This window comes from Pituophis catenifer, unplaced genomic scaffold, assembly GCF_029215685.1.
Source record: "Pituophis catenifer annectens isolate HBS135680 unplaced genomic scaffold, rPitCat1.0.hap2 SCAF_1, whole genome shotgun sequence".
Lineage (NCBI taxonomy): Eukaryota > Metazoa > Chordata > Lepidosauria > Squamata > Colubridae > Pituophis > Pituophis catenifer.
The window spans coordinates 134142559-134266908 of NW_027256881.1; the positions used below are offsets into that span (position 1 = coordinate 134142559).

A 124350-nucleotide genomic window follows, 5' to 3' on the forward strand; every position below is an offset into this window, starting at 1 on the left:
TTAATGTATTCATAATTCACCACTCCCACTTATAGCTCCACCCATTGTATATATAAGGAGCCACCTACACCCTTTTCCTCGCTTCTATCTGTGAATATTCAGTGAATATAGAATGCCTATTGTAAATAAAAGGAAGTATATTTAAACCTTCAACTCTCACTAATATTATTGAGTCTGATCCTGAAAATATTGCAACAAGCTGGTAGCAGAGGATGGTTAATTGACTCAATAAAAACTTAAAAATGTCTAAGAAAGATAGGCCCAACACCAGGGCCTACAGCAAAGAAATGGAAACAGAACAAGAAATAATCAACGAATCCACAAACGCAATTTCGAGAGAATCCGAAGAATACACCACTGAAGACGAAGAAATAATAGACGAAAATGATGACCAGGAGGAAATTGAAATAGAGAATAACGAACTCAGGTCAGAGATATTAAAACTATTAAATAGCCAGAAGAATGATGAAAGCCTCATCGCGAACCTCCAAGAAATGCTGAAGAACAGCGGAGCAGCGAGAGAGAAAAACATCACTAATGAGAAGTCTAGAGACCCAAAAATAGTGAGTGATATGACTGCAGAGAAAGTCATTACGAAGAAGAAAAACAGTGATCCCGCGTGAAATTTTGAATGGCAGCCATCTTGGTTTCAACAGGCCTCCAAGGTGAGCGAAGCAGAGCCAATCAAAATGCTCAATTCAAAATTTCTGGCGCGAAAAACGTTATCAGACAACGAAAATGAAAAAGAAGATTCGAACTCCTCAGAAGAATCAGAATCAGAAAGTGAAGATGACTCAACAAAATCCCAAATAAAATCAGCAATGAAAACACTTTTTGCTGCATTTGGGCCAAAACTAAAAATTACCAAAGAGCCACCGAAGAAGCGAGCGAGCAAGCCGATACCTCAAGACCTGCCCGCTCCCATCCTGACTTCGAAAGCGACGACGCCCGAACCCAGAGAGCCTTGTCGATTCCGCCCTACACCACAGACCGAAGCAAGTGCCAACGCCCCCAAAAGAAAAAGAAGAGCAGCCGCCGTCGTCAGAACTCCCAAGGTCGAACCAGAGACCGACTCGTCTGAAGCAGAGCAGAGCGAGCGAGCCGCAACGGAGAGAACCTTCCACGACGACTTCAAAGAAGAAATGGACAACGCGCATGCGCGAAACTACGCAGACGGTCCGGGAAGACATGAACTGGCGAGAGAACCACGCAGACTCGTTGCAAGCATCCCCATGCCGTTTTGCAATTTTCTACACTTGGGAGACCACGGACTACCTCAGGTCGTAAGTAATGGACAAAATAATGTCGGAAATTTACCCAGTGACTTCCCAAAACTAAGGGTTGATGGCATTAACTTGCAAGAATGGTATCAACAGCTACAGGTTGTCTTTATGAAGGAAAATTTACTATTTTTTATCACTAGTCCCCCAAAAAGACCTTGGACTTTAAAAATAGATTGTTTACACCATAGAGCATTTTTCTTAATAATATCTAGTGTGTCTCCTGCAATGTATCATAGCATCAAACCTAATCTGACTGTTTCAGAAATTATTCAATGCATGTTTAATTTGTTTCACAGCGATAGTGTGGCTACCACCACAAGAATGTCTAAGGATTTCTTTTCATCTAGAGTGAAACCAGGGGTTTCCATAAGTGAGCATTTAATATCTTTAAACAAAATAAGAGCTGAGCTGCATTTGAGGGGGGAGGTGATTTCAGACCAAACAATGAAAAGTGTTATTATCAACTCACTTGATTCATCATGGGACAGTTTTATGTCACATTTAGACACTATCAATCTAGGATATTTATCCATAGAAAGTCTATCCAATAAATTGATAGCAGAAGACAATTCAAGAAGAAATCGTTCTAGCAATCACACAGAACACAAACCTTATAGGAAAGTAGCTTTCCAAGAAAAATATAATGAAACATTTAAATGTCACAATTGTGGATCCAGGGAACACAATAGAAGAGATTGTCCCAAAATTTCAAAGGAAAGACATAGGTCAGAATATAGGAACAAATACAATTATAGACAGTCTTCCATAGATAGACATAGATATAGAAGCCCACCAAATTACAAAGAGAATAGAGGGGGCAGAGATAATTCAAAGGATAGAAAATCTGGTTCACTAAATGGATTAAATAAACAAGACAACACTAAAATACAGCAAAATGAGAACAATAATTGGCTTATTGATTCTGGAGCAACTAATCACACCACTAATAACAAAAATATATTGTCTTCATTTACAGAAGATAAATTTGTAATAAAGGTAGCTAACCAAGAAAAGGTTCAAGTATTAGGCAGAGGAAATGTAACCTTGCCTGGTCTAGGAAAAATAGAGGGGGTATTGTTAATACCTGAAATACCTCATAACATACTAAGTGCCATAAAACTAAGTAGAGATTCTGACATTAATATAGTTTTCTCAAAGGGAAAAGCGACTTTGGAGAAGAATAAAATAAATATAGGCACTGTGATGATTAAAGGAGGCCTACCTTATCTGATAACAAAGGAAAAATGGTTGCATAACATTGATTCAAATATGGAAGATTGTATTGAAGCAGATGATGAAAATATTAGCAACAGTGACAATGATGAATGTAAAATATCTCATGATCACGCAGATGCACACAATGAAAAAAAACCAAAAATAGGTAAACCAATTCATGATGAGTGTGCTCACATCTTACATAGGAAGTTAGGACATGCCAGTTTTCCTGTAGTACAAAAAATGACTGAACACGCAGAAGGTGTCAAAATAAAAAATTGTGAAAACTATTTGGAATGCTCAGTATGTAAATCTACAAAACTAAAAACTAGTCCCAGGCCAAGAAAATCTACTAGATCAACTAACAAAATTTTTGACTTAGTACACATGGACTTAGTTGGCCCATTAACTCCATCAATCACCTATAGAAAACGTTACTTCCTGACAATAGTAGACGATTATAGCCGTTATGGGTTTGTTTATACATTAAAACACAAAGATGAAACCTTTCAAAAATTTAAGGAATTTTACAAACGCATAGAAACACAACACAATATCAAAATAAAACAAATTATGACAGATAGGGGATGTGAATTCATGTCTAAAGAATTCTCCCAATGGTTAAAGGATAGAGGAATGCTACATTACACGTCTAGTCCATTTTCTGCGTTTCAGAACGGGATTGCAGAGAGAAAGAATTCCACATTACAAACCATGATTAGATGCACATTGGAGGATGCTGGCTTAAGCAAACAATTTTGGTCAGAAGCCTTACATTATTCAAATTACACGCAAAATAGAACCTGGTCCAGTATTGTAAATAAGACACCATATGAAGTAATGTATAATAGGAAACCGAAATTAGCACACATGCACATATTTGGAGTCACTGCAGACGTACACATACCTAAACAGTTGAGAAGAAAGGGAGAAAACGTATCCAGAAGACTCAGATTTATGGGATATGAAACTGGCACCAAAGGGTACAGATTCATTGATAATAATAACAAATTTATAGTTTCCAGAACAGCTGTGTTCCATGAACAGGCCAACTGGTCTAAATTACATCTTAATGAAATATTTCCAAATAAATGTAAAGATAAAAAATCTCATGAGAAAGGGACCATAGAAAAACAGAATATCAACAAATATAAAAGCAAAACCAAAACTTGGACAAATAGCCAACACAAAATAAAGACAGACACACTAACAAAAAAAGAAGCAAGATATTTGCATGATAACAATAGCAAACCTGAAAGAGTCATTAGAAACAACAGAAATCAAATGCCAAATAAATACAGAGATTACATAATGCATATGGATGGTGAGCCAATAACACCTAATACTTATGAGGAAGTGTTAAAACTCCCTCGTGAAGAAAAAGAAAAATGGGAATTAGCTATGAAAAAAGAGATGGAAAGTTTACAAGGATTAAATGTATTTACACCTGCAATTGCACCTAAAGATAAAACAATTATTGGTACCAGGTGGATATATAAAATTAAGAACTTAGAAGGAGGCAATACTCTATATAAAGCTAGATTAGTTGCACAAGGTTATGCACAGAAATATCCGGAGGACTATACTGACACGTATTCCCCCACTGTAAGAACAGAGAGTGTCAAAACAGCTCTAGTGGTAGCATCAGCACTCAATCTTGATGTATTTCAATATGACATACAGACTGCGTATCTACACGCAAAACTAGATAAGGAAATATACGTAAGAGCACCTCACAGTCAATACACCAACAAAAATGAAATTTGGCTGTTGAACAAGAGTTTATACGGATTAAAACAATCTGGTAAAAGATGGTACGATTGTTTAGTAAAAGTACTTAAGACCATGGATTTCAACGCTACCACTGCTGATAACTGTTTCTTTGTCAAAAAGGGTGATGATTACATTGAATTTGTGTTGATTTATGTAGATGACATTTTATATATAGGAAAACACAAAGAGAGAAGAGAAACTTTTGTAAATAAGTTAAATGAACATTTCTCGTTGAAATCTCTAGGTAAAGTGAACAAATATCTTGGTGTTCAAATTAATAAAACTAGAAGGGGATTCAAACTTACTCAGAGAGATAAGATTATAGAACTTTTAAATAAATGCAATTTAAACAATGCCAAACCCTGTGATACTCCTATGCAAACTGATTTTCTTAGAAATACTGATGAATCTTCCCCTGAATTCAAGGATAACACGTTTTATAGATCAATCATAGGTTCACTTCTTTATATATCTAATTGGACTAGACCAGATATCGCCTTACCACTCAATTTATTATCCAGACACGTCAGCAAACCAACAATGTATCACTGGGAAGCTGTTAAAAGAATTTTAAGATATCTGAAAAGTACATTAGATTTTTGCTTAGTATTAGAACCTAGTGATAATAAAGAACCAAAGCTTGCATGTTATGCAGATGCGGACTGGGCTGGAGACACATCATGCAGAAAAAGTACATCTGGTTATATTTTTCTCTTAAATGACTGTCCAGTTTACTGGTATACTGGTAAACAAGAACTAGTAGCCACTTCAACGACAGAAGCGGAATATGTTTGTTTATCCAAAGCTGCAAATAACCTTGTATGGTTTAATGATTTAATTTCAGATGTTTGGAAAAAACCTGCTTTGCCTTTTGTCATGCATGAAGACAATAAAGCGGCCATTGAAATATCTAGATCTGATGCCATTGGACAAAGGTCCAGGCATATAGATATAAAATTTAAACATGTGAGGCAATTATCTCAGGATGGATTTATTAAAGCAGTGCATTGTGATACTTCAGAACAATTAGCTGACATATTGACAAAGCCTTTACCTTCTAAGCAACACAAATATTTAACATCTAAATTGTATGTCTTGTATTGTCCTGAATCTGAATGTAATTGGTGTTGTATAACGAATCGGCATTTAGAGGGGGATTTGTCAGATGTAAATGCCTTATTCTCTAATGTGTAAATAGTATATGAATGGGGTATCAGGGGTTAACTTATTCTTCACTTCTTAATGTATTCATAATTCACCACTCCCACTTATAGCTCCACCCATTGTATATATAAGGAGCCACCTACACCCTTTTCCTCGCTTCTATCTGTGAATATTCAGTGAATATAGAATGCCTATTGTAAATAAAAGGAAGTATATTTAAACCTTCAACTCTCACTAATATTATTGAGTCTGATCCTGAAAATATTGCAACAAAATTATTTCTCCTTCATTGAAATACAATTTGCCAGTCTAGATGATATCTGGTAAGGCTGGTTGGAGGATTAAGGAGGCTGGTTAACTTCTCTTTCATTGTAACCAATTTGTTCACCAGGATCGATTAATCTGTGTTTACAACTTTCTATTTTTAAGAACTTCTTTTGCAAAACCAAACTTTTCAATCTTCTCTAAAATCTATTATTTCCATAGAATCTGCAAATCTGCTTCCAGAGTCACCAAATTCTGCCCTAAAAGAACATTATGGGCATTTTTCATTAAACGATCACAGTTTAAAGAATACTAGTTCTAAAATTTATTTACTTGTATTTCTAAAATATGCAACTTGTGATCCCTTCAAAACTGTCTTACTCTATAATGTTGAATCTCATATTATTGAGAAAAGAAATGTTACATCTGTTTGTTTTTCCTGTACTATGCAATACTACAACTCTAATCTCAAACTGAGCAGTGAACCAAAGCAGGTTTTTTTAAAAAATCTGAGTTGAAGTGAGCTCTTTTCAAAGTAACAAAATGATCCCTGAACGGAATCTTATGGCCAGTATGCACACCAGTTATAAGAATAGTGAAGGAGAACCATGCTTAGCATCTAAAATACCTTTTATAGAACCATTAGGCAGAGAGGCATGGCAGAATTATGAGATATTCATTGCTGCCCCAAGGGAAAGAAAAATTGCAGGTGTATATCAGTGATGGAATTCAAATTTTTTTACTATTGGTTCTGTGGGCGTGGCTTGGTAGGCATGGCAGGGGAAGGATACTGTAAAATCTCCATTCCCACCCCACTCCATGGGAAGGATACTGCAAAATCCCTATCCCCTCCCCATTCTTGGGGGAAGGATATTGCAAAATCTCCATTCCCACCGCACTCTGGGGCCAGCCAGAGGTGGTATTTGCCGGTTCTCTGAACTACTCAAAATTTCCACTACTGGTTCTCCAGAACCGGTCAGAACCTGCTGAATTTCACCCGTGGTGTAGATCGTATTTTTAGAATACAGATGCAAAATCTTATTTTCAAGTTCACAATTTTCATCTTAACGAAAGCTTCTTCCCCTTACAAGTTTAATACTAAGCTAAGACATATCAGCCACAATTGAGCCCAAAATTTCTGTTGCTAAGTGTAACATTTGTTGAGTTTTGCCCCATTTTACGACTTTTCTTGCTAAAGTTGTTAAGTCAATCTGGCTTTCCCACTGACTTTGCTCATCAGAAGTTTGCAAAAGGTAATCATGTGACCTTGGGATACTGCAACTGTCATAAATATGAATCAGTTATCAAGTGGCTGGATTTAGACCACATGACCATGGGGATGCTGCACAGGTCATGTGAAAAATGTTGATAAGTCTCTCTTTTCAGTGTTGTTGTAACTTCATATGGTCACTAAATGCACTGTTGTAAGTCAAGGACTAACCTGTATTGTAGCCAGCCATGTGAATTTCTCTACTTTTTCACTGCTTTGGAGGGAAATCAACATTGAGAATAGAACTGTTAGGAGTATGTGTTTTAGAAGATTATAGTTCATTACTAGACTAGCCACAGAGTTTTGAGTCAACATCTGATACGCAATTTCTGCCTCCCTTTTTTCCGTGTCTCCATTTCCTCAACAAAGGACATAAATATTTCCATAGGCCAGAGAGAGTGGAAAATACTTGCCATCTCATAATGCTCAGTATCACCTACAATCCTGCTTGCTGACCAATGGGGAGTATAGAAATCTGCATCCAACTATTGCTTTCTCTGGTCCTCGTCCTTGCCTCACTGTTTGCCACAAGAAAAAGGTTAATAACAAATTGGAAAGGATTATGGAGGTCATCTACTCAAAACCACTTGGTCAAACAGGGAACCCTGTACCATTCCTGGCAAATGGCTGTCCAATCTCTTATTAAAAACCTCCAGTGATGGAGCACCCACAGGAAATTTCTTCTTATTTCCAAGTTGGATCTCTCCTTGATAGGTTTCCATCTGTTACTTCTTGACCTGCCCTCAGGTGCTTTGGAGAAGCCCAGTGAACAGGTAATAAGGCACAACAATGTGTTCACTTCAGCAATTTAATAATCCAGACAAAACATTAGCAAAATGCCCCAAATCTTTCTCCATCTTGCAATTTAGCTGTACAACTATAAATGCAAGCTCAGCAGAGTTGCAACTAGTCTAAAATCAACCCATGGTCTTATAACTAAGAATGGGTCTTAGTTACCCACTCATAACTAAGAATGGGTCTTAGTTATGAGTGGGTCATCACAGCTTCCTGAATTTTAACTTAGGTGTAGAAGAACATCCCAACATCTTAGGTGTAGAAGAACATCCCAAGGAGCAAAAGAACCTATTATCTGGGATCCCCTTCAGAAATTGCAGCTGGGGCTCTTATCTCTACCACTTATCTTGAGGAAAGAGCATGTGCCAACAGCATTAAAATGGGATCTATGCTTCATGAAAATCAAGGCTGAGAAAACAAGATTGTAGGTTCAACCATCAAGTGCATGCCCTATGATGGTGACCTCATAAAAACAAATCACCATGCATTACTTTGTAAATCTTTGTCAAGAGAAATATATATATATTTCCTTTCATTAAAAGTGCTTGAGCCAAGTTTTCAGTTTTCAACCCTATTTTTTTTAATGATTTCACTGAAGCATCTTGAGTATCTGTTGTGCAGCTTTGGTATTTACTATTATCAAGCGTAAAATTACCCCTTCCCATTTGGATTATTCTGGAAAGGGACCATTAAATTTGAAAGAACAATTTGTATGGAAACACCATCAGGCTTAAATGCTAATCTTTTTCACAATCTATTCTTTTTCATCCATAGATCAGGATATTATATTTAGAACTATAAATTTGGTGTCTCAGTTGGAACCAGACTAATTTATTATTTATTAAATCCCAACTGTCAATTATCAATTTGTATTTCACAACTATTTTTATGGAAATCACATTGCAAATTTTTTATTTTGGGGGCACCATTCATTATACAGAGATAGTCCTCGACCTATGACTGAATTTTGATCACAAGGTCATGGGGATGCTGCAAAAGTCACCTGTATTTCTGCAATATAGAAATTAAAAGATTTCTTGCTATTTTCTAGTGACTTATCAATGAGACATTACAGCTTATTTGTAAAGCGTTATATTTAAATTAATGTAATAATTAACAATTATGATATAGAGAAAACAAGACCTTTTTTTGCTATTGTTTAATCAAATTTGAAATTTGCAAATTAGAAAAACATAGGTAAGTTAAAAACACCTTTAAAACATAGCAGTATGCTACATAATTGTAGCATCTCCAAGACAAAACTAGAAATAAGTAATTATTAAAATATCACATCACAGTGTAAACTAACACAGTGGTATCTTAAATTACCATACACCAAGACCTAATTGTATGGATCTGTTCAAAAATAACAATTTTTTAAAAATATAGAGAGATTGGAATAATAAAAATGAAATCCATGGATAAGGTCTTTATACTTTGAAATGGGGAAGGCAATTTGAGGAAATACTGCAACTATCCACTTCTGAAGCATATTTTCCTCTTAAAAAGCAGATACTGGAGGGGGAAAATATATAACTCTTTCCACATTCAACTAAGGAAAATCCCTTTAATCTGTATCCAAATGTGTACTGAATTCCACATTCATATTTTTGCACTGATTAACATTTATATTAACTTTAGTGACTGTTATGTCCATGGTGTTGATGGTTTCCATTCAGTACCTGTAGAATATTTTTGTAGAGCTAGCAAACATATTTGAGGTTTGGTTTCAATAGTATTTTTATATACTACTGGTATATTTAAAAAATGGTATCTTTTTGCCAATGTTAAGATCATAGGTAGCAGAAAACTAGACAGAATCAATAATCATGAAAAGCAAAAGGACATGAAATTATATATAGCAGGACAAAACTGAAAAGAAAAACAAATGTAGGTTGTTACAAAACCTGATGAGTTCGGATGCAATTATGATATGCACTGTTCTAAGCAATGTTTGAGACTTCTGCCATAAAGGGACAATTTTACAAGTATGTGCAATGGAAACAGAAAAGCCAACATGAGTGGAGCTGCCCATCAAATTGCTATAGTGAACTAGACAATGATCCCAGGGACTCAACTTGAATCAATGCCAAAGAAAAAAATACTTTAAAAAAGAAAGTAGAAAACTGGTGTGACAATAAGATTGAAACCTGTTAAAGACAAAGGGCAATACAAATTTCCAATATTTTCAAGTTGGCCCAGATTGGAAATTACATACTATAGAAAAATAATTATTACAATTATTACAAATATCCAGGTTTATGAAAATTTGCACACCCAGAACTTACTACTCCACGTCCCAGACCTTTTAGATTGGTTTCCTAGCAGAGGTTTTCAGGACACATAGGAATTACTGTGGGAAGATACATATTTCATAATTGAACTTTGGCTAAAAAAATAAAATGTTTTGCCTTGCAAAATTCTCATTTAATTTTTCCTTTCACACAGCAGGTTGTTCTAATGTAATGTTCACCCAGTAGAACTACACTGGGTGAACCAGTATCCATAGTGATCTTTTTCTAAAGTCAAGGGTTAGATATTTTTCTGCATTGGAGTCTTCTAACTGGAAGACCTTTTTGGGGCGAAAATGTTATTTCCATCTAATATCAAGTCATGTTGTTAATTTTTTAATTGCAAAACAGGCACATTTTTGTAATGTGATTTTGGGTTTGGGGGTTTGAAGAAATTTGCATCCCAAAGTCCTTTTGTTTTCTGCTCTGTATTTTCAAAAACTGCACTGCTGAATATCAGTCATTATGCCACAGAATTTGGTGGTAGAACCTCAAGGAACTAAGAGAGGGTTTTCATAGGTTGGCCCCCAGTTTATGTAAAACACTTCATGCTATACTTGAGCATTTAAACTACTGACTTCAAGGCATGTTTGTGCAAATGAAGTATCTCTGTTGGAAGTACTGTATACAGTACTAAAGCAGCCACATAGCTTCCTTGGGGGTCCCAGCTTTGTCTGTCTCTCTCTTCTCCCCCACCCTCTGTCTTTGGAAACAACTAGGGATAGCTTTCAAAGCAGCCCCGTGAACTTTGTAAAGGACACAGCTCCTCTGACGCACCAGCAAAAGGTGTTCCATAATAACTAATATGTTCTGTAGTGCTAGTGCTTTGCATAGCTCTAATAATAATTTCCAAAATGTGAGTCTGGAAATTCCTTTGTGGGCAAGGATAAAAACTCAAATACAGGTAGTCCTTGACTTACGACCACAATTGAGCCCAAAATTTATATTGCTTTGCAAGACATTGAGTTTTGCTCCATTTTACGACTTTTCTTGCCACAATTGTTAAATGAATAATTGCAGTTGTTAACTTAGTAATCCAGTTAAGTGAATCTGGTTTCCCCATTGACTTGGCTTGTCAGAAAGTTGCAAAAGGGGAGCACATGACCCCAGGACACTGCAATCATCATAAATATGAACCAGTTGCCAAGCATCCAAATTTTGATCATGTGACCATAGGGATGCTGCAACTGTTGTAAGTGTGAAAAACAGTCATAAATCGCTTTTTTCAGTGCCATTATAATTTTAATCAGTCACTAAATGAACTGTTGTATGTCGAGGACTACCCGTACTTCTCAAATAATAAATAATGAAAAATAAATACATTTTGGGAAAATAACTAATACCTTTCAAGGAACTTGCAAGTATCAGATTTCTAAAAGGTGTCAAAACTTACAAAATCTTATTTTTTATCACTTTCTTCAGGAGCTGAGAGCGCTTACTGTGAGGCATGTCAAGTTCACTTCATTTACAAAGAACTCTCTATTTGGAATTAACTTAAAAACTAAAAAAAAAAGTTTTTTGTCTTCTACTCCCTGGTTTCAAGCCTACAAAAATAAATTAGTATCATTTCATCCCATAACTTTGCTTGTTACAACTTTAGTTGATTTAAGATCCTCAGTACTGACTGGATATATTCTAACTATATTTCCAGGAAATTCAGTATTAACTATGTTTTGCTGGTCTATGACCGTAAAAAAGATTTAATATGTTCATCTTCTATCACAGAGGAAGAAATAAAACGGGGGTTTTGTCTATTTATTCTGAAGTTAATCAGATTATATTCAATTATCTGCTTCCATGTAACTATGCACAAAGTTATAAATAATTAAGTTAATAAGTGAGTTCAATTGTTTGTGCCAGATGAAAGAATTTGTACTCTGATAAGAGAATATTAAAAGAGTACAGAGCATATTTTGCAAATTCTATTAATGTAAATATTATACAAGTACGAAGCTCATACATTTCATGAATCCAAATACTAACATTATAGTCAATTGATAGACAGGGGAAGCTTCAAACTACAGGATGGATTTCATGTTTCCTTTTCAGGGCTTGAGGTTAGATTGCAACAGCAAGCTTGGCCTTGCTTTCGTTTATTAACAGATAAGCCAGAAAATGAAAAGAACTCTTGATCCTTCATCTTCACTATTCCTGTGGAACTTGTTATTCATTCCCAAAAGATTAAACATGACTAGACACATAGGAATAGATAAAAAGTGGACAAAGCAGGTTTTTCAACTTTTCAGTGGTTTCCACTGATTTCTACGAGTAAAATAAAGAGCTGCTTTTTTATACACCGGAAGTGAGTTTCCTTGTAAATTCTGAAACTGAGTAATTGTGTGAGAGAGAAGGAAGGAGGGAGGGAGAGGAAGAGAGAAAGATGCTATTCATCTGGTATCTAAGAAATAGCTTTTCTTGAAATAGCATTGAACAAGGCTATAGATAGGGAAACTAGTCTTCAGTAAATAGGAGCTACCTCTACTGATGTTGACATTTTTTATACAGATAACAGATATATACCATTGCAGAGAATGCACCAAAATATATTTATATCTTCCTCTTTATCATGAATAGCCACAGATACCTTTAATATAATGTTAAGTGACCAACTGGGCAGCCATGTGCAGCCATTATAGAAAGTAGTTATAGCAAGGTATCATTGCAGGCTATATTATCCAGCTTCATTGCATATACCCAACATAGTTTCTTCCTGATGCTCATATGGTGCTGATTTCTGCATAAAGAAGACTTCATTTATTCAGCTGGAGCTTCCATTATATAATCTGAATTTGAGGGGGGGAAGGAAGAAGTAATTTGGCACAAATAAAACCATAAACCTATTTGCATGTTGCTCCATCATGTTCTGCAATAAACTAAGAGTTTTTGTGTTTACATCAGGAGATACAGTAAGCCTATTTCTCCTAAAGATAATGTTTATTTTCACCAACATGAAAGCCCTTTTTAATATTCAATTACCTACTCTCCAAATGAACACTCCATTTGCTAGGGAAATTATTAACTCACATCATTTGTTTCCTCCCACAAAACACATCTGTCTGTAGTTCTCTCTAGAAGGAAGATTTCAGAACAGAATGAACACCCCAAACAAGAAATATAGCTTACTCGTTATTTGTCATTGAAAGACAGATTGGAAGATCAAATTTACGATAATGTGACATTTCTGCTGAAATGTGTCTATCATTTCTTTCCAGGGTTCCTGACAATAGCCAGGATCTATTTCTCTCTTTGTGGGTTCATTAAATATTTGGATATGTGGTATATAACATTTAGGTTTTAAAACAAAGTAGGAATGAAAAATCAGCTTATTTTAATAATAACAAAATGCCATTTTTCATTTCTTACCGTGAGTCATTTTCTGTGTATTTTAAAGATTACATCTTTTCCATTCAGTAAAAAAAAAATCTAACAGATAGACAAGCAAGCAAATGAAAGTTATAGCCCTTTAGCACATCATTTCTTTACCAATTGTAAATTTTCAACAGAAAGCAATTAATAATTTATCAATTCCCGTGACATATTTTCAAGGTAAAATTATGAAACAAAAGAATTGGTTGGGAAAGTTTTATCAAATATTACACTATGGTCCCCATATATTACATCCCACTTTAATTTTTTTCTAAATCACAGGTATTCTGGTGTTACAGAGTTTATGGTGTTCAACTAGACAGTACCAATTTACCAATTTCACTTTTTGTTTAATATAAACTGAATTATAACCATAAGTGGCCATCTTAAGCACCTTTTCACACTAATTCTATATCTGACCCATCTTTACTAGTGCCCCCCTGTGAAATGATTTCTATAGGATTAGAAGGAGAATTGTTATTGGAAAGCTGCAGCTTTAATAGGAATTCCGTGCACATTTTGTGAAGGTTGCTGCAAAGCTTACTCATCCTAAAGAGCAAAATTAAATTAAAACATTTGGCTCTAGAAAGGGTGACTTTTCATATTTTAAAAAAAAGTTTTCAGAGCGCTTTCCTTTCACCACTGTTTTTAATCAGAGAAACCAACTATAATTTAGCATTAGCAGTGCTTTCCATTCTCTACTGTATAAACCTGATATACTACGAAAACCCACCAGATAGTGAGGTGCTTATTGCAGTTCCTTCTTCTTTTGACTTCAGGCAGCGGGGTTTTCTGCTTCCATTTCTTGTTTTGTCCCTCAGAACCCAAAGCTTACTTTTGAATTATACTTTAAATATATTATACTAAACATGAAAATACTATTTAGAAACATTACTTTTCAGTAGATAGAGGGTTTAAGGCAATGCAAGATTTTTTCCTTCTGGTATTCCAGATTGACACAATGGTTTCCCACCCCCATAGTGCCTAGGGATTTACAATGTACATTCAGCATAGGGGCACGCCGATGACATATGCTGTTGGTCCTGAGTGCCCACTGAAATAATTGTAATATTTCCATATAAGGCATGATCCATAGGTGTGGTTAATTAACTTTGCTTTCATCTTACTGGTATATTCCCTAGAGATATAGCATTCTTTTCTAACCATCTTTTCAGACAAATACAAACCCCTTTTAAAAGGTGCTATAAATGGTCTTGAAAATATAAAATATAGCATCTATAGCATCTGTAATCATTGTTTTGTTGCTGTATTTCTAGATGTGATGTCTCTTCTTTGATTGAAGCTATTTGCCACAGAATAACTATTATGTCCCATAATTCTTTTTTCTTTTCCTTCTTCTTGCTGTTTGAACCATGAAGGCTGGATGCTTTCTTGCTCATTATTCCCTTTTTGAGTTCTTGTCATTGGAAACATCAGCACTAAAATGCAGGCAATATGAAGGGAGAAATACCAGGAACTAAGCAAAGAGACAGAAATAAAGAGTTTTGATCATTATATGATAATGTTTCAACACTTCTATATTTATCTACTTGTCAGAAAATCAGCAGTACAATGCAGCCTCTGTGTGTGTGTGTGTGTGTGTGTGTGTGTGTGTGTGTGTGTGTGTAAATATAGGAGATTATTTGGCTATCTCAGATTGTAGAAAATAAATAGCTTATTATCCTTCTCCCCTTCCAATTTTCCCATTCTGAGAAAGCCTGGCCATTTTCTAATGCCAGAAACACCATCATGTATAAGAGCCTTGGTGACGCAGCAGACTAAAGCACTGTTAAGTAACACCAGCTGCCTGCAATTACTGCAAGTTCAAATCTCACCAGGCTCAAGGTTGACTCAGCCTTCCATCCTTTTGAGGTAGGTAAAATGAGGACCCGGTTTGTGGGGGCAATAAACTGACTTTGTATAAAAAAGAACACCGCTTGGGGGGGGGGCGAAAGCCCTACTAAGCAGATATATACAAAAGTATGAAAGCTATTGCTTAACGCATTGTTAAGCCACCCTGAGTCTCCGGAAAAGGGTGGCATATAAATCGATCCAATAAATAAATAAATAAATGTGGTTAAAATATACAAATGGAACAGTGGGAAAATATGTGGTTGACAGGACTGAATTTGCTGACCGGAAACTCCTTATAAACTTTTTGAAAATACTTATTCCTCTAGTGTTTTTTCTGTTTTTCCAGTGTCTTCCACTACCATGATGAACAAAACATTTTCTTTGTTTGTGCATTCATTTTATTTAAAGGAAATCTCTGATTCTGTGTTAATTTCCTAAATCTCAATCAGGCACCAAACATCACATAACATTCTAGGCATATGAAATTAAAAAATGGATTACAGTATTGCTTTTTCAACTGTCAGCACATGTAAATAACTTCCTTTCTATTTAAAGTGGCATTTTTTAAAAGGATAAAGGATCAGCTTACCTGTAAAATGTGTAGGAGGGTTTTATAGAGAGAAGTACAAATGGCACAACTGTGTAACTTATTGCTATTTGAGTTGTGATCCATGTCATGATATCATAACATAATTTAATGGCTGGAGAATCAAGAAAATAATTTCTAATGTTCTTTCTAATCTAAATTTAAAGAAAGAGATGTTTAATTAGTAAATAAACATTTTTATAGAACAGGTAATATCTAGATAGATCTTAGAAAAAGCTATATTTAAAGGCAGATAAATAAAAAAATAGACAACATTACCTCAATTGGTGACTTGAGAGACACACCTTTTGTAAATTTCAATAAAAACTGGTCTGATAGATCCTTCTTGTACAATAAGAGGATTAAAACATGACTAATCTTGAGATTTTATACTTCTCTGAAATCTGTGCTGCATTTTCAGCTCAAAAAAAATTACAATACCTTTTAAATATGAGGTTTGAGAACTAATACTTAAGAAAAATAATTTCTTAAAGTATGCTTAAAGTATGTGTTACCATTTGTAGATGGACTTTTTTTAAATAAAATAATGCAGAAATAAAATAAAACAGACAGACTAATAAACACCTATGAAAAGTTGAAACTTGGTTGAAAATGTAAGAAATTTGGCTGGGAAATTGTTTATTTATTATTACCATCATATTTGCAAACAGTCTCTTCTCTGGCATTATGCCTGCCCTGCGGAATAGCATAGCCTTCAAAATCCAGATAGTCCCAACCTTACTGGTCTATGTGTAAGATATTAAATATCTTTTTTTTTTTTTTTTTTGCCCTGAGGCATGAACTCATTATTAAGGTATTAATCAGAAAAATGCGGGAAGAGCTTTAGGCACAAAGTGTTGTTTGATATCTTTGTTTAACTTGATGTTAACTGCTACAGTTACATCTGTGACAGCCATATACATTGAATCTGCAAATAATCAAATACAGATAGTCCTCAATTTACAACAGTTCATTTAGGGACCATTCAAAGTTATAACAGCCCTGAAAAAAGTGACTTGTGAACTGTTTTTCACACTTACGATCTTTGTAGCATCCTCATGATCATGTGATCAAAATCCAGATGCTTGGCAATTGACTCATACTTATGACTGCCGCTGTGTCATGTTATGATCTTTTGCAACATTTTGACAAGCAAAGTAATAGGGAAGCCAGATCCACTTAACAATTGTATTACTAACTTATCATCTGTAGTGATTCACTTAACAACTGTAGCAAGAAAGGTGGTAAAATGGGGCAAATTCACTTAAAAAATATCTCACTTAACAACAGAAATTTTGGACTCAATTGTGGTCATAGGTCCAGGACTACCTGTAATGCCTTAAAGCAATTTAATGATTTTCAAAAGTCTTTTTATTATAAAACAATTGTTTTTATAAAAAAAACTAATCTAAAATTTTAAAAATAAATACTAGGCAAGTTTTTAATTCATACATCTAATTCAAAAAAAGAGCACAACTACACTTTAACTGATATATAAGGGATACTTACTGTTCGTGCTGCAAGTGTCATTAGTACCCCTGTTAAGAAGGTTAAATAATATCCAGGATATACCCCATGCCAAATGGCTGATAAGATAAAAGTTTGTATTGTTGGACTGAAAGAGGCTCGTTCATAGCATACCCTGAAAGTTTAAAAAAAAAAAAAAAGCATTTTGTAGAAAGGCAAGAAGTGCATTTTTGCAATACCAAGGCCTTCCAGAAATAACATTTTTTAAAAAAATCCTTGAAAGTTCCAAGCAGCTGAGTTATCATTCAGGTTATAAAATCACTTTTAAGAAGTGATTTTTCCATAAAATAAAAATTATTGGAAATATTTAAAGTTAACTAGACAATCCATGCCCCAATGTGTCATCTTTTCAGAAACATTTGCTCACCTAAACAGAAACAGAATGACCACGGGTGGGCAAAAAAGCATTGGGAGTGGAAGCAACTATTGATTTCCTGCCAGCTTCCCCATTGAGTTTCTTTGTGAAAAGCTGACAAGGAGCTTCAGAAATCTTCCTCCCTCCTTCCCTCCCTCCCTCCAATTCCTGCCCCCTTCTCCATTTACTGTGCTTGTGGGAAGCTTGCAGGGAGAAAGTCAGTGTGGAGGCTATCAAAAACTTGCAAGTCCAAGGCCAAAAGGAAGTGGAGTGGGGTGGGAGCAAAGGAGTGTGCAGAAGTGTGGGTCAGGAATGGTATGTGGTGTGAGCAAGAGGTACTGTGTGGTTTGGGAAGTATGTGTGGGTATATGCAGACATGCTGCTTGAGGGTGGGTGTTGCTTAATAGGTACTGCACAGATCTGGGAAAACACGGAGGGGGGGCACGGAGTAGGAACAGTGCATGGGAGTGCTCAAGAGGTACAGAGCAGCACCGAAGCAGCCACAACTGCCCCAAATTTAATTCTCTCAGGAGTCACTGATTCCAGATTTTTTATTTATATATATATTATATATATACATATACATACACACACAATTGTATCCTGCCTTTACTATTTTTATAAAAACTGAGGGTAGCAAACATACCCAGCACAGCTTCCTCCTTCTATTTTAGACACATTCTGTAAAATGGCCCATCTGAGGTGCCTTGGTTCAGAAATTGGTGTCCTATAATGCACTGTTTTGCCCAGTTAAAGCTCATAATAATAATAGTATGTAGATATACTACTAAGAGAATAGCAATCAGTAGTAAACTATATCACCTTGACTAAATAATATCCTAGATGATAAGCAAAATTCAGAATTTATCCCCATTTTTCTCTTGTGCACTGCCAAAATGCCACCCTAGAAAGTCAGGCAATCCTGATGACCAAGATAGAATGAGATGCTGAGACTGCTGGGAGGAGAGTTGCCCCAGTCAAACCCATATATCTATCCCACATTGACCACCAATAGATTCTTGAGTACAAGAAACTGCAGAATGCTGGAAGGAAAACAAAACATTTCTACTATACATTTAGGGTCTAAAATCATTATTCCAATGCAGAACTTCCAAAACCAAGGAATCTGGGAAAATGTGTTTCTTGAAAATGGCACATTGTTACACCCATTCTAGCAACTGGCACCCAAAGGGACCTAGATTCTGAGGGATTTCTAGAGATTCCAACTCTCATTTATAACCATATACCAGCCTTTGAAATTAGTCTTCCTGAAGCAAAGGAAAAGGACAATGGATAAGCAAACAGAATAGAGTCAGGCTAAACCTTTATTAGTAGTGACACAATAATCCACAAATCTTTGGGGTAGCTTCATAATACTGAATTATCAGCAAGAGAATAATATATAAATTTCTGAGAGTAATTTTTATTACAATGGAATGTACATCAATCAATCAATGTACCTTTTGAGCCAAAGTGCTGTCTGTATATTCCAGTTATCAAGAAACATCTTGAAACTTGTTGAAAACTGCACATGAATAGAAGATTATATTATTTCAGCAAATATAAACTGTTTCCCAGTGAGATGGGCAGCATAATAATGTAATAAATAAAATAAATATTTCAGGGTCTTTGGCAGCCACCTTAAACCAGCTTTTTAAAACAATATTCTTATAGAGTATTTACTAATATGAAAAGGACTTGGTAACAAGAATTTCAGCAACTGGACATTTCCCATTTTAAATTAAGTTGTCCCAATTTATTACAGCAGATAATTTTTTTTAGTTATTTCTTTCTAACAACTTTCCACATTCCAGGGAGGATGCAGTAATAATAGAGAAGGTTATCCCTATAGCTATCTACATAGCTACGTTTTATATCTTTAATAGGCTATGAATCAAACATGTATCGCATTCTTTCCAATAACATTCAAATAGTATGTTGTATACTCTGTATCAGGGGTGTCAAACTTGATTTCATTGAGGGCCGCATCAGGGTTGTGTTTGACCTTGTGGGGGCATGGTGTGGCCAGGGTGGGCATGGCCAGCTCAACATCACTCATGTGAGGGGCACCTGTGGGGGCCCGAATGCTCTGCCAGAGAAAACAGACTCCTGAGCTCTGTTTTTGGCTGCAATGTCCTCCTGCAACCCTCTGCCAGCGAAAACAGAGCAAATCTAAGCACCCCGCAGGCTGGATTCAGCCCCCAGGCCTCGAGTTTGACACCCCTGCTTTATATAATATAGTTTGTAATTATAAGTAATATGTTAGGTCTGAAATCCTGCCTAGTGTAGAAAGGTGAAATATTACAGTTGAGAAAACAATAAATAAAGGCTAGAAAAGGTGACTGGTGGTAGGGCATGATCTTGACCATTAATAAGTGAATGTACTTATGTAGGTCGATGGGTTTATACTATAGAGTAATAAATCAAATAAATATTTTCAAGAGGCTATAGGCGTTTTAGTTTTTAAATTTTTTATTTGTAAATAACTTCTATCTTCACAAGGCATTTAAGTGTTTCTTTGAAAAAAAGAAAATGAACCACACATTATTTTGAAAAGTGTACTTCTGAAGTACTGAAGTACATAACCTGATTTCTATGAGATTTTGCTTTTATGAGGTTCTGTCGTTGGAAGGGGCAAATTTGTATTTTCAAGTCATATAATTCTGGTGAAAACACTGATTATACAGGTCTTCTGTAGCATAATTTTTTCTGAGAAGTCTTTATATTAATCATAACATCTGTCTCCAACAGATTAGAAGCAGCTTGTCATAGGGAAGGGGTTTCTTGTTTCCTACTAAAACAATAACAGTGTGCACATATAGTAAAGGGAGAATTTTCTTTTCTCCATTAATTTCAGTAAACATATGGTGCTTGCTTATATTCTTGTTGAGCAAGTGAAATTTAAAACCACAGAGAATTGTCCATACATTTTTTTTAAAATGGAAACAAAGCAAAATATAGTCAGTTTTAATGTGCCAGAAAACTCTTCAATTTTGTTGGAACAGATTAATGCAACTATGCCTTCATATAGAGATGTTCTATATATAAATGTTACTCATTCTATTCATAAGATAAAAGAAAAGGAAGAAAAGTCAACTTCCTCTACTGGAGTAAAAAAATAAGAAGTATTATTTGTATTATTTATTTCTATTTGTACACAACTCAGAGTCCCTCTGTGAGGAGAATGGGTAGTACCTAAATCAAGGGAGGGAGGGAGGAAGGAAAGGAAAGGAAAGGAAAGGAAAGGAAAGGAAAGGAAAGGAAAGGAAAGGAAAGGAAAGGAAAGGAAAGGAAAGGAAAGGAAAGTTGATGACAAGGAGGTATAATGACCTCCTGGTCTTTTTTTTTTAATACAGGTAATCCTCGGTTTATGATCACAATTGAGCTTAAAATGTGAATGTAAAAGAGCTGAATTGGCTCAAACCAAAGGCCTAACTAGTTTATCTCTATTTTAATAGTGTCCAGATGCTTATGAGAAATCAGTAACAGAACTTTAATACAATAAGATCCTTCTGCTTAGATTTTCTAGCATCTGTATTAAGAGACATACTGAGACTTCCATATGGGAGTGCAAATAGTACAGGTAGTCATTGACTTAGGATCATAATTGAAAAATTTAAGTGAGTTAATTGTTAAGTGAATTTTGACCCATTTTCTTGCCACAGTTGTTAAGTGAATCATTGCAGTTGTTAAGTTAGTAACATGGTTGTTAAATGAATCTGGCTTCTCCATTGACTTTGCTTGTCAGAAGATCGCAAAAGGTGATCACATGACCTCAGGATACTGCAATCGTCATAAATATGAGTCAGTTGGCAAGCATCTGAGTTTTGTTCACGTGAGCGCGTGGGGATGCTGCAATGGTTGTAACTGTGAAAAATGGTCACATCACTTTTTTTCAGTGCTGTTGTAATTTGAACGGTCACTAAATGAACTGTTGTAAGTCAAGGACTACCTGTACATCATTGCAATAAGGATAGTGAAATTCTTACTCATATTAAGCGCATTTCATCAGGGTAACACATTGCAACAAAGTAGTACTATACACATTATGTAAATAATATCCCCATTTGGAAAGTTTTGAACTAACCTCTATATGCAGAATTCGTAGATTTGAAATCAAATCCCAGTGTGGGACTCCATTTTTATCGTAACCTCTAAAGCCAAATCCAGCTGCATTATTAATTGCCTCTGCTGCAAGGAAAAATAAGGAATTGTAAAAAGCTATAAAAATATTATAAATGGTAGCATTGCTTTTCACAAAGAACTTTTAAAAAGTATATTTTGCAACTACTGTTGAAGTTATTACTAAACACCAAATACTCAATTTCTCCCTATTTCTACAATATATAACACAAATTATGAAAAAGTACATTTTAGACTCAGTACAGTCTGGATGTTGGCAATATTTTATATTAAAAATAAATTGTAAAACTATTAAAGGAATTCTTTTCCTAGAAGTTACGATAATTGAAAGTGTTAAATCATATGATTCATATGACTACTGGGTTTTTAAAAAGAGAAAATAGAAAGAAATATTTATTTCTATATTTTCTATGTTTTATATCAAATTAAAATACAGATAACTGAGTAAACAGTAGGATCCTTATTACTACCAGTGTTGAAATTAAGTATGATTCATTTTGACTCATTTGCCATTCCACAAACTGGATTTAAATTTTAAAAATGGATTTCAAAGTCAGATATAAAGAATTTCCTGCAGTCTGTTTAATCTTAATGTGAATTAAGATTATCAAAACAATTTGGGGTAAATTTAAACAAAAGAAATACAACTTTTAATATTTCATTAATAATTAATAATTGGGTATTACCTGGATTAAGATGGAAATCATAATTTCCATCAAAGGCTCCCAAGCAATCAAAATAAAGAATGAATGATATTGTGTATCCCGAGCAATCTTTCTTAAGACATTCTGCTTAGCTACCACACTATCACAAATCATATGTTTTATGTTTAAATCTGAGCTCAAAACACCTAATAAAACACTTTATTTGCCATTAAAAAACTAGTGCTTCTAAAAGAATTCCTTTGAACGTAGTTCTTCCTTGGCCCACAAGAGGGCACTCTATTAAACATATTCTTTCAGCATTGTTATAAAACTTGTAAAAGGAACACTCTCTCCTTCCCTTCCCCCCAAACTTCTTACCCAAAGTCCATGCAAAATAATACTTCGGCCTGGCAGCCATTAGTGACAGGTATAGGTAGATAATCTTTGTAGGAAAAGATGCTGTTGCTCTGAATTGGTCATCAATGTTGTATTCTACAGGGAAAGTTTTGCTAACAGTCATATGAAATAATAAGGATAGTCCACACACTAAAAGTTTCTGCGCCACAGCTATCTGAAACATGCAAGATATAAGACATTGTGAGCATCTTTTATACAAAAACCTTTTAAATTGAATTATTTATGACTGATTTAATATATGAACCATATTGCTCTTGCATGATTAAAATAAAATAGACTTTCAGGGATGGGGAACAATGGCCCCTTTATGACTTGTGGACTTCAACTTCCAGAATTCCTGAGCCAGCCATTTTGGTTCAGGAATTCTGGGAGCTGAAGTCCACAAATCATAAAGGGGCCATCGTTTACCACCTCTGCTTTAATTTAAACCCTACCTTTCCAATACCAAATTAAGACAGGGAGGATGGACTACTTGGCTAAAAAGAAAAGAACATCTATTGACTTGCAAAAGTGTCAAAAGAAAGACCAGGAGAAATGGAGGAATCCAAGGCCTGATGCTTCTGAAGACATGGCACTTAACTGTGTGTGCCGATAGAAATAATATAGCTTCCTTAGCTCTCTTCTATATAAACATGTATCTAAAAACCTGGCTACCAAAAAAAAAAAATGGAAATAAATATAATATTTAGGATCCTAACCGCCATGATTAATGGAAGGGTTGTTTCCTTGGGGTGTTTTTTTTTAAATTATTATTATTACTATTATTTCTAGTCAATGTAGGAGTCGCTGTTTTTAAAGGCCATTTTGGATTTCTTGTACATATTAGGGATGCATAGCACTCATCTATTAGGGCATGGGGCATTGTTATTGAACTGATTAGTTTTGTATATTCCTTAATCATATCACAAAACATACAGCTATGTAATGCGCAACTAGAGATTATATTCTTCAACCTTTTATAAGAATATTTTATACCTTTAAAGAAAAGTTGAGCTACACATGTGATATGAAAATATTTAATAGCCCACTACATATCAGCAATAGATAATCATTTTAACACATTTAATTTAGAATTATGTGACCATAAATTAGCATTCTATCAATATAACCACAGAATAAAATTTAAAAAACAAGAATGGCCTATAGTTATAGTACATCAATCTACATGATGTGCAACTTGGTAAATATAATAGTGATTTAAAAAAATATTTCTTACAATTGAATGTAAGTATGCTAAAACTATAACTTTTATTCCAGTATGCAGGTGATGTGTAGCTTTCTGGAATTTTATTAGCATCCTGACCCTTGTTCTTTGTTGTTATTATTTTTTTACTCTTGCTACACTAATTCATTTTGCTATTGTTGATATTTCTGCATATCTATGTAGGTTGTGATTCAGTTAATTACTGTATATGATTTTATTTCCTTGTCCTGTGCAAACAACATGATGCAAATTTATGCATGTCTTGTCAAAAATAAATCTCAATTGCTTAGTCTGGTTTGATGCTAAATATGTACACATGAAATTGCAATCTTAATATGTTTTAACTAGCAGCTTGCAATATGCTCTCAGACTCTATGTATTTGAAATATATTAAGAGAAGTTTATTCGGCTTGGCTATATAAGTGCAAAAAAAGCAATTTAAGGAAGAAACAAAAACAACAAATCCCTGGGGGGGGGGTAAGCAAAACCTGAAAATGGTATTTATTGAAATAATGAGAATCCTTAGTCTAAGAAGCCAAATAAACTTCAGTAGAGAATCTTTTTCAGAGGCAATATAAGACGACATAGTTTGGAAAGAAAACCTCACTTCTCTGCCTCTGAAAAAAGTTCTCATCAAAATGCATTAGACTTAAAAAAAGAAAAAAGAAATTGCTTTATGACAAGGCTAAGGCTTTGCTTTTCTATCTTTCTTCCTTAAAAATGAACCCACAGATGTCCTTTCTCATTTCTTACATTTGCTTCTCTCAAAATTTCACACAATCATAAACTTTGTTTACTATAACACCTAACACAAATTATAGGAAGACAATAACGACATCAGAAAGGCCAACCATTAATATATCCTATCTAAAATTACTAATCACAGAGGAAAATGAAATAGTATTTTAGAGTTTTAATTCAATTGAGCTAAATAGGATATCAAATAGTACTATATATGTCAGCATTTAAATTCTATGTTACTAAATTGTAAACTGTAAGGGATATTAATCAAAAACATACTTTTATCTTGTTGTTAGGGCATTTTATTTCTAGGTCTAAAGTATTAAGAATTGCGGTGTTTAAACAGAAACAATGATTAAATATGCTATTCCATTTTTACTGGTAAATCCAGCAAAGAAAATAAAAGGTCCAACTGCAAATATACAAAATGAATATGCAACTGAAAGGATGTATAAATGGGTAATTAAATTCAATAGCAACCATAGAAAGAAAATTTGAAGAAAGAAAGAAAATTTTATTTGGAGGGGTTAACAATATATTTTGAACATAAACTGTTTGATATCTAGAAATTACGGTAATTAAATATTTTATCAGAGAGATGATTCAAGATTAATAATTGATCCCAGAAGATACTTTGAGTTAATTTATGAGAAGTCAGAATTGTGAGCTTTAATTTATGAGACAGTAACTCATGGTAACAAAAATGCAAGCAGCATTTTAGGTAATTCCAATAGGATACAATTTTAAAATGAAGCAAGATTCATGTAAAAGATAAGTTTCATCAGCAATGTTGGATATTTATCCTACGGTTGAGTAGGTAATATATAAAAAAATCTATGTTTGTGTCTTTAAATGTTATAGGAAGAATGATTGGCTGTGCTATTATCAGGCAGCCATAAAAGTAGACAGGAAGCCTGGGAGCTCATGCTCCTGCTATTTGATGATTGATCTTCTGAATGTATATTTTGTCAATGTTTGTTTTGATATGTTTAGCAAAGCAAAGCCATTTTCTGTAATTCCTCCTCTGTAATTTCTGATGACATAATATCATACCCCCCCCCCAAATTCTAAATAGAAGTTCAAGAAGTTCTTGCCTCTATACAAGGTTAATAGATCCAATATCTTTTGCTCAACTAAAATATTGGATCAGCAGTTACAAATAATAATTATAGTAGTAAAGTAAGCTAATACATGACCATGTATATAATCCTCACACCCACATACAATAATTTTGCAGATTACATTGTTGAATCACTATGCCAATCAATTTGTTAGAAATTTTAAATTATTATAGAAAATGTATCATTATATTTAGTATGCTGTAGCACATCATACATAAAATATACACCTGCCTGCTCTAAATAGACATTTGCTTCCTGGAGGAGATAATTTAGAAGAGCAACCTCCTAAAATGATAAAAGGTTGTCTACAATGTTTCAATTTAAGAACAATTGTTCATAGAAAAAATCTACTTATTGATGGGAAAATAGCTTACTTTGGTAACTCTAACTGCCGTTCCCATGAGAAACTCAGAACTGATAACCATGTATCTTTTCATTCATTGAATTTATATTCTGCTCCAGAAAAGAGAGCTCTAGATAGACTACCTTTTTAAAATATGGTAGTAGTTTATTTTCTGGTAGAATTAATATGTATTTGCTCATTTTAATTAGGATGCTAAGGGTTCCCAACCAAGAAATGGGGTTTTCTGTGGTGGTCCTCATATTGTGAAATAAGCTCTCCTGGGGTAAGACTTGGATCATCAATAAAAGCTACAGCTAGCACAAACATACAGTCATACTTCTAACAAGATACTCCTGACATGTGAGAATAATCTTTATCTTTAAAATGCTGCATTGGCTGCTAGATTTCTAGATCCAATCAAAGGGGCTCATTATTCAAGTGCTTTAAGGCACTGCATGGGGTTGTATTTACCAGACTTAAATCTGCCTGTCCTTAAATCTGGTCTTTTACAGAGGGTCTATTGCAAATCTCCTCTGTGAGGCACATGAGATGTGGACTGGCACCCACTTTCTCTGTAGCAGCTCCCTTTCTGTGGAATAGTCTTCCCCAAGAGAGACAGATGTTCCCAGCACTACCAACATTTCCCAAACAAACCAAAAGAGTTTGTCCCAGCATCAATTTGGCTCTTCAGTTGATTTATTTATGGGCAACTGTGATCACGTTTCTGTACTGTTTACTGATGCCATTATTTTAATTGATTGTGCTGGGTCTTATATTTTCATTTTGACTTTCTTGTACCCTATCCAGAATTTGGGGGGAGTGGTCCATTAAATATTGTAAAATAAATAAATAATGTACATTTGCAATATTTAATGGACCACTCCCCCCAAAATCTGGATAGGGTACAAGAAAGTCAAAATGAAAATATAAGACCCAGCACAATCAATTAAAATAATGGCATCAATAAACAGTACAGAAACATGATCACAGTTAAATAAATAAATAACATACATTTGCAGTTGGCTCATTTTCATTTTTAACTGAATGTAAGAGGTCTACTCTTTTTTTTTTTCTGTGTAAAGTACTGTTATCTTTAGATTAGAAAAATGAAGGTTATATACTATGTACAGTATATTTGGCAACAGGATTCAAGAAACCTGTTTTTGGTCCGTGCTGAACTCATTCATAAGGTCCTGGGCAAGTACTTATTTCATTTTCTTTATAAATAAGATGAATAATACTGATGAACATGATAATCGATATATCAAATACCTTATTTCTGATATACCATTATTTCAACTATGTATGTCAATGTTTAGTAATAAACTATTTATATGGAAAGGGGCTTTTTTTGGTCTTGTTTAATGTTGAAAAGTAAATTCATGACTGTGCTTAAGATCTAAAGTATTGCCTAGCCCTAGTTCTAATTCATGAACTTCCACTTAAGTTGTTAGCTCCTATCATAGGCTAAATACATGAACCAATAACATTATATATAGTAAAAGCAGCCATTCCCGATGTAATGCACTTTCCAAATATGTTGACTACAATTCTCATAATTCATTTTCCTAGTTTGGGATTGTAGAGGTTGCAAGTTCAATCGATCTGGAGGGCAGCAAGTTGGGGAAGGCTATTGTACCATGTGGTATCTGCTTTACAGTATTTCTTCTTTTAGAAATTAGTTAAGTGAAGTGCTTACATCAGGTGCCTCAATTTTGCATCTCACTGAAATCAGCTGAAATACAGTAACTAACCCTCAGCCCACTGGACTTTAACTCAGGCTCTTAATGACTGAATTAATTAAATGATGTTTTAATTAAACCATTTCAATGGTTGGTTGCCTCCTCAGAAAATGTCATTACTTCAGTAAAATCTTCCAAGTGTAATAAAGTTTGTTGTGCTTGGATTCATTAAATACTGATGATTAAACTGCAAGGAATCAAGAGCCAAAAATATTTATATGAAGCCAGAAGCAAAGGGGATTTGTTCCCTAGGAACATGGGAATATAAGAGTAGCTGAAAGCTGTAAGAAGAAGAAACTTACGAAGATAGACAATAATTTCAGACAGTTGACACCAACTTTGAGCACCAACAAATGATAGCTTGTAAAAAGGTATAATAGGAGTGAGATATGAAAATCATTTTAAAATGTTGGCTAGTGTTCAGTTAACATGCAATTAGCAAATAGACAATGTTATTTTAAACTTGTATCATGCACCTAACAAAAGGAAAAGGGGCATTCGTTAATTTTATGTTACAAAAATGAAATTCAAACCAAAAAAAGGAAGCTTATTAGATTAGGCAGGACACCGTTCTTTCAACTAGAGCTTCCCATTTGCTGATCCTCATGGTGCAAGAAATGTAAACTTTAATCTAAAAATGTCTTTGTGTATTCTTTGTTTTTTAAACCAGCATGAGAATCCAGCAAAAAAATAATACACCACCCTATTTTACACAAGCGTTTCAGCAACACAAAGCAGAAGTGAAACTTTTACATAACCATATAAAACTGCAAGTTGCGAAGGGAAAATGCAGAAGTCAAGAGCCGCACCATTCAAAGGGTTTCCCCAAAGCACATAATACGCTATGAAAGACAGCCAGGTTTCTCTTAACACCATTGGGAATGGGTGAAGGATGAAGAGCACACAGTTTTGTTTGATGTCAGAAAGATAAGGCAGCATAAACAACAAAATATGTTAAGCAGATAAGCAATACAATGAAAAAAAAACCTTACCTGTTCTGAGTAATTAAATCACATTTAAAGTAGTGTTATTTATAGATCCTCACTGATAGATGCACTTATTTATACAGCAGCATTTTCTAATAAGTCTTTATAGAGAGGAAGTAAACATCACCCATTTATCATTATTTGTTTATATTAGGAATCAAAAACAATTTTTATATCTGAAGTCAGAACTGAGAATGACGTTCTAAAATTCCACTTTTTTGGCTTCTGTGAGTGGAAACTGGTATTTGCCAATAAATAAAACCTCTGTGAGTGGAAACTGGTATTTGCCAATAAATAAAACCAACATACCATCATCTTCATTTTTAATACAAGAAACCAGCCAACAAATTTGTTTGAATATTGGCTGTAGAAATGGTGAAAGTAGAATCTTAATGCCGTGGATAGTCTGGTGCACAGCAGACTATAGTGACATTTTGTGACTCAACATCCATGGGATGCATTAGTTACATCACTTTGCAAATTCTTCTTGTTATTGTTGTTTAAAGCCTCTCTCTGTTGGGAAAGATGCAAACTTTCCCAAGGAATGAAGAAAAGAGGGAAAGATATTTTTATTGCCCCAAATCAGAATCAACCAAATGGGAGAGGAATTGTAAGTAAAAAAAAAAAAAAAACCATTTAAAAATTCTCAATGTTTTATCAAAAAACATTCTTTGAATGTATGAAGAAAAATAGAACCCTATGAAATAAAAAATGAAAATCCTATCTAAACTTTAACAAAACAACTATAAAGAGGTCACCTTATTAAAACAACGTGCAGAAAAACAGCATCCAAAACATTTTGGCTTTTGTTGCTTTATCTATTATTATTTTGCATCCACATCTTAAATTCTATCAGCTAACCTATTCTATAAGTGTTTTAAGAAAAGGGTGGTTGTACCAATTAATGAAATTCAAATAAAATACTGCTTCAGTTCTGCAACTGTAGAATATTGCAATTCTGTACATCCTTTATTTGGAATAAGTGCACTGATCATTCAGCGAAGAGTTATTTAATTACAAGTAAATTTGAATGCATCAGAACATGTAAACTGCAACTTTTTGGGGGGAGGGAATAAATTTCCTTTATCATTCAAGTCAGATACTGGAAGATTTGTGCACAGTTACCCCCATTATGCTAAAATAAACTGGTATCTGCTTCAAAATATCAATTAATTTTGATTGTAATACAGATAGTCTTCGACTTACAACAGTTCATTTAGTGACAGTTCAAAGTTAAAATGGCGCTGAAATAAGTGACTTACAACCATTGCATCATCCCTATGGACACATGATCAGAATTCAGACACTTGGCAACTGACTCATATTTATGATGGTTTCAGTGTCCCAGGGTCACATGATTACCTTTTGCAATCTTCTGTTAAGCAAAGTCAATAGGAAATCCAGATTCACTTAACAACCGTGTTACTAACTTAAAAACTGTAGTACTTCATTTCAACCTCCAGAAGTTGTGAATTCTCCAACACTGGAACTTTTAAATAAGAGATTGGACAATCATTTGTCTGAAATGATATAGGGTTTCCTGCCTGAGCAGGGGGTTGGACTAGAAGACCCCCAAGGTCCCTTCCAACTCTTTTATTCTATTCTGTTCTATTTAGCAACTGTGGTAAGAAAGGTTGTAAAATGGGCAAAACTCACTTAGCAACTATCTCACTTACCAACAGAAATTTTGGGTTCTGTTATGCTCATAAGTCAAGGACTACCTGTACTTGAATACATCAAAAATAAATCATACTTTTTCAATACCTTTTCTGACTCAAAATATAACATTTTGTGGCTTCACAGAGAGCATTCCGATAAACCAACCTATAGCTGCACAAAGAACATTTTACTGAATACTTAAATAGGGGTGGGGAATTGTGGTGGATGGGAGTGTGTTTGGGGATTGTTATGTATGTTGGACCTGGTCTTTGGGTGTTAAGTGAATTTTGTTGTATGGGTATACACTGTATACACGTACAATAACAATAAAGTTATTATTATTAAAATATGCTAAATGATGTTATAATTTTTATGCCATAAGAATTGTAACATGGATTAAAGTTTTCATTTAAACTACAAATAAAATGTGTTTGATTTTCCATTGAAATCTAAACTAAAAATGCATTTTTATGACAATTATTAGAGAGTATTATGAAAAATAATGATGCTTGTTTTCAAATACTATAAGTATATGATAGCTCTGGGAGAATGAGAATAATGTAAAAAAAAATACAAAGTAGAATTGCATTATTTTCCTTTCATTACAAAGTGCAGTGCATTAAGTATTTTTTTTTTTTACATTATAAGTAATTGTTAAAATAAAGCTTCTTAAAATAGCAGAGACTGGGTTGGATTCAGCATTATAAGGGCTTGCAACACAAGACAATTTTTTTAAAAAACTTGTCACTTGGTAAACTTAATATTTTGGACACAAGTCCCGGAATTACAAGCTTATAGGTTTTAAGACATTACAAACAATATTTATTTCCCCACATTCATATTGCATATCCACATGCATGAAATTTTTGTTTAAAATGAAATGGTGCTATGTGAAACTGCTTTTGATTAATTAATCCTTGAGAAAATGCATTTTTGTTTAATGTACAGAGATATTCAGTGTTATGATTAGTTATTTGTTCTATAAAATGATCGTATACTTCAGCTTAAAGCAATGACGCCAAAGTACATCTAATGCCTGTAACCACTACAAACCTTACAGCGTATGAGGAAGTGTTTACAATTGCAGAACATTTAGTGGTTTATGATTTTGAAAACTAATACAACTGGCATTTATACTTATCAGTGATTACTAAAACCAGTGTTTGCACATCACTATAAAATAACTTCTCTTCATCCTTGACTAAAAAATAACGGAAGGGGAATCCCTTAATGTTGCCTGATATTACTAAGCGAGGTATGCAGCTAACAGAAAATAAATAGGCTGGACTAATCTTCAGAAATGGCCAATAGTGGGTAAAAAAGAATTTGAGAGAAGGAAGAAGGGGGAATGCTGGAAAGCATACATGTGGACTTGAGAAGACATTGTACAGCACTATGAGAACTTAGAAAGGGGAGAGGGAAAAAAACCAAAAAGAAGGGAATGAAAGGATGCTTAGTTTAAAAAAAAAATTAAAAAATAAAACATGTCTAAAGAAGTTATATTCTCGTCTTGTAAGGAAGCATCCAAGGCTAAATCCAGAATCTTCAGCATGGCTCTTTTAAGGGAGGTGAAAGCCTCTTTTCAGAGAGAAATTCTAATGGAAGGTATGTATTAAAGCAAAGCTGAGCAAAGACTTCAGCTAAGAAAAACTAAGTCAAATTGATAAATACTAGTTGGAGGGGAGAGTCAGAGGAGACAGGCTTTTGATTTAAATACAGATAGTTCCTGATTTACAATCAAAATTGAGCCTGAAATTTACACAATTTATAAGTTGTGCTGATTGTTAACTGAGTCATCATGAGAGTGACCCAATTTTACCATATTTCCTTGTGGTTATTAAGCAAATCAGTGGTCGTTCTGCAAATTCACAGTCGTTAAATGAACCCACTGTCTGCAGTGGATTTTTTTTTTGCTGGAAACCGGAAGTAAACAGCAGTTTCCAGGAAGAAATGTCATAAATCGTGGTCACATGATCATGGGATGTTCTAAACAGCCTTAAATGCAGGTCAGTGGTCAAGCGCCCAAAATGTGATCACGTGACCACAGGGGGTTCCTTCCATCAGAACTTTGAATCCAGGTTGTTAGAACCTTCTGGTCGGTCCATCATAACTTCAAATGGTCGCTAAGCGACTAGTCATAAGTTGAGGTCTACCTGTATATATTTAATTAAACATATGGTTAATTAAAGTTTCAGATTTCAAGAGAAAAGTCTGATTTGGAGTATATAGAATATTTCAAATGATGGAAACAATTCAAGGAGTTAGTTTTTCCCAACTTGTACTTAGTTAAAGAAGGAGCCATCTGAGCCCAGAAAAAAAAATCAAGGTCTTGAAAAAGGTCCTGGCAGATGAGCATCCATATGCACTTCAAATCACATTTCTGCCTTTGAATCTGAAATGCTATGCAGCACTTTTAATAATTAAATGAAGAACAGATAAGCAAGATATATATTGTTTATATTTTATATCCGAGTGTGATTTTTAAATTAAACTCTGTAAATATCTTTTGGTTCTTGTTTTAAAACTTAGTTACAAGTTCAATGGGATATTTAAGAGGTCTTAAAAAGTCTTAGAAACACTACAAGAGGAATGAAAAGTCTACAAGGTTAAGGCAGTGCTTATTGAATGGAAATCAAATACCAGCAAAAGTTTGAGAAATAAAAGCAACTTGCATTGATTTTTTACTGATAATTTTGATGGCAGTACATGGGATGAGATAAACACAAGTCCCAAGCTTTTCACAGCCCACAAGGTCCAAAATTATGTATCTATGAAGAATATTGACCTTTAGATGAACTCAGTGCTTGATTATTGAAGAGAGAACTATGTCATTTATGAAAATGATCCAGATACAGCTTGAGAGTTATGCCTGTGAAAAATGCAGAATGCAAACTAGACTTCCCATGCAAACACAACAGCACCATCGCAATAACAATAGATCTTACATTTGGGGAGGGGTCTGTTTGTTCATATTTTATTTCTTCTTTCCCATTTGCTTCCGACTGTGTCAGTTGATATGATCTGCCTTCAATGAAAGTAATATAGTCTTTATAAGAGCATAATGGGCCTGCCAGGATACCCATGAAATTACAGTTGTAACTTAAATATTCCAGTAGACTTGGCATGCGTCTGTAATTCAAAGACAAGCAACTGGTGAGATTTTACCTCTATTTTAATAACAAGAACTCTGCTACAAGATATTAAAATACCATACAGTGATTGGTTATAGATGAACTGTCTAGCTGACAGAAAACTTCATAGATAAAAAAATTGGGATTCAGAACTAGTTGATTAGTTGTTTATAAAGGATCCTATACTAGTCAAAAGATCAAGCAGGAATGGAAAATTTGTGGCCCTAATAAAGATTGCTGAATTAAACTATCTTGATCAGTTTTAGCCAATGGTAGTTATGGTTCATCACTCATCATTTCCTCCTTGGATATAATAGGCACAGTATGGTACGTGATTCATTAGGCAATCTGATTTCTAGTTACTGGAGAAAACCCAGGAAATCAGACTAATTCAATAGCATGCTACTAGAAATTTACTTCAATAAAACAAGGACATGGGAGTCATACTCCAACAATGAAATGCAAATTGATCTTTCTTCAGCGTTAATACAGGTAGTCCTCGATTTACAACCATTGGTTTAGTGACCATTTGAAGTTACAGTGGCCTGAAAAAAGTGATTTACAACTTGTCCTTGATCTTAGAACTGTTGAAGCATCCCCACAGTCACATGATCAAAATGGCATGTATTTACGATGCTTGCAGTATCCAAAGGTTATGTCATTGACATTTGCAACTTTCCCAGCCCTGCTCACAACAAGCAGAGTCAAGGGAAACCAGATTTGCTTAATGACCATGTGATTCATTTAACTACCGCAGTGATCAGCTTAATAATTGCCTTGCTTAACAACTAAAATTCTGGTCTCAGTTGTGATCGTAAGTCGATGACTACTTGTAGCACACCAAATAGTTATTTAGTTTGCCTTTATGCTGCTTTGTTTAGTTTGGCCCAAAGCGCTATCTTCATATCATTGTAAAAAAAGATGGAAAGCACCCAAATGCACGGAATCCAAATGCATCTGTCTCCTGCAAAGCTGCTGACAGGCTGACTGACAGATGGAATCTGAGGCAGCCGTTGACATTAAAACAGAGAAGCACTTACCTCACGGCTAAGCATTGCTGTGATGGCGATAGTTCTTCCTCCTTTCGGAACATTCCTGCACATGAGCAAGAAAGAAAAAGGTAACCCATTGGGGCTGCTGCAAGAACCACAGATACATTTGAGCTGGGACTATGTTCTGTTTCTCTCGCTCTCGCTCTCACTCTCTCTCTTTTTTTTTTTTTTTTTTTTGCAGGATAGTCATGAAGAGAAGTAATTGCAATCTGAGACCAAACAATAAGAGCAACTGATGCTAGCAGGGATTTGAGAGGACACGTTGCCAGCATTCTAATCCTCTTTGTGATTAAGCTAGGATGGGCATAGATTGGGACAGCGTTATCAGTCCAGATTTCCTAATCAGATTATTACATCCAGATGCTTGAGATGATTCAGAATTTTGATTCACTTTAGGGGGAAAAGGCCGTTCTATGCATGAGCAGAAGCCACTGAATCATCAGGCTATTTTCTTCAAGGTCTAAATGCTATTTAATGAAAAGATTGCCATTATTTCTTGTTTTCATGTTCAGATCAAGCAAGCTAATCAAAACATGCCATGGCTACAAACTCAGTCTTAACCGTGATCGCTTCCACGATCTGTTTTCAGATGACAAGCTAGGCCAAATCAAAACATGATTTAGTATATCATGCAAAAGTGCTATTTCTTGTACCTTTGGATCAGAGAGACTATGATTTAATCTTAAGTAATTAACTGAAACAAAACAATGTCAAACTCCTAGTGTATGTTTCTGTCCCTCCTCAAATAATCATATGTAATGTTAAGCATGTTGCAATATAGCTTGACAACCAGTTTGGTGTAGCGGTTAAGGCCTCAAGTTAGAAACAGAGGCCGAGTCCTAGTCCCACCTTAAGCAAAGGGTGACCTTGGGCCAGTCACTTTCTCTCAGCCCTAGGAAAGAGGCAATGGCAAGCCACTTAAAAAAAACTTTGCCAAGAAAACTGCAGACAGTTTTCAAGAATCAGACACCATTGAACAGAAGGGAAAAGAAACCACACAACTAGAAATGTAAACTGAGATTGATTTAAAACAGTGAGTAGAGCCAATGTACATGGCTCCATATCAGATGGCATAATCAGATGACTGCTAACTGGGAGCAAAGAGTCATGAAAATCCTAACTCTCTGCTGCTATCTAATGATTGTCCAGATTTTTGCAGTAATGGACAGCTTTAAGTGGCAAGAGACTACACTATTATAGGGCTGTGGAGAACTGAAAAATTATTTGAATGAAATGATTCAGATTTTATGAGAGCACAGCAACTTCCTGCTGTTCATTAAAGACTCCCAAATTCTTAATGTTTCTGCATGAGCTAAAAAAAGGATACACCTACTATAAGAAATTTGCTAGTTTAATGTTAATGCAACTTGGAAGACTGCCCATTGCTGCCTCTAATATTTCAGAGAGGGAGGGAGGGAGGGAGGATGCAAGCATGAGGCTTACAGCAACCTACCCACTTAATGCTGATCCACAATTAATGCTATATTCTAATACAGCCATTATCTCTGTTTATTTACAAATAAAACCAACTGACTTTTCTGGTTTAAAAGCATTCTCTTTTTAGCTCTTCAGTTGTCTAAACTAAACACCTAATTATCATTATTTATTTAGACTTGTAAGTATTTTCATAACTCTATACAATTTTTACTGCTTATTTTTTCCAACTTGTAGCTTAGTTTAATTTTCATCTACGGTGCTTTTGTATTCTATGCAGTTTTTAATATGTAAATTTCCTTGTGTTAAATCTGAAAAAAGTTGACATTATTGATTTAATGAATAAAAATATTCAGCAATACAATTTGCACATTTAAAAATAATTATACAAGGCAGCAAGAACTAAATAAAAGAAATATTGGTTTAATGAAATCATCACAAATACTGGTTTTGTCAATAAAATTCCACTGGCTTTATAAGAAGAAAAATATCATATATTCAACTGATTGAATATCCGGTATATGGATAGAAAATAAAAGGGTTTTCCAAGATTGAAAGTTAAATGAATAGCTGGCCAGAACACACTGTTCTACCCACAAATTTAAAGAAAAAATTCTCCTCCCCAATTTGTGTTAAAAATTTAAAGAAGGAAGTCTTTTCTCACCCCCAATTCTTACCATCATGAATTTCATACGCCAAACTTGTAATTTTCTGAGTAATTATCATCATTGGGCTGTAACAAAGATGGAGAAAGGACAGGAAATTTAGATTTTTAAAAAATAAAATAGTACTTCTCTATGGCAAGATAAGGCTGAATGAGAATATTCATGAGTGTGTGTTTGTTTTTTTAATTTGCCACTCAAAAGAATTCTTCATTGGTAGGCTCAGGCAGAGAGAAACAAAGAAACCAATGGCATTTACACTGACAGGAAATGATATATTTTCAAAAGGTTTATAGCTGATTTGCTTGAGAAGTCACAGAGACTGTTCAGAAAATGAACACATTTCAGCTCAATTATTCCTCCCTCCCTAATGGAGGAAGCTTCCATCCTTCCTTTATCACAAAGCTTTATTTGATTAAGTCCACAAAATGTCTAATTATGTTTCAAATGGGGATATCCTGATTTGAGGACAAAATTAATCACAAATTAAAAACAGGACATTTTAAGTTCTTTCCTTCAGGCACAAAAAGGAGAGGAGAAAGAGAAGCATGCACGAGCTTGACTTTCAGACATGCTTATTCTCATTATGTAAGCAGTCAGCTACATGCATATGCACCATTCCCCACTGCTGCTCCCGCCCTTTGACACATATTTGAGATTAAAATCTAAAGATTTTCACCAAATTTGTTAATCAAACCAGAATAATACAATATCATTAAGCAGACAGAGAAGCAACAGAAAAAAAATAACACTGGCCCATGTAAATAATGGACCACTAAAATCTAATTTTATTTCAATTGTACATACATTTGCTCCATAAATATTAGAACATAATCAACCTTGAAAAATTGAACCAACAGTCTGCAAGGAGTACTTTGCCATTTCTACATCACACAGAAGATTTTCTTTTAGACACATACGTAATGGTAACATCAGAGAAAACAATATAACAGAAATTCACAAGTACCCTAGAGAATGCCGTTTTCCAATTACATAACTCAAAAGTAGAGAAATAAAGACACCGTCTTGCAATATAAATGATTTCTTCTAAAAGTAACTTTGGTGTCTTGTTCCAAGAGAATCATAGGAAAAGAGGCAAGATTTATTAGCTTTCATACACTTCCCCAGTACAAAAAAGATTAATTTGTGAACTCAAATCCAAATCCAAACTTTTAAAAAGGAGAGACGAGGAAAGAAGGGAAAAGGAACTGCAGAAAGGAAATCTCTCAATGTTCATGATTGCACTGGACATTTCCAGAGACATATACAGGTGTTTTGTCAGATGCAAAAAGGTACAGGTAGTCCTGGACTTATGTCTGATCGCTTAACAAATATTTGAAGATATGACTAACTTGAAAAAAGTTACTTACCACCCATCTTCAGAATTATGACTGCCACACTATCCCCATAGTTACATCATCGTATTTTAGGTGCTTGTCAACCAGCTCACATTTATGACTGGGTGCAGCATACTGCAGTCATATAAGATAGCGTTATGTGAATTTTTTGCCATTTTCTGGCAAAAAAACACCCATTGGATAAGCTGAATTCAGACTGACACAATTCATTTAATGATCACGATGACATGCTTAATGGCCATCATAAAAACATTGTAAAATTGAGTCTGGTCATGTGGTGACTCAACTTAGGACCACAATGACTTATGACTGAAGTTCTATTTTCAACTGTGGTCATAAGTCAAGAACTGCCTGTATATTTTAATCAGGAGATGACACAAGTGGTTTGATCTGAATTTCTCCTGTCCAACCAGCATTAGCTAGATCAGCTGGATGGATTTTTAGCCCACAGAGAAATCATTTTCATAAACATCCTATTTCAGATATAATTCTATTCTGAACTATATAGTTATGAAGGAGCTAGATAGAAAATTGTGATAGGGCAGCCTTTACCATATATATGTATACACATTTTTCCATGTTAAGTCACATCCCTGAGTTATATTACCTCATACTCTTCTGTTGCAATAAACGAACAGATAACATGCATATATTCTTATTTTTTATTTAAAAAATCAGACATCTATGAAGTCTCAGGTAAATTATATTTAATTTACACTTAACTATATCAATCTACAAAAACAATTGTGAGTCCTGAAAATTGTTATTCTTACCCTGAAAAATCAGCAGAATATTGTCCATAGTCAAATATATAAACTCTAGAAATTTGGCACACAGTGAGGTATCCCAAAGCAAAAACAAAACAATATCTGGAAAAGAAAAATAAAAGTCATTGGGTTATTTCTCACAGAACCTATAGGTATTAACATATATAAAAAGCTAGACAACCTGTTGTTGGATGCTTATCCTACGGTTGGGTAGATAATATATAGAAAACTATGTTCTGTAACTTTAACTGCTACAAGATGACTAATTGGTTGTGCTAAGCAGACATAAAAGAAAGCAGGAAGTTCATTCACTTCTGCTCCTGCTATTAGAAGGTTGAACTGCTGAAAGGAACTGTGTCTGTGTGTTACTGAAGAGAACTGGAATTGTAAGCAAACTATGTTTTTGTGTTGAACCGTGATTATTTGAAGAAGTGTTATCTTTGTTTTGAGAAGCCAAGTTTGTTATTTTTACTACAAGTAAAGACTGTTTATTTTTCTTTAAATGTTCAGAGTCTGTGAGTATCTGTGTGTTTTGCTAAGCAACATATCTATTCGCTGTCTGGTTCTTTGCACCACTTTACAGAGGGCAGTTTTACCCTCAACACCTGTGACTCATTGGATCTCTTTTCACAGATATTTCCTTACTTAAACAGAGACACAGAATGACTACAGACAACAAAAATGCAAAGGGAGCAGGAGCAATTTCCAACTTTTTGCTGGCTTCCACACTGAGTTGCTTTGTGGGAAGCTGGCAGGGACTTGAAGCTGACCCACAGAATATTCTGACATTTTGCTAAGGGAAGGCCGAACAAAAGAAGCCATGGACCACAAAGAAAATTGCAACCCTGTTCCTTAAACCAGTGCAGGGAGGAAGAGGCACATTCATTGACTGCCAGCCTCACCCCACCCCAGCCAGCCATATCTCGTCAGCAGGCATCTGAATTGCTTCCTCACCCTTCTCTCACCAGCCATTGCCATTAAGAAAGTTCACGTTTCAGCTTCTGATCCAAAGCGGCCAATTGCCACTTGCCAATTGTACCTTGCCATCAGCCAATTAGATGCAGGGGCCACAGGGAGACGGGGAAGAGACCGGGGATATGGCCTTCCCATTTGCCCCCCTGCCGTGCAACCTACAGGTTTCTGGGAAGCATAGCCAGAAGATATACCCTGTTTTCCCCAAAATAAGTCATCCCCTGATAATAAGCCCAATCGGGCTTTTGAGCGCATGGCAATAAGGCCAAGCGCTTATTTCAGGGTTCAAAAAAAATATAAGGCAGGGTCTTATTTTCAGGGAAACATGGTAGTGGTCTGAAGTGGCCACAACCTTTCCAAATGTAATTCCCAATAGAGTCACGGGTCCCAGCATTCGGTAATTTATAGTTCATTTAAGTTGGTTCAATTATTGTTGCTCTATACCTTCCAGTATTGCCCAACTGAAGGTTATAAACAAACAGACACAAGAGTTGTGGTATATTCACACAATGGTGGTTAAAGACCAAACTTTTTCAATATCCTCAAAGCCTTTGAACCACAAGCCAATCACTGTTATTTTTAAACTCCCCCCATTTAGTTACAACAGAATCTACATTACAGTTGTTGTATTTTTAAGCATGTTTTTTTAATTTCTATAGAGATTCTCAATCATCTTCTAGGCCATGGTTGTCCCAAAGGTGCTTTTCCAAAAGGCAACTGGACTTTTTTTTTCCCTTTCCTTGAAAATGTTGAACTGAAGAAGCTTCTTGGATGAGAAGCAAAACCTTTTCAAGGAAAAAACAAAACAAAAAAGTCCAGTTGCCTTTTGGAAAAGCACCTTTATTTTCATTTCTTTTAAGTAAAGCTGCTTTGCAAAATAATAATAATAATGTGGCACTGCACTGTGAAAAAAGTTAACCTAGTAATGGTTTAAAAATGCTTTCACAAATTGCTCAGTATTTTGCCACCCATTACAAATTTTGCATTGATCTGTCATTACAGCACACTATTTTAAAATTTAAAGATATTATACATTATACATACACTGGATCTAAACATCAGAAAGCCAAGAGCTCAGCTATCACCATGAGACTTTCTCACTACAGTCTGAAAGCTCAGAGAACATTCTGGAATGAGGTACAGTGTGGAAATGACATCCTGTACAATTTGCCCCATGTCAGTAACAATCAATACAGGTAGTCCTCAACTTACAAAAGTTTATTTAGTGACCATTCAAAGTTACAATGGCACTGAAAAAATTTACTTATGGCTGTTTTTAACACGACCGTTGCAGCATGGTCATGTGATGAAAGTTCATCCCCTTAACAACTGATTCATATTTATGACGGTTTCAGTGTCCTGGGGTGATGCGATCACCTTTTGCAATCTTCTGACAGGCAAAGTCAATGGGGAAGCCAGATTCACTTTACAACCGTGTTATTAACTTAGCGACTGCAATGATTCACTTAACAACTGTGGCAAGAAAAGTCGTAAAATGGGGCAAAATTCACTTAAATGTCTCGCTTAACAACAGAAATTTTGGGCTCAATTGTGGTTATAAGATGAGGACTACCTATACAAGTAAGGACTCTCTGAAACACCTCTCAATAAGATTTAAAATGTGCTTGTGGCTGTGCCTGTAAGTCATAGTACTATTTTAAATTTCACTGAGTCTTACACCCAAATAAGCATTCAGAGCTCCAATCTGCATATTTGAAACTTCTAAAAAGTAATCGTTTTACAGAGATTTTATTAATCCATATAATCAAAAAAGATCCATACAAATACCCTCTTTCAGCAAATTAAAAAAGATAAATATTTCTTTCTTTTTCTAATATGCAGACAGCAAACCTTAATTCTGCATTAAATAGCATTTATCAACTTTTCTAGCAAACTGTTGCATTTGCTGAACAAAGGACAACCTTTTTTTCATATCCTTTCTTCTCTGATGTACTTTTAAAGCATTTTGCACTAGAATACATGCCTCTTATTATATTTTATTACCATGACCAAATTATAATGACTGAATAACCACCCATTTAAGTTGCTTTAACTGTACCGAAATCAACTGACATTTCCCACATACTCTTGCACATTCAGGCCATAAACATCTTATTCCTCAGCAGTTAGTTCTACTGTACTTCCCCTGAGGTATTGTCAGAAATGGGAAAGAGAAGCACAAATCATTTAATTAAAGTGGAGGGAGCAAAAGCCCCATTGATCATCCATTTTCCTCATCTCACTAACTAAAAGATTGCTGTTGTAATTGAGCAGGCTCCAAATTCTGACCTTCACAGCTACCAGCCTCGTGCCAGACAGTCAATCCATCTCCATGAGTGAGATTAATAATGTACAAAATCAGAGGACAAGCTAGGAGCAAGGCTGGTCAAGAATGGAGGCTGACCATCTGTTCAGCAGCCTCTGAATGAAGTGGAGTCTCCCTAAATTGCTAGAGAAAGCCTAAGTACCGTATTTTACAGAGTATAAGATGCACCTTTTTCCCCGCTAAAAGAGGCTGAAAATTTGGGTGTGTCTTATACTCCAAATGTAGCTTTTTCGAAGCTTTTTTTCAGCCCTAACAAGGCACTAGCCGAGTGAAGCGATCTCCCCCATGCTTTGCCTGATTTTCTCATTGTTGCTTCCTCTCAGCTGTGCCTTAGAAGCTGTTTTTTATCCCCAAGCAGGGGATAAAAAACCAGCAAACTAATGTGCTGAAGCTGACCAGACTAAGGATGCTAGCCAGATGAATACCTGGTAGGCAGATTTCCCCCCCCCCCTATTTTCCTCCCCAAAAACTAGGCTGCGTCTTATACTCAGGTGTGTCTTATACTCTGAAAAATACGGTAAATTAAGCAAAAGAACCATTGTTTTGGAAAAGCGGTAGTTTTTTGAAGAGATATACAAGTAATCCTTGACTTACAACAGTTCATTCAGTGACCGTTCAATGGCACTGGAAAAAAGTGACTTATGACAGTTTTTCAGTTACGACCTTTCCAGCATCCTCATGATTGTGTGATCAAAATTCAGATGCTTGCCAACTGATTCATATCTATGACTGTTGCTATGTCCCAAGATCATGTGATCATGTATTGCATCTTTCTGACGAGCAAAGTCAATGGGAAAATCAGATTCACTTAACAACCAAGTTACTAACTTATCAACGGCAGTGATTCACTTAACAACTGAGGCAAGAAAGGTCATAAAATGGGGCAAAATTCACTTAACAAATGCCTCACTTAACAACAGAAATGTTGGGCTCAATTATGATCATAAGTTAAGGAATACCTGTATAAAGTCTAGCTATGTTTAATTTTTTTCCTTGCATTTTTTTCTATGCAGAACTAAAGCAAGTGTAATATTCTTAGGTCACTGTACAAATTTAGAAAATTGGGTATTAGTTCAGCTTTGAGTCAAACTAATGTTTAACTTCAAGATGGCTCAAATTACAGATAGCCCTCACTTACTGACTACTCATTTAGAAACCATTCAAAGTTATAACAGCACTTATGACCAGTCTTCCAGGTTGAGGTTATCGTAGCAATATGCTTTCCTTTTAGAAGGAGCTTATTAGAATATCGCAAATATAATCAGACAAGTAAGGAAAGGTCTGTAAAAAATCAGATGTCTTAGGGCTAAGAACTACTCTGTTTCAGAAGATATATGAAGAGCTCCAAAATAGCCTGCTCTAAACTAGAGCCAAAAGACACCTCAATCTGTTTTGGCCATGAGCAAACTGGATGACTAGTTCACTACCTCTCAGTCCTACTACATCACAGTGTGGTTCTTGTAAGGAGTTCCCCATGTGCATTACCCTGAATTCCCAAAAGGAAAATCAAAGAAAAAATGTAATATATGAACAAGTGTCCATTCTAAGTTAAAATATAGCAAAATCTTTTAACACACTAAGGAGATATTTGCCACTACCTTTTGCTATTGAGATAGCACTTAAAGTTAAGCTCCTGCAGAAAAAAAAAGAAGTAGGATAGAATATATTCAAACAACTAAAATTAGTGATATTCACAACTACTCTACTAACAAAAACAAAATCCTCCTAAAAAGCTCTAGTTTTGACATCAAAACACTTTGAACAAAGGTTCCTGCATCATATCCGAAAACAAATACATTAACATTATCAGCCACCACTTTCAACTATGAGAAACCTAAATCCTTGCAGATTGAGGTTACTTCATAATAAATTCTGTGTGCCGTTATTTATTGAAATATGCTTTACTTGACTAAAATCAGCAGGGGTTCACATGTCTGAGAGAGAGAAAGAGATGAAGTAAAAACAAAATGGAGTTTGCTAGGCTAAACAAATCAGTTCCCTACTCTGCAGTTGCTTTCCCTAGATCCCCTTAGAGAAGCAATAACAATGCTGGCACAAGGACAAAAGTGCTTAGAAAGGAAAGGAATGTTGACAATAAAAAAGGATACTTGCAATCGAAGAAAGCGATGTGAACCAAGGACAAGGGAAGATAACAGAAATAGAAACTTTGGATGATAACTAATATGCAATCTCTATAGTATTAATAAAATCACTGTCTTTCCACTTCCACCTTCATTACATTATTATCTCTGACCTTATGGATTACATATATACTTTGTTACAAAAACCCACATTAGGCCCATTTTTAGATTTGCTATTGAAGCTCCAGTATTGAAATTAACTCACTCTATGCTTGTATTGAGGAGTATTCTGGTCTCTGTTATTAAAATAATTCATATGTGTAGAAATTTCTTCTACACATATACTGCATAATATATTTGCAAGGCAAATAAATAGAGAATCATGAACATACATAAGTGCAATTAATCTGTATATGCAACATCTCATATACAGATTGAAATGACTAAGATTTAGATATTAAGCACTCTAATGCACATTACTGTCAACTCGGGACTCAGCATGCCACAGACTAGAAGAAATAAGCACAGTTCACTTAAAAATAGTGCCCTCACGCACATATTGGACATGTAGTTTATAAAATTTTGCACGTGAATAGCAAAAGCACATTTCAAATGATATCATACAACCTGAAGCAATTTCAATAAAACAGAAGCATGCAACTAAAATTAATCATAACGCACCACTTTATTTTAACCAATTATTCTGCCAAAAAAATAAGACATTTATCACTCAAATTCACATTCTATATAATTAAACCAAAGTGGAAAGAGGCCATTTCCACTATTTTTTTATTGCTCCAATACAACCACCACCCTTTTTATATTATTGGCAGATAAATTACAAGAATAATATAATGTATTAAGGCTTGGAGTATATGGAATGTTTCGTTATAATTAAACATATGGACAACAAATTTCCACCTTCTTCACCCGATTCTTCTCCAGCAGTAAGCATCACAAAAATTAGGATACACAAATAATACTAAACAAAGAGCTCATATTTCAGCCTGTACTACAGTCATAAGGGTAACTTTGTCTATAGTTAATTGGACCCTTCTTGGGAAGGATAGGCAGGAACTGTGCTTGGATGCTTTTGTACATTTTGCTGATACAGGTACTCCTTGATTTGCAACTATTTAATGACATTTTGAAATTATGATAGCCTTGGAAAAAGTAATATATGGCCTATTCTCAAAGTTACAACATTCATAACACCCCCCACGGTCAAATTGCAATTTGGGCGCTTGGCATCCAGCTCACATACACGACATCTGCAACATCTTGTGAACACGATTGTGATTTGCAACTTTCCCAGCCAGCTTCTGACAAGCAAAGTCAATTGGGGAAGCTGGATTCGCTTAGCAATTGCATTATTTAATGGCCATGTGATTCACTGTGATGATTTGCTTAACAACCATGGTAAAATGGTTATAAAAATTGGGCTCGGTCATGTGATGGCTTGCTTAATGATCACAGTGCTTAGCAATCAAAATCCTAGTCCCAATTGTGGTTTTAAGTCGTGGACTACCTGTAAAGCTGATATCTGCAAAGTTCTAGTGGCTGGAGTCTTGAGGTGTGGCTGGGCAGCGTCTTACATTGTTATCTGGAATGCTGTTCAGCTTGTGGGCTCTGATGGAAGTGCCAGGGCGCTCTCCAGCATGGCTCTATCATCTGCTGTCTAGATCCATGGCCCTCCTCAGATAGCTCAGGAAGGTGTGAGTGGTTGGGTCCAGCAACTGATCAATGCCTGTTTGGGGAAAGGAAATATGCCTGATGATTTTAAGGTGTTGGTGTGTCTTCTTGTGAAGAAGACTTCCCTGGATTGAATTATTTGGACCGCTACCACCCTAGGCCTCCAACCTCACCCTTTTAGAGAAAGTCGTTCATGGTGCGGCGTCAATTGCAAAATGCCCACAAAAAAAAAGTTTATCTGTATTCTTTTCAATCAAGGGTAAGGCTCAGGCATGCAATATTGGCCTAGATGACTTCTGTTAAGGCCTGGATGAAGGGAGCGCACTCTTCCTGACCTTCTTGAGTTGAGATCATTGATCAAGACTGGTGATGAAAGTTAGGAACCTCTATTTTACATTAATCGTCCCCTTTCCTGAGCAGAAAAGTCAGATCAATAGGGAAAAAGTTTTCCATGGAGCGTCCCACAAGGCATGATCGTTTTCTTCCTACGCTTCTGTATATACTGCACATTTTTAATTTATAAATCTTTAATTTATACGTATCCTACCTTAATTTGTTAAATTCTAGGTGGTGAACATACCCCTGTCTACTATTTTCTCCACAACAACTGCCATGTGGAGCAGTGAAGTGAAATATTCACTGAGAGTGAATATTTGGCCTAAAGTTATCCAGCCAGCTTTTATAACCAAAAGAACAGGTAGGATTCATGGTCTCTGGTCAAGGACATTAACTGCTACACCAGGGGTCTGCAACCTTAAACACTCAAAGAGCCATTTGGACCCGTTTCCCACAGAAAAGAAAACACCGGGAGCCACAAAATCCTTCCCGTGCCTGACTATTTCTTGAGCGGCCACAAAACTAGCATATGTAATCGAATTAAACGTTCTGTTTTCTTCTGAAACTTTTCTTTTCTTGGATTTATCCATGGTTGGCTTATCCGGGGGGGGGGGGGGGGGTTAAAAAGCTCAATATATCGCGTACCGACGGGTGTTGCACATTGGCAGTTATGACGCATATTTTGAGCAACAGGGAGCCACAGCAGAGAGGTGAAAGAGCCGCAGGTTGCTGACCCCTGTGCTACACCAAAGTGGCTTTCAATGAACCTATTGCTAATGGGCATCATTGGTGAGATGCCATCAGCATGCTAATGATACCGTATATTACACCCTGGGTCAAGCTGGAGATGCCATGAAAGTCTTAATCTAGGGCCTGAAAGCCAGGTAGCCAGGGGCCAGGTAGAAGAAATAAGCTGAAATGAAATCCTAACAAAATGGAGTTATTTGCCCCCAAATGACTTTGTTTTCTGTAACAGTTGCAACAGTGGATGTGTGGCTTTTCTCCTTAAATCCCTGTGACTGAGATTTCCTCCTGGACTTATGGTTATTGCTATCTGGAGGCTGCAACCAGGAGGACCTTTGCCTAGCTTCAATATCAGAATATCAAATATATCAGATGTAGCCATATCAGCCCTGAGGTGACATGGTAACTTTAATTTATGCCCTCATCACTACCAGGATAGACTTCTGCAACCAGCTCTATATGACTAACTTTGAGGACTACTCAGAAACTACAATGAATACAAATGCAGCTGCATGCATAGTGGTGAAACAGATCAACTTCAATCACATTATATTAGTATTGCACTGGTTGCTAGTAGGTTTTCAAGTAGGTTAAAGTGTTAGTTGCAACCTTGAAAGCCCTGCATAGTCTGGCTTCAGGACCACCTTCTCCAGGCAGAACCATCCTGTCCAGTGAATTCATCTCAGGAGATGAGGATATCTAATCCTTATACGAAAGAGAAAAACAGATGCAAAAAAGTAGCATGGATGCAGATGTCCAGTCTGGACTTTATAAGATAAAGATCTATTTGCAAGGCAAGGAATGAGGAGAAACCAAGAATGAGAGTAACCATTACCACCTCCCTCAGAGGCTAGAATGGTATATTTATTTATTTCTTGTTTGATTGATTTTTATTTCTATATACTTTAACAGCAAACTACACAACAGTAAAAACTAAACTGTTCCATATGCCTTTGCTATTTAAGACTACTTGTGTTAATAGTAGCCTACTTGGTATACTAGGCACTCATGGCAAACATATGATGACATGCCATATTTTTTGGATGTCACACAAGCATTCACTAAACCCAACAGCAGCAACTCTTCAAAGAGTTGTGCCCCATTCATGCACAATTTTCAGAGGCGGCATGAGAATGGGGTGTGCTCTTATGCAGTCTCCACAAGTCATACAAGAATGGGGTATGCTTTTGCATGGTTTTCAGAGACTGCTGATATCATGGAAGAACATTCTTTGAAGCTGCTTCAAGAATGAAGGCTTCATGTAACCTGGAGCAGCCTCGTATAGTCATCAGAAACATAACACCTCCTGAAGGTAAGCAGTGTGAAGCAGATCCTGGGGAGTGCTGGGCCATGGGGGCACTTGTGGAGTTGCCCAAGGCTCATGCGCCTTGAGGAACAGCACTAAGTGGCCTTATTAAGTACCAGTGGTAGTGCTGGGCCTGAAGTTTAGCACCAGGCCTCTCATTTAGGTCCAGTCTCAGGGTGGCCTAGATGGGGAAGGGGAGATAAAGAATTGTTTTTCCTTTTTTTGTGGTGTGGGGGGAGACACACCAGTTGAGTCAAGTGAGGCATTTTCCAAATTTGTGACATGCCAAGCCCAAAAGGTTTGGCATCACTGACTTATCTTTGTTTTCTTGGATGATTGCAGTTTTAATTATTTTATTTTTCTGTACTGTGTCATGTTCTACTTTATTACTGTAAACTGGGATTCATATGAAATATGAAGTGCAAAAAAAAAAAAATCAACAAACAGGTAAATCTTTTAAAGTACATACAGTTTTATAATATATATTAATAGATATCCTTTTAATTGCTTTTTAATGTTTGTATTGTATGTTTTTATCTGGCTGTACACCGCCCTGAGTCCCTCAGGAGAAGGTGCTGTATATAAATTCAAAATAAAATAAAAATAAAATAAATAAAAATAAAATAAAGACATGAAAATATTAATTTGTGAAATCTACCGAGTAACATGAAAAAGGAACTTCTATTATCAGGCAATATTTATTTGTAAGATTGAAAAAAAACTGTTCTAATGAGATTTCAATTTTGGCATTCTTGGTAAACACAACATGCAATGTGGATAATATGGGATAGTACCAGCTTTATTGCCTGAGAGTGGTGACACTTTTTTTTATTTGTTATCAAAATATTGTAATTGGAACTTTAACCAACCAGCTTTGAATCTTTGAACACACATACACACAGAGGTTCTGTTACAGTGATTCATTCTTTAGTAATGATACTGGGTAATAATTTTTTGATGAGGTCAAATCTTGACCTTCTTTATGTATTAATGATATATTGGTCTCTATCCAACTGTCCTGTATCTTTCCAGCCTTTAAAATAGAGTTCATAATGTGTAGCAATGGTTGTAGTAGCTCATCATTAAAATGTTTATAATAAGAGGCTGGTACCATCTAGTCCAGGTGTTTTCCTTATTTTAATTTTTTTATAGCTTCACAAACTTTCCTTGTGGTTATAATGTCATTAAGTGTTTATTTTTCTTTAAGCTACTCTAATGGGAATTGTTAATAAGTAATGATAATTATTAATAAATTGACCTCTAATGCTGTAAATAAAAATAATATGTGAGAGGCTAGGAGTTGTATTTTGACCTCTGAACCTCTAGAAAATAGTTGCACGATGTTTTGACAATCTCACAGTGGGGGCAATTTTTTTTCAGGCTTTTTCCCCCTGAGTTTTTTGAGGGTAGATTAAGTTTAAAATAAAAGTAGAAAATTTCTAGGAGGCAAACTGCTCCGTTGCCTATTCCCTAACCTTCCAGCTAACAGATAAAATAACCTCAAATTGCACCAATGAGATTTAACATGACATTTTGGCAGCACTATCTGAGCAGCCACAAATTGGATGATGGAGTACAGTACCTGGGTTGCCCATGTACTGTATTTACAGTCATTAAATATAGCAATAGCACTTAGATTTATATACTGTATAGTTCTTTACAGCCCTCTCTAAGTGGTGTACAGAATCAGCATATTGTCCCCAACAATCTGGGTCCTCATTTTACCCACCTCGGAAGGATGGAAGGCTGAGTCAACCTTGAACCAGTGAGGATTGAATTGCTGGCTGTGGGCAGAGTCAGCCTGCAATATTGCTTTCTAACCACTGTGCCACCACAGCTGTTTATAAAGCTTTATATGTCATAGGGCCAGGTTATTTGTCAGACTAATCTTCTCCCATTGTCTTTGCTCTGCCAGAGATCTACATCAATAGAGAGGACAAGCTCTATGTCCTTTCTATCAAATAATATAATCTTATTGGACCCTGGAATCATGCCTTCTAAGTGGCCACACTTGCCTTATGGAACAACATGTTTTCTGGAGATTTGGATGGTCTATTAGCCTTTCTGAAGGCACTGAAGAAGACTGGCCATTTCCCTAGGCATCTGAGTCAAGGAAACAGAATAATAAAGGTGAGAATTTTTTAAAAAATTACAATTGTCATTGTGAAGAATGTCTGTAATAAAAATGAATGTTTTGCCAAGAGTGATGCTTTTGTTTCAAACTGATACACCATTTAAAGAGTGGCAAAATGATTTATTTAAATTTGTTTCTATGGCAAGGGAAAAACCCACAAATTAAATCTAAGATGTCAGAGGATGCGAAGGAAAAAAGGAAGATTGGGTTTACCTGATTTGAAATTGTATTTTGCAGCTTGCTATTTGATCTGGATGAAAGAGTGGGTGTTGGTTTTTCTCCAGAGCAGTCGCGTTACATGGTATGGGATCACAGGGCTGTCATCCTCCGTAGCACAACCTTCCCTGCCCACACTCCATAATGGCCTCTGCCAGCCCATCTACAATCCTTACAGCCCACCCACACTCAGAAGCTCCCACTGACGGCATTCACCTTCCCATCTAAGTGCTCGTCTACTGGTTTGCTTTCCTAGGACTTTAATCTCTGGGTTACGACAACCACCAGGACTGCTGGGATTATTGTCACTAAATGATAGAGTCACATGACATCATGCTTTACAACCGCATCACCTAGTGGACTTCCTGTATGCATAATAATTGAATGCACAGAACTTTACACAATTATTAGAATTTCTTTACTAGAAATTCTATTATGAAAATGAATATGGACATGCGTGCTTTCCATAAAAGTATAAGTATAATTTTATTTCTATACCACCCTTCTCCCGAAGGACTCAGGGCGGTGTACAGCCTATTTAAAAACACAAGACAAACATCAATTAAAAATTTAAAATTATTAAATAAATTCGGCTCAATTTAAAACCCCAGAAATTTAAAATACCCCAATTTAAAATTATTATGTTGATAGCCCGGCCTGGCGGAACAACAGGGTCTTCGGTGCACAGCGAAATACCCGAAGGTCGGAGATCTTACGTATTTCTGGGGGCAGTTCATTCCACAGGACTGGGGCTCCCACAGAGAAGTCCCTCACCCTGGGTGTCGCCAGCCGACATAACTTGGTCAAAAGTCAACTTGCAGTACCAATATAATACTTGTAATAGTTAATAATAAGCTGCATTAATTACAATCTTTGTTTATAGTAAACTATTTCAGTAATAAAACAAAAGCATGAATACTGTCCCTCAGTGATTATACATTTGAGAAATCATCCCAGTCCAGATTGTTTAAGAATGAAACGGAAATAAAAAAAGGAAAGAACGAACATCCTTTGTTGACAGAACTGTGCCTATCATAAAAGTGTACACAATTGTACCTTATGCAAAGGGGCTCCATTCACTTACTACAATGCCGCAGCCATACTAGTTCAATTTGAATGCTGAAAGGGGTTTTTGTGTGTGGTGCAAATGGGCCAAGCCTTCTTTGCACTGGCATGATCTGACCACTTTTCTGAGTTGGCCCACTTGAATGACTTTTATTCATATGGATAGGGTAAAATGTATTTATCATGAAAATGAATAGCCATGCAATTAGAAAATACTTGTTAGCTGTTATATAGAATATTCTTTTCCCATCCATTTAGTATTATGAAATACCTTACATCATCACATTACTAAAAAAAAAAAGGACAAAAGAAAGGTAGAGTAACATCAGAAGCGAATCACAAATTGGAAGGATTCTAAACTTGAGGCAAAAGCATGTTGGCTCCTGTTAATTGTAGCATGCCTATCCAAATTATCTAAGCATGCCTCCTGCAATAGTCTGAGAGGCAGAAAACAGAAGCAATTAGCAAGTTTCCGGTGAACTTAATTAGCCTGGCCATAAATCAGTTGACAGTATTGCTAGAGCTGAATGATGTAACTTAATTAGAGAATGCTATGCAGAGAAAGTACCTCTTGTCTGTAACTCATAGCAGTAACTTAAATACAATCAAGAAAAGCAGATCCAACAGCGTGGATGCAGATGTCCAGTCTGGGCTTTGTAAGATAAAGTTCTATTTGTAAGGCAAGGAATGAGGAGAAACCAAGAATGAGAGCACTAAAGAATACTAGTTTACTAGCAGAAAGTAAATTTTCAACAAGGAAGGGGAGCCTTAGATAGCCTATAGTGTGTGTAGCCTTCCCTAGAGAAGCTGACACTCCTTCCTCTCCACTGAGATTGCACTCCTCAGCCCTACTTAGCTGATTGTTTATTTTAGCCCTTGACAATCTTCCAAATTCAGCATCTGAGTCCTTGTTCTCTCAATCAGCAGGTACCAGCATTGGGTCTGTTCGGAGTCATTATTTTCAAGTGGCTGACCACTTGTTGACTCCCATAATACAGGGTGAGGATCTGGCAGGATTTTTTCCAGCATTAAAATCAATATCTCATCTTCCCTGATCCACTTCAGTGTAGCAACTTTCTCTTCTAGTCCCTCCACTTTCTCCTTAACAAGGAAACAAGGTTGCCCTTGGAGAAGGTATAGTCTGATTCTTCTTCAGGTAGAAATACAATCATTACATGTCTTCTGCAGGTCACAATCATGCTTCCTTTGCTGTTCCTGTTGCTTGAAAAGTTTCCCCTGCAAATTCCCTAGCCAAATTTCCATACCAATCTTCCTAGTTAGTCTGCTGCTGCTTCTCTGGACAAGAACTAATCTGGACTGAAAGAAGATTGGCGGGGGGAATGGGACAGAAAAAGAGGTATTCCCCATGACCTCCTGACTGTTCTGGACATTTCTTCATTCTTTCATTGACCTTGCAATCTGAAAACTGATTCCATACTCTATATGTCCTCTTGAGCTGCCTATTGATTAGCAGCAGCTAGCAAACAATCAGCAGCTACAGTCTGTAATCTCTCTTCTCCTTGGCTGTCCTTTCTATTCTGTTTCTTCTTTGCCACACTGTTTGGTGTCCCTGCAGTTCAGTCAATCTTTTCTCCCAAATGGTCATTTCTTTTTAACAACTGACTTCTCAGAAGCAAACAAGAAATGATTTCCATAAGGAATTCAGCACTAAATCAAAAACCAGGACTCACAATCAACCATGCTGAAAAAATTTAATACCCTCATTGTCTCCCAAGCATGGCTTCTTGCTTTCAATAGGAGCTGCACCAGAATATCCCTTGCTGTCTATTGCTATATTCCACTGCAAGTAATGCCACATGGGTCTATGACAGTTTAAACACATACATTTGAGATCCTGAGAAATAACAGCAGCAAAAACAGAACAATGGCATAGCCTTTTGCATGCCGGTTCATAGGGACTGACTGTCTGCCAGAACTGTGTGGCAAGACAGAGTTACCCTTTTCTTTTTTGCCATTAAAGTGAAGAATGCTATTTTGCCATACTGAGGGCCTTCTGTTGGTTCTGTCTTCTCTGGGAACACAAAGCCACCAGCAAATTGGTTAAAAGAAAAGAATGAAACCAAATCAACTTTTGAAAAGTAACAGACATTGCCCCCATAACTCCAAAATATATTTCTGTGTCTGTTCAGGGCACCTTTGTCATAGCAGGGATCTGCCAGAGATTCTGCTCTCCAAAATAATAATCATTAATCATTAATATGTATATATACGTACATGCACATGTATATTGTATATGTGTATGGAGAGGGAATCTCTCTTTAACTGTTATCTCAACTTTAGGGTGGGGCATCTCTGAGCAATAAACAGCTGAGAAGGTAAAGAGAATTTGACACATTAGAAAACAGCCAGTCAATTTTATATTGGGGGGGGGAATATTGATGCATAGGAAAAATCAAATCATTATCAATCCTATGACATATGAAGGTTTAACTAACATTTTACAGAATAAACGTATATAGACTAAAGCCCACTTCATTAGTGATGCTATGGGGTTTCAGAGAACAACATATTTGTGCAAATAGTTGTGCTGAATTCTCTCATTGAAAAAAGATCAGATGCCGTTCTATGTTTACACATGCAATGGGCTCTTCATTCCATCCCAGCCTGTTCTCATCTTTCATTTCCATGTGTTTCAAGATGTCCACAATTTGGCCTCAGGATGGCAGCACATAAAACAGCTGGCTCATACTTTGAAAGCTTCTGTAACATTAAAGAAAGCAGCCAAACAGATCATTGGCTGTAACACAGGAAATGCAGAGAATGTACTTAGAACACTACCTCTAAATATTCTTTCTGAAGGAACTGAATCAGTTAGTGCCATCAATATTAAAGTAGTTCTTCCTATTTTGTTTTAAAGATATGAACAGAATATAAACTCTTTTATCATTACATTTTACTTCTCTTTGATGTCCTCTGGTCGACATTCTCTTTTTTACATTTTAAGGACCATTTCACATTATCTGAACATCTTCAAACATTTTTAAGTTATTTATTTCTGGGTAAGGGAAAAGCATGATGGCTCCTAATCAAATATAATCATATTCTCCACATAAAAAATATTTCAAGTTACCTTGTAAAAAAAACAGTTTTATTATTAGACATGAATTTTAAAGCAGGTTTCCAAGCAGTGCTACCTTTTTGCAAGTTTGCTCAGTGTATGCTGTCACAAAATGCAACGGGGAAAGAAGAGGTGGGAAAAGAAAGAAACCAAAACAAAAAAGAGAATGAACTCACTCTCTCTGTGGGGAAAAAAGAATAGAAAAGAGCCGATACATTTAGGAAATGCAGAACCATTTCTGCAAATAAACAGCATTGCATTATTACCTTTGGAAATGTTCTTCTTGGTTTTGTGAGGGATTGGCACAGCAGTCATTTATACTGTTTTGGTAACTGGAGCCAAACTTTCATTCCCTGAACCCTTTTGAAGATTTGAAGCCAAAAATATAACAATAATGAGTAAAATAGGACAGGAGACATTCCTATCAAGGATCACACTGCCTACCAGCAGTGGCTGAAACAAAACTAAACTCAGAACTGGAATTATTTCGGGTTAGGAGATGCAGAGTTCCACAAGGGTGAGCTAGAATTAATTTTTATATTAATAATGCTACAATCATGCCACAGCTCTTAAAATAATTGCTTGAAAATATCACTGCAGTCTCAAATTAGTCAGTCTTCCAGGGAAGCATCGTGCACTAAACATGTCTTTGTGCAAACAGAGCTGACAGCTGTGTGGGAAAGAGAAGCCAGTGAATGAATCAGCTCCCCAGAATCCTTTCCTGAATAAAGAAAGGACCAGGGATCGCTCATAATGCTTCATACTGATGCTCCCCACAACAAGATCATAAAACAGCGGTTACTGGAGGGCTTTAGAGCACTGGGAGCTGGAATAGTCAGCTCTGACCAAGCCAGATTTCAAAGAGACATTGATTGATTGATTTTTTGATATTAAGAACCTTCAGAAGGATAAATTATATTACATAGGGTGATTTCTTCCACTCCTCAGTGGAAATAAGTATTTGGAAATAAGTAGCACAACAGTAGCTAGAACATTAATTTTAGAAAGTTTTTTAAATGGATTAAGGGGCCAGATTAATTGGAAATAAGTTTATGAAATAATTAGAATAATTCCTTTGTTTTTAAAACCCTATTAAAATTACATGAAGATTTTGAATTTAAGTAAAAAAAAATCTTTCTCCAGGAAAATATTGCAGATTAGAAAAAAACATGGTAAGGGGAGACTTTGAAAGCTGGTTACTAGAGGCAACCAGAACGAATTTAAGATAATGAAAGAAGACCCACTAATACAAAATAGAGAAAATTATGCAAACTCTGAAAAAAATCAAGGATATTTATCAATAATTTACTCAGAACTTTCTGAGTTTGTCCTTTGAAAATGGGTTCAAAAAGGGACACAGAAGAGAAAATCAGGCTGTTTTAGATATGGATTTAAAATTGACAGGATATAGGAATGATATTGACAAAGATGCTCTACAGGCTTTACAAATGAAAACTGCTGGAAGTTTCATAGCTTAAAAGGACACACAAATAATGAGTCAGAAGAGTGACTTGGACAACTTTCTCACTTGGCATGCACAAAAGAGATGTGTTTTACTCACAAAAGAGTTCCTGAGAAAAGATAAAGAAAGAATGAAAAGAAATCAGCTTCCGGGACACTACTATAAAAGAATAAGTACCCAGACTTTTAAAAGTGAAAAGCAAATTTATAAAGTTGACTTTTTTGACCAAGGTTAAAATGTGTATGATTTTCTTTTCTTAGCAGCTTTGAGTGTTTTTTTTCAATACCATAACTGAATAAAGAGGCTTTAAAGATTTGTTATTAGATAAGATACGGGAAGATAATTTTTGTGGTATTTTTAGAGAAAATGATAAACAACATGGCAAAAAAGGCTGTAAAATTGGATGAGACTCATTTAACACCTGCCTTGCTTAACAATGGAAATTCTGATCCACATTGTGGTCATAAGTTGAGATATACAGGTATACAGAGCAGTTCTATTCCAGTACCATATTTGTAGGAACAGTATTAGCTGGATGACTCACACTTGTTTTGTTAAGCTAGCCCCAAGCATAATGTATCACACAAAACAATATTTTAAGAACTATCTACAACTTTTATCTCAGCAAATATCATGTGCATCTCTAAACACATGAAGCCTTCTCAACGAGGATTATCTCAGTTAAGGAATCAATATTTCCAAGAAGCGTCAGGTCTGTTCATTACACACAGAGCAACTTTCACAAATAACCCCCAATTTCATTTCACAAATGACTTCATGTCATGATTAGTATGAACAGAAAGGTAGGTTTCCACTTTTTCCCTAAATGTCTTAATCCTGTCTATTTAGAGACTGATTTATCTCACAGAATTCTTGTTTAAAAAGCATACATATAACCTAGAATTCATTTGCGATCAAAACATTGCACAGCACAAGTGAATTAAAAGCCACTATAGAAACTGAACAGTAAGGGGGAAAAGCAACAAAAAAATATTTCTCATCGAATTCTTGTTTACTTGCCGAATTAAATTATATACAAAAAATTGAATCCTAATATTTCCCTCAAATAATAATGGAACTTGTTCCACAAGCCAAGAGATGAGGTGGTTCTAGATGGTAGTCAATGCCACTTTGAAAGAGGGAGATATTCCAACCACTTTGAAGAAGGAACTGGTTCATCTAATCTTCAAGAAGCCAGCCATAGATCCAACAGTACTAGACAACTACTCTTCCATCTCAAGCCTCCCTTTTTTGGAGGAAGGTTGTTGAGAAAGAGTGTAAGAGATAATAAAGGGTTGTAAAATTATCTGGACTTACAATCTGGATTCAGATCTGTATATGAAACAGTAACTGCACCAATCACATTCATGATTGATGACTGGAGAAGCTTGGATAACAGAAACAAACTACTATGGTGCTGCTGAATCTCTCAATAGCCTTCTTTATTGTCAACCATAATATGTTCTAGAATGCCACCAAATGACCAAGGGCTGAGAATTGTATGGACTTCCGGTTTCTTTGTCTTCGGCGACGGCGGTGCCTTTTGAAGCTCCGCCAGCCCCGCCGCCTGTAGAGCCGCTTCGAGACGAGGAAGCGGCTCGAAAACTTCTAAATCCTTAGGATTGAAGAAGGAGAGATCGCAGGGCACAGGTCGAGCCCCTGTAGCCCCCCAGGGAAGTTTCTGGGGAGAGAACAGTTGTGGCTCCCTTCCAACCTGCTGTAACTCCGGGCGACGTGGGACGTTTCTGCTTTTGCAGAACAAGCCGGCTGCAGGAAACTTAAAGTGAAAGAACCAGCTCTAATTAACAGCGAAACTACCTGAATCCTGAAACTTGGAAACGCAAGTATTAGCGCTTTGTTGACTTTTCAATTTGAGAAAATGCGATTGAATGAAAGTGCTTTGAAAAAACATGGCGCTTAATCTCAGAGTTAACGAGCCAGTGAGTGTGGATTGGTGAAGTTATTCTGCTTTGTTACAAAGTTTCCAAGTTGCTACAAAGTTGCTTTGCTTGTTATAAGAGAAACAATTGGAAAATTTCTCCCTTTCAATATTTGACTTTGCTTTACTTCAACTTCTATTTGATCAAATCTGGGGGACTTTTTTAGAAGTCTTTGTGCAGGAGGGAAAGGAAAAGGAACTTCCCTTTTTAGAAAAACTAGATCACGTGGCAGGATGGCTTCAAAGAAGCAGGAAGGGAAGGCAATAGGGGGGGGATCCCCCACACACAAACATGAAATGCAACTTCCCCCTGTTCAACAGTTACAGACTCAGAAAAAAGAATTTGATGTGGGAGATTTAAAAGAATTTATTTCTAAAACTTTGGATGATAAATTTCAAAAATCTCAACAGGAGATAGATGACAAACTTCAAAAATCACATCAGGGGATAGATGATAAACTTCAAAAATCACACCAGGAATTTATGCAGGAAATTAATGAAGTTAAAGATATGGTGAAACAGAATCAAAACAAGGTGACCAAAAAAATATCAGAAGTGGCATCTGGCCTGGCAGAATTTATTGGGAAAGTTGATTTTAAAGTTGAAGAACTTAAATCAGAAGTTAATGTTAAGATGAAAGACAATGATTATAAAATTGCTGATGTTGACAATAAAATGCAGAGAGTTGAAGACGAGATTGTTATGATACAATTCAGGGCAATGGAGTTCGCTATACGGCTTCGGGGAATTCGAGAGGAGGAAAGACAGGATTTGAGACAAGTTTGTTCTGAGGCCCTGGCCAAGATTCTACAAGTTAATCCTGATGTGGTTTTTCATAAAATAGACAAAATTTACAGAGTGAACTCTTGGGTGGCCAGACAAAGACAACTACCTAGAGATGTGGTCATATATTTTACAGAAAGAGAAATAAGAAACGATATCCTGCAAAAATCTTTTTATACTTCTGTACAAGTGGGGGGCTCACGAATTGGAATTTATAAAGAATTGCCTCCTAAAATGCTGAAAGCTAGAAAAGAATTTGGCTTTCTTGTTAAGGAATTGCAAAATTTACAGATACCCTTCCAGTGGGACGCACCAGCTGGGATAATTTTCAGATACAAGGGAGAAAGATGCCGTTTGAATACCGTGGAGAAGGCACAACACTTTTATACTACTATTCTTAAGGAAAGAACACCATCTCCACGTACATCTACAGTTTTGGAGATTAAAGAGAGTGAAGAGAAGCAACCTCAACGAGAATTGCAAGAACAGTCCAAGCAGGAATTAGAAGGAGTGCAAGGTGCAGAAGGAGGTTTTTTGGATGAGCCCTTGCTGGAATCTTCTCCAATTTTGGACTCGGTTCGGATGATTGAATTTAAGGATCAACGTATAACTAGAGCTCAATCTAAGTTACTTAAACAAAAGCAACAACAACAATAGGAAAGACAAAACAAGGAGGCAGTTAAGAGTACTGCACAAGAGATTGGAGCTATGGGAGGAGCGAAATCGAAGCTTTCGGATGACCTTCAAGTATTTTGCTCTGTGCTCCGAAAAGAGGCTGATGACCTTTAAGTGTTTATCCTGGAATGTTAATGGGTTGAATTCAGCACAGAAAAGGAAGAAATTATTTACATATTTGAAACAATTTAATAATGATATAATTTGTTTACAAGAAACGCATATCACAACTCAAGATCAAAAATATTTGATAAACTCCAAACTAGGAACACATTTCATATCCTCAACTTCGCAAAAAAAGAATGGTGTGGTTATCTATGTAAATAAAAAATTAACAGCTAAAGTTATAGAAACAGATGAAGATGGTAGGTTTGTAGCAATTGAATTGCTTACGGCAAAGGGCCAAATTCTTTTGATTGGAATTTATGCTCCCAATCAACAACAGGACTATTTCTACAAGATGCTACATATCAAAATACTGCAATGGGATTATAGATCTATTTTAATTATGGGAGACTGGAATGGAGTAATTGATTCTAAATTAGATAAAAAGAGTTTGGCAAAGTCTAGAATCAGACTACCACAGACCTTTTTTGACATGAAAGAAGATATGGAACTAAAAGATGTTTGGAGAATACATAATCCAAAAGAACTGGACTACACTTTCTTTTCTGATAGACACAGATCCTTCTCTAGGATTGACTTTATTTTGTTGTCAGATGATTTACTTGTCAAGACAAAAAGAACAAAGATTTTTCCAAGAACTTTGACTGACCATAGCCCAGTATGGATAGAAATTGAGATGGATAAGGTTGAGAGACGTTCCTGGAGATTAAATGAGAACTTGTTTAGATATGAAAAAAATACAACAGAACTTAAAAAGCATTTGAAAGAATTTTTTGAAATAAATCTGAATAAAGGTACCCCAATTGAAATTGTCTGGGACGCAAGTAAAGCTTATATGAGAGGGGTACTTATCTACATGAACTCTAAACATAGACTGTTTCGACAAAAGAAAAGATCTGAATTGGAAACAGAAATAAAGAATAAAGAACAGTTACTTATTAAAAATCCAACAGATGAAAGAATAAGCAGTGCTATAAAACTTTTGAAAGACCAATTTCAAATGCTTATGGCGCAACAAGTTGCAACAAACTTACAATATGCGAAGCATAATACATTTTGTAACGCTAATAAACCGGGCAGATGGTTGGCTTACACATTGAGGAAAAAACAAAGTATACGGACTATAGATAGTATTGATATTGGAGGGAAAGAAATTTTTCAACAAAAATTAATTAAAGAAGCTTTTGTGGACTATTATACCAAATTATATGCCAAGGAGGAGGTGCAGAATGGACTTATAGAAAAATATTTAAATGATAAAAGAGTTACAAAAATTACTGATCAACAAAAGGAAAGAATGAATTATCCTATAACAGAGGAGGAGATAATAGTAGCAATTAAACAGTTAAAAACAGCCAAAGCTCCTGGTACGGATGGTTTGACTGCAGTGTATTACAAAACCTTGCAAGCTGAAATGGTGGAACAACTTAGAGATTTATTTTGCAATATTCAACAAGGGGGTAAAATACCCCCATCATGGACAACAGCTTACATATCTTTGATACCAAAAGAACAAGTCGGTCCTAAAAAACCAGAGAATTATAGACCAATATCTCTTTTGAATACAGATTATAAAATCTATGCGAAAGTATTAGCCAACAGGTTGATGCCAGTAATCCAAAAGGTGATTCATGAGGACCAAGCGGGATTTATCGAGGGCAGACACATGAAGGACAATGTAAGGCAAGTAATAGATTTATTGGAATATCTTGAGAAGAATAAACAGATTCCTGCAATGCTGGTCTTTTTGGATGCAGAGAAGGCCTTTGATAGAGTGGATTGGAATTTTCTACTAAAGACTTTAAAAAAGATGGATTTTGGGGATCAATTTATACAGGCGATTTCAGCAATTTACCAAGAGCAAAAGGCACAGATCATCATTAATGGAAGTTTGACAACAGAGTTTAAAATTGAAAAAGGAACAAGACAGGGATGTCCGTTGTCCCCACTTTTATTTATTCTAACACTAGAAGTCTTGTTAAATACAATACGGGACTCTAATACCTTGAAAGGAATAATGATTAGGCAAGAGGATTACAGAATAAAGGCATTTGCAGATGATCTGGTTGTTACCCTATCACAACCAATGGAATCAATAATCCTGATGAAGGACATTATACAAGACTATGGTAAAGTTTCAGGTTTTAGATTGAATCCAAAAAAGACTAAAATGATAGTTAAAAATATGACACAAGATCGTAAATATGAGCTTGAAAGGAGGGCAGGTTTTGAGACTGTACCTAAGGTAAAATATCTAGGAGTTCAGGTTGCAGAATCAAACATGAAATTGTTTCAAAATAACTATGAGGTGTTGTGGCGAGAGGTGCAGAAAGACATGGAGACTTGGAAAAAACTGCAGCTGTCTTTACTTGGAAGAATAGCAGCAGTTAAGATGAACATTTTGCCAAGATTTCTTTTTTTGTTTCAAATGATTCCGGTGCTTAAAAGTGATAAACAATTGAAAGTTTGGCAATCTGGAGTGAATAAGTTTGTCTGGAACGAGAAGAAGCCGAGAGTGAAACTGAAAATTATGCAAGATGTTCCAGAAAGAGGAGGTCTTAAACTTCCAAACCTACAGCTATATTATGATGCAGCAGCTTTAACTTTAACAAGTGATTGGTTTGGAAGGAAAAAGACTGGAATATTGAATGCAGAAAGTTTTGATCTTGAACTTGGATGGCATGCTTACTTATTTTACGACGACAAAGTAGATAAAGTATTTAAAAGTCATATACTTAGAGATTCTTTGATGAGAGTTTGGAAGAAGCACCGACTCAAATGGGATTATAAAATACCGTTATGGCTGGATCTTGGTCATACTTTGTGGAATACAAATATAATGTCACTCGGGGGGTTTTTATATAAAGAGGTTCTTTTTACAGATGCGGGCAGATGGCAGCTGAAGACATTGCAGACACTGTTGGATGAAGGGATTAATTTAACTTGGTTACAATATAATCAATTACAATTGAGATGGAAAGAGGACCAAAAAACTGGTATTATGTTGCATGAGGAAGAATTGGTTAGACATATAAGAGAGAAAGATCCAATGCATATCAAAAGGCTTTATAATGTTTTGCTAGAAAGAGATTCAGAAACTGAATTAGTCAAAGACTGTATGATTAAGTGGGCACAGAATTTTGAAGAACCAGTGATGCTGGAAACATGGGAAAAAATTTGGGTTCAGAATGTTAAATTTACACAGTCGCAGAACCTGAGGGAAAATTTCTACAAAATGTTTTATAGATGGCATTTAGATCCCAAAAAGTTGTCATGTATGTACCCTAATGTTCAGCCAAAATGTTGGAGATGTGAATGTTTGGATGCTACGTATTATCATGTTTGGTGGACCTGTAGGAAAGTTAAGGCTTTTTGGATAAAAATTTGGTGGGTCATGCAGAATGTTTTGAAGAAAAAAATTCAATTTTCTCCACAACTGTTTTTATTGGGTATAGTTCAGGGTTTTACATCGGGTGAAACAAAATTGATATTGTATATGATAACAGCAGCAAGATTGTTGATAGGTAAATATTGGAAGAATGAAGCTTTGCCCACAATTGAGGAATGGACTTTGAAGATGGCCAGTTTTGCAGAGATGGCGAAGATTTCAGCATATTTAAAAGACTGTTCACAAGAGACTTATGAGTGGGAATGGAAAAGGTGGATAGAATATGTTCAGAACAAATACCAAACTAGAAAGTATCAAATAGCATTTATTTGAAAATAATGTACTAGAAATTTTTTAATGTAATGAGATAAAGAGAAAAATTATACAGGGGAGGGAGGGGTTTAAGTTTATATATAAGTGTTATATTAGGGTTCTTTATGAGTATGAGTATATTATAGGGAAGTCTGGGGGAGGGGAGGGTTAGGGAGGGTTAGGGAGGTTGGGAAGTTTGGGGGGGAGGTGGGGGGGGAAAAAAAGGGGTGAAAATGTAATTGTAAAACTTTTGCAATAAAAAAAAAAAAGAGAATTGTATGGAATGCAGGGCTCATTCTTCTTCCCAATTCTGTTTAACATCACCAGGGAGTTGCTAGGAGGGTTATTGATTCAAGGTCAAATGCATTTGATACGCTAACAATATTCAATTGCACATCTCCACCCTAGGCCAAATGGGATATAAGGCAGTTAAAACTCAATGCCTGGAGACTGTCTGAATGAGGAGAAAGAGATTCAGACTCATCCCAGGCAAGATGGAAGGACTGCTGATTCAAAAGTCTTCTGATTTCAAGGGATTATCTATATTGATTTTTGATGGGGTTATGCTTCTCAGGGAGAGCATGCTTGAAAACTGGGGATCCATCAGGACTGATTCCTCCTTGAAGACAATCTTTTGTTTTGTGCTTTTGTCATTTTGTTACATTGATTACAGTGATTTGTTTTCTATGGAGTTGCACCTGGGACTACACAAAAAAATTCAGTGTAAAATCCCAAAAGTTGAAGGACAATGGTGGGTATTCTCCATGGAGGCTCTCCTATTCTGGAACAACTTGCCACATAAGGCAAAGGTAGCTCCATGGCCTTGCAGAAACCTATAAAGACCTGGTCTTTCCGACACAGCTTTGGGACTGATTACTCAAGGCATGTATGTTAGAGTGTTTTTATAACTGTTTTATCACTGTTAATTTTTGCTTTAGTTTATTGTACTACTGCTTTATTATAATTTGAATGTGTATTTTGTCTAGAGTTCACCAAGACTGAGGCACTGGATAAATTTCGTAAAGAAAAATAAAATTCTTGTAGTCTTCCATCTACAGTCAAGTACTGGTTTAATTTTTTAATGTTTGGCATATCCTCTAAAACCAACTCATCTCACAATTCATTAGCTACTCTCTTTTTAAATTAGTCAGATGAAACCAGTTCAAAAAAAAAATGGAAATTAACAATAAATGTCCATACTTTATAAGTGTAATTTCATCAGTGGATATTGCCATTCTGGCCAAGTCACGAAAGGCGGATGTAAATTTAAGCAGAACATTGACATAATTATCCAGAACAGGATTGTTTTCTAGATTTAGAATGGCCATTTGGCAGCTTTGTCAAAAGTTCAAGTATAAATCTCACCCAAGAATGATCTGAGATAAATCACAATTTTAAAGGATACATACACTTCAATCTTTTTGAATAATGAATACTTTGATTTTTTCTGGACATCTGACCTATTTATCAGGCACGAAATGAAGAGACTGAAGTCACACAACTGCAGGAAGCAGTGTAGTAGACAGCACAACAATAAGTGATAGTTGAGTCTCTTGGTTGATTGCTTGAGTCAAATGGCTAATCTGAGCATTTACCCAATTTTGGCACAGGTTCACTCAATTTTTATATTATCAGAAGGTATTAGAGACCAGCTCAGCACTCAATAGCATAGCAAGAGGATCAGTTGCCACGCTCCAAGTCTAAGAACTTGAAGCACTTTTACCTCCCTTATAGATAAAAGTCTCACTGGAATTAGTCATACTATCTCCAATCAGTCTGGGCTGGAAATAGTTTATTCAATATTATTGATTGGAAATATTTAATAAAGAGCCAGTTTGGTGCAGTAATTACCAGGCTAGAAACCATGAGTTCTAGTGAGTCTCCTTAGCCACAAAACCACCTGAGTGACTTTGGGCCACTCTCTCGAATTCCTAACAAGAAGGGAATAGAAATCCACTTCTGAAAAGCTTGCCAAGAAAAATGCAGACACTAATCCAGGCAGTTTGCAGGAGTTATGACTAACTTGAAAGTACACGTGCATATAAAATTCTTGTCCATTTTCTATTGTGAAGGTGGAAGAGTATTTGTTTCAGAATAGCACATCTTTTTATCGGTGTGAAAAATTCTCACATTTTTCATCTGCATATACAGTATGTATAATAAAAATACCAATCATGTAATTCCCTTTCAGAAGCAAAAAAATAAAAGTCAAAGAAATTTAAGTATGGGGAAGGGAAGGGATCTAATTTATACCAACACCATTTATTATACAGAGTCTCTCATTATCAGTCTAGCCTTCCATATCACGCTTGCTTCCAGCATGTTTGTACATGCCTTCCTGCACTGCCTTTTGTTCTTTAAACATTTCTCTCTCTCTCTCTCTCTCTCTCTCTCTTTGAGGTTTCATCAATTGATCCAATCAAAACTTTCTAGTGTTTTTCTTCCTCTTAACCCATTCATTCTTCAATGTATTTTGCAATTTTACCCTCAATTTGTGCTATATGACCAAACCACCTCAAATAAATTTTTCATACTAGTCACTCACTTTTTATTTAATACACTTTCATTCAATACTTATTCTTTGTAGAATCACTCTCATTAATTACAAAAATTTCATTAAATTCCCAACAAACATTTTGTTTGTCTTGATGTAATTAATCATCAACTAAAGTGACAGACCACACACCCATTATATTCCTGCTAGCAGTTGTGTGTCTTAATATTTCTTCACCCATTCCCTGTTTTTAGTAAACATTCCATTAAAGATAAAGGTTTCCCCTGTCCAGTCATGTCTGACTCTAGCGGGTGGTGCTCATCTCTGGTTCTTAGCAGATGAAGCCAACCAGCATTGTCCAAAGACACTTCTGCGGTCATGTGGCCAGCATGACCATATGCTGAGCCGCATGGAATGCTGTTACCTTCCCACCAAAGTGGTACCTATTAATCTACTTGTCTTTGCATCAGGGGCAGGTTTCAAAACCAGTAACTACTGGTTCGCTCATGGGCGCGCACATGTTCATACACACATGGGTGGGTGGGCGGAGCCTCCCGCTGCCGCCACTACCGGTTCACCAGATCTGGGGTGAACTGGTAGCAACCCACCACTGATTTGCATACTTTCAAACTGCTAGGTGGGCAGGAGCTGGGGCAAGTAACATGAGTAAGATGAGCTCACCCCATCACGTGTCACTCAGGTCTTGAACCCAAGCTATCAGCTTTCCAGCTGACAAGCTCAGCATCTTTAACCACTGAACCATTGTACCTCCAAACATTCCATTAACAACATATAAAAATTTATCTAATTTTTTGCAAATAATGTATATCTTCTAGTCCATTTTGCTCTTGGTTTTTTAATTTTCAAATTCACATATCTCATTGCCTTACACTTTCTACCCAATGTTTTCTGCAAATCACTTTGTTATCAGTCAACAACATGGCATCCTCTGTATTTAAAATTGATGGGATGTTTTCATACTTTCCATTTGTGTAACTGCACTTTTGTGTCACTCTGTAATATGATACCTTTTCATCATTTTCCAAAAGGCTTCTGCATCCTATTTCTTTGTCTAGTTTTCTTCCATTCTGTTGGGAGAATAATCTATCTTCTAATACTTTTTCATGCAGGATCTGTACTTTTACACACTTTTATCATTTACTCTCTCTATTCCAAAATTCAGTTTTCTGTGGATCTGGTTATCACCACCGACATACTGATCTCCACCACTCATCATGACTGGTTTTCTAATTTTTCACGTACAGTAATACTTTTTAGTGAGATATAGAAGGTAGAATCTACTGCATCAGCCTCAGTCATACCCAAATCATATAGAGCAGTGATGGCTAACCTTTTCCAGACTGAGTGCCTAAAGTGCGTGTGAGTGCATGCAAATGTGCACCTGAACCCCAAAAATGCAATGTGTGCATACCCCCATGCATACACCCCACCCCGCGCATGCATGTGCAGGCCACCTGCATGCATCCCCACATGCACGCATGCCTCTTGAATGCACCCCTGCACGTGTGCGCGCTGGCCCACACATGGCCCCTGCCCCCACGCATACGTGTGGCACTGACCCGAAGACCAGGTGGCCAGCGGGAGGCATGCGCAAATGTGCAGCAGTGTGGAACTAGGGCGAAGGCTCGCGCGCCCACAGAGAGGGCACTGTGTGGCACGCATGCCATAGGTTCACCATTACGGATATAGAGCATTACTCTGCTGATAAGACAGCAATGGTCAGTTTTAACACAACCAAAGTCCAGGTTACTCCAAGCATGCTCACATGCATTCAAACAAGAATATCTAATCTGGAGACCATCTTGCAAGCCAAAACACTGGCCCGCATCCCATCAACTCCAGCATGCTAGAGATAGATACACTCAGTGTATCTTTATCCCGTTGTTTTAAGTTTATATTTATTCTTCTTGTATGCTGGTGCTGGCTGAAGGTCATAAAGTACATTGGTTCAATTTAGATGCTGAGAACCTGTCTCAGCACTGTTAATTTATTTTTTAAAAAATCTGAAACAAGATAAGACAGGGCAGCTGAACTGAAAATAATATTTGAACAAGATAAAATATAAATTACTAAGCTTGTTATATTTAATAATGCAATCATCTCCCAAGGAAATATTGAATAATTTGCTCCAGCCAATTATACAAACAACCTGAAGTTATATTTCCTTTCATTTTAACATTTTATTAGTTTATAGAATAGAATAAAAATACAAAAATACAATATCAAATAGCAGCAACGTACATTTAGAAGACTGTCCAGATGGCAATAAGTTGTAATAGTCCTTCTCTTGGTCAATATGACATTTCTGATTAATGATGATGTTCTTCTTTTTTTGCAGGGAGAAGCAAGTTACTTGTAGAGAAGGAGAGGCAGAATCTGGGGGCAGGGTTAAAAGAGGGCTGAGCCTAGCATCCCTATGTAGCCACAAGCGAACTAAGTCCAACCCCCACTTGAATTTCATTGACCCTTACCTAACCCCAAGCTGATGCTAACCCTTAGTTGAGAAGACTTCTGTAAATAGGCATGATTAGCAATACATCAGTTTAATTGGACTTTCCCCTGTGGACCTGGTCTTTCACCTGACATTACTCATTAATTCATTTTTCCTTCTCAGATAGCAGTATGAAAGAAGAAATAGAATATGTAAAAAAAAATGGATTCATTCATATTCCTAAATGAGCTCTTGCTAAACCAAGCTACACAACAGTGCAATCCTATTATCATTTACATTGCCTAAGTACTCAGGAATGCAAAGTGCTACAATGCCTCAGCTGCTGTTAAGATGGTGCTGCAGTCCAGACCTGCACAATGTGCAGTTTGTCAAACAGCCTTATGCATCCCGATGGAATTTTCTGAAAAAATAAGTAATCCATTGCTGCCAACTATTGCCATCACTAGGAAGGATCTGTTGTTGCCACCCAGGTTTTCAGAGCACCTCATACCTCAAAAGACATGCTGCCAAGCACCAACATCTCCAAGAACCACGGTCACTGCCAGTGCCGATGCTAATGCCACAGAACTGCACTTCCTTTGTTGCCTTTTCCCTCCCTATAAAGCCTGCTATAGTCTGAGACACACAGGCTGAAATCCCACACAGCCACAAAGCTCACTGGGTGATTCAGAGACAGGCATTTTCTTTCCACCCCACCTATCTCACGGGTTATTTTTATGAGAATCAAATTAGAAAATAAGAATAGAATAGAAAATGAGAAAAGATTATAAACACCATTAATATATTAAAAATAATTTGACAAAATCACCATCAGTCAGGGGCAAAAATCAGCTCTACTTGGAGTAGCCTACATCCTATGATCCGGGGTGAAATCCAGCAGGTTCTGACAGGTTCTGGAGAATCGGTAGCGGGAATTTTGAGTACTTCAGAGAACCAGTAGCAGAAATATTGAGTAGTTTGGAGAACCGGCAAATACCACCTCTGGCTGGCCCCAGAGTGGGGTGGGAATGGAGATTTCGTAATATCCTTCCCCCAGGAGTGGGATGGGAATGGAGATTTTGCAGTATCCTTCCCCTGGAGTGGGATGGGAATGGAGATTTTGCAGTATCTTTCCCCTGCTACACCCACCAAGCCACGCCCCAGAACCGGTAGTAAAAAAAAATTGGATATCACCACTGCTATGACCATACCTCTAATACTATCAAACATCCATACCTGCTAGCCCAGGGAAAGTCTCAACAAAGGGGATTAAAAATGGCAAACCCACACTAAACATCTGGCTGACCTTGTGACCAATCATAACAGCAGCAGCAGCAGCTATAATAATGCATTGTGTTTTTTCAGTGAGACCCGTCTATCAGGGCAACCCGGCCTACCCAAATATGGGACGGAGCACACTGCTTCCGCTTTCCGCCCCAATCCAGGAGCCTTTGCAGGCAGTCGCTTCCGCAACAAACTATTTGTCTTAAATTTAAAATTACCAATAAAGAATTAAAGGGGGACTAGTATAGCTATTTCAAGCTGTTTAGCTCTCATCAGAAGGCATCAGTGGTGGTATTCAGCTGGTTCTATCCGGTTTGGGCGAACCGGTAGCGGCAGCTGCAGCGCCCACCTGCCCAGACATCATCACATCCCATTTTTGATGCTCTGCGCATGCACAAAGGTGTTGCACACGAGCTCCCATTTACAAACTGGTAGTGAAGATAATTGAATACCACTCCTGGAGGGTATGGCTAGCTGGTGAGAGCTAAACAGCTTGAAATAGCTATATTAGTCTCCCTTTAATTCTTTGTTGGTAAATTTAAATTTATAATAATGTATTAAATTTTTATTCATGATGCCCAAAGACTTTGAGCAGCTCCGATCAATCAAATGAAAAAATTAGAATAAAATCAATAGAAGATGGCAAGTGCAATGAAGAGAGGGGGTATCACTCTCCCTTGCCAACCGAGAATGGATGAAGATCCAGATCTTACTGCTCTTCTGAACAACAGCAGAGGGATAGCCATCCAGGTTTTAAGAGACGGCATTGTTCCAAAGGGCAGGTTATTCTACAGAGAAGGGGTGCTTCTGGAGTCCTGATCCTTTGATTGTTTAATCAAAGAAGCCCAGAGAGTACCAACCCCTCAGGATTGAATTGGCTAGGCAGATATTATGGGAGATAGGCAGTGGCTCAAGCAACCAGACCCTATGCCATGTAGGGCTTTATAGGTAACAACCAGCACCTTGAATCACACCCAAAGGCAAACTGGTAACCTGAGGTGTTATATAGGCACACCAAGTCATGTCCGTTATTTTCATGCTACCACATTCTGGACCAGTTGAAGTTTCCAGATGGTCTTCAAGAACAGCCCCACATAAAGAGCATTGAAGTAGTCAAGCCTCAAGAGGACTATGGTATGAGTTTTCCATAAGGGCTTTTTTTTTCTCTGAATTACAATAATCATTCAGTCGTTTATTAGACCAACCCTCTTACAAAGTGTTTAATGAAGGTAGCAATTTATTTCAGCACTGATGTTTGTATTCAGGTTCTCTGACAAGTTAAAATGAAGAATTAAAAAAAGAGATAAAAATTCAATAGCACATGAGGGCCCTCATTCTCAGATCTGTTTGCTGTCACATATCCCAGGAGCTGCAATATAGGTATATTGATTTCACTTTACTAATGTTTTGAGAACTGATGGTTTTCATTTCTTCTTCCTGAGGACTCTATAATGTCCCACATGACATTATGTCCCTCAGGAAAATGTGCCTCAGAATTGCTTACAACTGCTTTTCAGAACCAACAGAGTTTTCAGTCAAGAGTACTGTAGGAGGCAAAAACCTACACATTACAATACCAATTCATGTAGTAACATGATGCTAAACACAATGTTGATTTTATACTATACTTAATTGGTACTTAATTATACAGAAGAAATGAGGTTATTATAACCAGTAATTCTGCTACCATAATTACAATACACACAAAAAATCACTACATTTTTTCCCCTTGCTACATAAATTCTATATACCAACACTGAAGCACTAAAGCATCTTAATTTGAGTATAAAGCTGAACATGCATTAATATTGTCAGTACTTTTACCAAAGGCCACAAATTCCCCATCAGATGCTTCCCAAATATATTGGGATTAAAATTCTTTCAATACCAGCCCAGAATAACTAGGAAATTTCAGGAGATGAAGTCTTATCATATCCAGAACAAAAAAGGCAGGAAAAGTATAGAGAAGGCTCTTCTGACCTTTAACAGCCCATTTCTGCTTTATCAAACACATAATAAACATACATTGCTCGCGATGATAGATATTATAGTAATTCAGATTAAGAAGACAAGGAAGCAACATGCAGGATGTACTATGCAACTGGAAATGAAGAGACAACCAGAAGACTGCCAGAGCTGAATCAAATTATGGATATAAGTACTAGGCCTTTTTCTTTCTTTAAAACTAATGAATTAAAATTCAAATTTCTTTACAATCTCGATTGTTACAGATTTTTGTACTTAGATAGAGTAAGAATGTGGAAGTCAGAACACTGATGATGAAGCAATGAAAACATGTTAGCAACTCAGTACAGAGAATTACAGCATCTCTCCAGGGTTTGTATCTGCAAACAGTAGGTGTGATAAGCTTCTGGCACTTTAAACAGCAGACAAGGCAGGCAAACAAGGTACCTGAAGGTGAAGCTAGGCACCAGAAGCGATTCTAAAATACTCATAAGACAATGTATATTAAAGATATGGAATGCACTAGGATAACATATATAACGTTTCACCTAAAATCCCATTCACCTGCAAATTATATCACCCTCTATGCTTCACTTAAGGATATATGAATGGCTCAATACTCACTTGTGCATATTTTCCACTCCTCTAATGATCATGATATAGTATGAAATTCCACTTTGTATAACAAAATGTAAGGCATACCTAAGAAGGAAATATTATGATAATGTCTTATTAATCCAAGTACCAATTCAGTTTTAAGTTAACAGAGAGAAATAAAACACTGCCTGATCTGCTCCTTTGTTGATAAACTGTTATCTATTAGAATTAAATTAGAATTTCAGAGACACAGAAATTACTCTCTAAAGCCATTTTCACCCATTGTATCCTGTCACAATCCCTTTCTTTTGAGAATATACTAACTAATACAGTATTTAGAGAATAAAATCCAGCACTCTAATACTAACTCTAAGAAATAAAAGCACTGAAATGAAAGCTCGAGTTACTTACCATCCAAAACAAAAAAGTGCAAGATAAAGGCCCAATAGTGTGGCAACAACATGCCTTATGAACGGACTAGTTTTGCTTGAATGAAGGTAAGTTCGAAACCACACAGCAGCCAGCAAGGCAAACAGTTGGCACACTACAAAGTTGACCTGCGGAGAAGAGACAATGATTATTAAAAACATTAATATTCATATAATTATATATTGAAGTTGATTTTCTGTTTATATAACAAAAAAACAAAAACAAAAAAAACCAGTGGCAAACTTTTAAAAAGTCATACTTGATAGTCATAGGAATTGTTGAGGAAACTGGTCGGATGCCAAGTAATCATCAACAATATGTGCAACGACAATAATTAAAGCACTTTATACATTAAAAGTATAAAAAAGTTAACTATTAACTAACATCATGATTTTTATGGAATTATAGTTAAATGTATAGGGTAAAACTCATGTAAGGAAAGAACTGTTGGTGATGTGTAAGAACTGTATTGCCTAATATTTTTTCACTGAACCAAGATAGAAAAATAAATGTTATAATTATAAATTAAGTACAGTGTAGGTAAATACCTAACTCATTTCTGTGTCCATACAGTGTATTATTTATAGCTGTATAGGTACCCATCAACTTACAACCACATTTGAGACTGAACTTCCATCACTAAGCGATGTGATTGTTAAGTGACCCCTGTTTTTGCAACCTTTTTTGCCACAGTCGTTAAGTGGATCATACAGTTCTTAAGAGGATCCAGCTTCCCCCATTGACTTTGCTTGTTAGAAGCCACCTAGGAAGGTGGCAAATGGCAATCATGTGATCCCGGGATGCTGCAACCGTCATATATGCATGCTGGTTACCCAACACCTAAATTCTGATCACATAACACTATGGGGAAACTACAACAGTCATAAGTGGAAGAGCTGATCAGAAGTCACTTTTTTCAGTATTGTAACTTCAAATGGTCATTAAGTAAATTGTCATAAGTCAAGGACTATCTGTAAGCATAGTATCATATTTTCCAGGGTAAAAAAGGGAACTGTGAAGCACAGGAACACACATGCAGCATATAGTAGAACTAATCAATCAAAGAGAACAGATCAGCGGTGAAATGCTACCGTTTGGTGCGCACTGCACATGCACGGGCAGCAAACCAGTGGCAAACCAGGGAGGATTTTGCCCCTGGAACAGATGCAAATGCCCCCCACCCACCCCCAAAATGTGGATTTCCCTTATCTACTTTATTGTGCCATTATCCTATAGCAGTGATGCCTAACCTTTTCCGGACTCAGTGCCCAAAGCGCACATGCGTGAATGCCCAAGTGCGCAACTGAACCCCCAAACGCAATGCACCTGTGGGGCCTTTGCATGTGCCCTGCCCCCATGCATGCACGCACCCCCACGCATGCCCCCATGCATGCATGCGTGCCCCCGCACACTCCCCGCATGCACATGCTCTCCACATGCACCACGCCCCCCTCCCCGTGCTTGCGCGGCAGAGACCTGAAGACCACCTGGCTGGTGGGAGGCATGCGCACATCAGCTTAACTGGGGCGATGGCTCACGTGCCCACAGAGAGGGTGCTGTGTGCCACCTCTGGCACACGTGCCAGATGTTCGCCACCATGGTCCTATAGCGTTATGAAGAATCAGAAGAACGATGAGAAGAACTCATTGAAAACTACTGTATTCATCTGTTTCAACTAGGGCTGGGATTGGGGTTTTAACTCACACTTTCACAATAAAAATTCCAAATCTGCAAATAATGCACATTTGTATTATTGTTCATACACAGAAAAAAAGCAACTCTTTGCTGTATTTGGACTGTAAAGAGGATGAGCTTCTTCAATAAAACAGATTGCAGGGGAACTGTCTGTGTTGTAAAAGAATGGTATTAAGAATTTATTTCAGAATCTTGTATTCTGTAGATATTGCAACGGCAGCTGTAGCTTTTAGAAAGGCTGAAGAGTTATAGTCGAGTTGAAATGGATTCTTTTCTCAGAACAGGTTTCAAAGCAGATAACTAATATCTGAAGATATTGCTCAGCAGCCTTTTCACTGTTTCAAGTGCTAAAAAATTTAAAGCAAGGAGAAGGCAATAAAGAAAAGGAGAACAATATTTAAAGCATAGCTGCCATAGATAAAAATGCAAAGTAAGGCAGGGGTAAAATGCTCCCGGTTCGGACCAGATCGCCCTATCCGGTAGCGATGGCGGTGGGTGGTTCGGAGAACCGGTAGCAAAAATCCCTCCCCACCCTCATCCCTGGCTGTGCCGCGCAATCATCAGAGGCTTTTTATTTTATTTTTAAAAGCATTTTTTCTGCAACCTCTTCGGCTGAAAAAATGCTTTTACAAGTAAAAACAAAGCCTCTGCCGATCAGGCAAGTCAGCTGGGATGGTCAGAGGCTTTAAAAAAAAGAAAAGCCTCTGCCAATCAGGCAAGTCAGCTGGGATCATCAGAGGCTTTTAAAAACATTTTTTTACAACCTCTTCAGCCGAATGGTTTAAAAAATGGTTTTAAAAGTAAAAAAAAAAAAAAAAAAAGTTGGCCACGTCCACTCAGTCATATTACACCCCCCCACCAAGCCATGCCCACAGAACCGGTAGTAACAAATTTTATATTTCACCACTGAAGTAAGGGCATATTTAGTAATTGCATGCATTGTGATTCCGTGCAAAGGGAGCTCCAAACATTATTGGAAAGAAGGTGCATATAGCACCAGATGCCTATTTCTGACTTAGCAGAAATGGCAATATACAGAAATTGCACAGCAACCTTACAAATAAGGTGAAGAAAAACCAAAGGGAGTCTAATTCCTTTTTATTAAATCAAACACAGTATTGAGTTTCAACTGGCCTTCTGGCTTTTCAGAAAGCCTTAAAAGCTTGGATAACTAGTTAGATGAACCTGTCAGGAGCTGTCAATTTAACTGTTGGCTGATGTTGTCCTTGGTTGCCATTATGTGTTTTTTACATTGTTTATTTTGCATCCTTAGTTTTTAAACTCTGTTAGCATACCTGAAATTGCTACTGCAAGTTGGGCAACCATATAAATGGATTACCGGTAAATAAATAAAAAAAAAGACAATAAAATATTGTGCCAAGAACGGGCAGCGTACTCATGTTACGAAGCATTTAATTTATCCCGTATGTTTGTTTAAAACCATGACTCGGTTTAGAAATTTGTTTTCAGCAGATGCCATCAACTGTACAGTGAAATGGCAGCACATGTCCTGTAGTTGGCATTTGGTGTTTTGGTAAATGGGATTTTTTTCTTATATGATTATTGCTTTTTTAGCTTTGTTGTGTTTGATTTATGATTTAACTGTTAATTATTGTAGATAGTCAGACGTTTTGTGAGTTATGTAATTTCTAAATATAGGTAATCTTTGATTTACAACCATTTGTTTAGTGACTATTTGAAGTATAACAATACTGAAAAAAGTTACTTATGGCCGGGTTTCAAACTTATAATATAACTGTAAGTCACGTGATCAGAAATAGGGCATATGGCAATCTGTACGCTGCAGTATCCTGGGCTCATGTCATCACCCTTTGTAACCTTCCCAGTCAGCTTCCAACAAGCAAAGTCAATGAGGAAAGCTGGTTTTTTTTAATGACCATGTGATTCACTTATCTACTGCAGTGATTCACTTAATAACGATGGCAAAACCGGTCATTAAATTGGGTGTGGCTTCATTTAACAACTGCCTTCTTAGCAATAGAAATTCTGGTCCCAGTTGTAATCATAAGTCAAGGGCCACCTGTTGCCAATTTATTACTACCCCTAATTTAAAAAGGGAAGTGTAAACAAAGGAATCCTAAGAAGGCCCACCCAAGATGGCAACTAGGCCTGAGGGAAAGGCTATTTGAAGAATACTGCCGGAGCCTTGCGCATATACAAAATAACATCAGAACACTGTTTCAGTGCAGAATTGATATTGGCACTTATTTATAAGTGCAAGGGTGAGGACAGAATGAAGGAGTGGCTTTATCTACTTGTTGTTCTCCAACAGATATTGTGCCAAGTGATTCAAAGTTAGAAACAAACTCAGGAAATATCCTTGGATGGAGAGGTAGAAGAAAAAGAATTTGGATCCAAATCCCATTTCTCTCTCTCTCTCTCTCTCTCTCTCTCTCTCTCTCTCTCTCTCTCTCTCTCTCTCTCACACACACACACACACACACACACACACACACACACAGTTATTTCGTCAAGCTAATTATATCTATTTGCCATTCTCAAGTATATCCACTAAACAGCTTTCATCCTCTCTCAGATCTCTGGCCCATCTCTGCAGAGCTATAAAGTAATTTAGACATTTCCCCTTTTCTTTTGGGGTGATTGTTTAACATGTAAATAGAGCAAATTAGGCTGCGATTCTCAAAAGAATCAGGGTAGATCCATAGTCACCTTTGGCACAGCGTGGCAGAAGATTTGCCAAGGCTTAAGAATCTGTGTACTGAATGGAATATTTCCCAGAGATTTCTATCCGAGCCATTTTTCTCTTATGTCTAGTTACAGAAAGTAAGGAAAGCTGTTCAGCATCCCAACACCATTTCACTTGGTTGCACCATTACCAAGTGCAGCATCTGAACAAACAATCTTATGTCTAGAATGTGTGGCCATTAAACTATTTAAGACACAATGCTTCTTACTGTGTCTTCTTTACAGAATTATCCAGAGTGGGGGTGGGATGGGAAGGGAATCAAATTTCCTACTTTCCAAGCTCAGGGAGGCTTTTGAAACCGTTCTTGCAAAGCTTGAAATACTAAGGCTGGCTCAACCTCACTGTAGTAATACAAGCTACTATTCAAAGACACTGCAACTTACAAGAGACCCAGTGAATCCTTAAAGAGAATCCATATTAAAACTGAGAAGCCCAAATCCTCTAGTGATCAAAACTAAGAATAGGCTCTTGATTTGTAAAATATACCATGCATAGATTGTACTCCAGCTAATAAACTTCATCTCACCTGACATGCAACCAATAAAGTTTAACTTTATATAAAAACAAAGAATGATTTAGAAAGCCTGTGATAAACCTGAGGTCATAGCTTCATAAAATTAAATGACTCTTCCAAACTGTTTCAAATAAAAAAAAAAGTATTATTTGTTCTAATAAACACATATTGCAAAGAAAAGGATCAACACTTCTTAGACTCACATTCATTTGTATTTGCCTACAATTAATTCTTCCCTAGGAGAATTTAAGGGGTCTTTTTTTTCCATTTCTTTGATATAAAATAGTCCCCAATACAGCATGTTGTGTCTGTGTTCATGTGTGTTTCATATCAGTGAAAAATGCAAAGAGCAAAGATGAAAACCTATAGAAGAGGCAAAAATCCCATTAAGTACACTAAATAATGCATTTGGAAGACCACTGAAACTGAAAGAAAATATTACTTGAGAATCAGACTTTCCAAAACTAAATGCCAATAAAAGGAGTACTGTATTGTAAATTGACACCTTTTCTAAAAGGGAATTTTTTCATTATGTTTTTTACTATCAGCTATGTCTAATCCTCTTCTTTGTCTTCGACAAGCTCTCCAAGATTCACTCTGCAATGCAAGTGGGGATCTTGTAACTTTCCAGGTATTGCTGAACTACAATTTTCAGAATCCTTCCTCACCAACATGTTTTTCAGTAACATTTAGGTCACAGGTTCTTCACTCAACTCTCACTTAAAAACATTTCACTCTGCTTTCACTTTATGGTTTTACTTAAAACACCTTGTGATCTAAGAACTTGCTGATCCTTAGGCTCTGAAATTCACTGTCAGGCAACATTTCCCTTTTTTAAAAAAGAAAGATACTTGGGTATATCCTGACAGCAGAGGGATCTTGGAGTCCTAGTGGACTATCATTTAAATATGAGCCAGCAGTGTGGTGCATCCCCACAGCCTGGAACAGCTGATCGGTGGTATTCCGGGAGGCCAATCCAACTGCCAATCAGCTGCTCGTGCTAAATCAGGCTGTGCTGAAGCTGACCAGGCTGTTTGGTGAAAGGAGGCAAATTGCTGGGAGGCAGAGGCAGATTTTTTTTTTCTTGTTTTCCACCCCAAAAGCTAGGTGCATATTATAGTCCGGAGCATCTTATAGTCTGAAAAATACAGTAATCAAGGACAGAAGCAACTTAGAACTAAGGAGAAATTTCCTGACAGTTAGAACAATTAATCAGTGGAACAACTTGCCTCCAGAAGTTGGAAATCTCCAGCACTGGAAGTTTTTAAGAAGAGATTGGATAACCATTTGTCTGAAGTGGTGTAGGTTTTCCTGCCTAAGCAGGGAGTTGGAAGATCTCCTTTTCAACTCTGATATTATATTATATTATATTATATTATATTATATTATATTATATTATATTATATTATATTATAATATTTCACCCACTACTTGTTCATTACTTCATCAGATGACGCTACGGGAGTGGAATCAACCACTTTAGTGCCTTCCAAACTCTGAGCCCTTCCCTCTATGGCCAGTTGGGTTTAGGAAGCAGAAGTTTCTGGATCTTTCAAACCAATTATCCTCTCCCCTGCCCTGTAGATCCAGGATCTACAGATCCTGGATCTATATCAGTTCAAAGAACGGAAGATCAGTAGAGGAGGAAGAGGAAGAGGTGCAGAATGAAGCAGAAAAGAGGCCCTCTGTTATCTGATTATGCAACAATCTCCTCCCCGGTGTCCATCAACTGTTTTAGGCTAGTTTTGAAGAGGGGGGCTGGAAGAACTATGCAAGGACACTAAGGTAGTGTTCAAAAGAAGCCTCAACCCAAGTTAAGTGCTCTTTCAAAAGAACAATTTTCCCTCTTTCAAAGTAGCCAGAAAACAGTTGCCAGGTATTGTATATTGGGATCTAACAATCTAGCCATGTCTCAAAACTTGCCTCCTAGTCACTCCCAACTCAGTTAAGAAAGTGACTGGTGGATGTTTTGCACTTCCTAGTGACATTTGTGGAAGGGGAAGTTTCATGAATCCCTCAAGCCTTTTCCTTAAGTTGTCCTATGCACAGAAAATAAGGCATTTAGTAGCATTTTTCTGTAGAGAGTAGATGTCCATCGTTAGGGCAGCAAGATTTATTTTTTTTGTTGGGGGGTGGTTAGTCTGTTCCAATTTATTTACTGTTTCTTACAAGCTGGGTAAGAAAATGTATAATACTAATATAGATAATCCTCAATTTACGATCACAATTGAGCCCAAAATTTCTGTTGGTAAGTGAGTCATGTGTTAAGTGAATTTTTCCCCATTTTATGATCTTTATTGCCACAATGGTTAAGTGAATTACTGGAATTTTTAATAACATGGTTGTTAAGTGAATCTGGCTTCCCCATTGACCTGACATGTCAGAAGGTAATAAAAGGGGATCACATAACCCCGGGACATAGCAAGCATCATAAATATGAGTCAGTTGCGAAGCATCTGAATTTTGATCACATGACCATGGGGATGCTGCAACGGTCATAAAGATGAAAAACATCGTAAGGCACTTTTTTCAGTGCCATTGTAACTTCAAGCATTCACTAAATGAACTATTGTAAGTTCATGTACAGGACTACCTGTACAAACACAAACTGAAGAGAATACTGAAAAAGAGATAGCAAACATGATTTTGATGATTAAAAATAATAATAATAAAATTGTGACAGAGAGCCAACCATCTAAGGTAAATCACACATGCAATAGACTCTAGACACCATTAAAAATTTAAAGGACTATGAAACTTCATTACAAATTTCTATTCAAAACATATTTCTATTGAAATATTTGAGGGACAAATAATGTAATTAAGAGGAGAAAATATAAATTGTAGATAATTAACAACACATTAAGAAAATACTATAATATACAGTTGCAAGAAAAAGTATGTGAACCCCTTGGGATTACGTGGAGTTTTGCATGAATTGGTCATAAAATGTGCTCTGAACTTCATCTAAGTCACAATAGAAAAACACAGTCTGCTTAAAATAATACTACACAAACATTAGATGTTGCCATGGTTTAATTGAACATAACAGTAACAAGTTGGACAAGAAAAGGCATTTGAACACACTTGATTCATCAACTTTGACCTAGCAAAATCTCAAAGGAAAAAAGGTTAATGTTTACAGACAAAAATGGGTATTTGTCCTCTGTTCCTGGCTAAGAGGACATGGCTAAGAGGAGAGGGTCCCAGTTTTTCTTTAAGGTAACCTACAAAGTAATGTTGTATGAATTAACGTCTTCATTTAAGAAGTTAGCTATTAACTTATTGTTCATATATGTCAATTTTAAATCAATTTCGTTCTCACCTATCTTTATTTCATACTGGTAAAGAAACTTATATCCCAATAACACTGTGAACAATACTGTTGAAAGTACAGTATATATATTTTGAGTAATCCATAGCAAGCAAGCCACAGACCTAGACTAAGTAGGAGTAGGAAATTTAGCACCAGAACAATGAGTATCATGAGCTCAGGGAGGCCAGAGAAAGAATATGCTGCAGTTCGGGCATTTCCTGGTACATCACAGCTCTGGGACTACAAGAAGTTGCAGCCACCCCAGGCTGGCCCAGCACAGAAACCATGGGAGACAACACAAAACCACCACACTACAGGAAGCCCCAACATGTCCCAGGAAGTGCAAAGGGGCTACTTGTGCACTGGGGCTCTCTGGCTGTTAGAACCTTGAGCTGCAATAGGGTAAAACACACAAATTCGTGAAGCGTTCCATATTTTTACGCATTGTAAGCCACCCTGAGTCTCTGGAGAAGGGCGGCATATAAATCGAACCAATAAATAAATGAATAAATAAAACCCAACCCAGCCTAGCCCAGCAATGCCGTGAAAAGGGATTACTTGGGTGCACTGGGAGGCACACACTTGGTGCACACCCTCATCATCCTGCCCTCTGCCACCCCAACTGACCTGCAAAGGTTGTAAATGCAAGGATTGATTGTCAAGTTATTTTTTCATTGCATCGTAACTATGAGCAGTCACTTAAATGAGACAATCACTAAATGAGGAGTATCTGAAAATGCCTAATTGAATGCTTTCTATCATTCTAAAACCATCTGTAATGATTGAACTCAATTCTTGTATGACACTTTTCAAATCAGATTTAAATGTAGCTTCAAAGTTTTTCAAATTCCTGGCAAAAGTAACAGAATGATCATGAAACAGTGGTCGGATAATACAAAAGCAAGTGTTATCAAACTAAGAAATTCAGTAGAGGTATCTTGATTCTGCTCCTGCCTTTCAAAGGCTCACATAACACTTTCACTCTCTTTCTCATTTTCTCACATCCATGCAAACACAAAAGAAACAGCAACATTCAGACTAAATACTTATAAAGGAGATAGTGAGGAACCTACACAGTTCACTGCTCAGATAAAGTTTGGGGCTTAGTATTTTATGCACCAAGGAGCAAGATGTAAAGTCAATTTCATACTTTATTTGTAAATGCCATTACAAATGCAAAAGTAAAGAAATTACCATGCCACCTAATTATTTTTTTTACATATACATATAAACAGTTTTCAAGTTTTAAGAACATTGATTAAAAATTCTCCATCCCACCTTACTTTTGTATGTGTTATATATAAGAATGCTGACTTATTGCAGTTTTTTTTCAATTTACAACAATTAAAATATCTCAGCCAGTACACATGCCAGATGCTTTTCCCATTACAGATTTAAGTTACTAATGCAGGACTTATTTGACCCAATTTTGTTACACTTCTATCTAGGGAGATAGGTCACACCTTTAAAAAGAATACAAACTGATTACAGTATCTTTTGCAAAGGGGAGGAACCCCGCATATTTTATCTAGCATTAGAAAGGGCCATTGTTAAGGCTATGATTCAGAAATGAATAGCCATATAAAGGTTTGATGAATGCCTGTCTAACCACTATATAAACAAAAATGGGCGAAACCTATGGGGAAAATATGTACTTTTCCCATCTGGTGAATGGTTACTAAGGCAAACAGGATTGATTTTTATATTCCTACCACCTCTTGAAGCCAGGTGGGTGGTGACAAAAGAAATTCATGCTGAATTTCCTTTGAAAGAAAGTTCACCTTCCTTCAAATGCAATCTTCATTTTGTACTTTTATTTTGAGAGGGATGTGGTGGCTCAGTGGCTAAGACGCTGAGCTTGTCGATCGAAGGTCAGCAGTTCAGCAGTTCGAATCCCTAGCACTGAGTAATGGGGTGAGCTCCTGTTACTTGTCCCAGCTTATGCTAACCTAGCAGTTCGGAGGAAGCGCGTGAAAAATGCAAATAGAAAAATAGTGACCACCTTTGGTGGGAAGGTAATAGCGTTCCGTGCGCCTTTGGCGTTTAGTCATGACCACAGAGATGTCTTCGGACAGTGCTGGCTCTTTGGCTTTGAAATGGAGATGAGCACCACCCCGTAGAGTCAGGAACAACTAGCACATATGTGTGAGGAGAACCTTTACCTTTACCTTTAGAGGACGAGGTAACTACACTCTGCAAAATATTTTAGGCTAGATTTTTCACTTTTTTAATTCATCATTTCAATGCATAGCCTGCCTTTCTATACAACAGTGTTGAGTAAAGCAACTTTTTTAAAAATTAAACACCTGCCAATAAGACAAATAGTCAAGGTCAACCAGATACAGGTAATCCATGACTTAAAACCGTTCATTTAGTGACCATTCAAATTTACAATGGCATTGAAAAAAGTGACATGACCGGTTTTCACACTTAACAACTGTTGCTGCATCCCCATGGCCATATGATCAAGATTTGAGTGCTTGGCAACTGGCACATATTTATGACTCTTGCACTGTCCCAGGGTCATGTAATCACCATTTGTAACCTTCCCAGCCAGCTTCCAACAAGCAAAGTCATTGGGGGAAGTCAGATTTGCTTAATGACTGAATGATTCACTTAACAACTGCTGTGATTTGCTTAACAACTGTGGCAAAAAGGTTGCAAAACAAGAAAAACTCATTTAACAACAGGCTTAACAGCAGGAATTTTGGGCTCAATTGTGATTGTAAATTGAGGACTACATGAGATGTTACTGATCTTTTAATGGCCATTTAATAATCATCATCACCATTAAAGGATGACTTACAAAATGATGGAAACACTTGAAATCTTTAACCATATTCTTTATCTTACAAAGGGCAAAAGAGAACAAAAGTTTGGAGCAATAGGGGGAAAATAGGTATGGGAGAAGATGCAAAATTATCCATTCTGGAGACAATTTTTCAACCACTGTTGTTCCACTGGACTTTTCAAACCCTAACTAAAGAGGGAACTCAAGATTCAAATAAGCAAATGGAAGGATATGGCAAGAGTTTGAAATCACATCAAATATATTTTACAGGCCTAATAGGGTTGCTAAAAAGGGATTATCTTTGGAATTCCCAGCAGGCTGCCTAAAGTTGCCAAAGTACCTGCTGATATCTCTTTTGGTACACTCCAAGCTTCCTGCTAGCTTCCGTAGAGCACAGTAGTAGGTAGACCTATCTAAAAATAATTCTGGTATACTAATACTTTATTCTCAAATATGTCCCTCCCCTCATTGCCAACATTTTGTAAATGGGGAAGGCCTTTTTCCCAGAGTTATTTTAAAACTCAGTTTGTTAGGTTTATATCCTGCCTTTCCATGTGTAGCTCAATATTCCAAACATGCATTCAAGTGAAATCAGGCAGGACATAAATCGAATGAATGAATGAATGAATGAATGAATGAATGAATGAATGAATGAATGAATCTCACACTAAGCTATCACTGATATTAAATAGCATGCAAACTCATTCCTAGACTTTGTCTAACTTATTTTGTAGTGAGATGTTAAATGGTTAAGTCAAAGAGCAAGCCTACCAGTGAACTCTGGTAGTGATCTTAATTTTAATAAAGATAAAACATTTAATATCATAATTTAATATAATAATTCCACCACAGATTCTACTTTCAGATGAGAAAAGTACATAGGTGATTAAAAGTGGCAAGATTCTCATTTATTTTCTCAAGCTTTTTCAGTATAAAAGCGACAAGATTTTGTTTTGTGAAAATAGTGCAGGCTTCAACTGTTGACAAGTCTGAAAACAGCTACGGCACTACATTTCTTATGAAAATGAGAATTAATTATTTACAATTTGATATGCCATACCAACCCAAGGCTACTTATTTACAGAAAGGGAAAAGAAATTCAGAAGAGAAAACAAAGCTTTCACATAAAGGAGCTATTTAAAACTATCACTGGGGGCTGGAATTTGGGGCCAGTTTCTATTCATTACATAAACATGAGAAGCCTATCTCTCTCTCTCTGCTTTATTGGCTGTGGAAATCTAGAATAGAATCCTTGAAACACTGAAGAGAGTGGAATTATAACAGTCCTTTTTGAACTACAAGGCCAAAGACTGGCCTTGTATAAAACCTTAATAAAACCATTCTAGGATTGCCCAAATCTTCCAGTTCTGTTTCTTCCCATATATGTGATCATCTACCTGTCAGAAATGGTGCAGTCTGTTTGGGCAGGGGGTTGGACTAGATCAGGGGTCAGCAACCCGTGGCTCTAGAGCCGCACGTGGCTCTTTCATCCCTCTACTGCAGCTCCCTGTTGTTGGTTGGCTCCACAATTGATAGGGCTTTAGGTTAGGACCAAAAGGTAGAGGAAAAAGGATGCCGCACTAGGAGGAGACTATGATGGGGGAACCGGACTTCCGATCGGCTCCAGGCTTGAACGGGGGCTTCCAGTTAGGACCTTTGTGGCTCTTTGAGTGTTTAAGGTTGCCGACCCCTGGACTAGATGAACTACAAGGTCTTTTCCAACTCTGTTATTCTGTCATCCCAAGCCAGAAAAGTAGATCATTTCAAAATATTACAATGGTTTCTACTCAATATTCTCCTTGCCTATTATTTCTTACAGGCTAAAGATAAATATTGATCAAAACCAAATGCTGCCATTCATAAAACATTTAAGTATCCCATTTCAAAAGTGTGACAGACGTACAGGTAGTTCCAGTTGTAGTCATTAAGGACTACCTGTATAGCCTTTAAAATCCTTTTTGCGGCCTCTTGAGGAACATGCTGCCAACATTCAGAAGCACAAAAAACAATAGCACAATTTCCTGCTGATTTGGGACAGGACAGAAAACAAAATACAGTACAGTTGATGAGCTCTCACTCTGAAAGCTTTAAACTTATTTTAAAAAATCTTTCCCATCCACCCAAAAAAGGAAAATTCCATCTTTCTTATTTGCCACCAGTCACCTGCTGTTCTCAGTATGCCAAATAATAATTTTATTAGAAAGTACAGTCCTGCCCACAGAAAGCAAACACTCACTGTTGAATAAAGTGACTCAAACTGTTGCTATCTGCACTTGATTAATTTACTGATTAAAAGCACACAGTTCTCAAAGTGGCACTATCCTAAAGAGACATGAGTGGCATATTTCACGCTTTCTTGCCCTCATTTTAAGATGCAATTTTCCTCCTGTTTGAACAAATAATATATGGGAGTTCATATTATTTTAGAGTTTCAAGTCTCTTACTCCTCGGTATTTAGGTGTTCTGGCTTAGCAATTTGTTCATGTCGTTAGATTCTTGCTAATAAAAGCATTTTATTGCATTTTATTATACAATTATATCACATATTTTAGTTTCTAAAACCAACAGTCCAGCCGATTAAGATGATAATCTTAAATACCAACATTATCAAGAACTGAAGCCCATGGTGTAAACACCTGGAAATAATGACATGAAAATTTAGTGTCCAATATAGCTCTATTCAAGCAAAATCTCTGCCAGGTTATACAGGAACATGACAAAAATGTTATTTTGCTTCACACAGCTGATCTGATAGGAATAAGGGACTGAGAGCAATACTTCCTAGCAATCAGCAGAGTTTTCAAAAAAAATCTAATTGCCTCCAATTCCGGCAATTTGCCATATACAAAACTTTGGATGACTTTAACGTTTTAATCAACTGGCTAAATGCATAAAATACCATTGCTATTTGTACCCCATCTCTGCCTAAGAATTTAGACAATACACAGTAACTTTTTAGGATATCTATTTCTATAATCAGCTCAAACCTGCTGAAAAAAGAAAAAAATATCCCTTTGAATTGCAGTGCTATAGAAAAATGACTAAAACTACATAGGACAGCAAGAAGAACAAATCTCAACACTAGATTCTGGAAGCACTAATAATGAAGCTAAAGCTTAAACATTCTGGGCACATAATATGACAGAAAGACACTGGAAAAGACCCAGAAATTTAGAAAAATTGAAGACAATCAAAAATAGGTCAACAGAAGACTTAATTGGTTAGACCCAATTAATGATTGACAATCAATGATCTCCATCAGATCACACAGATGACAATGAACAAATAAATGAATAAATCATGTCTGCCCTTCCAAGTTATGATTCCTAAAAATACTTATTTAGTGGTTACAAGAATCATAATTATTGCAATATTTTTTTAAAAATTGTCACTTTAATGAACTTTGGAGCCTGCTAAATTCTCCCATGGAATCCTGCAAATATGGACATAATTCTGCCCTCACTTAAACAGCAATAGCATTTGGATTTATATACCACTTCACAGTGTTTTACAAGCTTCTCTAAGCAATTTACAGAGTCAGCATATTGCCCCCAACAATCTGGGTCCTCAAAAGGATGGAAAGTTGAGCCAACCTTGAGATAGTCAAGGTCAAACTCCTGGCAGTGAGTAGAGTTAGCCTGCAATACTACATTCTAATCACTGTGCCATCAGGGCTCACTTGAAATTGGTCCCAGTGCCAACAGCTCTGGAATGTGATGATTTCCTCATCATAATATTTCTGAAAATTAATAAAAGAAATTATATGGAGTATGGCAGCCATCAGCAGTGAAATTGCCTAGCTTATAGAATGGGTAAAAATGGCTGTAATTATACTTACTGAAAGCCAAGGAAGCAGAGATCAAATCATGTAAGTGTATTAGCCTAGCATTAGGCAGAAATTCAATATGTCATCTGCAAAAAAGATCTAATACCTTGTCTCTCACCTTTAAAAAAAACCGTATTTTTACACTACACTGCAAACTTGAACATGAAATTAACTGTTCTTACCTTGCATAGCTGGTTGTAATCCATATTTCCTTCAAAAATATGGAGAGAGGAGTAGAACATACATTTATACATTCCTAACAGAACCCATTTTAAGCACTGAAATAACCTAAATTAAACACTCCAACTCTAGAAGCAGGAACAGAGATACATTTCTCCCTTTTGAGTTCTCTAAAATGAGATGCCTCAGTTCAACAACAACAAAAAACCTAACTACCACTAAAATTTAAGTGAGGCTATTTAATTAGAAATATAATGGTGAGTTGTGTTTTTACAGAAAAACATGTTTTAAATAAAGTTGTCAGTGCTAAGTTTTGTTACTAGTCAGCATTTATATTGTTTGATTCAGCTGTTTGTTTTAAAAACCATATGGTGATTTTCTTTGTTCACAATATAAAACCAACATATTAATTCAAAGTCTGCCTTTCAAACCTGGAGGAGAAAAGATGAAGAGCCATAAATACAAAACACAGATGCATTTTGCCATTGAATCCTTAAAAACTTCATAAATTCATACACATATGATACCCACAGAGGCAGACAGTCTCTCTCTCTCTCTCTCTCTCTCTCTCTCTCTTCCTCTCCCTCTCTCTTTCACACACACACAAACGGAAGACACCTCCACTTTTAGACAACTGTTATAAAAGGAAAAGCAATTCCTCTCCAGACAAGGAGTGGACTTGAGTTTGCCCAAAAGTGTTCCATATAGTTGCTGCTTGAAAGGAGTCCACAAGACAACAAACTGTGGGAAGCAAAGAAATAGCTGGTCTTGTTCCAAGCACTATTGGCACCATTAAGGACACTGGTTTGATATACTGTACTTCCTTTTCTAATCACTTTTAGAAATTGCTTGTTAATTGCTTTTCAGCTATTAGGAACCTTTGGGTCAAAGTGTTTTTCAGTAACAGTAGGGGTTCCTTCTATCCTTAGTGAAAAGAAACTTTTAATAGAAGTTCAAGGATTTAAACAAAATCTGGAATAAAAAGCCAATAGGTGATCAAAATATTGATTTTTTACAAACTAAAAGTATAAAATGTTGATGTTTTTACAAACTAAAGGTATAAAATTTAGGAATTAGTTATAAGAATCCCTCTTGTTCTTTGCATTACTCCCATTGTATCATGAGGTCCACAGAATTATAAGAACACTTCCTTTGGAAAAATACTTTTGTTTTTAATTCTTTTTTTAAAAAAATCATAGGACAGGACTTTGAAAGTTGGACACTACAGGGAACCAGAAGCAACTAAAGATTACAATTAAAGGAGAAGAATACTTAAATTTCACTTACTGATACACAATGGAGCAAAATATTTTAACATTGGACATATTCCAGAATAGTTTTGAACAATGGACCCAGAAATTAATTTTAGGAGTGTTTGCCTCTGTAAATAGGCTGTGTTTAAAAGATGCTAGGGAAGAGAAACAAGTTTTACACAGCAAGTTTGAAACTGATCCGAAAGTGAATTAAAAAATGACAAGTTCCAAGACTAATATAGAAAAAGATATTAAACTGGGCATACAAAAGAAATTGATGTCTTAATAGGTAATAGAGATATATAAATAACAAACCAAAAAAGCTATTCAAATGAATGGATTACCTTAATGATTGCCACACTTAACAACTGTGGCAAAAAAGTCACAAAAATCACTTCCAGTACATGGGTGTTCAATTTACAACCGTAATGATTTATGACCAGATTTCTGGTCCCAACTGCAGTCGGAGGTTGAAGACTACTTTTTTCTTTTTCTACACCTTTTTAATTGTTAACATTTGTATTAGTTTTTATCATTATAGTTAATAGTTTTCAATAAAATTACTATTTAAAAAACAAAAAAGAAGCATTGTCTTACTCTAGTGAAAGTACAAAATACATAGCAGTCATAAAAAACAATATTCAGAATATTTACAAGAAGCAACAGTTATATGGGAGATTTTGGTTTGTGTAGACTTGGGGAAGAAATGATAGAACATATTGGATGTATTTCCTTTATAAATATTTTGCATTGCAAGAAATCTATACCAGCTACTCAACTATTAAAACTTAATATAAAACAGCATTTTAAGAGAGGGACCCTCCCTCCTTCTGTATCAACTCAAATATAATAATAAAATTTAACATTACAAGTACCGATATAACTGGAGTCTAGAGCTCATATGCTTCTTCTATAATTTCTATACTAATGGTAACTACCTGATAAACTAATAGTTGCAGGTTTCCTGTATATGCTTCTCATATATACTTGCATGAATAAGTCAGCTCTCAAATTTTAATCAAAATACCATGAAAACGGAGGGGGATGAGGTGGTTCAGTGGCTAAGACACCGAGCTTGTTGATCGAAAGGTTGGCAGTTCAGCAATTCGAATTCCTAGCACCATGTAACGGGGTGAGCTCCCGTTACTTGTCCCAGCTTCTGCCAACCTAGTGTTGTGGCTCCGTTACCGGAGCCTGTGTCATCGTCAGGAGAGGACTCCGAGAGTGAAGGGGAGGAGTTGGCAAGGCCTCCCTCTCCAGGACCCTTCTCTCTGGCAATGCCTTCGGTGTCCGCCGAAGGGCAAGAGATAGGGCCAGGGCCAAGCACGTCCACGCAGCCACAGATGGACAGTGATGAAGGTAATGAGTCTTGGCTGGACCCATGCCAGCATCGCAGAGATAAGCGCGCGCAACAGAAGAAAGGGCGTGCCCAAGATTAGGCTGAGTCACTGGACCACACCCCACAGGATATAAAAGGGAGCGTGGTGGCCAGTCAAACCTTGTGACGAACAAAGCTGAAAGTTTCCACGCCATTCTGCATTGCCGGACTTTTGCTTTAAGACTTTGCTGGAGTATCTCTGGACTTGATTAATTCCGTAATTATTGAGCTGCTTTCCTTTGATGTATCAGAAGTGGGGAGAAGTTCTCTCTCCTCTTTGTAAATAATAAACTCTTGGGAGACAGCCACTAGGTTGTTGCTAAGTTCCGTTATCATAAGGAAAAGGATTTTGCCAGCTGGTTTGGTCTTTAACTCCTGAACGTCTGTTGGTGTGCGTGGGGTTGGGGACAGAACACCTAGCAGTTCGAAAGCACATAAAAAATGCAAGTAGAAAAACAGGGACCAACTTTGGTGGAAAGGTAACAGCGTTCCGTGATAAACCAATTGTGAAAATGAAAATATACAAAAATTTTGAGGATCAGCTTATGTTGAATATGCATGGCGTTCTCTGTTTTTCTAGGATTGCCCTCATATCTGAGAGAGATCAAGAACAATATTTAGGAGGTTTTTTTTTCTTCCTTTATAAACTGATCGTGGTTGCCCATTATGACACAAGCTCATTTTGTGTATAAGCTCTTCCGCAAGAGCCATTTTGTGTCAGCATCTACAATAAACTCTCAATTTGCTAAAACTGCCCATCACCCAAAGGTTTGCCTGATTCCAGTCTGAATTCAGCTGCTAGCTCTTCATTCATCCAGATAGTATATAAATTCTCATCACTTTGTTCCCTAAACATCGATACCCATATTTCTAAAATCAAAATATTTATACATTTTTCTACAGCATTAGAAGTTATTTTAAGTATAGCCTGCAGCTAAGCAAACAACAGTACATAACTATGCCCTGATAGACTGGTTTCACCGGAAAAACACATAATAATAGGTAGTTGTTGACTTACCACCACTTGTTTAGTGACCGTTCAAAGTTACAACAGCACTGAAAAAAAGATTTATAAACGGTCCTCATATTGTACAACTGTTGGAGTGTTCCCATTGTCAGGTGATCAAAATTTGGGTACTCGGCAACTAGTACGTAAAGAAGGCAGAGCCAAGAGAGGACTCAGCCTGGAATCATTTGGTTACCACAAATGGTCCAAGTTCAGTCCCCCTTATATTCCATTAACTCTTATCTAACACCAATTTAGTGCTGATTGTTAGTTGACCAGATTCTTGGTATAGGCTTGAGCAATAATTTCAGTCAAAGGACAAAACACTGTTCCCATATATTCTGTCAGTATTAGACTTTAGAGCAGGGGTGTCAAGCTCACGGCATCACATTGTCATATGATGTATCGCAACTTTTTCCCCCTTTGCTAAACCGGGGGTGGGAGTGGCCAGCACATGATGCATCCGGCCCACGGGCTACGAGTTTGATACCCGTGCCTTACAACAATCCTGTATTACTATTATTTCAATCAGAAAGATTCCAGGTTGTAACAGAAACTTCTAAGTAGACAATTTCTGCAGTATCAGTTGTGCCGATTCAAAAGGATGACATTTACAAGTTAACTAGGAGTCATATTAAATTGCTCCTGCTAATAAACAGTGCAAATTAGCCTTATTATACTAAATCTCTGTTGCTAAAATTTTCCTATTTCTCACACGTTTTCTTCTGGTGTACCATTAGTGCTGTAGCAAGTGAAGGGTAAAGCTGCTATATGAGCACAGAATAGGAGAGTATTCACCTTTATAAGAGATAAAAGCATATGTTTCATTTAATTTGCTTCAATGCAAAGTGAATACGTTATTACAGTGAAGCTAATAATTCTTTTGCACCTGCTCATTTTAGTACAAATAAAGTAATCTTTTTCTTAGGCTGAGTATATTTATTCCCCACAGCCAAAAACACAATAAGTGATTCTAATAAGCCCGATTATTCTTCACAGCTCACTTTTATAGCTGTAGGCAGTTTTGGCTTAGAACTCTTAGAGTCTTCACAAACTAAGTTCAAAACTTGTTCCCAGTTTGAGATGGAAGATTTTAGATTGTCTTTGTCCTGATTTCTAGAATCTATGATAATGATTTTTGCCTGCCACCATGAGATTAACAGCCGTAGGGAACCTCTTGTCTATCAGAGCAACCCATTTCTATGGCAACAAAAAAAAAACCCCACCAATGCCAGAAGATACTTCTGCCTGCTGCAGTCACTGGGGTCAGACCAAACAAAGACCAAACATAGGCCTACCGACCCTTGGAGCAAAGAAAATCTTCATACAACAAGGACATGACAGGTGATAATAAAAATTAGAATTCTTCGAGGATGAGAATTGTCCCTAAAGATAGTTGGGATGTTTGGGATGTTTCACAATTAATAACAAACAGGTTAGACAGACCACAACTTATCTGACACATGAGTCACTAGGTTAGATTCTTCATGTCTTTTTTCATGCTTCAGGGGGGAACTCCAACTCCCTATAATTGAAACACACCAGCGTTTTGAACAACTATCTAACAACGTACTGATAAATTGCCACAACAATATTGGAAATTAAGCATTTTAGTTAACTTTACAATGCAGTTTATTGTCTCTACTTTGTCCACTTTCAAAGACTATTCATGAAGCAGTTTTATTATTTCATTCAAAGAGATTTATCTGGATGCCATTGTTCAAGAGAAATATAAAATATAGGATTTCCCCTCCATCTATTCATATCCCTGAATTGTTTCAAGTAATTAGAGAGTACTATTAATCAGGTTCTTTTACTGAGTTGCATCCATAATATTAGTCTACACACTGAACAAGAATTATTAAAAGCAGACAGAGACAATTTAGAGTAAGTAGTGTTAAGGCACCAGGCTACAAACCAAGTGATTGTGTATACTAGTTGTGCCTTAGGCAAAAAAACTAGCCGGTGACTTTGGCCTAATTACTCTCTCTCAGCCCTAGGAAAGAGACAATGGCAAACTACTTTTTAAAGTGCCATTAAAAAATGCAGGAACTTGCCCAGGGTCAAGACTGGTTTTAAAGCACAAAGGAAAAAAAACAAGATAATAACAGAATAGATCTAGAAACTAGTTAACAAGTTATCTTTTACAATGTTGAAAAAATGTATCACTGATAAGCATGTATCATATGTCTGTCCATGAACTCTCTGCCTTTTGAACTCATTTCAGCAAGAATGGAGAAAATTATTTCTGCCTAGTTCTATTGCCTACAGTTCCATAAGGAAAATCACTAATAAGCAAAGTCTTAATGAAGAGTTAAGCTTTCTCCATTGCTGTAGACAGGTTACATTGGAAACAGAATCTTAATTAGAATTTTAATAGTACTATTAAAATAATGTATTCAGTTCAAATAATCACATAGCAGGACAATGCAATATATTACAAAAGCATTAAAACCAATAACCATTTAGAGGATACATTAAAAAAGATGCAGCTGGGCACTCTTTCAGAAAGTAATAAGAGTAGCAACTAATCAGAACTCCAAACAGGTGCCATTGTGTGTGGGCAATTTAAGTTAATATCTTTTTTCCCATATGCCTGCATCTCCTGTAAATCTTAGAAGCCTGCATAGGTTTATAAGGATTTTGCAAATGGGCAAACATACTACAGCAACTTTTCCTTAGTGTACCCACAACTTGCTCTTAAAATATTAAATACTAAAGTTTGGGGATACAAAACACAGGAGATAAAATAGCCCTATAGAATACCATAAGGCAAACAAAGCCTGACGCCAAACAAATCATCTCCCCGTCTAACCACACTCCAGTAGAAAAAGCATGTGCAATCGAAATACAATGTTCCAAAACGTAATTCTGCAGGTTACCCAGAAAGAAGCTATGACTATCAGGATTGAAATCTGCCAGTAAGTCCAAAGGTATTAAAACTGTACCTTCTTCAGGCTTCCAATGTAGGCAATCTACATTTGTGATCAAAGTAGTGACAATTCTATACCCTAAGCAAAATTTGATTTAACTTTTAAGATAATTGCTAGCCTAACAAAGAACTTGAATTATAATACTGATACAGTACTGTATTATGTTAAATTAGAATATTAATGCTAAGCAAACCATAGCTTATTTTGTTGCCCAAAAAGATAAAGTATGCTTAGCATACATCCTTCAAATCAGAAAAAAGAACCAAACCAGATGTTCAGCTTCTATTTTAAAGTCAGGAACAAGCCCTTGATTGCAATTTTAGATATCAAACAAATTGCAAAAAGGAAAAGTATACTTCAACTGAACTAGAGAGCTTTTTTAGCAAATGGAGAATAAAATCACTGCCCTTTATATCAAAGATAAAAGCAAGACATCACTGCTCATTTTCTCAGTGCCATCCAAAAATTATTAATATATTTCTGGACTACCCTCTTTATAGCACTGCAAGTCATTCCATCTGTTCTTTGATTTTGATTCACTCTTTGCAGCTTCAAAATGAACAAAATTCAATCCAAGCCATATCCCCACATTTATAACAACTATAGACTACTTACTGCCATTCTAAACATGGCAATATGAATCTTTATTAGTTGTTCATAATTGGCTTGAGCATGAGTAACTATTCCCCAAAATCAGTAAATGGAAGAGACAGCTTAGGTTACAATACAATTATTTGTCCTTTAAATCTTTACCTTGTTGTTGCTGCTGCTGCTTAAAACAATGGAGAAATAAAGATATAAAGGAAGCAGGAATTCAAGGTAACAAGTATAGGAAACGAAGAAATAACAAATCATATGTATCCAAAGTTGGGAACAAGGGATGCTATTGCACAATCGCCTATTAAAATTGGCTCCAAAGGTAGCCAAGGATATAGATGAAACAATGTACAGTATAGGAATTAAAGGTTTCAGTACATGAAAATGTACAAATAGAGTACGTAGATGATATAAATAATATCAGCTTCCAATTCAAAACATTTGAAAAATAGCCCTAAGATGTCACTATTTATAGTGACATCTGCATGTGCGTATGTGTTTTGTGCAGAGGAGCGTCACAAATGTATGTTCAACTCAGGACTTGCTGAAACTTCTCTAATGAAAGTTTTAAACAAGTTCTTAGACAGTAAATAAAGCTGTCGATTTTGGACAGTTTAAATATCGTACACAGCATTATAACTGTTAATTATATTTCAACAGTCATTGGAGATGAAGAATTATTATACAATTACTTATTAGTCCACCATAAGAGAATTTTAGAAAGCATTTTAATATATTTATCACAAATTTTAGAGGTAATTCACCAACAACGTTGACAAAAAATGTTGCATAAACAGGGCTACTGGATCTAGGCAGCAAAAATCTTAGAGGAGGAGCAGTAGATGGTAGCAAAGAGATACAAAAATTCTAACTCCCACCTGCCATCTAGCGGTCATCCAAATGTTTGCAAACCAGATCTGTTCGTCTTATTGTAAACGGCTTTTACATGTTTAGTCCTTACTACTGAGAAATTTATTTTCCACAACTGTTTTGTTATAAGAAATAGCAATAAGATAGGTGTATGAATGATATATAGTCCCTGAATGCTCAGCAAATATTAGTAACATCCATACTGTCTGCAAAAGAAGAAATATTGGAGACATAATGCTAATACACCCAACACTGAATGTTCCTGTAAAGTACAGCATGATACTTTTTTGACAAGACAGCCAATTGTTTGAATACCAGTCCGTTTAGTAGTGTGGGGAGTAAATCTAAGCTATGTAAATGCAACCTATCTCAAGTTAAGCATGCAGGATACAATGTTGCTCAAACTTTTTCAACATGAAAAAAACCATACAATGCATAACATTCATCCAAGCTAAGGAGTTTGTGGCTCCACTGCTCTCTGTAAAACTATCTTCCAATGAAATTAATGGGATTTAAATATCCTAATGTTTCATAGCATCCCTCAGCAACATTCCCCTGTGGGAAACCAACCCACAAGCTCAAAGAATGAACCTCCACCCTCATCCTACACCCGTTAGATATTTGCCACTATCTCAAACATTCCCTTATGTATACACAGCGTGATTTTCTTCCATGTTGTATATTGGGGATTTCATTCTTTCAAAAATATTTTTTGTAACAAGAAGCCAGTGATCTAACTATCTACTTATAAATAAAATGGCAGCTGAATTTAAAAGTGATTCAGTCCCACTTTATTCAAATCATATTATAGGAATCTAGTGTTAATATATAAATACTACTCAGAAAAATTTCAACAAACTGTGTTAACTCTCCACTGTTCCTTTTCCTATTCTTCATTATCAATGGTTTTGTTTAAAATGTTCTTTACATTGGTAAAATACTTGCTATCAGAAGCGGTTTGGGGTGAAAAGAAAGATAATTTTCTATTTAATTTTCCTTAATAAGCTCGCACCCATATTGGATCACTGTAAACTTTAATACAATGGAAAACCTAAAGAAGTTTAAAATTAAGATTTTCACACCTATCGTTCCTGCACTGTGTGACAAAATGTACCACTTTCAGTAAGATGTAAACTTAATTAAAACATACACTAATTTTGCTATGAATTTTAATCATCCGGAGTAGGTATGGCTCTGTTTCTGGGAAATAAATAACTGGTGACATTTATGAACTTTACAGACACCTAACATTGCATCTTTTCCTACAAAGCATAGTGTAAATACGAGGATAGTATTCCTCTGCAAATATCAGAATACCCTGCAGTTATTTAAAGATAACAGAATAAAGTATGTGCCATTCATACAACACGTTGTCCATTTGTTAAGCACAAATTGTTAAAGCCCTGCAAATAGCTAGCATCTCAACCTCTCTCACACAGCCAGGCGATGCAAGGTGCCACTTATGACTTCTTCAAGGCCAAAGGGATACCTATGAAATCCTAACCCTCCAGAGGAGGATCAACAGGAATCTGACCCCAGGTTTTAAAGGAGCCTGAATTTCTCACCACTTTAAAATAAATAAATAAATAAATACAAGTCAAGACCTTTGGGTTCCAGGCATACAATTTTAAACTCTGTTTTAATTACCTGCCTAACAAAGACTTTCAAGTAGGCGTTTTGAACTTCCACGTTTTTCTCCCCATTTGAGCAAACAAGCCAGGTTAGTCAGGACATCTGTTTAACCACGGGGAAAAGGGGTTGAACGGTAGGCAAGCAAGCAAATATACACACGCACACACCCTGGGCACAGGACTCCACATATACAAAAGGAGGAAGGCGGCCCATAAATCACGACCTCCTCATCCCTAACACACCCCAACACCAGACCTTCGCGCACCGTTGGGCACCGAAAAGGAAGAGCTTTTTTTTTTTTTTTGCAAGCCACACTCGATGCATTTAGAAAGGCTTGCTACTTCAGGATGCGGGCAACGCGGGATGCAATTGCGAGGCAGCCGGCGGGGGAGGCAGGAAAAAAAGGTCTCGGAGACGGCGAGGGGGATGGGGCGTGAGGCAGTGGAGCTGAGGTGGTGGGGGGAGCGGGAGGGCTGCATCCTTCGGGCCGGCTCGCCCTTACTCTCCCCCCTCCCCGCCCCCCTCTTTAGAAAGGGACTGCTTTCCCTGCGCGCGCCCGGGCTCCTCACCTGGTCTATGGGTAGCCGAATGGCGTTGCTGAGAGGCTGCAGCAGCGTGGAGCCTGTGGTGCTGGTGGCCATGGCGGAGAAGGCGCTCCCCCACCCCACCCCACCCCCAAGCCGGGGGCCAAGCCAAGATGATACAAGAGGGAGAGGGAGAGAGAGAGAGGAAAGGGGAGAAGGTCCAGCGGCCGCCACCGCTCCCCTCTCTTCTGCCTCAAAACATCGAAAGCAGCAGCAGCAGCGGCAGGAGGAGGAGGAGAGGAGGAGGAGGAGGAAGCGGAGAAGGGCAGCGGCAGCGCGCAAAAACGCCCCAACCCCGAGTGGCGGCGGCGTGACAAGAAGAGGGCAGCAAAACTCGCCCGGGCAAATGACGGCTTCCTTGACCAATCCCGAGGCAGCCCCGGCCCCAATCGATCGAGAAGAGGCGGGACCGATCGACACCCACCCACCCACCCCCCACCCACCGACCGACCGAGGCGGAGCCCGGCGGCTGCTAAGTGACAGTCCCGGGATTCAATGCTGGCGCTACTCTGGCGTTGCGTGATGGGGGAAGGGGGAAAAGGCGCCCAATGGCCGGCTAGCCGAGGTAGGATCAGGCAGCCTTGGGCTCGGCCGCCTTCCTCAGCAAGACGCCGCCGCCGCCGCCGCTTGCGGAGGCGGGTCAGGCACGCTTGGCTGAGGGGTCCCACCCTCTCCCACTTTGGAACAGCGCGGGTTGAATGGGAGGCTCCTCGCCTGGAGGGAAGCAGCGGCTGTTTAAGGAAAGAGGAGGGGGATGTATTATTTAAACAGGAATGTCCCCATTGATAAAATGTGGATATGGAAAGAAACAAGGCACAGTGGCTAATTCATACACAAGGATGGATGGATTATCATTATTACTGTTGTTATTCATCACCAGTCAGCCAGATGTTAAGCCTGAAGTTGTCATTTATATCTGTCTATCAAGTCCTTCCCAAGGACTTCAGATAGACAGATGTTCTTATTTGATGGTGTTAAAGCAGAGGTGGGCTTCAGCAGGTTCTGACCAGTTCTGGAGAACCGGTAGCAGAAATTTTGAGTACTTCGGAGAACCGGTAATAAAAATTCTGACTGGCCCCGCCCCCGCCCCCATCTATTCTCTGCCCCCCCGAGTCCCAGCTGATCGGGAGGAAATGGGGATTTTGTAGTAACCTTCCCCTGGAGTGGGGTGGGAATGGAGATTTTACAGTATCTTTCTCCTGCCACGGCCACAAAGCCATGCCCACAAAGCCATGACACCCCTACCAAGCCACACCCACAGAACCGGTAGTAAAAAATTTTGAAACCCACCACTGTGTTAAAGGTATCATCTATAGTCAAAACTATGGTTTTCCCAATAGTAATGTATGGCTGTGAGAGTTGGACCACAAGGAAGGCTGAGCGCTGAAGAATTGATGCTTTCGAATTGCAGTGTTGGAGAAGACTCTTGAGAGTCCCTTGGACTGCAAGGAGATCAGTCAATCCTTAAAGGAAATCAGCCCCAGACTGTTCTTTGGAAGGACAGAAACTGGAGCTGAAGCTCAAAGACTTTGGCCACCTAATGGGAAGAGAGGACTCATTGGGGAAAAGACCCTGAAGTTGGGAAAGATTGAAGGTAAAAGAGGAAGGGGACTGCAGAGGATGAGATGGTTAGATGGTATCATCAACTCAATGAAATGAATTTGAGCAAACTGGCTGATAATCCAACTCTCACAGCTCAGCCATCCTTGTTTATGAAATTAGTCAGGAGACAGTGGAAGACAAGTGCCTGGCATGCTATGGTCCATGGGGCTTCAAAGAGTCAGACACAGCGACTGAACAACAACAAGAAAAGGCGTCATTGCAGGGTGTAAGCTGTTGCAAGTAGAGCTGCATTTTGCAATTGACTGATGGTTGTTCTGTAATGTTTTGTATTATTGCACTCAAAACACCTATTACTATTCGTACAATATTTGCTTTCTTTTGCAATAGTCATTCTACTTCTATTTGCAGGTCTTTGTATTTTGTAATTTTCTCCAGTTCTTTCTCTTCTCTTCTGTTATCTCCAGGTACTGTAATGCCACAATCCAGACTTTTTTCATCTTTCTTGACAATTGTTAAGTCTGGGATGTTAGGTGACAGGTGGGGGGGAGGGGCGTTTGTGAGCTTGACTATCTCTCATGTAGTCTAGCATTTTTAAAAGATCCTCAATATTCTCTAGAATTTATGCCCCAGAAAAAACAAGCATCAACTATTTTTTTCTGGTTTGTTTTGCATTTTTCCATAATGGACCAGAACTATTACCAACATTTTTTAGTCTGCTTCTTAAACTATTAATAAATTTTCTGTTACATATTTTGGATAAAAATTGCTGTCAGAATTTTATCTGATCCATTAATAATTCCTAATAATATTAATTCCCAAGAGTAGGTGATAATTGTAGATAACTGTATGATGCCCACTCCAGAAGGAATTTGCTGAACTTCTTTGGAATTCCTTCTTAACAAATAAAAAGGATAACACAATTTTCAGATGTGTCTTTGCAAAGCCATCTGTATGCAAACTGAAGCGATTGTTAGATGAATGTATAGTTTGACTATAAAATGCACCCTCTGGTGATTTCAAAATGATGTTTGTAAAATTAGCTACAGTTACAGTACTCCTGTGGGTTATTTGTTTTCAGAGCATAATATAAACAGCATAATCCAGCTTGGTTCAAAAGAGCTTGCTCCCAAAGAGCTTGGCATCTGATAGACAGTTTTAAGTCAAAATATTGCAATCTGAAAACAGAGCAACAGGAAGAGCTTAACTGACATGATACATGGCATCATGGCATCTACCCAACAAATTTCATAACATTCACCCATCTAGAGGACTTGTACAAAGCCAACAGGATAGTAAAGGCTTCTGTCCTATCGAATCCCATTCCATTCCAAGATCACAGTCCAACTAAGAATGCCAAGTTATGCTTGGTTAAGGAGAAGTATGACTAAAGTTTAGTGTAATGATTAAGACACCAGGCTGGAAACTGGGAGTCTGTGAATTCTAGTCCTGCCTTAGGCATAAAACCAGTTAGGTGATGTTGAGCCAATCCCCATCAGTCCCAGGAAGAAGGCAATGACAAACCACTTCATGTCAATTATTTTCCCTTTAAACCTTGTATTCCAAGTGTCTGATTTTGCCTTCCTGTGTTAGGCGAACTATTCTTGCAACAAAGGAGTTTATGAAATATAATATTATGGTATAGGGTCTCCTGCTTGAGCAGGGGGTTTGACTAGATGACCTATAACTGTGCTGGTGAACCTATGACATGCGTGCCACAGGTGGCACACATAGCCATATCAGTGGGCACACCAGCTCAGCTCTGGCACGCATGTGCACCCCAGCCAACTGATATTCAGGCCTTCTGGGCCCACCAGAAGTAGGGAAACAGGCTGTTTCCTGCCTCCAGAGGGCCTGGGGGTGGATAGGGAAGGCCCGTTTTTCTTTCTTACTGGCTCCAGATCGTCTATATGCATCTGCGGAGGGCAAAAACACCCTTTCCCACTCACTCGGAGGCCCTCCGGAGGCCTGAAAGGGCCCATTTCCCAACTCCTGGTGAGACAGGAAGTGATGTTTTTTGCTGTCCCCAGCCTCCAGAGACTCCTAGGGAGACTTCCTGGCATGGCTTGGCGGGCGTGGCAGGGGAAGGATACTGTAAAATCTCCATTCCGTCCCCACTCCAGGGGAAGGTTACTGCAAAATCCCCATTTCCTCCCGATCAGCTGGGACTCGGGAGGCAGAGAATAAATAGGGACGGGGCCAGTCAGAGGTGGTATTTACTGGTTCTCCAAACTACTCAAAATTTCCACTACTGGTTCTCCAGAACTGGTCAGAACCTGCTGAATACCACCCCTGGTCTGAGCTCTTAAGAGGCCATTGGTTTATCATACCATTTCTCAACCTCACAACTTTAGGATTTATAGACTTCAACTCCCAGAATTCTTCAGGAATTCTGGGAGTTGAATGTCACGTGTCTTAAAATCGCTGAGGTAAAGAAACACTTGTTTACCACATAGCCTTTGGTTTGAATTACCTGGGGGAGATTGAGGCTAGCAAGATAGTTCTGAGGAGCCCCACAAGGCAACAGTTCCAACATTTGGAAAGTCCCCAAAGGGGAATTATTCCTGGATAATCTTCTAATACATTTTCTAATAATCTTCTAATACAACTTCTAAATCTAAAGTATTTGCTGGGTGTTCATGTGGATGTGGTGTTCTCAATGTGCTAAGCTAAAGCGTGGTTAACATGCAAGTTTGCAGTGTTGTGCAAAATCCAGCCACTCTCATTGTTCATACTGTTGAAAGAAACAAGAAATGTTACTGTTGTTTTAAAAACATATTTAATAGCGCATTGATTAAAAAACCTAATCTTTCATGTCAATACAGAGAGAGAGAGAGAGAGAGAGAGAGAGAGAGAGAGAGAGAGAGAGAGAGAGAGAGAGAGAGAATTCTGTTCTGGTAAAAGACAAGGTTATAGCATTTTAATAAATTAGTTTTTAAAAGAAAATAATATGAAAACATTTGCATTGATTTCTTAAAAATTTTGCATGTTTTATCAAGTTAATTTTACCCTATTTTGATTTCTTTAAAAAAAATAGTACCATATTCATTTCAATAAATACAGTTGGCTGCATTTAAATTATTTCTAGTAAGAAAAATAAATAAATAAATAAGGCACTTTACCTTTCTATGGAAAGGTAAAGCTTTTTATTTTCTGAGTCATGTTTCTGAACCAGTGACAACATTTGTCATCATGCAAACAGTCATCTAATTTAGTTTCAAAGATTAAGCAATGCATCTCTAAATATACATGGTGTAGCACGGAAACTATGAATGACATATATCTTTCCTTCCCTGGGAGGTTTCATAAATTCCCCACCCTCTCTTATTTGCTATGTATTTACTACTTTATTCCTCCTGCAGGCAGAAACTCTTAGCGTTTTACATATATATATGAATGCTGTATATATATGAATGCAGTTTACATATATATAGAAATGTGTGTATGTGTACACACGATATTAGCAGTTTTACATCTCTCTATATATGTATCTCTATATCTATATGTACCCGTATTTTTCGGAGTATAAGACGCTCAGGAGTATAAGACAGACATTCGTTTTTGGGGAGGAAAACAACAACAAAAAATTCTGCCTCTCCCTACCAGCATCCATCAGTATTTATCTGGCTAGCGTGCTTGGAGCAACAGCAAACAGTCTGGTAAGCTTCAGCCTGATTTAGCATGAACAGCTGATTGGCGGTTGGATTGGCCTCCCGGAATACAGCTGTTCCAGGCTTCAGGGCTCGCCAGAGCCCATTGCTACCTCCATACATCGTGTTCTTGGCTTCCGCGCATCACATTTTTGGCCTTCGCATGCTCTGTTTTAGACCCGTTCCAGGCTGTGGGGATCACCACAGCACATCGCCACCGATCGCCACCTCAGCGTGTCACGTTTTCAACCAACTTAGGAGACCTCATTTGGAAAGGAATATTCCCCCTAAGGTGTAAAGTACAATGAAGACCCCCAGAAACCAGCCCAAGTCCCCACGTATATGCAGGAATATGGCTGGAATTTCCCAACCCAGAGGGTCTGAGTTTGAGCTGTCACCCTGGCCCTGGAGGGGGTAGCTGCCCGCTGGATGGTAACCCTCCACAATGCCGATGCCCTTGAGCTGTGAAACTTTGACTGCTTCATGGTGACCATGCGCTAGCGTTTTGAGGACCCATTAGCTGACCACAAAGCCCAAGATCGCATCAGAGTCATGAAACAGGGTTGCCAGCCAGTAGCCAAATACACAGAGGAATTTCGCAATCTAGCCTGCCGTGTAGACTGGCCAGAGGACATCTTGATGAGCTGGTTTAAGGATGGGCTGAATGATGACCTATACATCACTTGTTTGAGGGGAGCCCCCAACCACTTGCATGAGTAGTACCTGAGTATCTCAAAATGAATGGGTGGCTAAAAACATGTAAAAGCCCACACACTCTTAAGGAAATTCCACCTGAAATACCCAAGTAAATCATCTTAACATATATATGTTTTCCTTGTTTCTTTCCAGCTGGATTATCCTTTTTTCTAAAGAGGGCAGTATGTCAGATCCGTGTATCTGCCATTCTTCAGGGGAAGGAGTTTTTTAAATTACTTTCTTTACTTATTACTCTCTTTCCTATATATCCTGTAACCTGCAATTTATTGATTTATAACGCCCTGGCATTTTTGCACCTTTTAGGGATGTAAGGGGAGGGAGGGCCATGTGGGTTGTATTGCTCGAGAGCCGGTGGAGGATGACTCTGAGAAAGTCCCCTTATCTTTTTCCCAGAGTGGCCAGTACAATAACATCTTCGCACCTGTGGATTGGCTGAATCCACATTTGACTGTTGGGAGGGGTTTCTAATTCCTTTATTCTAACTGCATGGCCTGAGGGCCCCTCACAGCCAGCTTTCTTTTCGCCCTGCTATCACCTCTATTCAATAAAAGGTTCCTTTTGAAAGGCCAAGTTTCAAGAGTCTTTACTTTATTGAATAAAGAGGAGAGGCCGAGCCTTCCACTTTCCTTCCACTTTCCTTCCACAGTGTGGAAACCAGCGTTAGAGGAGAAAATTATGACCCTTTCAACTGTATATGAAACTTTAAACCCATCAAGGCTCCTGGACAAAATAACATACCTATTGAAGTCCTAAAACAAAATCTAGATTGGTGGGGTCCTTTATTAGCAGCTCTATTCACTGTAATAGATAGATAAGGTAAAGGAGCCCCTGTGGATTTTACTCTGCTGGTCATTGCCGAGTATAAGTGGCAGTGCTCATCTCCGTTTCACGGCTGTTGAGCCAGCGCTGTCCAAAAACATTTCTGCAATCATGTCATGGAGTGTTGTTACCTTCCCACCGAAGCAGTACCTATTTATCTACTTGCATTTGCATGCTTTCAAACTGCTAGATTGGCAGGAACTGGGGTGAGGATGGGAGCTTGCCCCATTGTGTGGTGCTCAGGTCTTGAATCTGTTGTTTAATAAGGCTGTAATAGTCCTCCTGTATAAAAAGAGAGATACAAATAACTCTTCCAATTATAGACCTATCAGTTTCCTATTACTACTGGGAAAACTGTATGCCAGACATTTAAATGAAAAATTAACACATTTGTTAATCTCAGGGTGGGGAAGGCAATGGGGGGGGGGGTAGTGATAGAACAGGCCATCCAAGGTCTCGCCTACCCATTGAGATACCTCATGCTTCCCTCTTCCTGCCGCGCCAGACTCACCTTACAAAGATCTGTCTCCTCTTTGCCACGGTTTCTTTTCCTTTGAGGGAGAGGAGATCAGGACGATTTCCTTTCCAGCCTATCAGTTGGCTTGCAAATGTTTTTCGCACCGAGAGTGAAAGTTCTAGGGGCCGTGATCTCAAGTGACTTTAGCAATCCATTCTCTGCAAAAGCGGATGGGTGCCTAAAGTCACACGAGATCATAGCTCCCAGAACATTTCATTTTCAGTACGAAAAGGGTTCGCAAGCTGTCCAGTAGGCTGGAAGCAATGCAATTTCGCTTCTAGTGTCCAATCGATTTGCAAATGCTTTCTGCACCAAGAGTGAAAGGTTCTGGGACTGTGATCTTGGGCGACTTCAAGTACCCATCTACTTTTGCAGAGAATGGGTGCCTGAAGTCGTGCAAGATCACACCCTCCCCCCCCCAAATCTTTTACTCTCAGTGTGAAAAGCATTTGCAAGCTGATCAGTAGGCTGGAAGGGAAATCATCCTGCTCTCCTCTCCCTCAAAGGCAAAGAAATTGCAGCAAAGAGGAGACAGATCTTTGCAAGATAAGTAAGTCTGGTGCAGCAGGATGGGAGGGGAAAGCAATTGTGGGGAGTGGAGGGGGAATAGGGGGAATGTGGCAATGCCTCTGTGGTAATTCGTAAGGGCAAACAACTGTGGTGCTGCAATATTCATAATTTTGGCACTTTGTCATAAACACTTGGGGGGGGCTTATTGTGTAACTTTGAATGGTCACTAAGTGAACTGCCATAACCTGAGGATTACCTGTACTGCACTATATCAAGATAGTATTAATGTAAGTGAGATGCAACAGAGAAGTTTAGTTATCTGGTCATTGTATTTACCATGCTTTAAGATGCTACCTCATTGCAAGGCAATATTTCTGAAGGCAAAATTTACTATAATAGTCTTGTCTCAATATTTTTATTCGAAAGGAGGAAGTTTTGTTCCTGTAGCAATATGCATTTTTAATGCCAAAATCGTATTGCAAATTTTATATGCAGCTTCAAGTTGGATCACATTTACTAACAACCACATAGCACAACTGCAGATGAAATTTTAAAGATTTCTTTTAAGTGTTAGAAGCTGTGTTCCAAATGCTATTACTCTCTTGGAAGCTCGGCAATGCCCTTTGAAAACAAAGGCTTGCTTAAGCGTTAAGAAGCTTTGGTTGCCAAACTATGTTTTTAAAGACAAGGAAAGATTGCTTCAGGAGATCCCAAACATGTCCTTTGTAATTACGTGATTCAATGGTGACTCAAAAAATTAGTCAGATTGGCATTGATCCTGATTATTTATTTTCCAGGGCTATGTCAACAACACTTCATTGTATCAGACAAAGACTATGGGATAATTCAGTACAGGAATTAATGCCCAAAAATTCTTGCATGCCCCTCCAAGAGGTTCTCTGGACCCCACTACCCAAGTGGGTATGTGTTACCCAAAACAGGGCCATGGGATGCTATCCACAGATGCAATCAGGGCAGAGAAATACTGGTGCCTTGCAGATCTTACTGCCAAAAGATAGGCCTTTATAGCAGCTTTAAGCTGTGTTTGGTTAAGTTTGTCCCTTATTGAGTGCCAGCAAAATTCTAGATGTCTCTTCTCCTAAGCCAGATTGCTACCTATAGGAATCCTGGATAAGACGTAATAATCACTTGAGGCTTTACATGGGCCATGGTCATCTGGTAATGGCAAGTTTTCAATCTCTCCTGCAGGGCAAGGCAGCTCCCGGCACCTGAGATGAGCGGCATGGCCATAGCAGCTTAAAGTGTGCAATACAGGTAGTCCTCGACTTACAACAGTTCATTTAGTGAGCATTCAAAGTTACAAAAAAGTAACTTATGACCATTTTTCACACTTATGACCATTGCAGCATCCCTATGGTCATGTGATCAAAATTCAGACAGTTGGCAACAGACTCATATTTATGATGGTTGCAATGTCCCGGGTCATGTGATTCCCCCTTTGCAACTACCTGACAAGCAAAGTCAAGGGGGAAACTGTTTTCACTTAACAACCATGTTAATAATTCAACAACTGCAATGGTTCCCTTAACAACTGTGGCAAGAAAGATCGTAAAATGGGGCAAAACTCACTTATCAAAAGTCTCATTTAGCAACATAAACCTTGGACTCAATTGTAGTTGTAACTGGAAGACTACCTGTAGTAGTTGGCAGATTCCATCCCATATCTATCAGCAAACACATCATCAATAAAATCTGCTAGACCTATTCACAGCCACATTTCTGTTGGGAGAAGAGGGAAAACACCATTTTAAAACAGGACCATCTTCAGATGAGTTCAAGATGTTTCAGCCGTTTACTGGAGATTAAAGAAAGCAACCATCATGAGGACATGGCATAAAACAAAACCAGTTACAAGGGCGTGTTCATATAGTTAGGAGGAAGTTAGTCATAGTTAGGAGGAATTTTAAGGATGAACCAATTTTTTACTTAAAATCTCAGACTACTTAAAAGCCAGTGAGAGAGCAAGCAAAGTATTTGGCTCCATTCGGAAGAACAAAAATTGAGCTAGACATTTGATCTTGTCCAGTAACATAGATCTAATTTATTCATCAGTTTGCCACAATCTATGGTTAACTCTCCATGGTTAACTGGATGCCTTTACTCAGTGGAAAATCCTATTGAATTCATTTACACTTAGCTAAAATGTACAAATTTGAATTCTTATAAGACCAACATACAGTACTTATTAAGGTGAAGGAATTTGTTTGAAGTATATTAATACATTTATCATAGGCATTTTATCTAGAGAATCTGGGGCAAGATCAGGGGTGAAATGCTCCCAGTTTGGACCGGATCAGCTGACCCGGTAGCGATGGCGGCGGGTGGTTAGGAGAACCGGTAGCAAAAATCCCTGGCCCCCCACCACCACCCATGCCCACCCAATTGCCCGGTTCCCCTCTTGCCCGCTTGCCGCTTCTTTTAAAAAATGCTTTTAAAAGGTAAAAAAAAGGCTCTGACAATGCCAGCTGAGCAGTGCGATCATCAGAGCCTTTTTTTCTAACTTTTAAAAGCATTTTTTTTACAACCTATTCGGCCGAATAGATTGTAAAAAGAAATGCTTTTAAAAGTAAAAAAAGATTGTGCACCACAGCTGATCACCCCGCGTTGTTCTACTTACCCCATGCCTCCTTTTGGCATATACTGCCCGTAAGCATGCGCGCACCTCGCATTTGGTGCGTGGTGCGCACTGCACATGCGCAGCAGCGAACCAGTAGTAAACTGGTTCAGATTTCACCACTGGGCAAGATATATATATTACACCAGGGTTCCTATGTTATAAACAAACTGATGAAGAAACAAGATTGAAAGACAGCAACTAACCCAGAGTTTTATTGACGAAGGAAATGTTTAGTTATATATTCATGGTGACGCACATTCAGTTTCATTTCTGTGTTGATAACTATCACCTATTTTTTTTGGGGGGGGGGGGAACCCTGTATTCTGTGAAGAAGTTTCCAAATATCTACAAATATATCTACAAAATATCCAATATGATACACAACAGCAGATTGGGAGTTTTGCTGAAGTTGTTCTTTTAATCAGGACATTGCCAAAAGTATTTGTAGTTGTATATTTTCTACTTGTAAAATAATAAGCTGAGAAGAAGTTACCTTGTGAAAGTAAATAATGACTTGAATGTTTTCATTCACTTAACCGTTACTTTCAGAAAGCATGTTTTTTTTGATGGTTGGTTTCATAAACTGAATGGAGAATTTGTTATATTTACAGATACACAAGTGGACCATTCATGCAGACAAACAAGCTTTCTTACAAACCAGCCAATCTACTTCATATTAGATTTGCAAGCAAGGCACTCAGCCAGTTCATTTCTCTTTCTCCCTCTTTTTGCCTCCCCTTTTTTTATATATATGTGCAAAATCTATACATTTGCTTTTTTTTTCTGGATTGCACAAATCTATGTGCAACTGAGAAAAAGTGTACAAGACATATCTTCTCAGTCTGTCAGCAAGATTGATCTTTTATCAGAAATGTTCTTCAACAGGTAGCTGTTCTGAACAACATGCGGTGCTAAATGAAGAAACTGTGGGCCAATAGTCACAACAATGTTTTGTTACAAATGCTCCACATGCTTTACTAGTAGTACTTGTTTGTAAGGATAATAAAAATGAGAAGGCTCCATTATGTTTTTTTCCTCTTTCTTCCCAAGGAAGAACACAAGCTGTTTTTTAAGCTGTGAACACTCTGTTCTGGCTTTGTAGAGCTTTCCAAGGTTGTTATTATTCCTCTAATCCACCTCGTATCTTGTCTTTTTATAATCTGTAACAAGATAAGCATTTATGATTTTTGCAATCTCTCTTTTTATCCATTATTTGTAAATCTTTTTTTAGGGAAAAACTAAAATGCTCATATTTGGAAGTAATGGCTTCCTCACATTAGAAGACCAGTTCACTTGAATGTTGATGTTGGATAAAAGAATTTCTGATGGATTCTGCTGATATACACCCATCCTGTTTAAAGGGAAAGAAATGGTTTCTGGTATTACACTGCAGAATCATAGGATATGTGTCTTGTGGGATTTCAGTATCCCAACTGGAATCACACTAGGAGCTACTATTAGGATTTCTTAGTGGGTACAACAAGCACACACTAGTCTTAAAATCTGGTCATGTTCTACAAGTTCTACTTTTGACCCAAAGTTGCACTAAGAATTTTTTGTTTTGTTCTATGGCTGGTAACTTGTAGAGTTCTGAAAGATTCCATGTGTTTGTCATTCATTTTTAATATCTGTATGCTAAGTGTTGCAGGAGTGGTAAGGCAACAAAGCAGAACAATCACAATTCAACACTAAATAAGATCAGAAGAAACAGCCAGTAGTCAAGCATTAGAGTCTGAACAATACAGAAAGCAAACCAATGGAGTCAGAAGCCACTGTTGCACAAAAATAAAAAGATCCAAGGTGAAGACTATCCTAATTAAGGATACAACCCAAATTGAATTGCCGATAATAACCATGTACCACGGTTGTGTCTTAGAAACAACATATCCTTTACACAATAACATTTGGTTTGTATAATATTGTTTCATTTGTTGTGACATTTCCCAAGTGTTGATTTAGACATACTGGCCAGCAGTATCAAAAATATAAATGCTGAATCTGCTGGCTAAAAGTAAATAAAATCCGGGTCTAGTCTTACGTAGTTGCTAAAGAATGTTTAGGAAAATCAGAAGATTGAAGACAAGGAAGAACCCTTGTCCTGACCTCTCCCATCCCAGTTGTTTTTATGAGCCCAGGGAAAGGTTCAACTGTGTTTGCACTACATTCAAGTATGTTGACAATTAAAATGGGCTCAAGTTGTTTTTTTTTAAGTTTGAAACAAATGATATGAAATATACTACCAGTTCGTGTTTCATCTCCAGTTCCTGTCAGTACTTTACATATTTTAAATTGTTGATATAAACAATAAATCAGAATAATTCACATTGTTTTCAAGAATTGCCAGCTGTATGCTCACTCTACCCACAAACTTGTGGTAAAGGTGGCAAGGGTGCTGTGGGAATCCTAAGTAATCTATAAAATGGGGAGGAATAGACTCTGCACTCTTTCTTACCATCTACTAAGACAATGTTTCTCAACCTTGGTAGCTTGAAGATGGGTGGACTTCAACTCTCAGAATCCCCCAGCCAGCAGCGCTGGCTGGGGGATTCTGGGAGTTGAAGTCCACCCATCTTCAAGCTTCCAAGGTTGAGAAATACTGTATAAGATGTTCTGCATCGATCACAAAACTCCAGTTTCTTTGAGAAATACCAAGCTTTGTGTTAATCAAACAGCTACAACCTGGCCTATGGTGAGTGGAATGATGGATTATCTTTGAAACAGATATCAGCGCAGCAAGTTCTCAGGTTTTGTGATACTATAGCACCACCAGTGATACATGAATTTGTGCAACCCTGTCAGAAATCTAATGATTTCAATCAAGATAAGTTGGACAAGAACTAATCACAATACATCCCTCAAGATACATAACTTTCATGAAACTTTCTTGATTTAGACTAACTTTTATTAGTAGAGCAATACCAATAGATTATCCTCCTTTCGCTTTTCTCTTGCCGCTCATAAAATCCTTTTCCATTTTAAAAAATGTTAAATAATAAATTAAAAAATACCGAACTTCACTAATACTGGTCTCTGTTTTGATAATTTTACTCCTGACAATATTGGTGAAAAATATCTGGGACATATTGTTTTCTTTACCTGTACCCCAAATTTAGGGGTACAGGTAAAGGTTTAGGAATATCAATTAGGAATATTAATTTCAATAGGATTGGAAATTGTTCATTTAGCTAAGGAAAAGAATTCTTAGTACACTGTACCTGTCCATAAAGTTTTACATCAGGAATTAATGAACCTGTTATCTGTAGTTTTCTCTGCTCATGGAGGTTTTCAGATGAACCCATCAAGCTTTCTAGCCCATCTCTGAGGCAGGGATGTATTTGGCTAATGCTTAAGAAAATCAGAATAGTTCTGGGTCATGTCAGAAAATAGGGAATTATGAAATATATAATGAATATGTTGTTGCCTTTGAACCATTGCTGTTCCAATTATACAGCAATTAAGCTGTTACTATATAATTATTTTTTCAGAAATAGTGCTCACAGCCGTTATAATTTGTAATCTTAGAACGTTTATTGGGAATAAATATTTTCTGTCGCACCAGTTGTCATTCACACTTTTAAAATGCCATCTTGTTCCTTATTGTAAAAGCAAAATTGTTCATTTATTCAAAAGTAATCTAAGATATTGATGACCTAATATCTTGGACAAGGGCACAATATTAAATGCACAGATAATTTGGATATTTAAAAAATCTTTATTTTTTCTCCAAATTAAATATCATCGTATAAGTTTTACATCTTCTGTAGGTTAAAAGTGGGCAATCAAATCAAATTTGAATTAGTACTTCATTTAAAAAATTGGGAAAGTAGAAGAGAAAAAATTCACTCCTTAAATCTCTGTAGTCCACTAAAACAACTAAGCTAAAAATACTGGTTTTGCCTAATTGGGAGTCAGGGAAAAGGAGGGTTGGGTTCTCACAACCATGTAAAGAGAAATGGGAAGCAAAATACGATCCACTTCCCACACATGATGGAGTTTGGGAGATATAACCAGATCCTTCTGGCACTTAGTGATCAGCTTGGATTGTGTTGTGGCCTGCCAGCAGCCTGCATGGATTGTGGCTGATCCCAACGAAGAGGAGGCTGGTGGGTCGTGCCAGCAGCCTGCGCAGCCGGCGCTCGTGTCGAACAGTGAGAAGGCTGAAGAGAATGTGGTGCCAGAGGCAGAGACTCAGCCAGGGCCTTCAGAACCTCCAGAGGCTCCTTCAAGTGGAGAGAGCGAAGTGGAGGAGCCTCTCCTCAATGCTCGAGCATGCAGGGGTGCCAAAAGGCAGGAGTGGCTACTCAGGAGGAGGAGGTCTCCTCAAGAGTAAGGTTTAAGGATAATTGGCCACTCCCTTAGCCTATTTAAGTCACAAGTACTTGTGACTGGAAGTAAGTACTTCTTACTGGAAACAACGTGTAATTATTACAGAGCATTTTTGAAGAGTGAGTGTCTTATCGTATCTTCTTTTCTGGGCTGGTTGCCAACCTTTGCCGGACTTTGTTTATTCTTGGTACGTTATAACTTTGATAAGGACCGTTGGTGTGTGTCACAATCCTTGGGAATCCGGAGCTGGGGCATAACAGACTGAGAATCTGCCACCGTAGGCTAATTCTGCTAGCAAATTTATTGAGTTAGCATAGTCATCCTCAGTTACAATGGTGTCGAATAATTCCCCCTTAAGTCAGTGGTAACCAATGGAAAATTCAGAGTGTGTTAACTCTAATAATCCTCACTGCCTATGCTCTCAAGGTGTATCAAGTGATAATAAAAGCAGGACCAGGTTGGTGTCTATTCAGCATTTCAGATACAGACCTCTCTATATAATTTCTAGGCTCCAGGTAATTTCTTCTACCATCATTATTTTTTTTCACGCACCACACACACATACACACACACAGAGAGAGAAAGAGAGATACACTGTGGGGGTAGCAGGGTTTAAAAGAACCATCCCTTCTTGAAAGAAGAAGAACAGGACTTATTTAAAACACAAACTTCTAAAAGCCCACCAAACAGCAAGTGACGCCAGGTTTTGAAAGCACCATGCCCTCCTGAGAACATCCAAGGTGCAGAATTTTGAAAGGACAGTAAGCCAGGAATCTCTGGCATGAAAAAGTGGAAAATGGGACAAGCCACCTGTCAAAAGTCACCAGTTTCCCACACTTGCTGAAGCCATAGAAGGCTTGCGGAGTCGATGACTCGACCCGCCATCTCCTAATTTGCTCTGATCAGCAAAGCAAGAGAGGAAAGTCTTGCAAAAATAATCTCCACCTCATCCTCACATGGCAAATGATTTCCCTCCAGCTGGTGACATTCTAAAAGGCAAAGGACAACAAAATCACAGGGCTTAAAAAATTTGCTTGTTTAACATCCTTTGCATAAAGTCAGATTATCACCGTTCACTCCAAAGACCAAACCAGAGACAAAAGATGGAGAATAAGGCACCAGGAGGAGCAAATGTTAAGACATTGTTGCTTTCTGACAACTCAGGAACAGGTGATTATCATTTAAACTCAACAGTGGGGAAAATCACTAAGCCCTATTTTGGGGCATCAGGTCAGAATCAAGTCTGATCCTCACTCTTCAAATAGGGATACTGATTTTGCCAGATCTTTTGTTTCCTGACAAGAACAAAAAAAATTCAATGAGAACGATATCCCTTGAGACGCCAATATGTTCTGTGCCCAAAGTACATCTTGTACCATGGTGCTTTTGGTCTGTTCTCTGAACTTGTGTTTCAGTTTGTTTATTTGACTTATAGCTGCCCACTTTGTAAGAATAACCCTTATAAGCCATAAATTATGCCAAGGTTCTTAGCCCGATGTGCCATCTGCTAGACAGGACCCAACCTGGAAAGGTAGATTAATATCTCTTTATTTATGCATAACTAAAGGATATGCCTCCCACAGGTATAAGGTAGAAACATCCTTTAAAAAAGGAAAACACCACTTTATATTCAGTTCAAACATAGTGGATTTGGAATGTGTTCTCTCATTAGCTACTATCATTTGAGTCATAAAGTATCTAGAGAGCATTCCCAGCAACTACACAGGTTCCATGTAACAATTCATAGCATCCCATGATATTCTTAGCATGATCTTGCTAATTACTACTTGAATATTCCAAGAGGTGTGGTTTTTACATTAAAATGAGCTTTTGAGTTAACTTTATGAGCAATACTCGATTCTTATCAGAATATAGATACTTGCCATCAAAATCCACATTCTTGCTTTGTGTAAGTCAAAGAAATAGAAACACTAATTAAAGGCGCCCCTTATTGCTGAAAATATTATCTGTCAAGCCAGTGGTGGGATTCAAGTAATTTAACAACTGGTTCTCTGCCCTAATGATTTCTTCCAACAACCAGTTTGCCAAACTGCTCAGAAAGTTAACAACTGGTTCTCCCGAAGTGGTATGAACTGGCTGAATCCCACCACTGCTGTCAAGCACCAGGGAAATCAGGAGATTCAGACAGTTCAAATGAGTATAAAGATTTAATGCAAACTTAAGCTCTCTACAAGAATCTGACCAACTAGTGATCAAGGGAAATGAGCAGGAGATAAGGAAGGCATTGAAGACAGGCTGGACTTAGATCTCTTGTGGGTGCACAGCAGGAGTGGGTTCTACTTACCTTTACTACCAGTTTCCAACAGGATCACATTTATAATGCAATTCTGGACGGCTTACAGATTATAAAAAGATAAATAGAAAAGCTATTAAAAATTTAAAACTATATAAATTAAAATGTTAAAAACTATACATACCCCCCCCACCCCGCACAGTGTTGGCAGCACAGAGATGATGTCTTCTTACTTCATCAACCACTTCCAGTAGTGAGTGGTCTCTGTCAATTCTGTATCAAGGATTCCAAGCTACCCACTCTCTTAACTCCACCCCCAACTCTAGCTGCAGAGTCATTCATGCTTGCTTCTCCCCACCCCCTTCCCTTGCTGGTCCATAAAGACCAGAGTTCAGTAAACCCTCTTTGCCACAAAGTTCACCCTACCTTTGCCAGTGTATGAAGTTAGCACCCACCCCTTTCCTGGAAGAGTGAAATATTTTAGGAAATATGAAAAAGGCAGAATATTATATTTCCCTGGATGAGAAATATGAGAAGCATATTTTACAGACAAAGCAGCTCCCACCTTCCTGTCCCCACCCTTTGTCAATGGGCCATTAAGGCCTGGGCCAGTCTATTCTACATAACAAAGATCTACCTCCTTCAGGCAGAGCCATAGTAGGAATTGCCAAAGATAGGACTAGCCCTCTACACAATAGCAGCAGAAACTCACCACATGTGACCTGGGAAGCACATGTGGCCATCAGCCAGCAAGGCCCCCACCCCCTGGGAGTCTGACAACCAATCAGGATACTCTTTCGGGGCCCCAAGAAATGCAGAGCCAGAGAGAGCATAAAAACCCGAGGATTTACTGTATCTGCCCCTTTTCTGTTCAGGAACTCAAGCCATGTGATCCTGTCCACCATTAAACCATCTTTCCAAGCAGTCTCCATGTTTCCAGTGTCTGTTTTCCCCACTTGGAGCAGAACCCAGAAGGATGTTTCTTCCAACACCAGCACACCTCCATTCTATCCTTGTGGGTATCTTTTGGGTTCCTAACTAGCATAAGTGAACTACACTCTCCTTTCCAATTTTGTGCCCCAGTATTGTAATTGCTCATTTTCTTCCTCCCCCTCTTTTACATTAATTTTAACCTGCAATGCTGGCATTTTGGAATGAACTTACAAAGTTTCAAGAAATGCTACTACATTGCTTCTATGAAGCTTAACCATCAGTTCTTTGTTGCTTGTAACAAACTGTCTCTGACTTTCAGCGGAATGAAGGAACAATGTGTTCCCTTTGCTTTAATCATTATAGCATCAAACAAAAATTATAATAAGGACGGAAAGAAGATCTATGTTAGTATCACATATGAAAATGTGGGTATCATGGCCCAGGATTCTGATTTTGAAGAAGCTGCTACATCTAAAGCAATGAAATGTAGAAAACACCAAGCCAAGGATCACCGGAGGCTGATCAAACACCATCAGAACAGCTGGAACAGTCATATTCTGATGATATGTGGCCTCCTTGCACTTTGCTAGTACAGTGGAGAACAGAGCGAAAACTTTCAATATGGGTCCTTGCGGCCTTGCCAAGCAAGGGAGTAAATTTTTTGATTAAAGCTAGCCAGCTGCAGTCTAATTTAAGAGGCAGCCCTGACCCATGCTTTTCTGCTAGAAGCACCTGCCTTATCTCTTGCCTGGTGTGTTCCTGTGATTCTGTTTGTGATTCCTGAAACCTGGCCTTTGGATTGACTGACAGACCTGTCTTGACTCTCTGAACTTGGGACTGGATTTGACTTCTTTGCTGCACATTCCTATTGAAAGCAAAACTACCCAAGCAAACTTCTTTTTTAAAGACTCTATTTTGATTTACATTCCTTTTGTTGTTTGCTGTTATCTACTTAACCTTGAGTAAAATGCTATTTTCACCTAGCAACTCAGTGTATGTGAATTTGAAACCCAAAATAGGACAGCGGGAAGGGGATATGGAGGAATCCACCATATGTCTGAAAACCAAGAATGGGAACTAACGAGGAGGTCTCTAAAGGAAAGGGCAGACATTGGTACACTTGCCCACCTTAGAGATGCTTGCAAGGTAGGAAAGAATAATTGAATCCTGTGGTGGTTGTAGCATGAATGGAGCACCAATCCAGCCCCATTTCCAAACCACTACAGTCCAGACTGAATTTGTTAAATGGGCTTCAAGAACAGCCAGGTGTATTTTAGGTTGCTGAGTAGAATTGCCAGTTGCAAAGAGCATCTAGAGAGCTGGATGAGTAGAATATCTGTGGCATTCTGCCACCAGGTGTGCATTTTCTTTCTGAAGGTTCTTTTTTTACTTCAGTGGCTTCCGGTACCTTCCTGGTTTTTCTTCCTGGTCTTGGATTGTCTGGCTTCTGCCCCCCCAGCCCATAGCTGTTGCTTCCTATGTTCTATGCCTTGACAAGTCATCTCTCGCTCCAGCAGCATTTCCTGTCAAATATAGAAGACACCCCTCCTTTTTTGTCTACTTGTTGTGGTTTCTTTCTACTTAACCTACATGCCAGCTTGCAGGTGAATCTGAGAATCTGAGAAATTTTATGTTCCCCATCCCTTCTTTCCCTGCAAGTTTTGTCAGTTTGGTCTAAGGGGTGAAATGCTACTGGTTCGGCCAAACCAGTAGCGACGGCAGCACAAGGCTCCACCTACCCGCCCGATCATCATTATTTCCTGGTTTTAAACAGGAAGTAACCTGTTTTTTACCCTCTGTGCATGCACAGAAGGGTTTGTGCATGTGCAGAGGGTCTGCCCGTGCCCATACATGGTGCTTGCACTTCTGAACCAGTAGAGAAGGTAAGTAGATTTCACCCCTGGTTTAAGGCACTAGGCTAGAAATCAGGAGATGGTGAGTTCTAGTCCCGCCTTAGGCATGAAAGCTGGATGGATGACTTGGGGCCAATCACTCTAGCTCAGCCCAACCCACCTTGGGAAAATGATTGATGGAGTTGTCCTTCTTGATCAACAAGCTACCACACCTAGGAAAGAAACACAGAAACCAAGTCAGTGTTTTGGATTTCGCAACCCAATTAAATCATATGTTTTGAAAGAGGAAAGTTAACTCTGTTGATCTCAGATGGAAATTCTTCCTGATTTATACTCGTGCAAAGATGCTTATTGTATTAGTCACTTAATTCCTTCTTCTTTGTTGTTGCCAACAAGTTGTAAAAGAAAACAGTTAAAAATATTTAGGAAAAATCTAGGTAGGAACAATTTTACCCATTATTCCTGATCCTAGTATTTATGGGCTTGAAGGCATGACTAATGAGAATAAGTTCCCCCCTTGATATAGAGCAGATGTGTCGCACACAGACCACGCCCACCCCAGCTCCGCAAAGGGAAAAAAGGTCATGATACGTGACATGACGGCAATGTGACGCGGTGAGTTTGGCAGCCATGATGTAGAGCCATTAGTGCTGACATTCTGAGTAGTTAGCTGACTAGTTGTAGTTGTACTTTGCCACACTTTTTATTAAAGGAGAATGTCATGTAGAACAGGGGTCACCAATCCCCAGTCTGCAACACAGTGCCAGGCCACACCCCATTCAGAACCAGGTCATGGAAGTGGTGGGTGAGCATGTGAGAAACCATCTCCTCTCCCCTGCCGCCATCACCTCTGCTGCCTCCGTCATTCCGCTGAGGTTTTGTTAATGTTAAGTTAGGGATTTTTGCTACCGGTTCTCTGAACCACCCGCCGCCATTGCTACCGGATCGGGTGATCCGGTCCAAACTGGGAGCATTTCACCCCTGATTCTATGATGCATTCTTCTAGCTCAGCGGTTCTCAACCTGGGGGTCGCGACCCCTTTGGGGGTCAAACGGTTATTTCACAGGGTCGCCAAAGCCCTCTCTCGCCCCCCCCCCACGCCTTCACTCACCCTCACTGTCTGCTTTGTTGGATTGCCCGGTTGCTGTGCGCTTACCCTGCCCACTCCCAATCTATTGCTGCCTCCAGAGTCCCAGCTGATGGCTAGAGGAAAAAAAACTGTTTAAATTCTTGCCACGGGGCTTCAAAGAGCTAGCTGCAAAGAGGTAAATTCCTGGAGCAATTTTTTCCCCCCTAGCTATGCTGAAAAGCAAAATTGAAAGTAAGCAGGGTCTTGGCTGCCACGTGACAAAATGAGCAGAGAGATTTCTTTTTCTTTTTCCTCACCAAAAAAGGTAGGTGAAAACAATGGGAAATTTAGGGCAAGAGGAGGTTCAAGATTTTAAAACACAAAAGAAAAAAGCTCTATTTAACTAGGGAATTGTAATAATTGAGATACTATTAATTGTATATTGTGTTGAAAGCAGAAATGGTTAAGTTGTGGTTTGGAGGAATATATGGGGGAAATTATTTGGTTTATTATTATTGGTAAATATAATTAATTGATTTGTAAGAAATTGGATTGCATGGAAATAATTGGAATATTCATGTTCATATTGATTAATATACAAAAAAGATAGTTATATAACTAATTGATTTATATTAAAATGTTGAATTTGTATTAAACAACTGTATTACATTGTTGCAATATTTTCAGGATCAGACTCAATAATGATAATAAGAGTTAGAGGTTTAAATATATTTCTCTTTAATTATAACAGGCATTCTATATTCACTGAATATTCACAGATAGAAGCCAGGAAAATGGTGAAGGTGGCTCCTTATATATACAAGGGGTGGAGCCAAGAATGGGAGTGGTGAATTATGAATACATTAGGAACCAAAGAATAAGTTAACCCCCGATGTCCCATATATACATTATTTACACATTAGGGAATAAGGCATTTACATCTCACAAATCCCCCTCTAAATGCCGGTTCGCTATACAACACCAATTACATTCAGATTCAGGACAATATAAGACATATAATTTTGATGTTAAATATTTGTGCTGTTTAGAAGGTAAAGGCTTCGTCAATATGTCAGCTAATTGTTCAGAGGTATCACAATGCACTGCTTTGATAAATCCATCTTGAGACAATTGTCTCACATGTTTAAATTTTATATCTATATGCCTGGACCTTTGTCCAATGGCATCGGATCTGGATATTTCAATGGCTGCTTTATTATCTTCATGCATAACAAAAGGCAAAGCAGGTTTTTTCCAAACATCTGAAATCAAATCATTAAACCATACAAGATTATTTGCAGCTTTGGACAAACAAACATATTCCGCTTCTGTGGTCGAAGTGGCTACCAGTTCTTGTTTACCAGTGTACCAGTAAACTGGACAGTCATTTAATAGAAAAATATAACCAGAAGTGCTCTTTCTGCATGATATATCTCCAGCCCAATCCGCATCTGCGTAACATGTAAGTTTTGGTTCTTTACCATTACTAGGTTCTAATACTAAGCAAAAGTCTAATGTACTTTTCAGATATCTTAGAATTCTTTTGACTGCTTCCCAATGATACATTGTTGGTTTGCTAACATATCTTGACAATAAGTTGAGTGGTAATGCAATATCTGGCCTGGTCCAATTAGATATATAAAGAAGTGAACCTATGACTGATCTATAAAATGTATTATCCTTGAATTCAGGGGAAGATTCATCAGTGTTTCTAAGGAAATCAGTTTGCATAGGAGTGTCACAGGGTTTGGCATTGTTTAAATTGCATTTGTTCAGAAGTTCAATGATTTTATCTTTCTGAGTAAGTTTGAATCCCCTTCTAGTTTTGTTAATTTGTACGCCAAGGTATTTGTTTACCTTACCTAGAGATTTCAACGAGAAATGTTCGTTTAGCTTATTTACAAAGGTTTCTCTTCTCTCCTTGTGTTTTCCTATATATAAAATATCATCTACATAAATTAATACAAATTCAATATGATCATCACTCTTTTTTACAAAGAAACAGTTATCAGCAGTGGTAGCATTGAAATCCATGGTCTTAAGTACTTTTACCAAGCAATCGTACCATCTTTTGCCAGATTGCTTTAATCCGTATAGACTCTTGTTCAATAGCCAAATTTCATTCTTATTAGTGTATTGACTGTGTGGTGCTCTTACATATATTTCCTTATCTAGTTTTGCGTGTAAATACGCAGTCTGTATGTCATATTGAAATACATCAAGATTGAGTGCAGATGCCACTACTAGAGCTGTTTTAACACTCTCTGTTCTCACTGTGGGGGAGTATGTGTCAGTGTAGTCCTCCGGATATTTTTGTGCATAACCTTGTGCAACCAATCTAGCTTTGTATAGAGTATTGCCTCCTTCTAGATTCTTAATTTTATAAATCCACCTGGTACCTATAATCGTTTTATCTTTAGGTGCAATCGCAGGTGTAAACACATTTAATCCTTGCAAACTTTCCATCTCTTTTTTCATAGCTAGTTCCCATTTTTCCTTTTCTTCACGAGGGAGTTTTAATACTTCCTCATATGTATTAGGTGTCATTTGTTCACCATCCATATGCATTATGTAATCTCTGTATTTATTTGGTACTTGATTTCTATTGTTTCTAATAGCTCTTTCGGGTTTGCTATGGTTATCATGCAAATATCTTGCTTCCTTTTTTGTTAATGTGTCTGTCTTTATTTTGTGCTGACTATTTGTCCAAGTTTTGGTTTTGTTTTTATTTTTGTTGATATTTTGATTTTCTATTGTCCCTTCCTCACAAGATTTTGTATCTTTGCATTTATTTGGAAATATTTCATTAAGATGTAATTTAGACCAATTGGCCTGTTCATGGAACACAGCTGTTCTGGAGACTATAAATTTGTTATTATTATCAATGAATCTGTACCCTTTGGTGCCAGTTTCATATCCCATAAATCTTAATCTTCTGGATACGTTTTCTCCCTTTCTTCTCAACTGCTTAGGTATGTGTACGTCTGCAGTGACTCCAAATATGTGCATGTGTGCTAATTTGGGTTTCCTATTATACATCACCTCATATGGTGTTTTATTCACAATACTGGACCAGGTTCTATTTTGAGTGTAATTTGAATAATGTAAGGCCTCTGACCAAAATTGTTTGCCTAAACCAGCATCCTCTAATGTGCACCTAATCATGGTTTGTAGTGTGGAATTCTTTCTCTCTGCAATCCCGTTTTGGAACGCAGAAAATGGACTAGACGTGAAATGTAGCATTCCTCTATCCTTTAACCATTGGGAGAATTCTTTAGACATGAATTCACATCCCCTATCTGTCATAATTTGTTTTATTCTGATATGTTGTGTTTCTATGCGTTTGTAGAATTCCTTAAATTTCTGAAAGGTTTCATCCTTGTGTTTTAATGTGTAAACAAAACCATAGCGACTGTAATCGTCTACTATTGTTAGGAAGTAACGTTTTCTATAAGTGATTGATGGAGTTAATGGACCAACTAGGTCCATATGTACTAAGTCAAAAATTTTGTTAGTTGATCTGTTGGATTTTTTTGGTCTGGGACTAGTTTTTAGTTTAGTGGATTTACATACTGAGCATTCCAAATAATTTTCACAATTTTTTATTTTGACACCTTCTGCGTGTTCAGTCATTTTTTGTACTACAGGAAAACTTGCATGTCCTAACTTCCTATGCAAGATGTGAGCACACTCATCATGAATTGGTTTACCTATTCTTGGTTTCTTCTCATTGTGTGTATTTGCGTGATCATGAGATATTTTACATTCATCATTGTCACTGTTACTAACATTTTCATCATCTGCCTCAATACAATCTTCCATATTTGAATCAATGTTATGTAACCATCTTTCTTTTGTTATTAGATAGGGTAGGCCTCCTTTAATCATCACAGTGCCTACATTTGTTTTGTCCTTCTCTAAAGTTGCTTTCCCCTTTGAGAAAACTATATTGATGTCAGAATCTCTGCTTAGTTTTATGGCACTTAGTATGTTATGAGGTATTTCTGGAATTAACAATACCCCCTCTATTTTTCCTAGGCCAGGCAAGGTCACATTTCCTCTGCCTATTACTTGAACCTTTTCTTGATTAGCTACCTTTATTACAAATTTATCTTCTGTAAATGAAGACAATATATTTTTGTTATTAGTGGTGTGGTTGGTTGCCCCAGAATCAATAAGCCAATTATTGTTCTCATTTTGTTGTGTTTTAGTGCTGTCTTGTTTATTTAGTCCATTCAGTGAACCAGATTTTCTCTCTTTTGAATTTTCTCTACCCCCTCTACTATCTCTGTAATTTGGTGGGCTTCTATATTTATGTCTATCTGTGGAAGACTGTCTATAATTGTATTTGCTCCTATACTCTGACCTATGTCTCTCCTTTGAGATTTTGGGACAGTCTCTTCTATTGTGTTCCCTGGACCCACAATTATGGCATTTAAAAGCTTCATTGTATTTTTCCTGGAAAGCTACCTTCCTAAAAGATTTGTGTTCTGTGTGATTGCTGAAACGATTTTTTCTTGAATTGTCTTCTGCTATCAATTTGTTAGATAGACTTTCTATGGATAAATATCCTAGATTGATGGTGTCTAAGTGTGACATAAAACTATCCCATGATGAATCAAGTGAATTGATAATAACACTTTTCATTGTTTGATCTGAAATCACTTCCCCCCTCAAATGCAGCTCAGCTCTTATTTTGTTTAGGGATATCAAATGCTCACTTATGGAAACCCCTGGTTTTACTCTGGAAGAAAAGAAATCCTTAGACATTCTTGTAGTGGTAGCTACACTATCGCTGTGAAACAGATTAAACATGCATTGAATTATTTCTGAAACAGTTAGGTTTGGTTTGATGCTATGATACATTGCAGGAGACACGCTAGATATTATTAAGAAAAATGCTCTATGATGTAAACAATCTATTTTTAAAGTCCAAGGTCTTCTTGGAGGACTAGTGATAAAGAATAGTAAATTTTCTTTCATAAAGACAACCTGAAGCTGTTGATACCATTCTTGCAAATTAATGCCATCAACTCTAAGTTTTGGGAAGTCACTGGGTAAGTTTCCCACATTATTTTGTCCATTACTTACAACCTGAGGTAGTCCGTGGTCTCGCAAGTGCAGGAAATTGCAAAACGGCATGGGGATGCTCGCAACGAGTCTGCGCGGTTCTCTGGCCAGTTCAAGTCTTTCCGGA

At 37.4% G+C, this 124350-nt stretch overlaps 1 protein-coding gene across 1 annotated transcript; it reads right to left on the minus strand.

Moving 5' to 3' along the window:
- Nucleotides 1-14672: 14672 nt before the first annotated feature.
- Nucleotides 14673-98364, minus strand: MBOAT2 (membrane bound O-acyltransferase domain containing 2). The gene is made up of 13 exons (XM_070955279.1): nucleotides 98293-98364; nucleotides 72987-73132; nucleotides 72603-72680; nucleotides 39154-39249; nucleotides 37038-37093; nucleotides 34915-34969; nucleotides 33689-33872; nucleotides 22909-23101; nucleotides 21831-21934; nucleotides 19204-19268; nucleotides 17371-17503; nucleotides 15865-16016; nucleotides 14673-14898 (listed from the first exon to the last, which is right to left on the minus strand). The coding sequence occupies exons 1-13, from the start codon at nucleotides 98362-98364 to the stop codon at nucleotides 14673-14675; spliced, it is 1560 nt and encodes a 519-aa protein (XP_070811380.1).
- Between the last annotated feature and the right edge of the window lie 25986 nt (nucleotides 98365-124350).

Bases quoted from the DNA above. Each gene is read 5' to 3' on its own strand.
- MBOAT2 (XM_070955279.1), bottom strand. From the start codon at position 98,364: ATGGCCACCAGCACCACAGGCTCCACGCTGCTGCAGCCTCTCAGCAAC. The intron at 72,681-72,986 runs GTAAGTAACTCG...TTTCCTTCTTAG, and splicing joins GCACTTTTTTGTTTTGGATG to GTATGCCTTACATTTTGTTA. The intron at 37,094-39,153 runs GTAAGAATAACA...TCTTTGTTACAG, and splicing joins TATTCTGCTGATTTTTCAGG to CCCAATGATGATAATTACTC.